This window comes from Osmerus eperlanus, chromosome 24 (genome assembly GCF_963692335.1).
Source record: "Osmerus eperlanus chromosome 24, fOsmEpe2.1, whole genome shotgun sequence".
Classification (NCBI taxonomy): domain Eukaryota; kingdom Metazoa; phylum Chordata; class Actinopteri; order Osmeriformes; family Osmeridae; genus Osmerus; species Osmerus eperlanus.
In genome coordinates, this window is record NC_085041.1 from 7,865,459 (window position 1) to 8,009,637 (window position 144,179).

Here is a 144,179-nt window from a genome sequence, read left to right on the forward strand (position 1 = left end):
ATGAAACCCCCTCTTCCCCGCCCCTCATCTCTCCTCCTACCCTTTTTACTAACTGGGCCTGGATTAAATGATAATTCTCCCTTTTGTTCTTTCCTTAGAGACACTTAAGGGCCGTCTTGCACTCTTGCATGTCTGATCCTCTTAGCAGAGCTCTCACTAGTGACATCTCTCAAATTCCTTCTTTCCCTCTGCTCCTCTGCGCTCATTGTTCTCAGCCTCAAAGAACGGGAAGGCAAAAGAAAATCTCCTACAAGTTGTCAACATGGTAATAAGGGACAGTGCGCACATCCGACAAAAAGGGGAAGATTTCCTATTTTGCACGAAATCTCGGGACAATCTCGTGCGATGTTACGGGGTTGTGAATTGAGGCGGCTCCAGCTCTCACTCCTTTATGCTCCCTCATTCCTTTTCTTGCGGCCCTGTTCTCCATATGTACAGCGGCGATTAGGCTAAGTGCATTGTTATAGGCAACGAACAAAGGAAAGCCCCTCTGTGATCCCTACAAAACAACACCAGAATGGGATCAGCCCATGCCTCATGCCAGTGCACACATCTGAATTAACCCAAGGAAGGGGAAAACAGGTGTACTCGCCATTAACACTATCAACAATGAAACTAGGCCAAACCCTAAACTGCTTACCGGTTTTCTCAACCGGGGTCAAACCCCCGAACAACTGACAAGACAATACACAGAACGCAACGCTAAGTCTTCTTCTAGCTCTTTCTCTTCTGAGTGCACTCTCTTCTCTGCCATTAAGGCCAACAGACAACGAGAAGCTTAATCTCAGAGAAATTGATTCCAGTCCCATCATAATTTGCCTTGTCTCTTTGCTGAGCGATATCGGCGGAGGGCAATATTGCAAATCACGCGAGCACGCCAGAGCTGGGATCAATACGGAGACCTGGAGTCAATCTTGTTTATTACTCTTTTGCAATTTCAGAATTCAGATTGGCAGAGGGGTGGGAGATGAATGTGGGGAAGTGCCGCAGATTATCTTCGGAGGGAGACAGCACCGGCACAGGATGGAGTTGCCCTGTGGAGATGGATGGCAATCCAGAGAATGTAGAACGCTGGGGCAATGCTCATAATGCACACAGCAGCTCACACATTATCAGCTAACATTAGCTCTGTAAGGAAAGCATATCTGGTAAGCGGCATTGCAACTAAGTATGGTGTGAGATTGGCTTTCCAACAAGTATGCAAATACAATAGGCTGGACGAGGAAGAAAATGGCGTATTATGTTTGTCAAGGTCATATAGAAACCAAAATGGAAATGTTCTAAGATACAAGAGGAACAGATGTTATTGAGCCTGACAAAAGCCGACAGATGAGGTGTTATGTTACATTGGATACCTGGTGCAAATGTTCATCTCAAGGCCATATTGAGTGACAGAAGTGAGAATAAAAAGTCTGTGCGTAGGTTTTTCTACGTGAGTGTGAAAGCGCTCATGCACATGGTATGTTTGCGTGTGTGTGTGTGTATGCCTAGTCCATCCACACACATGTGTGTGTGTGTGCTCTGTGTGTATTTGTGTGTGGCCTGTGTTCATGAATAATTTTGCCCCGTATTTTTTATCAGAATGTCTGTTTCAGCCCTGCAGAGCGAGAGAGCCCTTGCATCCCAATCAGGCGAGCTCACTCAGGCAGAACCGTGCCTAAAATACTGGGCTGAGCTGGTCCTGCAGTGCCTACCCATTAGAATGCACTCACAGCAGCTATCCCCTGGAATCCAAATAATTATTAACAAACGGATCCAAAAAAAGAGTAGAAATGTGCAAAGGACGAGCCGTTAATGAAATGGGCGACGACTGACTGCTGACGAATATAAGCTGACGCAGTAACTGTGATGCTACATACCGTTTCGTTTTAATTATATAAGGTGTGTGGAATGGGGGGAGGGAGGTGGCTTTGGTGAGGACAATGTGCTGCCAGGTGGCTAGTCTCTGGTGATTATATTGAGAGATGGATGCTGTTTTGCACACACTGGTGAGACATGGATATTTAAGGAGAATCTTACTTTCACATCCACCGACCGCCCCTACACACACACACACGCAAACACTCGCAGAGATAGACCAACTACACCAAAGAAGAGACACATTGAGAGAAAATCTCTTTCCAATTTCCCCATAATAAAATGACCGGCAGTTGTTTTCGCCGAATGACAACAAACACAAGGAAAGGATCAATCTCTTTAATCCTTTTGTGCTCCTCACCTGCAAACACCGGCTCTGCTTTGTATCTTTATTTTCCTCCCGACTCTGCCACTATCATTAAGCACCTGTTAGAACAAGCCCTCTCTACTTTGAAAGGAAAAACACTCGAACCATTCGAGTAATCACAGAGGGAAACCACAGATTACATTTCCTTGATGTGTTTTGCACAAAGAGAAATGCTGAGCCTGATAATGTGGAGTATGTGGTTTCAGTCATGTACTGTGTTCACAATGAATGAAATGATCTGTCTTTGTAACTACTAAGGATCTGAATCCCTACTGAAAATATGAAATGACTTTCACACATTGAGGAGAAGTCTAGCGTTCATAATCATGCCATTTAGGTCTGCCTACTACCGACTTAAAGCTGTGGTAAAAGAGCTACATGGAAACGATGGAATCTGTCTTGTACTTTTGAGGGTAAATATATTTGTCAAAAAAATGGACACAACACACATCGCTAGCATTCTAAAACAATCCGACTTCCTAATTATGCTTAATTTGGTGATTTGCTTACTTGAAAACCATGCATTTTATTGGATGCTTGCGGTGTATTTCTGTATAGCTTTTCAACCGCCCTCTGATATTACATTATAGAAAATATGTTGGTCTAATTTGGTTATGAGAGAATTCAGTTTGGATTCACTTTGTGATGAATACATCTTTGATTTCCTGTCAGGATCAATCAGGATCCTGCTTGTGGCCTAACTCCCCAGCCTGTCTCCAAGCCAGGTGTTTTGAAGTCTGTTGGTCACCAATCACGCATTACTTTAGCTTTCGTAAAAAACAACCTTAAGGGAGAAAGTACCTAAAGGCATTACATTTTGGGGTAGCGAAATGTTCCTTCTGTGAGTCAGCAATATTTAAGATGATCATGAACTACCATGTAACTACTTTGTGATTGTATATATAGTAACAACTTTTTATTTACTTAGGCAATGCTACGTAGTGACACTATCGTAGTGTCATTATGCAAGTGAATCTCATCAGGGGAGGTTGTGCTTTCCAGTGGTAAGTGAATATTGATTGAACTGGTTTTGCTATCACTAACTAACTACTCCTTTGCATCATCCATTTACCCCTCACACCCCTATGCCACACTATGCCTTCTTACACTTTTGAAATAAACTTTACATCTGTTACTTTAAATGACATAGCAATTCCTATTTATGTACATCGTTTTTACTATAGGTATTGTTATATATTGTACTTACATCGTAGTTAATGTCACCATAATGTAACGTGTTGTCATTTTTGTTTTGTCATTCATGTTAGTTCATGTCCTGCACTATGCTCACCACAATCACACCATAAAACCGTGCTGGCTTGCCGCCTCAATACCTCAACACCTCTCAGCGTGCGCTGTTGTTCTCTGCAGCGTAACGGCGTGTGCGTGTGTCTGTGTGCGCGTAGAAGCGGGTACCATGTGTTGGTGGCCGCCTGGCAGAGGTGATCCACAGGCCTGGCACAGCTGTGCCAGGCAGGTGCAGCACTCAGAGCGCGTCTCTCCCGACGACGCGACGACAACCAGAGCTCGCCCGTCCGCGGTGCCAACGCCAATGGCAGCCTCGGTTGGTGCCCCCCGCCGACCCCCCGACCTGCTAGCTGCCGCCACAGAGACGACAGGCACACTTCAGGTGTTTGGAGGGGGGTGGGGGGGAGTATGCGTGGATCGTAAAAAGACATCCGTGCCTCGAGCCAAAGAGCAAAGTGACCCCCCTCCCCCCCTCCCCAAACCGACCCCACCCTGTGACAACATGACACAAAACTTCTGTACTCTGCCCTGTCGCTGACTGTGGCGTGTTTAAGGTACGGAGAGGGAGCCCCTGAGTTCAAGTACAAAAAGGAAGTAGCCGTGTTTGAAACTCGGGACTAGGTAGCAGGTCACAAACGAAACGAGGTCCATGTAGGTCTTTAGATCAGGACTATAGATCTATAGGTCTCTGGAGCAGAGTGTGAGGGAAGGTCTTATAGGGTTAGCCCTTTACGTCCAACGGTGTCTCAATGTTGTTTTTAATATGTGAAGTGCCTTATTAGTAATGCAGAAATGTAGAGAAATATGTAGAGCTATATGAATCCATCTGTACAGTGGCAATTTTAGACCCTTTTCAGGGGTGCTCAAGTTGAGCACTGCTGATGCCGGTAGTTCATGAAGAAAGGGACATCCTTAGTTTTTTCATTCATTCAATATTTTGCATAATGATAGATAAATGTATTCATTGTTAAATAGTGAAATTAGGGATTTATTACAGGCAAACTCCTCACCTTTATGTGAGCTCACCTTTTTGAAACCAAAATGGGTAACCTACGTGATTCATGCAGATCCAATGAGGGGGGGGGGGGGGGGGGGCGTGGCGGGTTGTGACCGTGGCCAACACGGCATTTTACCCGTGCTTCCCAACTTTACAACTGGCTCTGGAACCAATCGTCACTCCTAATGCCTAAACCTCATAGCCAATCAGAGGTAGAGTGGGGAGAGGTTTACATACCCATCTTACATCATCTAGTAGAAACAATTTTAATCCAATATTAAAAATTATGTCAATTGGATGTGTGTTAGCTTTACACTTTGACTTTTGCTTTTTAAAGTAGTTCAACACAGGTAATCCTGTTTGTTTAATTGTTTTTTATGATGTATGGAGTCAGGTGGCTGAGCGGTTAGGGAATCGGGCTAGTAATCAGAAGGTTGCCGGTTCGATTCCTGTCCGTGCAAAAATGACGTTGTGTCCTTGGGCAAGGCACCCTACTTGCTTCGGGGGAATGTCCCTGTACTTACTGTAAGTCTCTCTGGATAAGAGCGTCTGCTAGATGACTAAATGTAATGTATGCTATACAAAAAATGTCTATGTTTAAAAGAACATGACATTGTTTACAAGAGCACGGATTCTACATAGATCTAGCCTCTTAATTTTGCTCTCAAAGTGCACCAGCCTCATGCGTTTAACTTTAAAATTCTATACATTTTCTTCCATGCCCCTGGGCCCCCTAGAGGGTCGGGGGTTCGCTGTATCCTTCTCACCTTTTTCACCCCTGACCTGTTTGCATGCCTGTTATTAGCAAAGGGGTTTAGCACTCTTGCATAGCACTATATTCATGTCACATTCTCATTGGGGGCTGAGCACCCCTAAAGGTCTGATCCTAGAATCGCCCCTGCATCTGTATCAAAACAAGTTATAGCCTCTTTCTTGTCTCGTCTTTGGATTGGAGCCTTGTCTTCTGATCTGATCTGATCAAATTTGAATCAAAGGTTTCAGAAAGGCATGACATCAAAACAAGAGGTCTTAGCCCATCACAACCCTCCCTGAAGGGGAAGGAGGGTGGTCTCTCAGAAGCTACCGGATAACCCCGGAGACCGCGATGAAAGGAACAGGAAGCAAAGAAGTGGAAAAACTTACAAAACATTCGCTTTCAAGGGATGAACCTTGCTCAATACAGGACACGGTAAGGGTGTGTGTGTGTGTGTGTGTGTGGGGGGGGGGGGGTTGTTAAGTCAAGTCCTGAACATAAATAACCAAACCTGACCTTTGACAGCACTTCTAACCCCCAGAATGCCAGGAGGTTCCAAGAGGGTTGGAGCTTCTTTATCAGGACGGCCAAATGGACACAATGTGCTCCAGTACTAAAGGTCCAATGTTGACTGCTGTGAAGCAATAGATAGAAACAAAAACAAAACCCATTTAGTCCATCCCTCCCAGGAAGAAGGCACACGAGAGACTATCGCTATCCCACAAGTTAGTTGAGTCACGTGTGCATGTATGCTGCATGCGTATGCACGTTAGCCCACCGTTAACAAACCACTGACAGTGGTGCAATGTTCTCATGAGCTATAAGAGGGCGGTAATTGCAGATTGACATCAGAGTAATTGTGTTGCGATGGGAGCACTTTAGCGCGCCACTAATGGGCATTTAAAACGCTGTTAATCAGCGAGTGGGCACGCAGCGCTCTTATTTGTTCCAATTTACCTCTTCCAGGTTTCCTGCTGATCGCGGCTTTTAGGACTCTGCCTCATCGATCAGAGAGAGAGCTCCTCCACAGCCACTATGGGCACAAGGCGGGATTTCACGAGATTGTTCTCGACAGACACTCCCACGCAACTTGCAAAAGTTAACGGGCACGCGCAGCGCAACAACGCATGCATGCAAGCAAGACAACACACACACAGGCAGGCCTATGGTTACAAAATACGTTTGAGGCGTGTAATTATAATAACAAGATTAAGAAGATCAAATGAGCCAAATTGTACAAACTGCAACTTTGGTTTAACATTGTCTAATTGGTTGCTTTGTCATAAATCTTGTGTCAGAGGTCAGCTTTGATAGAAGGCATGGGCATTATTTGCACAGTGGTTAGACTGTGTTAGTAAGGAAGAATTAAACTGCTATATATGCATACAAAACCTTTACGTTTACGAAACTATGATTTTCATGACACCGCAAACGTCATTATAAACAGCTGAATTTATAAACTGTCAATTCTAGAGTAAACAACTTGATCCCTCCTCATTTTATGGCATGATAAAATCCCGGGTGCCTGTAAATGTCTATTCTAGCCTTCACAGTGCGTGGCGATGGCTTCGCCTGTCTTCGAATGCCTTCTCCCTGCACTCTAAGCTCACATATAGGCCTATAACCTTTTCAAATGTATTACACACGCAAACATTAACGCACGCAAAAAACAAACGCACAAATGCACAAACTTGAGAAAACGTGAGAAAGGGTGTGGGTTAACAACTAGCTATAATTACTGCTTATTATTTTTTTATTTACAGTAACAACCCGTTTTCTACGCCTGGTTTTTATAGCCTGTAGCCGTTATTTGAAATTATTTTCTTATTTACGTTTACGTTATTTTATGTGTGAGGTGGAGGCAGCCTGGAAGTCACTGTGATTTAGTTCTCCACAGCCTTGATCTGTTAAGCACCTATGTACTGTGCTCTCATTCTATGTTGGTCTATATTTCTAAAGGGTGGTGTTAGGCCAGATGCTGAAATACAACATAAGGCTCAATGAACAGAATTGATTTTGAAAGGTGGAAAAGGGGAAAAAAATGGGAGATGCCTGAGAGGGATGGCCCTGAATAGGCAATGCAGCATCTTTGAAGGTTTTTCAATTTCTTTTCCTTCAAGCCGTGCAAAATGGTATTGCAATGGTAAAAGGACATTTAAAATCTCCATTGAAAGACCATTGATTATCTGTGTGTGTGTGTGTGTTTGGCGGCGGGGCGAGTGGGTAAGGGGGGGTCTTTGTGTACGTGTGATGGAGGGGTAGTGTTCTTGAGGCAGTGTGTTTTAAGTTATCATATTTTCTTTGTGTGGGGATGGGTGCAAAGTTCCTGAAAAATTGTGAGACATAATGCTTGTATGACAGATGACTGTGACCTTTATTTAACTTTTGGCAAGTTCATTACTTTGCGTGTGTTGTGTGTGTGTGTGCGTGTAGGCCTGTGTGTGCGCGCGCGTGCGTGCGTGCATACATACGCGTGTGTGGTTTTTTTTATGGATGAATCTGCGGTCGTGATGTGCTGCTGTTTAAAAGACAGAGTGGAGCTTGGTTAGGAGAAACGCAGGCAGGCGGACCGCTTCCAGGCCCCATCCTTTACACTGTGATGGAATCGATATACGGCGGCCGCGGTGAATCCGAGCGTGCTGACACCGCCAACTACTGACTGCCATCATTTACTCCCCCTGCTCCGACTAATGGAGTCACACGGATGTCAAACGGGGAGGATATGGAGATGGGTGCCTGGATAAACTGCGTGATATTAGGAGCCTGTGATGAGCATTATAGGCGGTGTAACCAGACTTTGATTTCTATTTAATGCGAGGATGATATTGTAAGACATGTGGCCAGGAGCGGAGATTGAATCCTTCTTGAAGTGAGACAGAGTAAAGAGCGAGGGAAATAATATTGCTTCAGGGTCTCTATATTTTCTTGGCGTTTCATTGAATTTCACTTTGTCTTCGGAATCGTTTGTAATGCATGCTCATTTAGTGGGTCGTGTTGGGGCTAATGCGAGGAGGAAATGCAGAGCGAGGTTGAGATTTGTGAGGTTGAGGGCGAGGACTTGCGCTAGGTCAACGTGAAAATGGGGCCTTTACGAAGGTGTCATGGATCGATGACCTTGAGACGGAGAGTACAAGGAGAACTATCTGTCCTGGATTATGGCTAAATCCACTCTGATTTACGTGGGGACGTTAAAGTTGATCTTAATTACATTTCAATTCAGCTCAGAGCTAACCTGATGCAATTAAAATCATTACGGGTTAGGAATGCAGTCAATGGGTCATTTGTCATTTTGCAATCCCAGCCAGTGAGAAGTCTTACTTCTGGACTGTGTTGTGTTGTAATTGACCAGTTCCATGGCACTATATGTAAAACGATCGTTTACAAGCTCGCCTTTTCCGAAAACCCTTGACTTACCTGTTCTCAAGACTTAGTCTGGGTCATTCCTCTGTAGGTTAACACACACAACTCACTTTCACTCCACGTAAAACGTATATCAAACTGACTTGACAGCAGCGAATAGGTGTAAGCAACATACATGGAGCCTTAACTTCTACATCACTTCAATCAGATCTGTGAAGAGAAGTAAACAAGGGCAAGTGGATGGGATAGCTTTACAGAATGATGTGTAGCCTTGCATTGGATAGGTCATTTAACCGTCATTGCCACCCAAGACCGGAGTACCTGCCTGTGGATGCCAAGTTAGAAGTGGGCCGGTTTTTATAGTGTGTGTTCAAGGTGGGACATTGGCCTTGTTTATGGGCCGGTTCTTAAAGGTGAGATTGACCGGTGGCATGAAAGGGCTGTGAAAAACAGATGACCAAGTGTTTACAATCAACAGAATGACATCATCGTCCTTAAATCAGTCCACGGGTGGGTAGGAAAGTGGTGCTAAAAAGTGACCGTCTGTAGATGGGCTATCGGAAAAGGGATGGATTTCATTAGGAAGAGCTCTGTCCCCAAGGAGTGAGGGGTAGACCTACAGTATTTCACGGTTAGATGTTTGATTAGAAAATTGGCGCCGCCCGATTTAGCAGGTATAAACCCCTATTGAACTATTCCGTGTCAATGTCACATTCGATATCTGTGTCTCGGCAATGTGACTGCGTCATTATCAGTTCTTATAGAAGTATTGGGAATAACACAGATCCCACCAATGGAAATAACACATTTGGTAACAGTAACTGTTAAACAAGTTCAAACTAAAACTCGAATGAAGTGATCTGACTACTGCCTTTCGTATAACCCGTATCTAACACAGAATGTTCGCTTGAAATCACTTGCATTTGATTGAAATGCAAATGAAATATATAGATCACAAACCAAGCGTGTGTGTGTTTGGGAGTGAGCATCTTATCGCGTACATCAACACAAAGTCGAGGGTCTGAGATTTACATCACTGCTCTCTTTAAAAGCTGTCTGTCTGACTGCGGCACTTGACATGAATCAGTAGCTCTGGACTGAGATATATCCAGCTGTTCATTAAAACAGGAATGCGGTCTGATGATGAACAGAGCCATAATATGCTGATGCAGGAAGGAGGAAGTACATAACCTCCTCAGCAACTGCCTCTTCCTTGTCTTGACTTTATGATGAGTTACCCCCTTCAAGTTGTTGCATTCGCAAGCTCACCGAGTTTAACGTTTCAATGTACTCCAAACAGAGCACTGATCGACTGTTCTAAGTACCGACTGTTCAAGGTTAGGATAATGGTCATAAGTGAATGAGTGTCGACTGTACGCCATGAAGTAGAGCCAAGGCATTGCAAGCTGAGCTGGTTGCTGATGTTTTCTCCGGCGGGAGAGAGAGGTGTGGTAATGAGAAAGAGAGAGAGAGAGAGAGAGAGAGAGAGAGAGAGAGGGGGGGGGGGGGAGGCTGAAGGAGCGTTATAGTCAGGGAGGAAGAAAAGAAGGATGAAGAGGAGGGGTGGGGAGGAGGGGAGGTCAATTACCTGAACACAATTACTGTATCTAACAACCGCCATCCATCACCTGCGTCCTGCCCGAGCTCCACGGCAACCATCCCATCCTCGCATTTTGGTTGGCTTTCCCGCCGGATCGCCCAGACACTCAGTCATCCCGGAGAGGGCCCCTCCGCGCGCCGATTGAAAAACCTGAGCGGCATTCCAAAGTACTCCCCCACCCTCCTCCGTCCTCCTCCCTCGCTTTAGCTCTTTCCCTCCCTCCCTCCTCCCTTCCCCCTTCCTCCTCGCCGTTCGCCCTCCATGGCTTCCTCTGGCTCAAAGTGAGGTGTCCTCGCGAGAGGGGACTCAGGGGGATGGCTGGCGGAGAGGTAGCTAAATGACCTGCCCTCGGGAGCGCTTAGGTCGACTTTCTGTTTACACTTCCAAAGAGGAGGTCAATCTATTCACGGCTAGAGACCCATTCCTTAAACGCGCTGGCGTGACCGACGCGCGTTTGCGTGGACTGAGTTCCGACGTTGCCTTTCCAGATGCAACGCAAGTCGGTGCAAGGTGATGTCACCTATGACTTTTGAGTACATTCATTCTGGGTCAATCAGAATCAGAGGTTAATCAAACGATACTGATTCAGCATTTTACGTTGGGACACGAGTCCCATGCATTTAGTAGCCTGCTACTATAACATACAAAGAAAAATATAACATCCTTATGTATGCAGTAGGGAGTCAGGTGGCTGAGCGGTTAGGGAATCGGGCTAGTAATCTGAAGGTTGCCAGTTCGATTCCCGGCTGTGGCAAATGACGTTGTGTCCCTGGGCAAGGCACTTCACCCTACTTGCCTCGGGGGGAATGTCCCTGTACTTACTGTAAGTCGCTCTGGATAAGAGCGTCTGCTAAATGACTAAATGTAGAATGTAAATGCAGTACCATTGTCGTGTAATCCACTGAAGGTGACCTTTGTGAGTGAATGGTTCTTGTAACCCCCAGTCATGTCCACAACATGTCATTCTGTTCTCTCCTTTCTTCCTTTTCTTCCTTTCTCGCTTCCTGTAGCAGTTGCGTCGAGTCCTCAACACTGCGGCAGGGTGAGGGAGAAGACCTTCAATAAAGAAGAAGCAAGGGTAGGCCATTACAAGAGGCAGCCAGGTCCTAGATTGCTTTATCTGTAATAAAACAATGAGTCGCCCCTCCAGGCCACACGGTGCAGCAGAGCTGTGCAAAATCATTTAGGCGAACGGCCAGCCTGGCTATATTAGATGGAGATTAGATCGGAGGCAAATTCCCTTTTCAACCGAGCCCCCGGAGAAGAGCTGTAAACAAGCTTGATCTTCTTTTTTTTATCACACACCCAGTCCCTCAAGCACCCCCTCACACACACACACACACACAGCCACTTGTGTGGAGGGGAACAGGAGCGTGAAAGGAATAGTGATCTGGGCCAGGATAGACAGAACAGGTGCTGTCGGCAGACAGGTGAGTGGGTTGAGAGAGTGGGTTGGAGTACAGGGTAATATTGGTGAATCCCTAATGGGGCTGAAGCCTGCAGGTTATCCGGGTCGAGACCTGACTGTTCCCTGATTAATAATTACAGCAGTCAGACCAGTGTGAGAACTGGTGTGTGTGTGTACATATCCAGTTCCCACACATCTGCCCTTGAGAGTCAGGGTCTAGAGTTAAATAATGATACCAAACACATAAACAGACTCCAACCGGTGCTTGATCGCTAGAATATTGTGCAGAGTATGAGATCTGTTATTAAACACACACACACACACACGTCCACAAACATCCAAATCCGTGCAACCCCAAAACATCGCTGCCCGTCAAGCAAGCACGCCTTTCGCAGGGTCAAACACGCGAAAACACCTCGCACCCTCTTGACTGCTTATCTATATCTCCTCAGAACTCTGACACGCTTCGCCAAGGTTTCTGTCCTCAGCTGCCCCCTCTATCCCCAACCCCCCTCCCCCCTCCCCCCCCACCCCAGAGCTCAATTACTCCCCTGAACAAGGTGATCCTATCACAAAAGCCAGGTCACGCTCCGCCGTGCACCACACAGGGGACACGAGGGCCCGACAGACATTCTCTACATATCTGCCAGTGCCTCAGGCGCGCAGGCGACGTGGTTCTCTCCCCGGCTACTCCTTTGATTCGGTCGTGTCCAACTTCCCCCCCCCGCTGCTTGAGTTTGGGACAAGCTCCTTAACAATCGTATCGTTAATCGCAACTCCTATCTCGCCAGTCTGGCGACTTCTACTATTTAGCTCGGTCTCAATGACCAGTGGAACGACTTCAGAGCGTGTTATCAGTGGGTCTGTGGAACTCAAACCGTACTTATCCGTTATTTACTTAAGTACCTTTATTCCGGTGCTTTCCATGGCCTACGGGAAACCAGTTCAATTGTTCACTGACCTGGGACGAGGGAGGGAATGAGACGTTCGCGCCAGAAGAAGTTAATGATCGCTAAGAAGTGCCTCGAGTGCTCAAACACAAATGAGTCAATTGTCTATGTACAATCGTTCCCCCCTCATGGCCTCTGCCCCTTTTGTTTTCTCAACGTCAGTTGGGTAAGCCTCGGCCAAGTTCATTAGGATTCCTTCAGAGGGGTACATGAGCTCATTGTGATGGTAATGCTGTAAAGGTCACTGCCGAAGACCCCTAATGAACTCCGAGGCCCCAGGGTTGCTGGCAGTGTGCGTTCCGATCGCAGCAAACGGGGTGTCACACGAACATGCCGCTGTGGGCAAACTAGGTTCGAATCATCGGTTCCCCCTTGAACTGTCAAAAGGTCAAGGCTCCAGGCCACAGCTTGGAGCCGGTGGACTGTGAGTTTCCGGAAGTGAATGGAAGGTTCGGAGGTCTGTGTCCAGCCTGAGGTGTGAAGTAGCGTAGAAGAAGCAGCAGGAAGAGAAGGGAGATAAGAGAGCTTTGAAAGACTGAAGGCAGATGGATCATTCTTGTGTAGGGAGCTGCTATAACCGGTAGCATACAGAAGTATGTGGGTCCACTGCCTCTGTTTCAGGTTACTGAGCTGGGCTGAGGTTCAACCAAGCCAAGACGCCATTAGTGGAGCAAGGGTTACACAGCTCTCGTGAAAAACGCTCAGAAAAAAGAAATCTGCAAAGAGCAATCAAGAATAAAAACAGAATAAAAGAAGAAAGAGTGGATTCAAAGAAAGAGTTTGTGGAGGCCAAAATGGCGTATAGGTTTTGAGTTCAAGTCGAGGGTAGCAGAACAGTGGGAAGGAGGTTGAAAAGTAGGGGAAATGCCAGTTATTTGCTGTCTAATTTCCACCAGTATTGTGCCCTATAATAGTACTGTCAACCGCCTTACCGTTATGTAAGGCTGTGTATACTAGGCCCCAGTTTATCTGGGGCAGAGGATACATTAGATAACAACTAACACTAAACTTAGATCTTCAAAATATATATAATAAGGTTTGTCCTGTTGTTTATTAGACTGAGCGTCTAATAAATGAGTGAAACGTATAAATAAATGAAATCAACGTAATAAATGAAAAAGTGAGTTCATAAACATTGTTGGACTGCACTAACAGGAATCCCAAGCCATCGAACTGTTCTCACTCTCTGTGTTAGGACGTGTGCCTCTGAGAAATACGACCGTTCTATCTACGCCGTCTTATCCTCACTGCCGTTCCATTTTCTCTGTTTGCTTTCTCGATATTTCGTGCCCACGTTGCTGGCCCTCTCCTTCCTGTGCTCGGGCTTATCTGCTGTCACACCACCCTCTCTCTTGAGCCCTTATCTCCAGCCCTGGTTTGTGTCACGCATCCCTAGCCCTGCTATAGATACAACATTACACGCACAGATTTCCACCAATTCGCTCAAGATCTCACACACGGATGACTCCCACAGGCGGCCATCTTAGGCATTCAGGTGTTACATCTATGGACAGACAAACTGTTTGATACTATCCCCACAGTGGTTTTTCCAAGACTTGTTTGTGCACCACTGTGCTGCAAAAAGGTGTCCACTGGGCCTCGTGCTGACATTGTGGTACAGTTACACTGAAGAATTTCAAGCAGGGTAACACTTTTTTGAGATATGACATCGAAGTCAACTTTTTCTCAGTTGCATATTCGTTTTTTTTTTTATTTCTCTATTCCTTTTCATTGTAACCTTTTTATTCCAGTGACCTTGGGTAAAGCTTGCGCTTAGCAATCATCTTCCGCACAAACATGTTATATAACAAGACCTTGACAAACAAAGAGAAGGAAAGTGGACCAAAAGTGGACCAACTGTAACCTGTAGCCGATGAGATTGCATGTAAAGTGTGTTTCAATAAATCAGATCGCAAGAAGAGGCAAGAAAACCTTGGCAGTATAGCCTGCATTATCTGATGCTAGCCCTGCAGAGGGAAGAATATGTCAGGGTGTTATATGGCTGGGAGGCCAGTCCCTCCCTACACCACCTCAGAGAGATAAGGAAGTGATGATACACCAGTGAGGTGAGAAAGGGAGATTGAAAAAATAGGAGAAAAGTTTAATGTGGAGAACATTTTACCTGCCTCGTTTTCCTCTCTGTAAATTGGCTTTAAAGTTCTGGATGCTATTTCCATTAGAGCCAGAGTTGTCGTTATGTGCGTAAAATCGAAATCATAAAAGGGCTCTTTAAGAGGTTTTGTAATTTCTTAATGTACGACTTCTAAATCTGTGTTTCACCTTTGCTTTCTTTTAGATAGCAGTTCAACCCGTTCATATGCCAGACTGCCCTAAATAATCATCGAATGGAATTCTTTATGGGATTCTCATCTCGGTGTTTGTGAAAGAGTTCCTTTGAAAAGTTTCTTTCTCTCTCTCTCTCTCTCTGTTTTCTTAGTGTCTGGAGGTAATAGACCTGTCGCTGCTGTAACAATGATGAATCTCCTGGGTTTTCTCTGCAGACAACAACAGAGGGGCCCGAAATATGGATGTGAAAGACCTGGACAGTGGAACTGGGATCAAACCAAGTGAAGGAACACAGAGATTATGAGTGTAGCACGGCGTCATAAATCAAGTGCAAAACTGTGCCACCAGACTAAGACTGCCACAGCTACGTATACAACCCTGGCCTATGCCTAGAAACTAGAGGATTGTCTTTGCTGTGTACGTTACAGAACATACTCAAAAGGACTTTCTATAGTATGGTAAATGCTTGGCCTATGGGCATTAAGTGTGGTTTGGTTTAGGATTAGGTTTAATTCACTTTAATTCAACGTCAAACTTCCTTCCAAATTTTCGTGCTCTCACACAATGTACATGGTGGCTGCTGTTGTTTTCTGCGTGGAAAAGCCATCAGTCCAGACATCAGCATTTAGGGGGACAGACTCTCTCTCTCTCTCATCCCAACAGCACAACAGTTAATTACATCCCTGATGTTTTAACGGAGTCTAGGTAATGTGTTTGATGGGGCAATTATTCCTAGGTGACAACATCGCATTTCATTTACGTTTTTTAGTAGACTGGAGGAATGCTTTATCCTTGGGGGAACATGACTGTAATTCCCTAGACGTTGAATGTGGAGCTGGATCTATATGACTCACACACTCATGTACAATTCCACCCTGACTCCGATCCAGGATAAGTATTTCAAGGAGACTACACTGTAAATTCACACCTACCTTAATGTAGTAGGCTATATACTTTCATTAGTACTTCCCAAACATCCAATTGATCTTACACTGACGTTGATTTTACAGGTAAATAGAGGGCTGGGTGACAAGGCAGAAACAAAGATGTACTTTAATTAATCCTCTTCATATTTGATAATTGTGCAAGGTTTTCCAACATTATTGTACAATTTCCATGCTTACATGTGTAGGTATTTAATCTGAATTATTTGACCAGTATTAAAGGTAAATTAATAACTCCATGTACAGTACTGTATGTATTAACAGTCTATATACAGTCTTGTTGGTAAAGTAACAGTCCATATATCACTTTACTGTGTTGGTTACATATTAAATTGATTTATATTGTACACAAAACAAGTGACAACATTCGATAAATGGTCATAATATTGAACTAAATGTTTTCACAAATGAAATAATCTCTATCTATTGATAATGGGATGCAATGTTTTTGGGCCTAGTGATAGATATCAATCATTATTTGACTAATCAGATTGGTTACAATGAATTTTATGAACTAGTATTAGTTGGTAGTCAGTTTAACTTGGTGCTTGGATTTGGACATTTGCATACACCATGTCTAACCACCTAATTATAAAGGCAGGAATATCTGTCTGTATATCTGTGGCTCAATCATCTCAAGAACTGGACACTGTATGAAGTTGAAAATCTGCCAGTGTATTGCTCAGTACCCAGTAATATGCAGTGTCGCATGAGAAGTTGTTTGGATGAGCGGTTTACAAAGAGCCATGGATTTCGCAAGCCACCAGCGGGCACTGCACTAGTTACTGCAATGAATAATGATTAATTAATTGGTGAGGTCGCTTGCTGAGTAAGTTCTAGAAACTGTATCTGTTCAGGCCAACTGTCTGGAACAGTGCTTTGCTGTAGAATATATAATACCAGTAACCACTGGAAGGCCTTAATCTAATGACCATCTGTGCCTACTCTGCAGTTATGAGTCAGTTGTGTATTTCATAGGCTTTCCACAATGCTAAATTTATGTGTAGCAGCTATTGCTGAAAGAGCAGGCATGCAAACGGTGCTTGCCACCTGAATGTAGTTACTGTGCTTTGGAGCCCAGAAGAAGGAAATCTGGATAAATGGATTGTCTGCAGTCGTTTGCAAGGGTCACGTTAACCTATTGCCGTCGGTTTCTCATTTTGGGTTTTTCAATGAGTTCCTGAGATGTAATGTGAAAATCTGCTATTAATAACTTTTTATCCCTCGCGTAGATCATGAAATATAGATCACTTAAATTTCGTTCGCTAAATGAATCCCTGCCACCAGATATGAACACATTTACTAAGGCTATTAGAGCGTGATACGGTAGTTGTCGAATGGGCATGAGAGAGTTCCACTCACACAAATAGAATTTGACATTCAACTATTTGACAAATCCACTACTTGAGGTGGCTGTCAGAACCATGGAGATGTCCGTGGCTGAGAGCTCTGAATTGTAAATACAGTGAAACATGAGTATGTGGAGTGGTCACAAGAAAAGTAGCTTTTGAATATTATTTGAGCGTGATCTCTGGCGGAACACGTCTGAACAAGTCCGTGTGTGCATGCATACAGACATGCTGCTTGTGTCTATTTGTGTGTGTATTTGTGTGTGTGTGTGTGTGTGTTTGTTTGTGTTGGCGTACGTGCAGACTTTACCTGGGTTTTGGGTATGTGTGCGCCCATCGGTATCCTTATCTGATTGGACGAACCTCATGAACCCCTCAATGAAATGTCAACAGTGAGGGTGAAGTGTCTGGGTATTTTTGTCTCCTCATCCTGGTCCCTGAATCTGAGAGCTGACAGCCATAGAGGTGCCCTGTCACACAGTTTCACCTAGCCTTAGCTTTAATCAATGCTGAACGCTACTCCTGCTCATTTCAATGGAGGGTAACCGCTAAAAGGACAGCTGTAGCTAACATCAGACAGGAGATAATCTGTTATGGGGAAAACATCCCGTGTGGGTCCAATTGCGAAGGCAGGGAGGACCACACAGAAGGCCTACACACACATTCAGGTGTACACCTACACACACAACACATGTAAACATACTCTTTTTGGGGGTATTTTTCTGTCTGAAAGTAGCAGAGGGGCTTTCAAGAACCCTTTTCAACGTTTTATTTACGACATTAAAAATTGTGTCAGAACATGGCTAATCATGTGGATTTGACCCACTATTACACCCTAGTGCTGAATTGGATTCACAAGGTACTCAGAAGGATACTACAGTATTACTTACCATTCAGAAGCATCTTTCCATTTGCATTACACAAAGTTAAAGATGTCCTGCTCATCAATTAATTCAATTCCCAGGTAAATACAAGATGACAACTTCTTACATACGTCATTTAGAATTATATATTTTTGGTATATTTGTTCTAAAAACATTGTTCATTACTGGTCCAGGCAATCCAACCAGGACATTGTGAGAGACACAGATAAGAGAGAGGTAGAGTAATAAATCGGTGTCCCCGCACATATCCTTTCCTGTTACACTACTACTGCCCCAAGTCATGAACAATACAAATTACCCTGACTTTCAAATGAAGGTCTGTTTTCATGTCACACCCTGAAGTGCTTTAGGCATGTGTCTAGCATCTTTATCTTTTTCTCTCTTGTCTCTGTCATCTGTTTGCGTCTCTTGATATCTATTGTGTTTCTTTTGTACTTCGCAATTTCGCAAGACAGGAAAGGATACACTGGGGAATTCAGAGGCCCAACAGCACTCATCCATCTGTCAAGTCTCACTCCTGACTATTTGGATAAAGTCTCATTCTCGATTCCTCCTGTTTTTTGGGCATGGAGTATGGTGATTATGCTGGTGGTGGTTGTAGATGTGATCGTTATCTCGAGGGAGTCAAAGCCGCTTCTGACGATGACGATGTTCATCGTCATCGTCAGACAAACCAGTATGATAGAGGCAAAAGGGAAGAAAGAGAAACGGAACGACAATCCTTCGTGGAAAAGAGACGGACGGGGAAAAAACGTGAATGACAATGGGAGGATGGGTGAGAATAATGAAGGGTTTTGGAGGGAGAAATGGAGCCGAACGGTTGGAGAAGCACCACGAGTGGAGAGGCACGGCTGGAGGTAGAAAGGTAAAAGCAGTAGTGAAGGATCACGGGAGAAGAAAAATGGAGGGGTGGGGGGGGTGTGTGTTATGTTTGTCCTGCCTCTGAGCTGCCCGCTAAGCAGATGAAGATAAATGAGCCTGTGGCACAGCAGGGCTCCGTTCAGCGGATGGGGTGCCGCAAAGTAGTCTTTTATTCCTAATTACCTCTCATTTACTATTAACACTGCCACAGCCAATCAGCTCCACCATCACTCCCCGGCACTGGCCTCCCATTGGTCCTTACCGTGACTCATCATCTATGCCCTCCCATTGGTAATGAACCCAGTCCCACCCCTTCTTCTCATTCTAAATCGATAGCTCATCTCCACTGCTGTCCATTGTTTAGTCCTAAAATATCCCTATACAGTTCTCCAATCATGAGTTTTCTCTGTTACTTGCATTATGGATACGTGATGCTCTGGTTTCTAAAGTTATTTCCTCATTACCAGTTTCCTGTTGAATCAGTTGTGTATAGGGTTTCATCAACAATGCTGGAAAGTTGCTTAAAAAACACGTAGGCTTCGGCACTATACTGAAAAGGTCCAGTGCAAAGCTTGTACTGCTCTGGAGACAACAAAGATAAGCCATTCCACTTGTTAAAGGTGTGACTGCAGTAAAGGCAACTAACAAAAAGGTGATTATGGTTAGGGTTGTGATTAGGTTTACTGCCACGAAAAAGAGTACACTCTGCTGCTATCAAACCCTCAATCTAAACTCTCACAGCATTCTTCAATGCACATCCTTCCCATCTCCTTGCACTGCATGTTATTGTATTTCGACCAATGCGAGCCAAACTCTTCACAAAACCGTTTTACCATTTGTATACTGCTTTTGCTTCCCAAACATTGTCTTCAACTTGTAATCAGGGCCCCGTTCCACTTACATCTAACGTGATAACTTTTTTCACACAGTTGGCTCTAGTCTAAGGAGTCTGGAGCAGTCCTTTTTCTATATTTCAACGTGGTCATTATTGATTGAGGCAAAGGGCTTTGGACAGTCAGTAATGAAATGGAACGATTGGAGGGTGTAAAATTAGCCTTCATGTCATTAGACTGGAACGGCAGAGAGTGGAGGAAGAGAGCGGTGGAGCATCTGCGATGACTGATGACTGAGGGCCAATTAAAAGGCAGAGCGAGAAGAAAGGGTGAAGATGTGGCTGAGAGGAGTATGGATTCATCCACGATAATGAACTCTTCACCGGCCAATCGATTTGTAAGGATAGAAGATAGCACCTCCTGGATCCACTTTGAAGGAGCTCGGGATGTCTGGAAGAGAATGTTTTACTTCCAATTGTATTAAATCCACATTTGAGGAAGGGTTAAAGGCTTAGGATAGGCACAAGCACATTTTGCATTGTTTATTCGACAGATCAAACAGAATATAAATATTAAACCAGAGTCAATGTGAACTTCCTGTCATCATATGGAAACCACCTGATGTATTTAGATCCATACACAACCTTTTCTGTAGTGTACCCAATAACTCTTTCTAGAAGTTGTGATCATTTCATATTAATATGTATTTTTAGGGAGTTTGTGTACTCTTTGTGTGATGGCACGTTTCACTTCAGCTTTTTGCGAGATACACGTTGATTACCATGGAACGGGACACTTCATCCATATGTAAATACGAGGGAAGAAAGATAGAAATATAAAAGGCATTTGTTACGTTCTTCTCTATTCTCTTCACTGTTCTCCTGCACTAACATGTCACATGTGGTGTATTTGTCTAACAGAAATGCTGTGGTGCTTGAAACCTCTCGAGAAAGCCGCCTGTAAATGGACTAAAGCCTCTGTTGAGTAAATGGAGCTTTCTGGATGAAAAGGCCATGACGTCACCTCTGTTTGTTGTATAATCTCTGGAACCAATACCCCTATATCCAAATAAAAAGTAGAAAGGAAACAATTACTGAATGACAAACAAAACACTCTTTCCAAACGATAATGCCCTTTGTTTTGCTGGTATGAGGATAAACAGATATGAGAGTTTGTCTCGTTGATTGAAGATGACACAACTTCTTGAGGTTTGCCAGCTTTGATTTGTTTGAAAAGCGGAGGCAATGTTGAAGGATGGTTTTACGCGTGTTAAAAAGCAGATTTGGGCCCTTGGTTACAGCTTTTGACAACAGCACTGTGGAATTCTGCAACTAGTTGAGAGCACTATTAGGAATGACCCCAGAGTCAAATCACCACATTTTCCCAATTTCATCGGCAAAAACATCAAGTCAACGTTGGAGGGCTGCCTATTTGGATCTGTGCGATGTCTAAAATTGGACTCCATTATTGGCCATGAAAGCACATGAGACTGCACTTGGAGCTGGAACATTCCATTCTTATACAAATGTACAGAAAGTTTCAAAGACTGGACTCTGGGTTTACTCAAAAAGGCAGCTTGATTTGATGATTGAATCAATATCAGCTGCAGAGCCATCTGAAGAAGAAAGTCAACTGCACTGTCAGTTTCCTTTAGCACAGTGCAGGACACAAAGAAAGTGATAACTAAGGATGTTTTCAGTGATATACCGTAGTTGTTGTCAGTTCAAATATTTCATTGTGTAACTGCAATGTGCAAACCTTGTTTTAACATGTATACAAACTCTATAAAGTTTAGTTTGTTCATTTGTTGTCAGTCAATCTAGTATATGTTTACACACAACATGTAACAACATGTTTTTCCTTAATATAAGGCACAATAACATTGACGACTGCTAGATGAAAGCAAAATAACAGGTAGCTGCATAATGTTGACTTCCATTTTTCCAGGAGCAATCTATCCCTGACTCTCAGAATTGTAGAGCAAATCTTCCTCCAAACAGCAACAGCCTCACTTGTGATTTGTTGATTCACCTTATTTTCGTGATTTTATGGAAAGCATCCAATTTTCTCAAGTCCCCTCCATCTAACTCAGGCCAAAAAAGCCTGCAGATATAACAGGGAGTCACATTTGATATAGAAAGGTCACATTTGCTATCCTCAACATTTAGAGAATACACACAACAGGATGGCAGTAGTCCTACAGGATAAAGCTAGTTTGAGTAACTTCTGAAATCCCTGTATTTAAAGACGGCTTGATTAATTAAGTCTCTGCTCTTCTTTTCTAACTCTACGACCATATTTCTGAATTATTTAGCAATGTCAGGTTTGGAGCTATCGAACACGGGTTGTTAGAGTTAACCCCAAATGTCGCGATCCCCAAAGGCGGGCTATTCATTCTCATGGGATCCTGTCACCCCTATTCCAACTTTTAATCTGGAGCCTTAAATAAACCCAGGGTGCCTCAAGCTCTAAGGCTTATTAATATTGCAGCTCCACCACCATTCATTATTGATGAGAACAAGTGTGAAGCCCCAGAACAGCCTGTATAAACAGAGTGAAACCATGCCTTCCACAATGCAGGTCACAAAGATTACCAATACCCTGGTACTGGTATACCTCCTTTCAACCAGTGATATCTCCCACTAACTAGTCCAGCTATACACTTTAATTGCCAGCTCAATTTATTTGTTTATAGTTTGTTTTTAGGGAGGCAGTGTGCTGTATTGATCTACTCTTCGAAAGCCCTTCTTTCTTTCTCAATCTTTTCATATTTCCAAGCGGAATCGAATCAATTATTGTTTAATTGGTCCGTGTCTATATCTGACCCTTCACCCCATCACTTCTGCTACATGCTATCGCCATTATGTTTCATGACAAGAGGGCCACTCACCTACAGATCGAGGTAAAGGGACCTTTCAGAGCAAGTGGAGCGTCTCTTATAAATGATTCACCCTTTTGCATTAAACTGTCCTCTGACATCTTGAGACGCCTCATCGCGAGCTTGCGATGGTGGCATGCAAAAGTGTGACAAAAGGTGCTGAACTCAAGGCTTTCTCGCTCTTGGCTCTTTGAGGACGAAAGCCATAAAGCCACAGTCTTGCCCAAGTGCTTCCTGTTTTAGAAACAGCGTGGGTACAATAGGGTGAAGCAAAGCACTATAATGACAAAGTGAAAGATGTCTGCGACATTTGGAGTAGCTGTAAACAACTACCTGAGCAAAGGAGACACTTAACAGCTGTGACTTCTTTTTTTGGGGGGGCAAGTATCTTGAACTTTTGGATAAACCATTTTATACCCTTGTTTTTAAACACTTTCTTTCGCTTTCAGTGTACTGTCCAACAGACATGATTCAGCACACAGTCAATACCTTGTTCAAACAGACACGTAGTGAGAACACAAAATACACACAGACTAACACTCGCTCTCTCACAGACACACACACTCCTTGGTTCTCTTGATAAGAGATGACGGTATCTTGGGTGCCAGGTGTGCTGTCGGCAGTGACTGTGACCACAGACAGAGATCTCCCGTCTTGTGTCACAGAGGGAAACAAACGACAAAGCACCTCTAGCCATTTATTTCCTCATCCATCCCCTCGAGCTAGCTTGATCAAATTTTGGGGGAAGTTTTTGGAGAGAAACGTCTGAACTGTGACAGTCCTTTTCTCCACTTCGTCTCAGAGACTTATTCAAATTCTCCCTTTTTCTTTTCTTTTTTTCTTTTTCTTTTCTGTTCCCCAAAACTCATAAATATGGAAAATGCAATTAATTTCATCCGTTTACTACTTTTTTTTATTTTATTGAAGTTCTTGCCGAACTTACTACTTCTTGATTTATTATGAAAGGCAAAAAAACAGTTTGCTAAGTTAAATATAATGTGTGTTTGAAGCGGATGTGGTCATACCTCATCTTACAATGGTGAATTAGCACCAGCACCCTTAAATACCAGTGAGTGGTCGATGAAACCATAGCGAGAAATATAGAGGCTTAAGGATGAATGAAAGTATGGAAGGACAAATTGTTGAGATGTTCAGATTATGAGAGCTTTCCCCAGCACCATGAAAATTACCAAGGTACTGTGTTTGTTTTGCAAGCCACAATCACCTAACACCGTACGACCTGAGGCATCTAAAAGAGCAATGGGGAAGCTCAACAGGTGTCTTTACTACGATTTCCAACGTGAATTATTCAACAGGCTCTTCCACCTTTAAAAGAAGCCCTATGCCATCCATTATTGAGGTCCTTTTTTTTACTGTGGCAGGAGTACTTTCAATTATTAAAAGGCAATATAGAGCCTGGCAAGGGGTTAATATGACTGTTGCAGATAGTGAACGGGGGGGGGGGGGGGGGGAATGGTGGTGGGGGGGGGGGGGGCAAAGGAGAGGGAGATTTATGACACAAGGGTGAGAGAGGGCTTCATCGGAGGAATTAAGCTGTGAGACGGAGAAGCCGAGAGCAAAGAGTAGAAACAAACCAGAGAGGCCGACAGAGTTGCTGGCCCGAAGCTACAGATAGTGGCTTTAGCGTGTGAGTGCAATGGGGAAAACGTTTCTTCTCCTCACGGCACTGTCAACCTTCGTCAACGTAGCAGGCCGCTGAGGAGTCGCGACGTCAAGGTGCGACCCCAGCCGGGGGAAGCTGGCTGGGGGTTTCCTCTTCATCCAATCTGAGTGACAGAAAGCACATTCAATCATTAAATACATTCTAAATCACACTGCATAAAATACTGCATTTCCACGAAAGATTATCTTGTTAATCACAGTTTTATCAACAGCCAAGCCAACACCATCAGGGGAAAAAAAAAATGCCAAAAACTATGTATTGGTCAACATCTAATCAATTCAAGGAGTTAAGACTGAATGATTTCCCACATAACAAGTTTCCTTTATTTACACAATGATCATTGGGAATTTCCCATACACAAAAAGTGAACTTCTACATGGTTGTAAATGAAAAATGGAGCCGCGCGTTCAATACAATTTCAACATTCGGCTTCGGTTAAGCTTAGGGACTTAACACAGTGAATGAAGGCATGGGTTTAGAAAAACAAAGAAGGAACAACAACATAAATGGTTGCACGTTGAAGGTGGTGAGAATGAAGCTCATAGACACAGGCCAGAGACTTATAAATTCTCCAACCTACCACCTCGCACTGTCCATTGAATCTATTGAATACATAGCATACACATTCGGACATTTTTTTTATCCAATACAGAGGCATCTTCTCTAGGTTTGCTAACAAAATGGTGAACAGTCCAGTATGGCTGTATTCCAAATCAAGTGATTAGGCCACTTTATATTGATGTAGTTATCCTACTTGTAATCCCTGTAATTATGGGTCTTTCTGATATATCTATTTATGTTTACCATAGCTTACATCATCTGAAGCAAACTTCTCTACAGACCATGAAGATCATGATATTACGCAGTGTGCCCTGTAATTGGTCAAAAAAATCATAATGTAATGTTCTTTTTCATTACTAATTGAATTGATGATCCACCCCTTCAATTCATAATGTTTTATGAGAATTTAACTCTCCATTAATGTGATCAAGACATAATAAATGCATTTATTACAGATCATTAGGTTTAATAAAACGTAATCCAATGCCCTGCAGTTTCATTTATTCTGTCCAGTGGTTTAGAGAGACTGTATTACAGAACTGTAATGAAGGGAACTTCATTGATATTTTTTGTTTCAACTCCTTTTATTAATGTGAGTTTATTAGGAATTTATTATGAATCTTTGCAGTTTCCTAAACTGCTTTTTTCTATATCCGAGTTGAATCTTAAAATAATGGAATGGAATGCAGCCCAGCGGCTCAATTTTTCCTGCGAGATTCCTCCATCAGAAATACATCAGCTCCCCCTATTGGTGTGGATCAGGTGGGGGACTTTTGGATCAAAGTTTTGAAGTTCTTAGTGCTGTGCCCTGTAATGTATATCTAGCCTGGACAGTAACCCTAGAGAACATTTGGGATAGATCGAATAGGTATCTCTGTCAGGGATCTCTGACTGCGGTTTGCCTTAATGGCACAGTCAATACAGTGGTGCCGGGCAGCCTATTAAAGCATTCATGAGAGTAATTGCCCGTGCCTAATCTCAAATGTCATCAATATCCGGCTGATTCTATACCTCATCTATGCTTGCAGTGTTTTCTGTGGGATAAAATTATATTAAATTACTGAGTTTAAAAGACTGCGGAAATCTCTTCATGTAATTGCAGTTTTATTGCTGCGCGAGACAAGAGTACCCTTTCTGCAAATTCCTTGAATTTCAAGTGGACTGAGTTCTTTGTTTGTGACAGCCTTGCTGAATCCAGTACTGTAGATCCAAACTCAAGATACCCTCCGTTCCGCCGCCCCCCCTCCCCTTCTGTGACACTTAACAGTTAGGGCTCACTTGACAGTTTAACAGAGGTGGGTGGGATTGGTCTCCAGTCTAACCTTTCTTAGCTCCCAACTTTTCTCACTAGTTCCAATAAGAACGAATACAAATTGTTCGCAGATACAATCTGCGGTATTAATCAGTTTTTCTGTCGGCCTTTCTAGAGAAAGGAGAAAATATGTCTGCATAAAGCGGAAAAAAGACATCCACACCCCAGGTGACAGTTTGGAGGAACTCCCATGAAACTCTCTGCTGAGTGTTGCATGCTGGGCCGTGCTGCAACAATGGACTAATTAAGCGAAGGCTCTTCGTGCTGAGTTCAGCTCAAGTCCTTGGATCACAGTTGGACGTTGGAATGAGCGAGGAGGGAGGGTTTTCTCTCTGCTAAACTCAGATCAAGGGAGTTGACACAATCTGGCTTTGCTTCGAGCTTAATGAATGGCTCCAATTATTTGAGCTTGGGGTAATATCCGGTTCCACCGTAGCACACTCTTTGGGCCGCAACCTGAACCTGGTCCGCGTGCACGTTTTTACGTCCACATCACAGATATTACATGAACTTGAATCAAATGCAGTTCAAATTATATTCGGATGATTTCAAAAGCCAAGGTTCATTTGAAACGTGTTGCTTTCAAGCATACATGCAACAGAGTACTGTAGAGGTATTGACTTGCACTGACAAATGCTAATACAGTAGGTCTTAAACAGTGTGCAAAGCAGTTGTGTCATATTTTTTTGTTGTTGCTGCGCTGGATGGAAGGTGCGTGCAAAAATGACAGTCAGGATCCTCAGTCTATAAGTATAAGGGTGATTGTGCTCCCCCAAACCTCTTGTATGTTTATTTTCGGTTATTGTACATCTTCAATCGAAAGAGACAGGAATATCAACTGAATGTGTTAGCCCTCTTGAATAAATGCTCAGATGGGGCATGCAGTACACAGAGCCTGTGGTTCATGTCATATGGTGTTGTTCGTCAACACGTGCGTTATGAAAGAGAGGTCTTGAGAAACAACTCAGATTCACTAAAGAGACCCAGCCTACCTCAGGGGAAAATAGGAGTTCATAGGAGTCGCTCAAAAGCCTTCCCGCGAATCCTCCAACTAACCAAGAAAGAAAGAAGAAATTGTGCTGCTGTTACTTTCTCATGGCGGGGTTTGAAACCATCCGCCAGTGCCAGAATACTTCACAATTACTGACTTTTTATTGGCAGAGTCATTGGCTAGAACCTCCCCTGTAGCCAAATGCAGAGTTGAGGGCAAAATGTAAACTACTGTAGCTCAACTATGACAAGTTATTGAGGAGAAATGGGCAGGGATTTCTTCTTTGCTTCGGAGGAGTGACTGTTTCTCCCTCTTTCGAAATAAAACAGCGCATGAGTCATGTCTCTCTCGACTCCACGGTACAGTATGAAATAAGTTCAGCTTAGGTGGAATTGATCCAATTGATTCCATTCTGGAAAAAAGGCTTTGATGGAACTGACTGCATGGTAAATGTAAAAGTGTTCAGAAACCCACTCAGCGCTCAGCCCATACGAAATCAAAGACTTGCATAAATATTTCACAATGTATAAGGATGAGAAGAATCATGCTAGGACAGTCTTAATCAGCTACACGTGGATAAAAGAACAACATGTCCTACATCTTCAATCAACAACATCAAGGAACATCCTCATCTAAAACATCTGAATAATCCTCTAAAATATCTATCCATCTATCCATCCATCCATCTATCCACCCATCCATCCATCTATATATCTATCTATATACTATATATCTATATATAGATATAGATATCTATAATCTTTTTTAGCTCAAGCTCATTTTATGCCTTCAAAGATTGTTGATTCAAACTTGCTTTTGGCAACTATTATAGTGCGACAGCGTGCTTTCTAACGATCTACAGGGTTTGGGAGGAAGATGCTACAGTGGCTCAAGACTGACAGGTTTACATCTACCAATCTGCTCCATCTGTCGCAATTGCAGATGAGCGCAGATGAGTCTGTTGCCGGGCGGACTGTGGCCCTGAGGGGGGGGGGGCCCAGTGTGGAATAATGATTATAGCTCCACTCTGTCAACACAGGAGGGAAGGGGCACAGTCCTGACCTTTAACACTTTTACATATCAAACATTTTAGGAGAAGAGCAACAGCTGTCACCTCCAATCTGCTGTTTCTCCATGCATTAGTATTATCCTCGCTGGTCCGGAGTGTCACTGGATAGGTGTGTGTGTGTGAGAGTCAGTGTGTGTTTCATGTGTACGTAGTGCTTGTGTTCTTTATGTGAGTGTATGGGTGTGGGTCTCCTCTTTGTGACTGCAACCTCTCTTGTTTTTCTTTTTCATCGTCTCAGACAAAATAATTGAAAGGCGTTTTCATCAGCCCATACTCTTTGAATTATGGGTAAGATGATATTGGCTGCAATCTGTTCGAAATGGGGGCTTCGAGAATGCCGCCATTCAATGCTAAATGAACCATTAAGGGAATGGACATGGTCTCCCATTGTGTGGAAAACCAGAAACCAGTCAAGAAAACACTGTTTTACACACACACACGCATACACCTAAACACTCCAGGAGTAAATGACTTAGCATTTTATAGCTAGGTCTCCATGCAATTGACAGGAACATTTGAGGAAATAGGCTTTCTTTTGTGATGACCACAGGCAATGACTTCCGGATTGAATGGCGTCAACACGTCCACTAGTTTTGGTTCCCGTCAGTTCTCCATCTCAAATTCAATATCAGCGTCTAGTTCCGCATAAGATGTCACCCTCATCACAGGTATTCGGAAACCCCAAATCGCATCGTGAGCGTACCATCATCAGCGTGTAAATAAACATTTCAGCTTAGCTCAGGTGTCAACCATTTCTATTCGCCAGTGTTCGTGTTACAGAGAACACCACAGACCGTGACAACAAAGGCCTATGCAGTGGTTGGTGTCACCGCCACACAAACAGATCCCGCTTGCCTTGACTGATCTCTACGTCTGGCCAGCCATTACAGGAATCATCAGAACCCCCCCCCTCCCTCCCGCATACAAATGCACATTATCCGGAGAGTGCTTGGAGAACAGCGTGCTGTGTGCCTTTGATGGAGACAGGTGTGTACAGTGGAGAAGGGGCGAAAGGACTGATAGCGACTCAGGGGCTCGTAAAGAAACACACATGTCTCAATGGACTCTCGCCGCTGATAAAAACGTCAGTGGAATTAATATCCCATGTGCTATTAGTGCCATTACTGTAAGCTAGGGCAAAGCCCCACCGTAAACACATCACTCACCCTGTATCTGGTGTGCACCGGGCACAGGGGGAGGAGAGATGGAAGGATAAAGGGAGGGAAGGAAGGATGGAGAGAAGGAAGGAAGGAATGAAGGACGGAAGGAAGAAAGGAAGGATGGAAGGATGGAAGGATGGAAGGAAGGAAGGAAGGAAGGAAGGAAGGAAGCAAGGAAGGAAGGAAGGAAGGAAGGAAGGAAGGAAGGGGAAAGGAAAGAGTTGGAGGGAAAGATTGCGATTTCAGGGGGTATATGTTGGGGACAGAAAAGCCGATTGGACATAAACAAGGTGATTCAAACGACAGCGTGAGGGAGGAGGAGGTGAAGCGGTACGACCGAGGGAGCGACAGACGAGAGAGATGTCCACACGGGACGGAGAAAAGAGGGTCCGGCAGGGTCAGAGGGGGAAGAGGTCAAACAGGACCGTGTAGTGGGTCGGGAAGGAGGAGGGAGGAGCCAACGAGACAGGTGGGAGGGAAGGTGGGGGGGGGTCGCCGTTACTGAGGTGGGGTGGGAGGTGAGACGGGGGGTAAGGGGGGCGGGGGGGGGGGGAGGGAGGGGTGATAGGGCGAGAGGCATGTGAGAGCTGGACAGGTCTGCTGGGGCGTCTGAGTAGGAGGTGGTGACGGAGCAGCATAAACTGCTCTCTCTGGAAAGGGCACCGGGGGGACAGCTTAGGGAGGCATTGATGAGTGAGCCTGGGAGCCTGAAATAAATAAATATAAAAAAGGGAAGGGAATGAAAGGGAGGGAAGGAGGGGAGGGGGGAGAGAGAAAGAGGGGGGAACGGGCTCCTCTGTTTGGGCCCGACTTCAAACGGGGCCGGAGCTAAGGGGATCTTTTGTGTGAGAGAGAATGAGAGAGAGAGAGAGAGAGGGAGAGAGAGAGGGAGCGGGAGAGAATGAGAGAATGAGAGAGAGAGAGAGAGAGAGGGGGGGGGGGGGAGAGAATGAGAGAGAGAGAGAGAGAGAGAGAGAGAGAGAGAGAGAGAGAGAGAGAGAGAGAGAGAGAGAGAGAGAGAGAGAGAGAGAGAGAGAGAGAGAGAGAGAGGGGGAACGAAAGAGAGGAGGATGGGGATGGAGGGCATGGTCATAGAGAGCTGGAAAGAGAGGGATTATCGCTAACGGTTGACGGGATATTGCAGACCAGTTGGGGAAAGGAGAGAATGGAGTCGTGCTCTCTAAACTCCCCGGTAAGATGGCCGGGAGAACAGAGCGTTCGTCTTTGTTATTTCCTCCCTCACGGTAGCTTCATTGTATCTCCCAAATCTTTTTCCAATTCTAGAGATGAAGCGAAGGGGCCATCGTGTGAGCCTAGAACGTCACATGTGGTGAACGCGCGAGATTTGTACAGCTACGATTCGATCTATCCCTTAAGTCTTGGAGACAGAGGGGATTAATGCAGTATTTCAACACGGAGGGGCCATGGAAGAAGAAGACCTGAACGAAGAGAAGGAAATAACAGGAAATCACCCCTCTCGTCCCACGAGCACTTTTAAGGTTTAGAGCCGTCCGGCCATGGTTGACGACCTGCCAATGGAGAGACAGTCAACCTCCTCGAAACTGCTTCTCCCAAACCCATCGGGAGGCTCCCATAGATGCCATTTTGGATCTACGGAAAAGAATTCTGGAGGATAAAAGTGATTTAGGGGGGTTAAGAGGGTAGGGGGTAGAACAAGGTGCATTAGGAATAGGATTGAGTACATCTCTTACGGTGGACGTGTCGTCTGAACCGCACCTTACTCACAATATACACAGAAACACAAACAATCCCACACGCACAGGCTCATACACGTGCTCACTTGGGCGCACGCACACACACACACACACACACACACGTGTATTCCACATCTGCCTTTGAAGCCCTGTCCTCGCTGCGAACGTTGCGATTTAGAGCATCCTGAAACAGGGGGACTGGTGAGGTTGGAAGAGTAGAACTACAAAATGTGTGTGTGGGGGGGGGTCATGTCTGGGTCCCACCCTGACCGTCCCAGGAAAACATACTGCAACACCCCTTGGGGTGGGGAGGGTGGTGGGGTTATTTTCCTGCATACCGTCCATTTGTGTGAGCATGTTTTTGGCTTTGGCCACCCACTTGCTCCCCCAGTACTTGAGAGAAAGTGCAAACTCCACTGGATCACTGAGAACGGCTTTGTGAAAGAAAGAAATACACCCACACCAGGCCAATGTTGATGAGAAAGTAGACTTGTTTGCATTTTATGTGTCCAGCTTCAGACTGATTCATATAACTGTTTTCATATTTCTTATCTGTGTATTTTCAGTTGAGACAAGCTATCAGTCTGGTTTTCCTGGAAGCAAAAGGAGGTGAAGACCGACGATATAGGCCTGTTTAGTGTTAAATTCCTCAAAAAGCACACACACACCACACACACACACCACACACACACAGACGCACGCATGCACCACAGAGATGAGTCCGGCTGTAGACCCCCAATAACCATGGAAGTCGGATAGAGGGTAAGTACTTCAAAATTCTCTTTACTCTCCCTTCTTTTTACTTGTTAATCCATGTTTGACCGGTTGAGTCGACGAGGATAGCGAATAGGAAACCGAACAGCCTGTTTGCATTTCCCAAACGATTCCCTGACGATATCAAGTGGTTTGTTTTCCCTGGTTCTGGAGAGACTCACAATGGCTGTTGTGTACTTGCTCCAGGATTTGGCCTCTTTTAATGCAATCTAATGAGAAAGGGGAATGATTTAATGACTCCATTACCCTAGGTGCTGGACGGTGGATAGCAATGCAGCCAAAAAGCTTTCTACAGCAGATATTGAAGTCTACAAAATATCTGACTGCGAACAGCATCAAAGACAAAGAATAAAGGGTTTTAAAGAACAACAACAATCTGGTCAACATATTAATTTCCATTCTGTCCAGGAGATTTTGAGGATTTTGTTGCACATTGGCAGTAACCCTCTCTATTCAAGAACAAAACTGAAACACAGTGACATAAGCCTGACTTTTCAAATGGTTGAAGGGCTCAGCTTTGAACCACCTACCCTTTGGCCTCTCTGCGAGACACTAAACTATGAAAAGTTTCCAGAATTTTCGAACATCTTGTACGGCGAGACTTTTTGCGAAATCTGCCGGCTCTTCCTTCCATTGTTAAATCTTTCATTGATATACCCTATATAAATATTTATTTTTGCGTGTGTTGGTTATGGATAATTCATGCGCTGCTAGAGTGGGTGCTCAGGGTCAGAGTTGTTGTTATTGTAGCTCCTTTTGTTTGGCTTTATGGCACTCTTCTCTTCACATAGGCGCTGTTGTTCCCAGGTGTGCACCTCTTTGCTGACTTGTTTTGTTAGTTTAAATCACTGAGACTCTTTTTCTTTCTTTTTTTTTCTTTCTTTCTTTCCTTTTGTTTGTTTTTTGAGAAAAGAACAGATGTGTCCACAAAAAAAAAGAACAAAGCTTTCTGACATTTTCACAAACAAATTCATCACATAAAGGTTCCCCCCCTTTGGATCTCCTATGCAAATGCCATTTTTTTAAATAATTATTCTAATGATTAGTAAATGTCACTATTGTATAAATTATTACAATATCCTCCATCGCTGTTTGTGCTCATGTACTTTCACGTGCTCCCTAGTTAGATGACAAAACCGGGTCAGCGGTCCTTGAAAAGTGATAATGGCAAAAGCCTTCTACAAAGTAAGCCACCTTAAGATTAAGGTTTAAGACTTTTGTTTCTCCCAGCTGTCCTTGCACTCCCACACAATGCACGCAGGTGTCTGAGTGAGTAGGGAGCTGCCATGTCAGCAGTTATCAACGGTAAACAAACGTAGGAGGTGGAAACAGGAAAAATGAACGAGGCAAAGGAGGAGGGAGAAAAAAAACAGGGGGTGAACGGCATACTAACAAAGAAAAGGATGAAGAAGGAAGGGGGTAAGGGGGGAGAAGGGGGACGGGAGAGCGGAGAGAGAGAAAGGAGAGGGAGAAAGGAGAGGGAGAAAGGGGAGGAGAGAGGATGCAAACTGCTGGTGGGAGTAGCAGAGTCTGAGCCTGAGCTTTTTCATTTCCAAAAAGCGAGGACCGCACGCACAGACGGACAGTAAAAGATCGAGAGAGGCGAAGAACAGAAAGAGACGGAGAGCGAGATTCGTATCTTGAAAAAGTAAACACATATACCTGGGTCCGAAAGCTACTGCAATTTTGAATTGAGGGGTTAGGATTATAAAGGGAAAATAGTACAACTAGACAACTAACTATTACCTAATTACCTTATCCACCAGCATGTGTCTAATTTATTTGGTCAACAATGTCCATTTAATGACCAGTAAATTGACCTGATATTATGCACCTGATTGTGTAAAGTGCTTACATCACAATCGTTTGTTTGCCTACTGCTAATGGTCTTGAGAGAGAGATAAACACAAAGACAGAGAGACAGAGAAAGAGAGAGGTAGACGGAGAGGAAGGGATTCAGAGAAACACATACCTAACAATGGAGAGAGGTCGAGAGAACCAGGGCGACAGGCAGAAAGCAAGGGAGTCCAAGTCTTAATCAGTAACAGACCACACTCTCCACTGCACCATGCCCTCCGAAAGTACATCTCCCTCCTCCGCTGAGGGCAAGGGTCACATGTCCGTCAACAGCAGAAATATGGGCACTCACAGTACAACCTCCATTTTCTAACAGGCGCCGGTAGCGTCTGGACGTTTCTTCCACTCAGGCCCCCCTGCAAACAACGTTTTCAAGTCCAGACCACCTAGTTTAGAGGCCTGTAGTTATGTGCCTTTTAATCTTTTACTGCAGCATCACATAAAGATAAAGACGCTTGTCTTTAAAAGTGACTTCCCTACCTCCCCTGCTAAACCTTCAGATTCAGACTACTTTCCTTTATCTGACCAAAAGGTTTTATATACTTTTTTTTATTGCTTCTGTGCGTTGTTTCCACAGGATATTCGGCCAGGGATGTTCATCCATAAACCATCCCCCTAGGTCTTTATTCACTGGCTGAATTCATATTTAGATCCCATGTAAAGGCAGTAAATGTCTCCTAAAAGAAATCATGTTTGGTGGAGAAGACGGTGAAGTAAAAAGTTGATGTTCTGTTGTACTGTGGATGTGCAATCTGAATCCCTTGGCTCCAGGTGTGATCTCATGTCGACTGATCTCTAGATGTTGTCTGTGCCTGCAGCAGCAGACATAGTTGATTAACACACACAGACACATACACACACACGCGCGCACATACACAGACAGACAGACAGACAGACACAGCCCATCCATCTAAGCCTACAACCCTGGCCTTCACGAGAGGGTCACCAGCCAATCAACAAACCTCCATAAAGGTCAGAGGTCGGGGGTGAACACCACTTCCAAGTAGCTCTTAAAAACACAGACACATCCTGTGGGAGAAATAATGGTGGGTTGGAGTTTGTACAGACACCTACAGAAAATATACTATACATCTCATCCAGCACTCACAAACGTCAACCAATGACATATCATCATATTTATGGACCTGTAATTACTAAAGGTGTTGAATGTTTGCAGATGGATGGCACGTGATAGACAGACCATGCTCTTGCATTCGGTTCTAACCAAGAGTCAAATTATCAGGACAAAAACTAGACAGATAAGACACAGAAACTTGCTCAAAAACGTGAGGACACCATCTGCTCAATGTTTGAAAACAAATAATTGTGAACTGGAGGGTCACTACTAGAAGTTGTCTAGAACCTGGGCCATAAAATCACATACACACAAACATCAAATACTTTTCTGACATTCTGTAACTAACCCCCATTACAATTGAAGAGGTACACCATAAACTCTGTCAAATTATTTCACAGGTGTGTGACAACAGATGTCTTGACAGTTCTTAACAGATTGTTGGACATTAAACATTGATGTTTTAGAACAACAAAATGGTCCATCAAGAACTACAGTGCAGCCTGCCAAAAACTCATCTCCATCTGTTAGGCTTCAAAATAACTTCCACTATAGTCTGAAGATTCTGGACTCTGCCTCTGTTGCTTAGATCCCACTATTGCACAAAACACCAATGAAAAAAAGGATCTTTCACTGATATCCCTGTAACTCACTGCCCATTGGTTACAGCTGCCAACACCTTGTCATCAGCCAATGAGAGACTCTACAAATCACAACACTATGCTTTGGATGACTGGAGGAATCTTGGAACGCCTATGCTACTTAAATCATTCCAAAACAACCAAACCGTATTAGACGGGTTGTAAAATTGTGTTCACCATGCGCAAGTAATGAAACACTAGATGGCAATAAAAAAAAAAATTATTCTTTACAAAATCCTAAATAATTTGTATCCATTGTCAGTGTCTGGGTCATAACACGGTGCACAGAAATGTACCCACTAATTTGTGGTTTTCAATGTTACGTTGATGTAAAATAACCTGGCATTTTGTAGTTCTATGCCCACAGGCAGCGTCAACTAAACATTTATAAGTACACATTTTTATTTAATGTCAAGCAATTCTTCCAAAATATTTATTGGAGTTGCTTTTAAATGTCCCTGCCAGTTTGAATGATTGTGCCGTCAAACCCATTTCCCTTATTGTTCAACATCCCTTGCAGTTTGAGTATTGAATGGATTATTCATTTAAATTTTCAGCTTTATTTCAGGCACTTGGCCCCTATCAAAGAACATCAATAAAATAATTTAAAAAAAGAACATACAGGACAAGAATACAAATACATATACAATAAAAATGTTGAGTAGAATTAGCCAGGGTGTTTGAAGATGAGGTTGATGTAATGTCTCCAGAATGTGCTGTGATTGAAGGCATCTGAATGGAATAACCGGATGATGAGGTTATTTTCAGAGGAAAATTCTCTCAATAGAACACTGAAAACATGGTGCTGATCTGCTGGAACCTTCTCTGCCACAAAGTACTATTTCAGCACAGGTATAAATGACTTATAAGACTGGAGGATTGCTAGCAAAGTAACACTTGTTGTTGAAAAAGTGTTTTGTGTGTGTGTGTGTGTGTGTACCATGTGGGCCACACTGTCTCCAGTAAGATTCAATGTAGTCCCCTGAGCCTTGTGCTCAAAGGCAGAGAACGACAGCTGGCAGAGTATGTGTGCGTGCGTGCGTGCGTGCGTGTGTGTGTGTGTGGATTTGATTTACCAACTACACATGTATTATACACCAACTGTATACTGTTCATACTTTGTCCGTTTATTTTTAGTCGTAGAATAATCAGGTTACAAATGCATTTTTCCCCAACCACACATTGAGTTCAGACATTGTGGTCCTCCATTGAATGGTAAGTATCCCGGTATACATTAGTTACATTAAACAAGACATTAACAATCTAAAAAAAAAGATTGACATTTCTAAAACGCATTCTGGGAAACAGCTGTAGGTTGGAAATGGCTGAACTCTAAAGACATTAGCACACACATGCTATGCTAAGAGCCAGTGAACACTGTATGAGCTACATTTTTGCACGTCAATCCATGTATCCCATTTCAAAGTTAAACCGTGGCATTGTTACAGTTGCTACTGTTGGGAAGGAAAACACACTCCCTTCATGCTGGTGATACATAGGGGATGTGTGTGTGCGTGGGTATGCGCACACGTGCTTGTGTATGTCGACGTGAGTGAATGTGTGTTTTATGCCTGCTGCCTCCATGTGTGTTTTTCTGGATTCGTGTGTCAACACTATGTGTGTGTGTTGGCAACGGATCACACCCCCAAATCTGAGGACAACAGTGCCACTCAGTGCCCCAGTGCCAAGTCACACAGCGCCCCCCTGTACCCCCTAATCTCCCATAATCCACTCTGTCTCCAGGCAGGTGATCTCAGTGTCAGACCACACTCTGGCAGCAGTGGTGCGTGGCCGCTTTGAGACTTGGGACTAATTTTCCCATCACGCACTGGGACTTTCACTTCTGGCTGTGTTCGTGGCCCCGCTAAATCTCATCTCGTCTGATGTCTTTCAGATGGAGGGTGGTGGGGGGTGGCTCTTCGATATCAAAACGTTGCCTTCTGCACCAGCCGCTGCTCCCGCTGTCACGAGACAGTGTCTCAGCCTTTTGCGTCCCGTAATAGTACCTCAACGAGTCAGGCAGAAATACAGTAAATACAGTATGGAGATACATACAGAACATGCATACGGTGGGAGAGCGCGAAAAATACCCCTAAACCCCCGTTCTTACCCCTTATCAGATTCATCCTCCTATCGACAGGTGGGTCCAGGGATCAGTGAACCCCCTGTGAATCCGCTGTCCGTCACTGTGGAAATCCCTGCGGCCACGCCTCCTCAACGTGAACTCCTCACCCCTACGTTTGGCCTCCCTCCGGACCCCTGGCCTCTCTGTCTCTCTCTCTCCCTCGCTACCTTTCTATTCACAACACGGTCATTTAATAGAGCTGAACACATCCATCATTCAGGGCCTGGGATGTTTCTCTGGCCAAGGCTTTTACCGAAGTATGCCCGGTATTTCCCTGAGTGACAGCATTTAATAACATGTTAAGAATATAGGGCGTTATTAAAAGGGCGGCTGGCAAATATTTGGGAAGTCTGGCAGGGCTGTTCACTGAATCCCGCCTGGGTCAGTCAGGTGAGTGACAATGATAATAGGGAGCATTCACAACGACAAAAATACTGCTGGAAAACGTCCCTCATAAACAGAACTGCTTGTCAGTATGTCGCCGAAGCAAAGAGGCATGTTTGTGACAGAACACAACTCGTGTCCGCCAACGAACAAACAAGACACCCGGAAGGCAGTCGGGAGCAGTACATCGAGAGTGATGTATAGAATAATGAGCGCTTTCTCACGTTAATTCAGCATGTAATGTAATGTGAAGTCAACATTAGCCTTCAACACTCGAAAAGGTACCGTCGTGTCTAAGAATGTGTGTCATATGGTGCGATGCCAGCTAACGATAAGGATCCATCTGTTGCTAGTCGCGGCACTGATCGAATCTTTAACTGGAACCATATCCCGGTCCCGTCACTTGTTCCAGAGGGTTCCATGTTACCGGCCTGGGCTAGATTAGATGGGGGGGGGGTGAGGTCCTGGGGTCCCTTGTTATTGTAGCTTCTCTGGGTGGTGGACGCTCTCCTTTATTCCTCTCTTTGGTTTCCAGGCAGGATTAAGGGGCTAAGTGGGGGAGGATGGGGGGTAGGAGGGGGGGGAGGGAGTAATTTTAGGGAATGGGGGGGGGGGGGGGGGGGAGCGGGGAGGGGGATTTGTTTGTTATCAGCAGCCCCATCTCTCATCTCCCCCAGCCTTCGTCGCTGACCTCCCTCTCTCTCTCTCTCTCTCTCTCTCTCTCTCTCTCTCTCTCTCTCTCTCTCTCTCTCTCTCTCTCTCTCTCTCTCTCTTTCCCTCTTTGGCTCTTACTTCAGGAGCAAGGCACGGCAACCGCCCCCCACAGGCCTCCACTTCGCTCTGTTCTAATTTGATGCGATGTGCCAACTGGGGGGAACAAAAAGAAAAGGGATTGCGCTTTATCTTTGCTTTTCTCTGGACAGACAGACTGAACGCTCAGTGTTGTGCTTGGCAGACGTGGAGGCGAGAGAGGTATGGGGGTGAGCGGGGAGACTGGGATAAGGAACCCCAAAGTGCCAACTGTCACCAGATAGAATATCTGGAGGCTTTTTAAGGCAGTAGAACAATATAGTCCCTGTTAATTAAAGAGCACGAATGTCAGCTTATCGTCCGAATCGAACGGAAACCATGATTCGTTTTGAGACACGGTCACTTTTCCCTTGCAAGCATCATGCGAAAAGCACTGGGCAAATTTCCCCCTCAAATCAAACCGCTCTGATTCATATGGCCTTGTTATCTGATGGCAGTGCAGAAAGAGAACGCACTCAGCAATACCTACGGGGCACGTTACGCAAGCGTGCAGGTGTCCCGCTCTCTCCCTCCCCCCCCCCCTCTCTCTCTCTCTCTCTCTCCCCCCCCCCTCCCTTTCTCTCGTTACCCCCGCGGTGTTCGCACGGCGTTCGGGTCTCCACGTCTGACAGATCTCGTCGCCGCGATACAGCCAGAAAGGCCAGGCGGTGACGTGCCAAAACAAATCTGGTGGCGGGGTCTCGGGGCCCAAGCGAAAAAACCTCCTGCTAAAAACATGAAAACACGTAGAGTGGTGACAAACTGTATTAAGTCTGACAAGTGTATTCCTGGCTGTGCGTGTGGGTGTGTGTGGGTGGGTGGGAGTGTGTGTGTGCCTGCGTGGCGGTGTGGGGGGTCATGAAGGCCGTCTCCCTACAATTGACTCTGGCCCCCTCGATTCCAGTCAGTTCAGTCTGCCTCAGCGCTGCTGCCGTGACCCAGCCGAAACGCCTCACTGTCAAGGTGCTAACAATCCACGAAAGGTGTCAATAGGAAAGCCTGCTGATCGGGGTTTGGAAGGAGCATCAAAGCTGCCGTGCGTGGAGTCAGTCTGGGCCGAGGGGAAGGGTGCGTGAAGGCAGGCCTGCGTTTCTGGAAGTGGAGACCAAAGAGGCACGAGAAGTGACTTGTATGCAGATGTGCGCACGCTTTGGCTCGGGTCATGACAGTTTCAGTCCAAACCTGAATATCTGATACCAATTAGCCAGTGGCTAATCATGCGCCTCAGAGTCCTGGCTTGTGTTAGAGAAGTGAAAAGAAAAGGGAGAAGAGAGGGGGTTGAGGAAGAAGGAAAATAGAGGGAGAGAAAGTCCAGAAAGTGGGGCAAGGGAGCCAGCCAGGGGATTGTTTTGAGAAACGATCTGGCAGTGAACGGTTGAAATAGACTTAACTGAATCTGCAAGGAAAACGTTCTACGAGTCTCATTTGCACACGGACTACCATCGTCAATAGAGGTTTGTGGAGATTTGACGGAGGGCCGCAAAGTGCCAGCTTGAATGAGGCGCTGCAATTGAGGAGCACGCAAACACGTTGTTCCTTTACTCGTCTCATGATAATACACACACACACAAACAACCCATTCATGTACACACGCACTCACACCAGTACACAAACTTATCGTGACAAATTGGTTTCGCTTTTTTGCTTTTTTCCCCCCCCTGTTGTCAGGTTGAGGGTGGCATTTAGCCCTGCCCTCCTGAGATCCCACCAGATTTACAGTTCATCTGAGGGTCAGCTCTCTCTCTCTCTCTCTCTGGCTTACACACACACATCCTTTCTCCCTCCCATTCATCATGACTCGTTCTTCAGCGGCAGCCACATCACACATCACACATCCACACGGCTCTCCAAAACTCCCTGAGCTGGTGTGCTACTGCCCTCTGGTGGCAACACATATCTAAAGGCAAGCAAATCTTTATACTAAATAGGCATTTCCTCGAAAAATCCTCTGAGATTTCATCAAAAAGTGATTGTGTTATTAATGGGATTTAGGAATTTTCCGTTATGATAAAGATTCCAGATATATCTGTGATACTTTGTTTTACTTATGTGGATTGTTATCCCATCTGCAACGCAAGTAGAACTGGGCCAATGTCTAAAGCCTTTGGTTTTATAGACAACTTAGGAGTCTGGATGTTGCCGTAGCTTTGGATTTCAAGTGCATTTCTGGACACTAGAGCATTCTCAGTGTCTAGACATGGCTGCAATGCTAATGCTAGCTGGCGATGCAAACACTTCTCTTTGAAAGCTGGCATGGTTAGCCGAGGGCTAATACAGGGGCAAAAGAGGACAAACACCACAGCGTCATTCGCATACATGATCATTTACATCCCTTCCATCGAGAAACTACTTGTCTACAGAACATATCACCAGTTTTGTTTTATCCTGAAAGGGAGAAAAGGTAAGGTGGCATTAACACACCTGAAGTAAATGAATGGTGATGTCCATGGTTGGCATTTCCAGAGGTGAAACGGCCAGTAGAGCATGAAGACAAGATGAAAGACTGCAGGTCTAAAAGGTCACTTTGCCAGACAGGACATTTTGACAGACTGACTGGTGGCACTGACGAATGGAGACAACCAGTGTGTCCGTCAAAACAGAGCTATCACTAACGTACCAATAAAGGCTTGAACACTGTTATGCTGTTATGCCAGATAGCAAGCTATCTTTGCTGTCAGGCAGTGCTTATTATCCAGACGTCTTTTGCAGTAGCTGACGGGAAAGTGAGGTTGTCGTGCTTAACTGGAGTTGGCTTTGAAGATTGGTTGGGTGGGTTGGAAGGAGAGGGGGGAGGGCTATACTGGAGATTCACTGCTTGTAGTCTATCCAACCACAATTTGAACCCATAGATTGTCAGTGTGGACCCAACCTAATTAGAATTGTATCTGTTCCAATAACCGTAAACCTAGCCCCTCAAAAGCTGGTTACTGAAACTAACCCGATTTACGTGTCTAGCCCCCCAACTGTGACTAAAGCATAAGGAAAGGTGAGAAAACTGAGCTTCATAGCAATCTTCAGTTTTTTTTTAATAAATTCAATATGTATTGATTAATCAGTGTTATCAGGCAACATAACGGTTTACACTATTCACTTTTTAGCAGAGACTTTGGAATGAGATCATGTAATTGCTTTTGATATGGTGCTGTAATGAGTGAATGGCTAATACTGATAAATGACAGTTTGATGGAGGAAAAAAAATATCACCATGTCTTTAAAATTCTCCAAAGATTTTGTCTTTGGAATGTTCCTATTCCCAATAAATAAAATAAACTGAATGAATGAGCTGAATTTGACACCCCCTTAAATAGTCATAGGAGGGACAGTAAGTTATTGTAGGCACAAAACATTATTATTAATGCAACAACAAAAAACTACTTACATTGTTGATTATTGTCTCCAAACGCTTTATGACTCTATTTATTATGTATCCAGCTACTAAAGTAAAAATTTTGAGACCAATAATCGTTAAGTTAAAAATGTCCCAAAATATATTCTCAAATCTTTTTTGTGGTCTTTATTCTTTTATTCCAAAAAGTGTATAAAACCCAATGGAGACATTTGTTACACTTGTCAAACATTTTAGAATTTGCTTAATTTTCTTAATTGCCGCAATGTTTCAATTATTCATTGATTAGCTTACATTTACAGAAACAACTTAAGAAATGCTTTGTTCGTTGAATAGTATGTTTCAGTCATTAATAATAGTTTGGTAAAATAGTAACTGCTTGAATATTTGCCTGTCATCAAAAGAAGCAAAAAAAAGACAATGTTATCAAGTGACAAGCCTTTATCGCATGCCACAAGCAAACGGTGAAGCACAAGGGCACCTTTTCATGTGTGAACATCGGGGTAAAATATTAATATGAGCATTTCATGGCTAGATTGTATATTTATGAATTAGATTCAATTAATGTTTTAGACTTTCCGTAAGTGTATGAGGATTGCACCAATTCACAGCAGAAAAAGATTCCAACTTTGCCTCAACAAGTTTCTTGTATGATGAAAGAGAGTGAAAATAATTAGATTTTATATTCAGGATAAGTTTAACTGATTGTATTCCCTGAGGTAAAATGTTTCCATCAAAACGTTCTGAATGTGTAACCCTAAGTCATTAATGTTACAGGAGGGCATGAAAATTTATGATTACCACAGTCTATAAAATGGCACCTGACATGAATGTGCTTAAATTATTTTTGCATTAGATTGAAAAACTGTCTTCATTATACAAGTTAAATTATACCAAAATAGTTCAGAATTTGTTTATTAAAAAACTATTTTTACACATTGTTTATTCCCAAATAATACAAGTTTTGGGCTTATTTTTCTAAATATATTTCCAAATATTTATTATATATTTTATTGTTATTCCATACACATATATTTAGTCAGTAGTAAATTATATATATATAAATTTAATTTGACTGTTTCTAACAAAGAGTATTCAGGGACATAGTACATACTGATGACTCAATACAATAACCGGAAATAACAAAATTCAGCGTAGTTCTTGTACCTAACTAGTTAGTTAGGTAATTAATTAATTAAGTGGTAACTGAACAAAAATAAGTTATTACAATAAAATACATTGACTGGCACTTGGATAGCTCAATAATATTTATTTAAATGTTGCCACATTCATTACATCAGGCTTGTGACTAAATTGAGCTACATTAAGCTCAATTTTGGCAAGCTTGTTTTGTGGTTTAGGAATTCAAATAACATTTGATGACAGTCTTTTTGCCCACTACCTCTCTCATATACTTGTCCCTCCCACATAGCTTCTCGGGATTACTTCTGCTCAATGGAACTGGAAAACATGCAAGCCTATTTGTCAGTGTTTATCATTGTTTTCCCACCCATGACCCCCAGTGGCACATATGAGAGGGGGAGAAAGACTGCTTTAGCTTCTGAGCATGCTCTGTACGGGGGCATATGATGCTTACAGGAAAGACACACGGCTATTTAGAAATATGGGCCAGAGCCCACTCTGTCATCTTCACACGAAGGCATTGCCCGTTTTGGGGATTGTCTATGAGAGACTTAATGCAACCTAATCCCTTGTTTACCCCACAGTGAATTTACAGATAGGATTGGTTTAAAGAGGTCCCTCTATGTGCTCCAGAAAGGGGGAGGGGAGGCTAAGGGCAGACCACTGTCAAAACGGTTGCCATTGCAGACTACATTTGGCCACAATCAACATGTCTATCTGCATCTCCAATGTAAATTCAGTGTTTTCTTATCAGATACATCAATATCGTACTTGTTATGTGGTAAAAGATTGATAGGATCTAGAGACCAGACTGGATTATTGGGCCTGGAATGAATTTGTGTAGTAGCAGTGTGGCGAGTGTATTAAGGATCTTTTAGTATCCTTAGGTGACATCAAAGCTTGTCAGATATCACGTTTGAGAGGACAAAGAGGGCAATTGTGTCAGTCGAGGGATTTGTATCCAGAGGACTTGCATGTTTATGACTGGATGAGGAAGATGGATAAAGTGCAAGAGGAGTCCACCAAGGCCCCGCTTACATGTGACCCAGGCCCAGGGAAGTGGTTTTCCCTGTGGGGAGTACACGGTAATATGACTGGGGCACAATGCTGTGCCCACAGCGGGTGGTAGCCATGACCTGTTGGCTTAGTAATACTGAGTCACATCCGCAACCACTGGCACCAGACAACAGAGCCAGCATCAAGGGATTTGACCCCTTGTGGCAGCCATCTATGGAACAGACACACTTGTATCCTCCAACATGGAAAACATGAGGTGAAAAGTTCAGCCTGCAAGCGTGACATTTATGGTCCTGCCTCCATGTTCACGCTAACATCTTCTGAAGGCAACATGGGTGCTGTAAAACAAATCCCAGTCTTGCTCATCCGAGAGCAAATGCCTCTCCAAGTCGCAGGAAGAGAAGATGTTTTTAAGACCAGCCTAGTAGGGCGGTTCAGACAACAAGAATGTTCTGTGATACACAGCCATCTACAGTAACTTTGCTTGTCACGGTTTCCGTGGTACTATATGAGAGATCAGGACAAATGCATGTATTTTATTCCAATGGTGATCGTGACAAACTGTCATTTGCAGGGCTGCTGGTCTCATTGTGGGAACTCTTGATTCTCTCGCTGTAAGATTACATTTTACGCACAATCGGTGTGGGCTAAGGATAGGCATTACACCTACTAATCTGTCTGGATGTAGTTAAATATTATGATGATAACAGCAATGGAACTGGTTGAGCATGGACAATGAACTGTTAATATTGCAATGCTGTACAAGCTTGATAATAGCTTGATAATAGCTCACTACTCTATTGCCACTAATAATTTACTTCAAATGTAATTTTATTGTGTTGATGACTGCATGAAAAGGAACTAAGCATCATAGTTTATGACTTCAAACTCAAGATTATGACAAGTAATATTACTTCACCACCACAGTAATAAATAGTGTAAGTAGGGCACATTTCATGGTTGTATTATCCAAAAATAAATGCTCTGGCAGATCGCAAAACAACAAAAACATTAAAGGTGCCACAACATACTAGAGACAGCCATTTTGTAACAATGCTGGAATGCTATGTTACATGAGTAACTGATTCAGATAAAAGTTCTACAAATATGTGTATACCATCATAAGTTAATGATGATAAGTAATATAATGTATATAAATAGAATAACTTTACAGTAGAGCCTTTAGTATTTTTTCCACTGTAAAAAACTAGATTTTTCAAGAGTATATTCAAAACACGTTTGTCAATTTAAACTTTTATGTTTTCTGTGTTGCTTTACTATGTATTTATATAACACTGGTAACATTATATGAGCTTAAGTGTTCATAATTTGTAGATACTATTAACAAATTGTGTGCAAGCAGTTATACATTATCTTTGCATTATTGTAGGAATTCAACCTGCTGCCAAGCTTGAGCCTTACAATTGCACCTGGTAGACATACTATAGCAGTACTGTGTACTATGTATGTGCTATGTGCATTACGTGTATTATGTCCTGTATGTATGTTGTCCTATTACTTCTATGGATGATTTATGTATAATTGTTTGCTGGAGGAATATTTAGTAATTTAATGGATTGTATTTTAAACTTATGCAGTGGTTCTATGTTATTTACTGAACATTTATAATGACTACACATGAGTCATTTATTGACCACAAAGTAAAATTCAAAATGTATGTAAGTCCCTAAATGTGTACATACTTTTAATCTATTATGAAACATTCAATACAAAAGGCCATTAAATGATACTTTCTTATTGATATTGTGGAACAAGGTACACAGATGAAGACTCCATTGCAAAGCACAGCTGACCTCAGTTTTATAACCTAGTTCCAAACCATTTGGTTGCTGCTTGAGACAAAGTCCACCATGAATTATTTAAAGTACTTTAAAACCCTGTATCCAGACAAAAATGCATTTTCTCAATGCTGGCTGTAGCTATCAGAGATATTATCAGTTCATGCACTTTTAATACAAGGAAATCTGAAGGCTACTCCATTTAATCTTGAGGTATTCCTAAATTATTCATTTGAGGCTAATATGCACCAAAGTGTGGATTGTTATTGTGCTGAAAAACAGGAGGTGAAAATGTAATAGTACAGGATCAAGCCCTGAAAATATTTTTATAATGTTTTATGCATGTAATGGGGTTTGAAAATAAAGAATCATACAGTATATACCGGGTTGGGAAAATACAGTCTATAAAACAAGGTATAGACAAAATTATAATCTCTTGAAAAATGGGGGCAAATAAAAAGCATTGCCTAAAACCAAAAAAGATAAGGATGGACAATTTATATATTAATTTGTCAAATATTGGCTTTCAATGCTGTTTACATATATTTTTATTAATACAGTGTTTTATTTACTGATTCAGCTACATTTCCAATATTTCTGTTTTTGGTCAGAGGACATTAAAGCAATTTAAGCAAAACTATTGACATTAATAACAACAGTTTTAACATCTGTTGCTGTCCTTATCTTGTAAATTTAGGCTGAACTCTAATTCCTATAAAGTATAAGTAACAGCTTTTATGTATTTGCCTTTTACAATAATCAAAGTACATAGGGGATTTAAAATATATAATATAATACCAAATATTGGCCCAAGGAATAGATATAACTGCATTGTTTGGTCTACAATAATTCTTTCTTTCAATCCCCACTCTGACCAGGAATACAATAAAGGCGTAAATATATTCTTTATATTTCTTTTTAAATTACATAATTCTTTTAAATTATGACTGGTCTGTGAATTACTTAGAAATGTACATTAGCATAAGAGCATGGGTCATTATGATGTCATGATCTCATTGGCTGTTCTGCTGCATACGTGTAACACAGGTCTTGAAAAACTCTTCCTCCATTCGTTGTCACATGGCACCAAATCACTCTAAACAGCCCAGATACAAATGTAAGGCTTAAATCCTGGTATGTTGATGATCTACTCAACACACTGAGTAAACCTTTCATGTGGCCATTCATTAAGACAGTTTGACGAGAAGAAGAAAGAACTGGCAGTATGAGAAATCCTCGTGCTGCCATGTTCAAAATCCGGATTCTTGATACAAACACTGTAAATCTATTTGAAGTCACACAAAATGCACCCCCCCCCCCCCGTTTGTATCTTGAATCCTAGCTTTCGAATGAAGATAATAAAATTACAAGGCATGGAAAAAATAAGACTGAGACTAAGAAATTATGCCAAGAATGGTGAGTTTGTGAGGTTGAGACACTCATCACAACAATTCCTGTTACTGCAAAACTTATGACCAAGACTTTTGGAAGCAGGGCAAGAGGAGGTCACTAGGAAGGGACGATCTGAACAACGGCATGTCATCAGCGAGGCATGGCACCGGTGTGCCCGCTCTGTTTACACAATGTGAGGGCAACACTCAGCCCTTTGTATTCACGTTGTACATTACTTGAAACAATAATTGGTGTGACACAGAGTTGGGGGGAGGGGGGGCTGGAGGGGGGGGCTGGGGGGGGGGGAGCTGAGGGGGTAAATGGGGTGACTGCTTCCCTGCCTGTCACACTTTAAATGGGTGTCACCAGCCCTGTGTATTTTTACCCTGACAACAACAACTGAAAAGGGAGAGAGGGAGAAGAAAAAAGGAGGGAGGAGAGACAAAACCAGAAGGATGGTCGTCAAGGCTAAGAGTGCTAGACGAGTAGACAAGAACAAGAACATATCTGTTTGTTTGTGTGTGGGTGTATCTCAGTGTATGGGGGGAGGGGGTAAGGTCCTTGTCCTTCAAGCCCCTTTATCCCTGAAGCAAGATCAGGAGTTCAGGGCAACGAGCCTGTCGCTCGCTAGGCACGCAATCTCTCCCAGGAGCGGAGCAGGGCCAACGTATCCCTCCGTCCTCCGCGTAATTGGATTTAATGAGCAATTTAACAACACAGCACTGCCCGATCAAATCAAACTGCTACTGTCCACGACGCTTAATACCGGGTCACTGCTTTGCAATGCTAACACGTCCCAGGACCTTCTCAAGCCCTCCTGCCCCCTCATCACACATTCTCTAACCCCCACCTACCTCCCTCCTCTCCCACTGTCTCATTCTTTTACCGTCCTGCAGTCCACCCATGCTTGGCTGTGATACCCAACGCCCAACCACCACAGGGGACAGACTAGCTCTCAGTACTCTGGTCTGGGATCAGCTGTGGATGAATACTGACTTATACCGTGTAAAGGAAGGGAGAACAAGAATCAGACTTGAGGTCAGTGTAGCCAGGAACCTCTTCGACGCTTCGTCAGGTTTTTTTTTTCTGAGAAACTCCCACTCTCTCTTGCCACCATGTTGTACAGCTGTAACAGACACCACATTCACTAGAGCAAACGTATTTGTTCTGTCAGAATCAGATGTAACCTAGGAAACCAAAAGGTCACCTGATAATTATGCGTTTACTTGATTTCTGTGTCTTTATTATTATTTTTTGTCTTTGAATGGGTGATTCCAGAAAAGGGATTATTTCCTCAAAGGGATGATAAAGATGATTGCATTGGTCTTAGCAAGGGTGGAGGACCTCATGTGAGACTGAGACAGGGACAGAGAAGGGGAGACCACAGAAAAGAGAGGTTTGATTAAGGCAGATTTGCCAACGCAGGTCGGAAAAGCCGCTTCTCAACTTATAATGCCAAGCAGCTTAATTACTGGGTCAATGGAACACACTTGAAGGGACCAAGCAGGGAGGAGCCAGGTTCATGAAAGGCTTCAATGTGTTACTATCATCCTTTGTTTGGGATGCTGTTGCATATCCCCAAAAGTTATCTATTGCAGTTCACTCTACTAAGGGTATGTCTACGTACAGTACACATTGTGATCACCTGCCTTAGAATTAGTTGTCATATAAGTTAACTATCCAACCAATTTCTTATGAAAAGTGTGAGAGTCACGTCTTGTTTGTTTGTTTTCAAGTCTTATTTTTTTTTTTACTCCCATTGTTTTATGTACTGACATGCATTCATTTTTGAAACTCAAGATTTGCATGTTCATCCTGATCCTGTGAGTGTAAATGATTTGCTGACTATATTTTCATGGAATGAAGAATGCTTGAAAGCTTAAGAGGCGATTGTCACACGCAATGATGCTATTTTTAAAGGACTATTATTACACATATTCATGCTATGCATGAATTCATGCAACTCAACTATAAAGGTAGAAACAGCCATTTCAAATGTCAGAGTTTTTATTTTTATTGAACCTTTATTTATTGTATCAAATAAGTATGTAATATGTATGTATCAAATGTATTCTCTGAAGTTCTGTACAGGATTTTAACTCTTTGAGGAGATGCTTTCCACAGGTTCATGAAATTTTACAAGTACATACATATTAAATAAGTATCTTAAGAACAGTTAATAAAATCTAGCAGGGTAGTTGCCACAGGTGTCAATTTGTAGTAAAAAAGTTTGGTAAAAAAAATAAAAAAAATAAAAGGATATTAGTTACTTAGTTAGTTATTAGTTTGCCTTTGTGACACTGATATTTAACATATAAATAATGTTTTACATAAGTTTTACTAAACATTTTAGATCAATTTATTGTGAATATTGGGTCAACAAGGATCCACAACAATTGCAAAGTGCAAGGGCCAACTACGATCTCATGCTAGTCTTGAATCTTGAATGTCTATGTCAAGGTTTGTGCTCACAATTAACAATTACAATTAAGTAAACCCTTTACTCATCAACGAATGCAGAAAATACCTATTTCAATTTACTTTTCATCAGTTATCATTGTTAGATTTCTAGTCAAATTTGATATATTCGTTTGTGTTTTCAGCAAAATATTATCACTATACGTAGCATATAAAAATAAATAAATGTTGACAGTACTATGAAATTACTTAGATTTTGACACCTAAATGGTCTGACTTGCCCCGTAATTTGTAATTTGTGTGTGATCTGATGTGGGCAATGCAGTATGGCAAGTTGTGCATTTAGTGAGTAATAAAATCCTTTTGTGAGAGGTTATAACAAAAGTCTATTCATCAATATTTATATAAATCTTCACAGATATTCAAATGCAGACAAATTGACATATATCTTAAAAGTCCCTTGCAAAAGTCACGTTTTGTCCAGATGTGATGCTTTAATATTTATATTGTGAATATAGTGTATATATGTCCTATTTTCAGTGGGAAATGTACATATTGTATGTAGTACAAGATTTCTTCGCATACAATGAATTAATGTATGCATGAAGATAACATGATATTATCAAAACCCTACAGGGAACATTTATTTACTTGTTTTACCATCTTGTTCTTCTCCACTCTTCTCCTCTGCCGCAGCCACACTAACCATAAGTTATAACATTCAGATGTTACAAAATCTTTCATTTCCTCTGATGCACCACATACTCCCCAGTATCCCACAGCCTTGAAATTCAACCAACATTGCGTTTTATCATATGAATCTTTATCAATGCTGACAGCTTCCACTACATTCTTTGGAACAACACATTCAAACCCATGTGCATGTGTTTTTCCTCCAGCCTGTCTTGTTGTCTCTAAAGGAAGCAAACCACAAACAGCCTCCAATACGCTACCCTCTTTCTCTCTGTCATCAAACTATCTTTCTATCTCTGTTGCTAGCTCTCTTTCTCCCTTTTCACTCTCACCCCCTCTCCCTCCCCTTCCTCAATTCCCTCTTGGTTCACTGGCAGGGCAGTGGGTCATGGCATGCACTTGATTTTCACACAATTTCTCCACTGAACGACACATCAAGTTAATCAGGGTTAACAATCGCAGTGCCTCACTGAGCAGGGCTCCCATCGGCTTAGTACAACCTTGCACTGGTGATACAGATGGGATAGTAATCCCTGTGCCCGAGTGTGCGTGTGTGTGGCAGTGGGGGGGGCAGTGGGGAGGCAGGCAGGGGGGGCAAAGCAGGCCACATTGAGGCCCAGGCATAGCAGAGTGTGGGGGCATAAACAAGAGATCCCTGAGAGAACCAAGAAGGGGGGGGGGGTCAGGATTTGGCTGCACACTGTAGAGGATGATGAGGATAATGTGACATAACCGTCCACAGTTCTACGCTATTGTTGTTTAGCGGGGGCAGAGGTCTACCGTCAACAGCTCCTGGCAAAGCTGGTGACGCCACCTGCTGGGTACGTACAGCCTGGTGTGTTGGGGAGTCTGAGGAGGGGGAGGGCAGGGGAGGGGAGGGGAGGGGAGGGGAGGGGAGGGGGGGGCTGGGGTAAGGCAGGGTGACACGGTGTAAAACAAGAGCAAGATGGAGTAGATAATGCATTGAAGTGGTTGTTTGACGGGAAACTTCCATTACGTGAGAAGACTGAACCGTGAGCCATTTGACAAGACGTGCCCATCGGAACAGCAGCGTCCAGCTAAAGGAACACAGCCATGGTTGACTGAGGCTGTGGAATTGACCATTTATTAGGTAAAAAACAACAAAAAACACACGCAACTGTGTCATTGAATGCAGTTGACAACAGAGCAGGATGGAGAGGCATTTTACAAACATGAAGGTTGACAATGCCACTACATTTGGAGGGCGCCTAAAACGGAGTCAAACAAACACGTCGCACATTTGTCAGGTCATCTTTTAGCACATTTGTTAAAGATATACAGTTAGGTCCATAAATATTTGGACATTGACACAATTTTCATCATTTTGGCTCTGTATACCACCACAATGGATTTGAAATGAAACAATCAAGATGTGCTTTAAGTGCAGACTTTCAGCTTTAATTTCAGGGTATTTACATCCAAATCAGGTGAACGGTGTAGGAATTACAACACATTTTATATGTGGCCCCCCCCTTTTTAAGGGACCAAAAATAATTGGACAAACTAACATAATCATAAATCTAATTGTCACTTTTAATACTTGGTTGCAAATCCTTTGCAGTCAATGACAGCCTGAAGTCTGGAACCCATAGACATCACCAGACGCTGGGTTTCGTCCCTGGTGATGCTCTGCCAGGCCTCTACTGCAACTGTCTTCAGTTCCTGCTTGTTCTTGGGGCATTTTCCCTTCAGTTTTGTCTTTAGCAAGTGAAATGCATGCTCAATTGGATTTAGGTCAGGTGATTGACTTGGCCATTGCAGAACATTCCACTTCTTTGCCTTAAAAAACTCTTTGGTTGCTTTCGCTGTATGCTTTGGGTCATTGTCCATCTGCACTGTGAAGCGCCGTCCTATGAGTTCTGAAGCATTTGGCTGAATCTGAGCAGATAATATTGCCAGAAACACTTCAGAATTCATCCTACTGCTTTTGTCAGCAGTCACATCATCGATAAATACAAGGGAACCAGTTCCATTGGCAGCCATACATGCCCACGCCATAACACTACCTCCACCATGCTTCACTGATGAGGTGGTATGCTTTGGATCATGAGCAGTTCCTTCCCTTCTCCATACTCTTCTCTTCCCATCATTCTGGTACAAGTTGATCTTGGTCTCATCTGTCCATAGGATGTTGTTCCAGAACTGTACAGGGTCTTTTAGATGTTTTTTGGCAAACTCTAATCTGGTCTTCCTGTTTTTGAGACTCACCAATGGTTTACATCTTGTGGTGAACCCTCTGTATTTACTCTGGTGAAGTCTTCTCTTAATTTTTGACTTTGACACAGATACGCCTACCTCCTGGAGAGTGTTCTTGATCTGGCCAACTGTTGTGAAGGGGTTTTTCTTCACCAGGGAAAGAATTCTTCTGTCATCCACCACAGTTGTTTTCCGTGGTCTTCCGGGTCTTTTGGTGTTGCTGAGCTCACCAGTGCGTTCTTTCTTTTTAAGAATGTACCAAACAGTTGATTTGGCCACACCTAATGTTTTTGCTATCTCTCTGATAGGTTTGTTTTGATTTTTCAGCCTAACGATGGCTTGCTTCACTGATGGTGACGGCTCTTTGGACTTCATATTGAGAGTTGACAGCAACAGATTCCAAACACAAATACCATACTTGAAATGAACTCTAGACCTTTTATCTGCTCCTTGTCAATGAAATAACGAACTCCCATGAGGGAATAACATACACCTGGCCATGGAACAGCTGAGCAGCCAATTGTCCAATTACTTTTGGTCCCTTAAAAAGGGGGGGGCCACATATAAAATGTATTGTAATTCCTACACCGTTCACCCGATTTGGATGTAAATACCCTGAAATTAAAGCTGAAAGTCTGCACTTAAAGCACATCTTGATTGTTTCATTTCAAATCCATTGTGGTGGTATACAGAGCCAAAATGATGAAAATTGTGTCAATGTCCAAATATTTATGGACCTAACTGTATATATATGAGTTAAAATGAGTTTGAAATGACTGAGTTGTGCTGTTTCATCCTAGTGCTTTGTTTCTCGCAGGAACCTCTTTAACGGTTTCTCCACCCGTGAATTTTCAACCAATGCACAACCCACACTCAAACACTACTCTCTTTCGCAGATTTTCTCCATCCCATCTTGCTCTTATGTAGAGGACATTTCACACCTATGAGGAGTGACACATGTATTATTAAAAGACAACTCAAGTGCTTCACATAAAGGGACGTCAACATTTGCAGGCACCCAAACCTTTTTTTGGACTGAGGTGGTGGAGATTTTTTGCCAGCAGTTGAATCATTCGCCCGACACATCGCAAACAGAATATTATATTTGTATTGAGGTGCAAAAGTTCAAAGACGTTAGAACATGGCTGTGGTGTCGTTATATGTCATGAATTCCTTCACTAAAGGATAACGTTTTTTCTGTAAATTAATCGCAAGTCTTTGTGTTGTGTTTCTCCCTAAACAAAGACCGAAATTGTAACAGTGCTGAGGGGATGAATTCAGTGATGTCTGGTAATAGTGGAGGTTCTATTGCTGGAAAATGGCTCCCTCCAGTGCTTCCTAGGTGAATACAACACGTGAGGCTGCACTGTCACACAAGCACCCACGTTACAAAACATCCTCCAAATTCCTCGCTTAACCCCTCTCCACCCCCCTTCCCCCCCCCCCCCCCCGTACGTGCCATGCGGTCAACCAGCGGTCAGGCAAGGGGGATGAGCTTGCAAAAAAATACTCCCTCCGCCCTCCTCTCACTATTTTCAACATATTTGGGTCCCCTTCAGTAACCCCCAACCCAACCTGCCATATTGCCCTCCCTTTCGGCGAAAAAGCTCAAGAGTTCACTGAAAGTTCACGAGTCCATCATAGATGTAGTGCGCCACAATCGCCTGCTGTTTACGTCTCGAAATCCGTTTTTTTTCAAATGTTCGCTGATTTGTTGTGGAAGTGGGGCAGGACAGAAGCGACCCGACGATTCTTACCTCAGATGTGACACGTGACTCGTTCTAAACTTCTGACCCTAATCGGCGGGTCACTGTTCGGTCAGACTGCTGCTGCGGGCGTGGTGTTGGTCCAGTAAAACATAACAGAAATATCCCCATGTCATTGGCCCTGCTCCACATTCCCCTCCCCCTTTCCCCCCCGGCGTGAGACGGGTTCACAGAGAGGCCAGCGCATTGGCCACACCCCTTCGCCAACACGTCATCGGGCAGACGATTGGGTCTTCAGGAATGGCGAATGCTTTGACTCGGCCAGCCTGCCAACTCGTTGGGTCGTAGGATAAACCATTTGGTTGCAACTGTGCAATGCCACAGCGTCCCCTGCTGTTTGGTTATCAGACTCAGCGAACAACAAGTGGCACCACATTCAGCATCACTTTCCCAATTCATCATCAATTACTGAAACTTTTGTATGTCTCTGTATGTCAAGGTGAATTGAAAGTGCACAAAGTGCAATTGAAGCCACGATATGATTATTAATTAGCAATAAAATATAATATGCTGTAAATAACTCCATCAGAATCTATAAAAACAAATCTTACATTTAATAGATTTTTGTAGATATATCTATTTTGTATCTTTTTGATACTGGAATATACAGTATATTTAGTGCCTTGCAAAATGATTCAAACCCCTGACCAATTCTCTTATATTACTGAACTGTTAGTCGTAAATGTAATTCCGTTTAGCATTTTGTTTTAAAACACAAACATCCTAAACATCCATTTTGTTTTAAAACACAAACATCCTAAACATCCATTGTGTTAAAATCTTAAATGTTTCAAGTATTCAATCCCCATCCATTAATATTGGTATAGCCAGATTTTGCTGCAAAAATGACCTCAAGGTTTAGGGTGAATTCTGTCGAAGGTCAGTAGTTTACAAAATAATTACAATATTGTTAGAGGGAAATAAAGCTGTAAAAGCTGAAATGGTTCTTTAACCCTCGTGCTGCCTTCGGGTCACATGACCCAAAGGTTCATAACGAACCATTTTTGTGTTTACCCAATTTTACCCAATACAAAAACAAATAAAAATAATTTTATTTTAACCTTTGCAATGTGGGGGGTCTGAGACAGCCCAACGGTTAAAAGAAAATGCTTCACTTTGTTTTTGTATGCGGTAAAGTTGTCGCAATACAACGGTGGGTCACAATGACTGATGGGTCAGAATGACCCGAAGATAACACAAGGGTTAAACTTTCATTTAAAAGATACATTGCCACAGCTGTACAATCATGTAATTTTAGATTTCAAAACTATTTAATCTATAATTTGCAGTGGTTATGGCATCTATGTTTTCAAAGCATATTGGGTTATTCCATAATCATTGTTCAGTACATTTAAGCATTCTAAACATTCTATAACAATGTTGTCAAACTGTTTTGAATTAGTCTTTTATCTTAGAACATTGTTTAATGGTTTATACTGGGAGTAGAATCTAGTTGAATGAAACACAAAAAAATAGAAGCATGAAAATGCTTCTAAATGTCTCAATATTTTCAGAGCAATTTGTAAAGCTATTCAGAATACATCATGATCATTTAAAATAATACTTTGAGAATAAGACAACATAAATTAGACAAAATACTAAAATATATCATTTTATAATAATAATAACATACTGTAAGTTTTTACAGTATGTTATTATTTTTCTGATAAATTGGTCTTTATAGCTTCAGGGTAGATAAGCATGTTTCTATTTTATCAATAACAGTTTGAGGAGGGAAAGATTGTCATTTTATTCACCACTATAAGTGGTGAATAAAATGACAATCTTTCCCTTGACATGTATCCCTAAATCAAGTTTATGCTCTCAGACAGACTTGTCTTGGCTGCTTTGACTTGCTTTTTCATATAACTAATTATATTTTAGAACTCCATATTAAGTTCAAGGCCTTCATTTTCCAAGAAGGAAGTAAGGCCTCATTGCTCATCAATAAATTGTTGTTGACAATGATCTGTGTGCTTTATTTTATTTATGCTTTGTCTCATTTTAAGATGAACAAGCTAGTAATGAACAGTCTTGAATTAAGATAAATCATCTTGTTTAGTGGTTCTGCTTTAAAGAACTTTTCACTAATATCAAGAAAGGAAAAAACACTGAAAGAATTTAAAACTTAGTTTTGAGTTTATTTGACTTAATCCAGTGCTTGGAATGAGTGTTTTACGACTCATTTAAAAATATTTATCACCTTTCTAAAGCCTAGATAATGATTCTTATTTCAAGAAATCTGACCAAGTGTAATTATCTTACTGCATTGGCAACTTGTTTTTAGTCTTTAACTTCTGATTTTTTTTTTTTTTTAACTTACATTTACATAGTTCATTTTTGCAGTGTGATCTTGTTTTTTTTCCCATAACAAAGTTAAACAATGATTTATGATTTTGTTAGAGACTCTTTTGAAATTCAAGCTATTTATTGTCACGTGTACAGTTAACAAAGTTACTCTGTACAATTATTAAATCAACAGAAATCTTTTGGCAAAATACCTTACAATTACCTACATCAGTAGAAGGCATTGCCATGTGCTCCATTTCTGTTTGACTCTTTGGTAGCACTGATTATTATATATATATTTTTTACCAAAAAAAGACACCACATAGCTGCAGAAACATCTAAAGCAATATGTGAAAGTTGTCGGCTGTTTTTAGGATGGAAATAATAACATATAATAGAGATATCACATTTTTTTTTATCACACATTTAAAGTTTTTTCTTATTTTTATATTAATTTATAGAGCACTAAATAGGGATAGAAAATAAAGTATTAATTTGTGAGATTTTATGTGTGCATTGAAACACACCTTAAACCATCAAGGTTGAACAAAATCAGACGATATATAAAGCAAGGTTTTTACATTTATTTTACATATTTTTTTAAACAATGACAATTCAGAAAAATAGATTTTTCTCATCAAACAGTTTACGTAGGTGGTGACGAAATAAAAAATAAATAAAAAATAAATAAACAACTTCAATTGACAATAGAATGTAGCTTTTAACAATTGAAAATTTTAATTTACAAAAACTTAAATATCACCAGCACACACGAAAAATATTTAAAGAGTTCAAATTTATAGTTAAGCCCGTCTGTCTTTTAACACAAGGAATCTTTTGACCATAAATGTTTGAAAGATGTCTTTTCTTGGCTGCTTCAGCAAAAAAATCACGTAAATGTTATTATTGGATTCTATATTATGTTAACTTTAGTTAAACTAGTGTTAAAACTGCATACTACTGATCAGTAACAAACCAGGGTGGAGTCTAGGTGAGATCCTTAGAACAACCCTTGCCGTTACCATACATTTAAACTCATAGTAACATATTCTTCATATTGCTCCTCATATGAAGTCTTTTTACATAGTTTGACATATTGTGATATCCACATATGATCACTCACAATTTATGGTGTATTTAATTTCAAAACAGGCAATTCATTTACCTGCAGATAATTAAGGTCTGGGAAAAGATCACATCCAGTGGGTTATAGCCATACATCTCAGTTTGTGTTTAAAACAAATTAAATGTGTTGTGGTTAAACATAGTAATAGTATACAGTTCTATTGCTATAATACACTATGCACATAATATTCCCACTTTGCCCCAGTTTCCGTTTTATCACACATTTCCACAGGAAAAACATGTTTTTCCAGAGAAGTACATTCATCATGTTAAGTTCTTTAGAGTGTGTGAGACTGTGAGCAGGTAAGTAGATTCCAGGAGCACCAAGGGTCGGGGAAGCACTCCAGGGGCTGAAAGGTGTCTGCAGTGTTTACATCTTAGTTTTTTTGTCTTTGGTGCCATTGGCCCTGAGACCATAGGGAGATCATGTTTGAATTGCCGCCACTTAATTTTATACTTGGTAAGCGAAAGTAAACGTGTGTGTGTGAGAGAAAGGGAAAAAGAGTGAGAGAGAAAGGGTGTGAGAGAGAGGGTGAGAGAGACAGAGAGAGAGAGACAGAGAGAGAGACATAGAGAGACAGAGAGAGAGTCAGAGAGAGAGAGAGAGAGATCGCTGACAGTTCATGTTGTAGAGTGAAATTTGGGAAGCTTGAAAAGAAAAAAAGAAACGGTGAAAAGTGCAACATGAAAGTCTCATCTAAAGCTCTTACCTCTTACGTTCCTTATTTCATCATGGACCCATGTCCTAATCAACCACAATCTTCAGAGCTGTCGGCATGCTCCACCACACTAGGCTCCACCAGACGGTCATAGGAGAAGAACAGCATTATCTGAAAGATGGACATAGCCTTAGATTACAAAAAATTTGAAGTTGAGACAGCCTCATTTGCACTTTTTTAAGGACCAGTGAATAATGACACAAGTACCAGGTCTGAAACCAAGGTAGCACAATAAAGTTTTCTATTCGTGTTTGTATGTAAGTTAGTGAGTAAAATATACTGTTCTTATTTCCCCTTATAAGTAATATTTTTTTTACAATATACTATTAATCTCCACGTGACATCATATTTTTTATTTTTTTTTATCCAGAAACGCGTAACAAAAAATAAACAGATTTCTCTAACACTCTGTCCGACTCTGGCTGGATCAGCTGGTTGTAGGGTTTGTGGCATTCTAAACACCAGTGTTGCCAACAGCGACGTTGTAGAGTGCCTTCTGGTGGAAAAACTATGCAATGCCAACACTCATAACATGGTTGAAAGGTGTTTAGTTTTTCCCTTTTTTTTTATATATATATATATATATATATTCATTTATCGGCCATTATAAATGCTGATACCAATAGTTTGGAAAATGCCTAATGCCAATAAATCGGTCGAGCTCTACCAATAACCACAACGAAACGCTGTTAAATATAGGTGAAAAACGACTCTGCAAAAATAATAAATAAAATGCTTTCTTAAAAAGGCAAAAGAACTATAATAATTAAAAACCAACAGACTGATGAAAATGCGTGACATTTTCTCAATATGAGACGTGCGGGACAAGGGGTGAAAATGCTGTTCGGTACAACGCAAAGCGGGACGGGTGGTCACCCTAGGACTGACACACACACACACAAACACACACACTCAATACTCACAGTGAGCAGTGCCAGTAAAGCCATCATCACCCCCAGCATGACGTAAAGATTACTAGTTAGTCCCCCGGCCCACAGTGGCCCTAAGATTGTCGCCAGACCTCCCACTGAGCGACGGACTCCTTGACTGAACCCTGAGGAAACACACACAAATTAGCAGGAGGACAAAATAACCTCACAGGAGTATTTAAAAAAAATACAAATTATTAACTGTATAAAAGTGTGTCTCATTTTGTGCAGGACTATCACTGAGTTGGATTGTGTGTACAAGGTTTAGAGCCCTGAAGTTCAATCTTTCACTCGACAGTACCAAGATTTTAGCTCATTAACATTCCCCCAGAGGGCACTGTTTCTCACCTTGAGTCTTCTCTGAAGTGACTTTGGAAAAAAGAGACACCTGGGCTACGGCTACAAAGGGCAGTCCCAATACCTGCAAGAATACACCGATGATGAACTCTGCTAACTGCCAAGCAAAGCCGCCTGAAAAAAGGAAGAGGGATAGGGGAAAAAAGGAATATAAAACAACACAAGGAAAACATATTTTTGAAGTAAACAAACTACAAGCGGTGATTCTCGAACGGAAATAGCTCACACTCCAGTGTATTTTTCCGTACCTTGGGGATTGGCTAGGAAGATGAGACACCACACACAGGAGATATTGCACAGGATGAGGCCCACAGCCAGCACCACCCTCTCAGCCGCTCGCTTGGTCAGCCAGCGCACAAACAGGAAGCCAGCGATGACCTCCACGCCGCAGATACAGTACATCACACTGTTCTCCAGCTCACCAAAGTTGAAGTACTTCTGGGTCAATGGGGTCACCATGGTCTGCAAGGGGGAAAAAAGTGTCATTGCTATACAAAAGAAAACATATATTTCCCCCCCCCATTTGTTGCTGATGATCTATATTAAATATACATGTTTTTAGGCTCTATGTACAATGTATCTGAAGTGCACGCAAGTGTAGTTACGTTTGGAAAAAGAGTATGTGGTATTATATGGCGAGGTTAGAGTGTGGCACTCAAAGTGACATAGCAGCAGCTAGCACTTTTTTGCTCCCACCACAATGACATCACACTGTTCTTCGGGGAACAATCGATGCTTTAGATTTGTTTTCTTTCCTGGATCCGTGCATAAACACCATTTTATCTTCAAAGTCAACAGAGTTATTTAGGCCTCGGGGCTTGTTTATTGCTCCGACATGCACAACATGCACTTTATCAAGGCACTTTTTTAAACCCAATTGAAGCGCTATATTAAGAAGGCACTAATGAACGATTAGTTGGTTAAGCCATCCGTACGCTTGCTAACAGGTAATAAAACCGAATTATTTCTTCTGTTGATCTTCTGTGGAGGTTTTTTGTTAACCTTGGAAGGCTTTCTGTTTATCTTGCCTGTTGCCCTTGATGTTGGTGTGTGTGTGTGCGACATATTTTCAGAGCTCACCTCCAGTGCTGTCTGGTTAAAGAGAGTGATGAACTGGGCGGTTAGAAGAACCACCACCTCTTCTCTAAGGAACTCTACCAAGACAAAGAGAAAGAAAGAGAAGCTTGGTTTCTGAACTGTAATTGCCTGTCCTCAAACTGAAACGTTTGGGATGTGTCCCCAACCCTGAAGCCAAAAGAATCACTCGCACACCTCGGCTCATGCTGAACCTCTTGAAGGGGTTGGATGGTACGTCCAACTCAGGCGGCGGCGAGGAGGGCGGGGAGATGTGTGACAGGTCGCCGTTGGAGATGGCCGCCTGCTCCCTCTGTGGATCGGGGGTGACCACCGAACCGTAGGAGCCCAGGAGCTCGTGGGGCCCCATTAAGGGCTTCCCCTCGTCGTCATCCCCGTCCATATCCTCCACCTCTCTCGATACCACCTCTTTGTCTCCCTCCGCTACGCTCTCGCTTTGGTCCTCTGTCTCCTGGGGTGGGATGTCCCAGTACATGAACACCACAGCCAGCTGAAGGAGGATCCACAGCAGGCACATGAAGAGCTGGGGGCGAAATATGCCAATGACGTTAGATGTGAGTGAGCACTAAAATCCCAAATGTTTCTTGTTTCTTTTTATTCTATCTTAGGTTCTTTGTATCTGTCAGCATTGTCCTTGTCTTCCTTTTGAATGCAAACATGTCACCATAACACTTCATCTGCAGACTTTAGTTGTTTTACCCTGCAAGTAGTTTTAGTAGCCGAAAACTTGTACACACTACAGTGTAACACAGGACTACATATTATTCCATCAGTAATAAAGATTTCCGCCCCAAAGATCTTACCCCTGGTGCGGTGTACTTATTGACCAGAAACGGGCCCATCTCAAAATCACAGAGCCTCAGGAAGATGTTGAATGCTGGACCTGTAGGAGGAAGTAACTGAATGTCATGAGTACGATGTGAGTCAGCGAAAAAATACAAAACATGGTAAGCACTGATGTCGACAAGCACTGACCAATCAGAAGGCCAGCCTGCCGACATGCCATGACTGCAGCGAACACAGTGGAACGGTCTTCTGGGGCAGTGCTTCGGGTTAGGAAGCCAAAGATGGATGAACCAGCACCAGTACCTATTCCTATGAGAGGACACTTACAGGTCAGTCACTGAGATTAACATACAGTAATCCTTTATATATAACACTATGTATGAGGCCAAGACAGACATTGATGTTACCTATTGAGATTCGAGTATCTAGTAAGATAAATTGCTAAACTGCACTTTACTGTTATCTTGATGATTCATAGAAAGCTACATTTCACATGATGTTTGTCCATAACTGGGTCAGATTAAAATTTGCAAATCATTGTTTAATCAAATGAGTCATGTGCCGCACCAGAGAGTTTTCTGCAACAGCGGTTTCAATCGGTTTTCTCACCTGCCACAAGTCTGCTGGACAGCAAGAGCCATTTGGAATAGCCCATGAAGTACATGAAGTTGCCTACAGGAGGAAGAGAGAGCAAAGTGACCAAGTCAATAAAGTGTGTCAACATGGATTGATTGAATTTTTAGAAACCTGCTGTGCAAATGTATCTATACATTATTTTTTATTTTAAGTGAGAGTCTTGCAAAGAAAATGTTCTTGCTCAAAAACCTTGAACCCAGTCTTACTTTCTGGACACCAACTGGGGTCCAGCAACTGGGGAGTTTAACATTGCAATGAGATCAAGCCATTACCGACTATCTCAAAGAGGTTGGCGAATAGGATGATCTTCTTGGTGGCACAGGTCCGGTCGGACCAGAGGCCAAATAGAGGTCCAGTGAGGAGACCACTCAGACTGAAAGCTGATAGGCTCAGACCCAGGAAGTAGGGAGCCGCGTCCAGTGTCTGCAAGTATCTCCATATCGTGGGCAAGATTACGGCTGAAAGAAGGTGTGGAGGAGAAGAAAAGTGTTAAGTTACTCCTCACCAATGTCACCATTGGCTTGAACCCCTATTCCAAAGATTTTTACACCAACCTCGCTTCTTAACCTGAAATTATTAAAAATATGATTACACAAGTCATGGGTTTAATCTAAATCCATCTCACACTTAAATATACTGAATAAGAACCTGGTTCCGGTGTGAAAGGGTATTAGGAGTCACAGGTAGGGGAATTGTAGTATGTCATGCAATTCTAAAAGAGCAATGTCCTTCATTTGCTAAATTTATAGGATTAATCTGAAACTTGTTTTCACACGTGTTAATGAAAACCTCAGGGTGTAACATTTTAACAATACAGAGGCCTACCTAGGACCCACATACATTACGTAAGCTGTAAGCACAGGGAGGAGAGAGGCACACTGTGTCCACATTACGCACAGTTTAAAATGTCACATTACAAACCCCTAGAAACATATTTCACATTCTTGTCTCCTCTCAGCATTGTGACCTGGGACACTGACTCATCAGTGCTTGCATCGCAGATGATTCAGGTTCATCAACTGCAAATGCCATTGGATAGAAGCTGGTGGCCAGCCAATTGGGACACTGCTCACTGTACATAGGCCTAATCAGTTAAGTCTCTTCCACTTCCATGTCTTAGGTCTTTATTAGATCACTGGTAATCATTTAGTGTTGAATGTTGAGGAACAACTTTGTAACATTTAGCATGGATTATTTAAACCTGTACAAAAAACATGTGTAAACAGTGTCAAACTCTAACTGGGCAGGCCTAAGTAAACCATGTCCCAACAGACAAACAAAAACAGTGCTGACCAAATGCAATTATTGATACACACTTAGAATTGAAGCTGGTTGTCATTAGGTGGCTGGAAATCGTTGGTACAAAAAGCAGGTACACTGTGGGGAAATACTGACCAGTTGACACAGACAATAACATTGTGTGAACGTATGAGAGCCATAGAAAAAGACAAATGTGTGTAATAGAAGTATAGGGGGTAACTCTCAGTTTAACCCTTGTGTTATCTTCGGGTCATTCTGACCCATCAGTCATTGTGACCCACCGTCGTATTGCGACAGATTTACCGCATACAAAGACAAAGTGAAGCATTTTCTTTTAACCGTTGGGCTGTCTCAGACCCCCCACATTGCAAAGTTTAAAAGAAAATTATTTTAATTTGTTTTTGTATTGGGTAAAATTGGGTAAACACAACGATGGTTCGTTATGAACCTTTGGGTCATGTGACCCGAAGGCAGCACGAGGGTTAAGAGTAGATGAAATCAATCTTTTTTTAATCTGCAAAGAAATGCAATTCTACAAATCCTCGGATTCCCTGCATGAAAGCAGTGGCACTTTAACACCAGTGTGAAACAACCTTCCTGGTCACACTGTTAATAACTTTTTTTTAATTATTAACATTTTTGTACTGTAGTATACCATTGAAGGTATACTAATTTTTTTAAAGATTGCATGATAAAACTGGTGCGGAGATTCAATTTGAGGTGACAGAAAGCCTACATGGATCACCTGTCTACACTACCAAGAGTATATGTAGCTAGTGTAACTATCCCCTATAAATGATTAGGCTGAAAATTGTGTTACTGTCTAATGATTGCATTAGAACTCTGCTCTCAACGTTCCTACTGTATTGGATAAACAATGTAGCCTGTACTGTGCCTTACTAACTGGATTTGTGGTTCGTGATGTGGACATATGTGACAGCTCCTATATTATGTATGGTTAACAATATCTGAGCAATGAGCGAATCAACAGTAGGCTACATCCATGGAGTAATCAAAGCAAAACATTTTTTTACCATATTCGATTCCACTTAGAAGAAAGATCAATCCAATAGTGAAGTATGTCAGCTTCTTTTTCCGCCGATAATCCATCGCTGTTGGAGCTACTACTGATAGTGTATTTTAATAATTTATGTTGGCATCGTTATAATACTTTAAACATGAATAGGTATTCCTAAAAGACCGTCCCATGCGATGAAGTCAAACTAATCCGAGAGACAGTGCAGCCAATTAGATCCAATGCAGGCATATTTCGGTTGGAGCTTGCCTTGCTTCTCAATAGAGCATTTTGAAGAAGATATAAATCAAAACATTGTGCACTGCATCCGTACTCCATTGACTGAAGACGGAGGATATCCGAAGGGAAAACACAGCCTAAACTGTCTCATTCACAGCATTGTAAACACGTAATTGCAGCGCGCACTCGCCAATCACATTTCCCGAAAACAACCTTCCCAAAACGATGAAATTCTTTTGGAAACCACTCCCATATTCTTAAATTGTTGTGACGTGAAACTGTTTAAGCACAATAATGACAACGGTCGGATATTTTCTGGAGAACGTGTCAGTGGTGAGAATCGCAGATTAGTAGTTGAGGGATACTCTTCTCCGTTACGCAATCGCAGCAGCAAGTACAAAATCGCTTCCGGTTGTCAGATGTTTTGGGAATGTGGTTATGAGCACTTTTTTTCAGTAGACTCTTAAAAATACAACTGCATCATAAAAATGCACTCAGAAAAACTTCCGTGTAATTAGATTTATATTTTAACTGTGAAAGTATGCTCTTCCTTTTGTACTTGAAAAAAGGAGCTGCCCTACACATTGACCTGTGCAGCCTTTTCTGTTCCACAGCATTTTTCAAAATAAATAAATGTCCCCCTTTGGTGACTTGACAATGCATGCACGACTGAATAATACGTAGATAGTGACCATGGGCCATCCTATTAAACCTTTTTTGGTCATTAATTTGTGCCCAAAACAGCAGAGCATGTCCTCTTTGAAAAGGTTTATGTTCATAGAAAGCACTGCTTGCAATCTAATTCAAGATATGAAAAAATCTAACGGAGCCTAAATATTTAACTGTTAAATATACAGTATTAGCCAGGCTTTAGAAAGTTATACCAGTAAATGGTGAAACAGCAGTGCTGAAAATGATTAATGTTCAGACTCCTGCCTTCACATACCAGGGGTCATTGGTGACCAGCTCATCCTGTGACTTCCATTACAGCTGACACTGAGGTCTGTGTCACACAAACACTGTCTCTTTCAGGAACACATTTAATTCAATTTTCAATATTTGCAGACAGGAATCCCTGCAACACAAGCAATAGAATTCGGTCCCTAGGCAACACAGAACGAATGGTATCCAAAATACCCATAGGTTGCAACCCTTCAGGAGACATTTATACTGGTTTCCAAAATATGTTACTGGTTTGTGGCAGATGACAGGACTTGAGAAAGCAAAATAACAGCCTTTAAAATGCAGTATAATGGTGGAACAACAAACATACTTATCAGTATAAACCCCATAAATGACAAGTTTTAGTGAACTTTTTTCTATTCTTATTAAAAAAAATGTTTTCTTTATTTACATGATTTACCAACAGGTGGCGCATGCTGTGGTTCATTTGCTCCACAGTCCCAAGTCCATCTTTTCGAGAGTAGCTACAATTAGTGCGACTAAAAAAAACATATTGTATGCCTTGGAAGTCTTCCAACAAATCTCCCGTAAAGCTGAACACCACTCCGTGACTTCCATATGGAGTGTGGTCCTTGTTTCAGTGAGACGTCAGGATGTAAAAAGAGAAAATGAACCTCAACGGGGCATAGTGTGGTTCAGAAAGCAAGTTTCTTCATGAGAAGGTACACTCTGGAGTCCACTTCAAACCCATGCAGATTGTTGGCATCTCCTTGCAACCTCATGAGGAGTCCTCCGTAAGACACATAGGCTGAGCTGAGGGGAGGGATGAACGTACACACACACACACAAGAGTTACTGCATGCAAGATCAGATACACCATGATTAGGAAGAGGAAGGGGGTCTCAGCAAAGGCAACGGGTGGCATTCAGCCTGCACCAAGAAACCCTCTCAGTATAACAAGCAAGATATATAGCAAGACAAGGAGTAAACTGTACAACAGAACCCTGTGATCGGTTGAACCTGTGAACGTCACTCACAGTCGTGTCGCTGCTTCTGTAGAGGTTTCATCACCCTCAATTTTGTAAACTTTGCCATACATCACATAGTCAAACTGGTCTGCCCTAGGAGGAAGAAGAAAAAAACCGTTAAGGATTAGATAGGAATCCTAACCCTAACCACCTTTAGTGCATTACCTCAATAGCAAACCCTCTAAATATATTTAATGCATGACCTCAATGTACCTCAATCAAGTCTATCTTATGTAATTTAATAGTACCTCGACGGCCTATCGTCCTGTGGATTGTACTCTCCATCATCGGGTGTCCCATCCTCATATAAAGTGCTGGCTATAACCAACCTGAATTTGTCCCCTGGTTGTGAAGAACAGACATTAGATATTATACACAGGGCATAGCACATTTACGTATGAACAGTCAATGGAAATGTAACAACATGACAGCAGCAACAGAAATGGACAGGGCAAGCAGGCAGGCAGGCAGGCAGGCCAATGTGCTCCTTACCAAGATCAACGGGGTAGATCTGAATGTTCACATCCAGAATGAGGTCCATCTTGAAGGATTCACTTTCACAGTGGAGACGAGAGACTAGAGCATTGGATAAAATGGACGCTCATATTTGATACTAATAAAGGGGTGTGACAGACAAATAGATTAATCAATTTGTTCTTTATATTGGTATAAGCCCAAACTTTACCTCTGTCAAATTTCTTGCCATCAGGGTCAATGTCCTTCACGTCAAAGATGTCTTCAAAAAGAATTCCAGCCATAGCCCACTGAATCAGTCCTAGTGAACGTAACAGTATAATGGATTTCGCTGGGACACTCAAATATGACTAAATAACAACGGTGATAGACAAAAGAAGCTATCTGGAAGTGTCTGTCAACTAGCTACCTATGGTTAGATAGCATCTCCATTAGCTTACATGCTACCTAACTAGCATGTATCATATAGCCATCTAGCAGACAAACATTGAGAACAATTTCACTTACCTCAAATCAGACAAATGGTATTTCAACTAAATAAGACTTTCCTACAAGTAGTAAATTGAAAATGGGATTGGGGTGTGTAGAATGGCTTAGAAAAGTCAATTTTCATTCATGACTGATTCAATCAAGTGTGCCGCGCACAGCAACAATGTGTTCAACCTTTGACGTTTGAACTAGACAATCACTTCCGTAGCACATAAACCTGGAAGTTATTTGGGGGGCTGTGGGACATAAACATAATTTTCACTGTCAGATAAGATATTTTAACAGAGCATAATCGTTTCCTTATTCAAAAATGCACTCTGGTGTTATAACATTTTTGTGAGTAGCCTACTCACACATAAACGGATATTTACAATGACGTTTGTGTGGTGGACTAGAGTACATCAGGCTAAATTTGCATTTTATATTCAAGCTTTATTCGGATTCAATCACCTATAACATCATCCAAATCTAGAAACTGATTTATAATTTTTTTTAATTCTAAACCTTTATCTGCTGAGACAATCAACCAACATTTACGACATTTGGCCACGCTTTCCTGTAAGCCTGGTTGCTAGGTGTTTTGGCGTCTTCCTGTGGATGGTTGCTAGCAGATGGTGCTGTGCTGTTATTAGCCAAGCAGCTAGCTAACGTTACATTTTAGATTCTTGCAGAAATTATAAAATGTTGCCAGTGTTATAATAAATTATAAATCCGTACGAGTCAATGAGTTGCTAGCATCGTAACAAATGGCAATGTAAATAAGGTAAGATAGTGTCACAGATTCGGTTACAACAACAACAACGAGTAATTACTGTAGCTAGCTCTACAATATGCTATCTTGAGCTAGTTGTGTTACCCAGCCAATCTGATAACTTGCTAAGAAAACAAATAAATGAGCTAGGTTAGTTTATGTTTGAACTGTCAGCGAGGGCTGGGACCTTCGCCAATATTGTCAACAACACAACAGTTTCGCTAGCTAGTTTGTTGGGTTTTTGATGTTTGTGTAAATACTATAAAATAAATTGTGTTCTTCATTTCTGTCTCCCACTTGTTTAGGCCGAGTGTTGACATGAATTCGAGAGAAACTTTGGAAATGGGGGACATCATGGCAAATGAAGCTGATCTACTAGGAATGATCAAGGAGGTATATCAATAACATGTTGGCAAATCAAGATTGCACTACTGTGATTTTACAGGCATCGTGAATTTAAAATCGCGTTTTTGTGTTAATATCCTCTAACCAATCATAACCAGTCAATATCTCACAATCATTTTTGACAGTATCTGAAGTTTGGAGAATTTGACGAAACTGTTAGACACTTTGAGAAAGAGTGCAAAGGCAAAGGAAAGCTTGTTCCAAAACCTCAAGGAAACACTCTAAGGGATTCCAAAACCCTCATTATTCAGGTAAGTAGCATATTAGTTTACAATCTGCTATGGTTTCCAGTTTTCCAGTTTTGCTAAATGTTCTACCAAACAACGTTTTCTCCATAGAAGGACCTGCTGAGCTCATTTGACGATGGAGACCAGAAGGTTTTCTTTGAGCTGTGGATAGAGTATGTGCCTTCAGAGGTCCGGGACTATGAGCCCCTCGCCCAGAAACTGGAGTTTTACCTCCATATCCACTTCACTCTGTTTCCTCTGAAGAACCACCTTGGGAGACATGTAAGCGTGCATTTATTTATGCGATTTTTAGTTAACTAATCTGACACAAGTCTTCTTTGTCTTTTGTTTAGATTTGTTAGCATACATGGGTGTATGTAGGTTTAGCACATCCTTATACTACAGCAGTCAAACCTGTCTATCTCTGACTAACAACATTCCTCATCTCAGTTATAGTTGTTTTTTCTATAAATTCACTTTACCACTAAGATGCACAACAATAAGTGTGGCTGGCAGATAAAGAAGGTCCACGCTACTGTGTGTTCACAATCTGAATCTCATGAAAATATATCAACTACTAACCAAAGAGTCATCATCCTTAACCACAAGAGGGTGCACATAATCCATATCGATGCCCTACAAAATGCATAAAAATGTTGAGTCATCGTCAGTACATAGTCTTAACAAGTAAAAACATTTCAGTGCTGTCCAACACCAGTGCTGTCCACAACCTTGTAAGAGTTGAGTTTCCAGGTGTTTAAATATGTTTGAAATACAGGACCGGGCAGAGTTTGAAGGAAGGATCTCCCACTTCAAGAATTACCTGGAGACGCGGGGGGCCGCCCTGAGCCAGACCACTGAGTTCCTGCCCTTCTACGCCCTCCCCTTTGTCCCCAATCCCACAGTGCACCCGTCCTTCAGAGACCTCTTCCAGGTGCTTTCTCTTAATCATTAACCATAGCTATGTTCACAGGAAGTATGCCAAACAACCCGTCAAGGATGTGAACACCATTAACAAACAATGAAACCCCCATGTCTGGTCTGGTGGGGATAGAGAGAGAGAGACAGAGAGACAAACAGCAACAGCCACTTATTCAAGATGTGTCTAATGTGTCCACTGCATTAGGAAATGGAATAGAGTCATTTCTGCTTGTGATGTATGGGAATGGTATATTGTGGCATACAAAGTGTGTTCACTAATGACTTGTGTGCTCATTAAGGAATCCTGGATGCCAGATTTGAAGAGAAAGCTGGAGCAGTTTCTGTCTGTGACTTTGAAACCCTCCAACACCCCAAGGCTGCTGACTTTATATGTATCCTTTTGCACTGGGTTTTCCCATTTAAGTGGTGCCTCGATTCTGACCAAAGGGTTCAATAGTTGGAACACAGTGTCTATTATTGTCTATTGCCTAGTAACAAGTGAGTGGTTCCCGGATTTTCTGTATTCACAGTACACTTCAAACTCATTGTTTGGAGTTTTTTCAAAATCTGCGGCACAATCCTCTGCCAAGTTTAAATCCTGTAACCCATTCAATACGGACAAATGCGGAGAAAATTGGCTCTAAATAATTAATCAGGGAGTGGAAAACAATGACCCGGGATTCATGTCAACCCCAAGTACCTGCCAGCTCCATTCACCTCTCCCAAGACGCATTCAAGACTACAATGATGAGCTTTTTCTTTGAGTTACTAAAGACATCATTAAGATTCAAATAGTCACCCAGACTCAGTTGTGTCACACACAGCAAAGTCTTAACATTTGCTTTGCGTGGAATAAAAAAGGATTCCATTTGGGTTCTCAAATGGACCACATACAATTACAGTGGTATGTACACCTGATATTTGTATGTGCATTTTAATGGTTAGTTAGTAATGGATGATGGACGACATCTGGACCATTTCTATAAATGAAATATAATGGAAACTAGATAGGCTAGACAATTCTGTATAGTCACAATATCATATATGATATATATCATACATTCAGTGTCCAGAAAGTTTTGATTATTTATTTTTATTTTTGGGGGCTTTCCTGTTGCTACAAAGCAGTAAGACATAATGCATGATATATATCATACAATATCCCCAGGCCATGGAAGCCTGTGAATTAACATTATGTAATCAATTCGCTAGATGCCCAGCTTGGCCTTGAGGAGAGCTCCTACACTTGTTGACAATGATATGCCACGTGGGAGTTCATTGACTTCCCTCCAGTTTTCTGCCTTGACGGAGCCTCCCCCCTAAAAACAAAAGGAGTGATGTCGATTGAGTCATTATTTGGCTGACATTTGCTCACCTGTCGATACCACTACTTTAAACAAACAGGAGGTTGCAAACCTAAGTGAAGTGTGTGACGTTGGTTTTTCTCTGCAATAATACTGCATTGTGATACTAAAGGTATTGCCTAACATTGACAATTCAAATATGTAGAAGCAGGATATGCCCACCAACAGTGTATATTTGAAAAGTGATTAGTGAAAGGCTGGAGTGTTAGCTCCTGGATTTACCGTTGTTAAACCTTTTAACGCCGATGATGCAGATGGAGGGAGGGAGGAGTGCCAAAGGTGACTACTCTCACATTGTTCCAGAACCTCCCTGGTTCCCTTCCACCAAATGAACGTATGTGACCAGACAATAGACATCATGTTGGCATGTCTACTCTGTGTGTGTGTGTGTGTGTGTGTGTGTGTGTGTGTGTGTGTGTGCGCGCGCGTGCGTGCGTAGACACCATGCTGAATTTGCAGCTCCAGCTTGCCGAGTCAGAGAGGAAAGCTTCCATCTACATGAAGAGGTTAAACAAAATACAGGTCGACTATCACAACCTGATAGGAGTTACCGCTGAGCTGGTGGACTCACTGGAAGCTACCGTCAGTGGGAAAATGGTACGGCACGGTGTTGTGTCCAGGCACACAAGCCAGCATGTTCTCTATCTCTCACTCATATAGATATATATATATATGTCTATATATATCTATATATATCTATAGATATATATCTATAGATATATATACACACATATATATAAACTCCGAAGTTTGGAAATGTTATTTTGGTCGAGTATTCCTCCCCTTCAATAATACCAATTGGTAATGTATTTTATATCGTTGGAAAGCCTGATTAGTCACCTTTACGACGAGGTACAACTTGTAAGGATCGTGCATTCGTGGAATGAGCAACACAGCTAACCGTGGGTAGCGGCCCAAAAAAATGTGCCAAAATCCCCTGCAATATTCTTCTGTTGGTGTTCACTCTCGTTTTGAGTTGCTTGGTGGATTGGATGATTGCACTCTCCCACAGTAATAAGGGAAAAACAACACATATTGGCCATTTTTACACTTTATTAATTTTACACTGTCAGGGACCTCAGTAGCGTGTGGAAGATCCATACGCAGCCACAACAGCTTGGCACCTCCTCATGCTGGTCTCCAGCCTGGTCACACTGCTGTGGGATGGCATCCCATTCCTCAACCAGGATTTGTCGCAAGTCAGCCAACATGTTTGCGTTGGTCACTCTGGCACGTACAGCAGGCCCAAGCTGATCCCACTTGAAGCTCAAAACGAGAGTGAATACCAACAGAAGAATATTGCAGGGGATTTTGGCAATTTTTTTTAGGCCGCTACCCACACGGTTAGCTGTGTTGCTCGTGCCACGATCGCGCGATCCTTACAAGTTTTACCTCGTTGTAAAGGTGACTAATCAGGCTTTCCAACAATTTCCAACAAAATACAATACCAATTGGTATTATTGAAGGGGAGGAATACTCGACCGAAATAACGTTTCCGAACTTTTTTTGAGGAGTTTATATAGATATATCTATATATACATACACACATACATACACGTATATATATACATATATGTACATGTGTATTTCCACCTTTCACATCACAATTACAATGCCGACTCAGACACCTACTCCACACGCTCGGAAAGAGCAACCACCACCCAACACTTCACTGCCCTCACTTCTGGCTCACGGGGACCCGGTGCCGTGTCTTGCAGATCTCCCCAGAGTACCTCCAGAGTGTGTGCGTGCGCCTCTTCAGCAGCCAGATGAGGCAGAGCGCGGCCCAGAGCGTCGACTTCACCAGGCCCGGCACTGTGAGTGAGAGCCCAAGCAACCCCTCTCTCCTTCTCACCTCTCGTATGGAAACACAATGCTTCCCCTTGAAAGAAACTATCATGGGAACGGTCATATTATCTGCTGCAATGTTAATTAATCATGTTATGTTCAGTGTCCAAAAAGTTTTTTAAAAAAAAAATTAATTTTGGGGGGCTTTCCTGTTGCTACAAAGCAGTAAGACGTAAGCCTCTATATTAATACTTCAGCCTATATCCTGTTTAATAGGCTGTTTAGTACCCTTTAAATTCACTTTATTAATTTCAGTTCTACCACAATTTGTTCTATACCATGCAGTACAATGGCCCTCTTTAAGCGTGTGATGAAGCGTTAAATGTCACGCCAAGCACACATATGCACATCCTGCTGCTCTTTATGTAATATACAGTAAATACTTGCTGAGGGCTGACAGTAAATACTTGCTGAGGGCTGACAGAAATCGGAGATGTCATAGGAGAGCTCTTCCCAGAATGTCTTTGACTCTTTACAACAGAAAATAACCTCTTCAGCCAAAGGCATTTTCACTCCCGTCCACACCCTTCATCAGCACGGTTATTGACACAACCTGTGTTTACCTGTGTTTCTCTCAATGTACTCGCGACTCAACGGCTTCTTTCTCTGTGTGTTTGTGTGTGTGTGTTCGACGCCTTTGTCCATAAAGGGATATTACTCTATGAGTCCGTATGATGACGGCTATGTAAGTTTTCGCAAGTTTGCATCCCCCCCCCCCCCACCCTCCAGTCGTTTCCCTGTCCTGCCTGCTACCCGGATGTCTCTCCCTCTGCCTGTCAGCTCCCTCCGTCCCTCCCTCTCCAGTGCCTATACACTCTACCTTTTGTTTTTGCCCTATATTTCTGTGTTTTCCCATTACAGTCCTCGTTTAACGGGATGCACGTCCTTGTTTGTAGTAAGAATGGGCCCCTCTTTGTCTGGCGAGGAACGCAACTTATTTCGCTCCCTAAGGGCTCGTACACAGCGCAAACAACCCATCTCACGGCCTCCACTTACATGGCCGTCCTCTCAACTGTTCGATTTCGAAAGGCAAACCACTTTTGGGAATTTTTTTCTTCTTCTATTATTCGTACTATTTCTGCCTTTTTACTTGATCCCCAGACTCACTTTTACGAGTAAAACATCATGTCCTTTTTTCCTGTACTTTTCCATCGCGTCAGTTACCAGACAGGATTAACGTGTCATTTTGAGCAATTCAGTAAAAATTGATGTGCATAAGATTGCATAATAATTGGGGAAAGAACCAATTATACATTGATGAACTAAATGTGGCTTTTGTCCACAAAAAAAAAGTCGATATACTCCCAAAGTCAAAGGTGAAATCTTTTTAGCAGTTAGAGGGCCTTGTTTATTCTCATAGAAAGAGTCACTGTTCTCTAATGAAACCCAAGACTGTAATGGAGGTCAAATTATAGGATATTTCTATTGAGATGTCCCAGATCCTTCTGCCCATTGAGAGTAGCCAAAACTCAGATACCAGGATTAGCTTAACACGCATATTAAACTAACAAAAACACCCACAATAGCCAAGGAATAACCCCAGGGACATAAAAGACCACACCAAAACAAAAGCAGCAAAGGATCGAAAACAAAGTGGTGGCGGTCCAACTTTTTTTCTCTCTCAAGTCAGCGTTTGTGAGTGTTTCCATTACAGTGAATGGTATGGTCCTAAACATGACGGTGTTAAAAGCCACTGGTCGTTGTTGTGGATTGCAGCGTGGGCTAAGTAACAAAGGCCAGGGTATCAAAGATGCCCGTGCCCACCCTCTTCACCGGCCTAACCCCCGGTGGAGGTGGAAGCTGTTACAGGTCACCGTCTCCTTGTGAGAGACTCCAGTCTAATGTCAATGATCATGTTCACCCGCTGCTTCACGCTAGACGGAACAGAAATGTTGGAAATGGATCACCTCCCTCACCTTTAACTTGAGCTGCCCGCGAACATATATGGGCTTGAATTTCAGGGGGGGCCCAATCTAAACTAGTCTTAGTTGCTAATGATTGCCCCCTCCCTGTGAAGTTTCAGTCGTATCCTCTCTTGTCTAGCAAGTCCCTTTCCATAACCAAACTAGAAGACATGCGTAGTGGGGATGCCGTTGTTCAATGGGATTGGCTGTTTCTCACTAACCCCCACCCCCCACTCCCTGTGGTCCTTGTCACTCACTGCATGGGCCCTGTTGCCAGAGTATTCCCAGAAGACTGCATGATGCAAAACTGCTTGTGCCCTCATGCATCCCCGCCCCCACACAATTCAACTAGTAGTTAACCAAAGTTTATTTCAGGTGGAGAGGACACCAAGGTAAGTTGGAAGAACACAAGATGCTTCAACAAAAATGCAGGGGTTTGTGTGGCGGCCATGAAACACCCCATATTCATGTTTAAGCATCTTTTCGGTTTCAAAAGATGACCGTAAGAAAACAATGCGATGTATTCATGCGTCGCATGCATCGCGTGCCTACATGCCACTTGACACCTCAAGGCGTGAAGCCAAGCGTACAGTGAAGGCGTAATCAAATACTGTGCATCTCACTCACTCGTGCGTGATGGTAAAAAGTGAACGGAAATCCCGGCGTGATATCATCAAATTTCTCTATTTCAGGCATCGTCCATGCTCAGAGCCTCTATCGTGCCACCGTAAGTCTGACTCCGCAGCTCTTCAAAACCACAGTGTTTCACCACTTCCTCAATAAGACACACGACACAAAAATACAAATCGTTCTTTTGAAAGAAAGGTGCCCTTTAACCATCTGTTTGCTCCTCCAGGAGGCTTAAGGACGTGCCTCTTCTGCCTTCTCTGGACTATGACAAGCTAAAGAGGGACCTGCTTGGAGGATCAGACCGACTCAAAGGCCTGCTACTTCAGGCCCTGCGCTGGGTAAGAGCACCCGGCTGCCTGCCTGCAGTACCTGAGAGGACCATCTGCCTTAGCTTTTCCTTATTTGCCAGGCAAATACTGTATATTTTACGTATGAATATGAATGTGGTATACGGTATGTTACGCGTTTCCTGATGTAAAGCAAATTGCCACCTTCATATGGTGGCATCAAATATATCAAAGACTTGCTGTTCTGCTCGACTTGACCTGCTCTGGCGCTCCGGGTTTCGCCTCAAACTGAAAGTAGCCAAGTTTAAGGAGGTTGCGTGTGCGTCTCTGTCTCCGGATGTTTCCAGAGGCTGACCCGCTCCCTCCACGGAGAGCAGAGGGACACAGTGCTGCAGGCCTGCATCAGCAACGACCTCCTGGACCGCTACAGCACCGGGCAGGTAGGCCGTTGGCCGTTTTCCGTTGGGGCTGGCCGTGGCTCAGGAGGGTCGAGCGTGTGGTCCGCTAACCACAGGGATTGGTGGTTTGATCCCCCGGTTCCTTCATGTGTCAGAAGTGTCCTTGAGCAAGACAATGAACGGCAAGTTGTGCCCGAATGAGGCAAAGCGCTAGTACCGCTAAGGTAGAAAGGTGCTATATCAGTACAGTCCATGAGGTTAGGGTCAGAGAGGGTTTCTTGTAGAACCAAATTAACTCCCCATTCATGTGGCCCGAGGTTGCCACGTAGAAGAGCCCTCTTAGATGTGGCAGAAAATGTCATATATAAAAAAAATATATATATATTATTCATGGAAATAAGTTCAAGGAAGGTGATTTGACTAACCCTTCAGGCTTTCCCGCAGAAAATGTGTTAGTTAATGTGGTATGGTTGGGTTTGCCGTCAGACCGGGGGTGGGGGGGGGGGGGGGGGGGTAGTTTGTGAGATAAACTAATGTGTTCTGCAGAGAAGGGAGACTGACGTTGGTCACGGTTTGGAATGGAAGGGAGAAAACAGGTCAACGGCGGATATCGCAAACATTTTTTAGATGTGGCAGAAAATGTCCTGTTCATGCCTCTCTTTGTCTTCCGGCGCTTGTCAGCTTCTGGTGACGTGGGACACCGAAGTCGCTTTAGAGATACACGGCTTTATTGTCTGCACAAAGACGGGTGTGCATTGCTTGATATCATGTCACGAACATAAACTAGGTTATCTCTGTTGGCTAGGGCTTGTCCTCTGGGGCACTGCATGACCTTATCCTCAGTCCCGTAACTTGGACAAAACATTAGTTTTGTGGCATTTTCTTGTTTTATGTGCTCATGGGGTGGACATATTTCATACGTACCGAAAAATATATATATATATTATTCATGGAAATAAGTTCAAGGAAGGTGATTTGACTAACCCTTCAGGCTTTCCCAGAAAATGTGTTAGTTAATGTGGTATGGTTGGGTTTGCCGTCAGACCGGGGGTGGGGTGGGGGGGGGGGTAGTTTGTGAGATAAACTAATGTGTTCTGCAGAGAAGGGAGACTGACGTTGGTCACGGTTTGGAATGGAAGGGAGAAAACAGGTCAACGGCGGATATCGCAAAAAAAAAATTGGGGGGGGGGCTACGTAGTTAACGCGGCATGCGTGTGTTGCTTAGGCGGCTGCCTTAACTGAAAAGTGCTGCGGGAAACCCTGCCCTTATTTAGTTGTTTTTATGGGTGAAGATCTAATAGAAAACTATTTGATATGATGCATCCAGCAAAGAAATGCATAGAGCATGTGGTGCATGTATGTACAGTGTCAATATTTCGACTGATAAACTGGCAACGGATGCAAAGGTTTTCTGCGTTCAGCTCGAAAGGTTTCAATACCAAGATTTACCCTCTGTCAACTACGATGCTGTGTGCTGTTGGAGTTATCTTGGTTAAGTGTGAAATCCAAGTGCGTCAGATAATTAAGATGCTATTTGGACCACTCAAACCTGTTCAAACTCATAATTACGCCGTAATTATAGTTGTGTGCTGTCCCGTTCCCAGTATTTTTACAACTACCTCCTTTGGTTCCGTTTCACAGAGAACCGTACTCCACTTGATGAGGTCAAAGAACGAGGTCGTCCGCCAGTACATGGCTCGTCTCATCAATGCTTTCGCTTCCCTTGCAGAGGGTAAGTAGCTCATGCCAGTAAATCAGGTTAACAATGCAGCTCCAACAAGGGCCATGCTGCATGGTCCTATTCTAATTGGGTGTATGGAAGAGCTCGAGGCTTCTGTCTTGAGAGCATCCTGTTTCTGCAGACAGCCAACCAATACGTTTCTCTTAGCTGGAAGTCTCCGGAACCGCATCTGTGGCTTATGTCTCCTGACGAAGACATATTGGAAATGATCGAGACCGTGATTTACGATGTTGTGTTGTTCAAACGTCCCTCTGGTCTCCCCTTAATCCATTAGAAACCACAGAGCAGAATGAACTCAATGGTTTGTATTGTAGCTAGGATCTCAACCCCACATTAGTGTTCACCTACCTAGCCACTCTAAGCCCTCATGTAGTATAGGCAATTACTTCTGTGACAGACCTCTGCCTAATGAAATAGCCAGGGTTAAAAACTAATCTCCACATGATTTTCTTACATAACGACAACATGTCGTTATGTCCCATGTTATAGCCCCAGTGCCCAGAAACAGATATTCGAATGGGTCAGTGAAGGTGACAATGTTTCCTGTTCTAGGGCGTGTGTACCTATCCCAGGTGCCCTCTCTGTTGGGGCTTCTGAGCGAGGCCTTGAGGTTGGAAGACAAAGACTCAGTGACCAGAGAGAACGTTCTCGGAGCCCTCCAGAAACTCAGCCTGAGGTACGACGAGAACCACCGGCTCTTTCTTTTTCTGACATAAGGGGTGTTTTTGCCTGTGCTGTGTGTACATATGATAGCGCAGGGTTTCGTATTGTATTGTGCGTTTGAGCTGTATTGTGGCTATTCATTTGTCATTTTGTTAGCGTTATTGGAGGAGGGTGGCGGGGTTCCTTAACAAACGCAACCATAAAAAGACACATTATATCCTCAGCTTTACCATTATCGGTTTCATTGTATAAACTAGTGCACAGTGCCTGTGTTACAGTCGGTGATTAAGATGTCAGTGAAACACACAAATACAGATTTCTTGAACTATAGATAATGCATAGTGCCCATGATACAATTGGTGACACACACGCACACAGATTCCTGGAATTATAGATAGGGCACAGTGCCTGCGATGATGTCCATGACACACACGTATTTCTGGAATTATAGATAGATGGATAGTGCAGTGCCCGTGATGCAACTGGTGATGACAGTTCTTCCAGTGGTTTTGGTACCTATATTTCTCAGATCACAAATAAAATTATCTGTCATCTCTGAAGTACTTGTTCAATCTCCACATCATCAATTCTAGTCAAATTGCCAATGCCTTGGTAGCCTACATTCATGCAATTGATTATGTAACCCTTCATTTGTCCGCTGTTTCCTACGTTCCTACGGCTTGTTATGTTGATCAAAATGTATTATGGTTCTCTGTTAAATTGTCTTACCACCACAAACATTTAGACATTTAGTTCATAACAGAAGTCATTACATGCACAATGGTTTAGCCAGTTGTCATAATTGTAGGCCTAATTCTCCATACAGTGCTTACATGTACGACCAAGGAGGCTAAATTGGTAGGAATAGTGCCCATGTCCGTGATGCAGCCGGTGTTTATAATGTGTAGTTGATTTGGTGTTAAGAGTTTGTGCACATTTGCAATGTGCAGGCAGTTTTGACAATTTACTGATCTATACTTAAAGTATATCCATTTTATATTGTCGTTCTGTTAGCTAGCCAGCATTTCATCCATAAAGAAACTCCTTTGAAAGCAGAGATTCAATGTCATACCAGCAGTCAGCACTAACCTGGCCATATCGGTTGTGAAAAAAAGGGGGGTCAGATGGCTGAGCGGTTAGGGAGTCGGGCTATTAATCAGAAGGTTGTTGGTTCGATTCCCGGCCGTACACAATGAAGTTGTGTCCTTGGGCAAGGCGCTTCACCCTACTTGCCTCGGGGAGAATGTCCCTGTACTTACTGTAAGTCGCTCTGGATAAGAGCATCTGCTAAATGACTAAACGTAAACGTAAAAGCGAATTTGCTTCTAAATAACATTTTCCTTACTAATTTCCTGGCATTATTAGAGAGATGTACTTACTGTTCACGGTGTACGTTTCGGTGTGTCTGCTGTAGGCGGAGCCAGCAGTCGTCCATGATCGCTGACGACCTGATTGGCTGGCTGGTGGATGAGCTGCAGGATTCAGACTGCCTGTCTGACTATACCCTGGAGTACGCCGTAGCCTTACTCATGAACCTCTGCCTGCGTACCAAAGGTACCACCAGATAGATGGACCGATAAACATCATGTCGTGCCCTAGAAACGTCAGGTCCCTTTTGGTTTGTCCGACACTGAACTTCATTGCAGCATGACCCAACCCACTAAAGAATCGGACGATGTTGCCTTTTAAAGGCCTACATGTTTGGAATAGTTGTAATAATTATTTATTAGATGAGCATGCACTTGGTGTGTGTGTGTGTGTGATGACTTCTGTGTATGTGTGTGTGTGTTCAGGAAAAAGGAAGTGCGCTGAGAATCCAAAACACGTGCTGAAGGTGTTGACGGACCTCCTGGGACACGAGAACCATGAGGTAACAAACACACACACACACATACATACATACACACCCACACACACACGTACAGGTGCCAGGCTCACAAAATAGCACGGCGCCTAATCTGCACACACAGACTAAGCACTCTCCATTGCCAGCCTGATTTGTTTCCTGCATTGGTTGTTTGCTGCCGTTGTAGCTTGTAGATTGTTCCAATAAAAAAAAAACAAGCTCCACAACTATACAGCATTACCACTCAAACGAAACACTACAGCTGTCACGGCCACAGCCGTGCCCCCTGTTTTTGGTTTTCCCCTGCCCTATGTTTGCGTGTCTGTCATTGTCTTCACCTGTGTCTCGTTGAGTGGTTTCAGTTCTCGTTTGTCTCAGCGTGTCCACCTGTGTATTGTTTGGTTCTGGGTATTTAGGTTCCTGTTTCGCGTCCAGTCTTTGTCTTGTACTTACCCATGTTACTATGAGTACCCTGTCTGTTTCCCTATTATCAATAATAAAAAAAAAACTTCCATGGCAAACTCTCTTGCGTTTGGCTCCTACCCTGCCACACACTGTAACAACAGCCCCTCACAAAACGACTTGCACGGACTCGTCGTTTTAACATCTACAAAGTTATAGTATGTTGTCATGCACACATCCCATGTAGAAACCTGTTCAGGCTTTGCTTTCTGAGGAGTAGCCCCCTGGCAATCGGTTCTTTTCCGTGCAGGCAGCCCCTTTGGAAGTGACATCCACGTGAACACAAACCGGTGATCACGTTGGCTCCCCTCCCACGTTACCTTCATGCTGCAGCAGCGTTGCCTTATTGTTTTGGATGTGGTGGGTTCGAATTAAGGGAGTCTCACAACTCTTTGTGTATGTGTGTGTGTGTATTGTGTATTTTTTGGGGACAGATTCGGCCATATGTGAACGGAGCCCTGTACAGCATTCTATGTGTTCACACCGTGCGAGAGGAAGCCAGAGAGATGGTGAGATATTCTTACGTTTGTGGACTAGCCGTCACAAAACACACAAGGGGGCGAGTGTATTTGAACTGGCCCTATTTGTGTGTGTGTGTGTGTGTGTGTTTGCAGAGTATGGAGGAGATACTCCACTGCTACAGTAAAGAGGAGAACCCAGAGCTCAACAGGCAAATTGAGTTCATCGTCAAGCAGCTCAATTCAGGTCAGTCCACAGGCCAACATCAGCAGCAGCTTCTACAGTACATGGTCTGCTCCATGTCAGTCCACAGGCCAACATCAGCAGCAGCTTCTACAGTACATGGTCTGCTCCATGTCAGTCCACAGGCCAACATCAGCAGCAGCTTCTACAGTACATGGTCTGCTCCATGTCAGTCCACAGGCCAACATCAGCAGCTTCTACAGTACATGGTCTGCTCCATGTCAGTCCACAGGCCAACATCAGCAGCAGCTTCTACAGTACATGGTCTGCTCCATGTCAGTCCACAGGCCAACATCAGCAGCAGCTTCTACAGTACATGGTCTGCTCCATGTCAGTCCACAGGCCAACATCAGCAGCAGCTTCTACAGTACATGGTCTGCTCCATGTCAGTCCACAGGCCAACATCAGCAGCAGCTTCTACAGTACATGGTCTGCTCCATGTCAGTCCACAGGCCAACATCAGCAGCAGCTTCTACAGTACATGGTCTGCTCCATGTCAGTCCACAGGCCAACATCAGCAGCAGCTTCTACAGTACATGGTCTGCTCCATGTCAGTCCACAGGCCAACATCAGCAGCAGCTTCTACAGTACATGGTCTGCTCCATGTCAGTCCACAGGCCAACATCAGCAGCAGCTTCTACAGTACATGGTCTGCTCCATGTCAGTCCACAGGCCAACATCAGCAGCAGCTTCTACAGTACATGGTCTGCTCCATGTCAGTCCACAGGCCAACATCAGCAGCAGCTTCTACAGTACATGGTCTGCTCCATGTCAGTCCACAGGCCAACATCAGCAGCAGCTTCTACAGTACATGGTCTGCTCCATGTCAGTCCACAGGCCAACATCAGCAGCAGCTTCTACAGTACATGGTCTGCTCCATGTCAGTCCACAGGCCAACATCAGCAGCAGCTTCTACAGTACATGGTCTGCTCCATGTCAGTCCACAGGCCAACATCAGCAGCAGCTTCTACAGTACATGGTCTGCTCCATGTCAGTCCACAGGCCAACATCAGCAGCAGCTTCTACAGTACATGGTCTGCTCCATGTCAGTCCACAGGCCAACATCAGCAGCAGCTTCTACAGTACATGGTCTGCTCCATGTCAGTCCACAGGCCAACATCAGCAGCAGCTTCTACAGTACATGGTCTGCTCCATGTCAGTCCACAGGCCAACATCAGCAGCAGCTTCTACAGTACATGGTCTGCTCCATGTCAGTCCACAGGCCAACATCAGCAGCAGCTTCTACAGTACATGGTCTGCTCCATGTCAGTCCACAGGCCAACATCAGCAGCAGCTTCTACAGTACATGGTCTGCTCCATGTCAGTCCACAGGCCAACATCAGCAGCAGCTTCTACAGTACATGGTCTGCTCCATGTCAGTCCACAGGCCAACATCAGCAGCAGCTTCTACAGTACATGGTCTGCTCCATGTCAGTCCACAGGCCAACATCAGCAGCAGCTTCTACAGTACATGGTCTGCTCCATGTCAGTCCACAGGCCAACATCAGCAGCAGCTTCTACAGTACATGGTCTGCTCCATGTCAGTCCACAGGCCAACATCAGCAGCAGCTTCTACAGTACATGGTCTGCTCCATGCGCGCAGATGGCACTGGGAATCTGGGGGGGACATGTCCCCCCCAGATTCCCAGTGACCCCGATCCGTCCCCACCACTCTCCCTACATAAGGCGACAAGCATCAGTTCATAACTGCACAGCTGATTAGGCGATGTTAGCGATGTCAGCATGTATTAGCGTGTGTAACACAATACACTTTGCTTAAATAAGCAAAGTGTATTATGCTTATTTAAAGTATTTTTGGAGCCGGCGTTTGTGCTTTTGGGCTTGGCGTCTTCCTGTTTGTCATGAAGATGACGTTAGTAGCCCCGTTCGTTTGGCTAGTTAAAATTGAAATGTTTGGCTCGCTCCCTTTCATTAACCTATTGGTTGCGATCAACCATGACACAAGGCTCAATGGCATTGCTGTGTGCCATATTCACCAAGACAGACTTGACAAAATGGACAGACAAGACATACAGCCCAGCAATATCTTCAGGGAAATGAAAGGAGGAGAGATGTTTTTGGGACCTATTGAGTAAATTTGTTTGGCTGCAAAGGGAATTTTTTTTTCCGTTTTTTTTAAATACATTTGGTTTATTATTGGAAAAACAATTACAAAGAAAAGTCATACTTGCAGTGGGAATTCCGAGTATTTAATTTAAAGTGTAAATTTCATTTCACATTTCATGCTATGAAGGCTATACTTGTTTTATTTATGTAAATCTATTGTTTAAGTGTTTATACTTTATACCGTTTACATACACATTGTTATATTTGTAATAATTTACATAATTTACATAATTTACGTTTGTTACATAAAAAAATAAAACATTTACAGAGGGCATGAAGTTTTGGTGCGTGATTGACATACTAATGTTTATTGCAGCTTCATATACTGAAGCTGCAATAAACATTGCCAGTCTGACTGGTACTGTATATATGTATATACACATATATAACATTACACAAAATAACTAATTGAGTTTGAATCATTTGCTGACAGCTTGGTCCCCCCCAGTTCAAAACTCCCATCTGCACCCCTGGTCTGCTCCATTGGTCCGATTACTGTTAGACATTTTTGTGGCTGTGTTACGCTTATGTCTGAGTATTATCGGCAACGTCACCATGTTTGTGGGGAAATGCCGGCTTTTTGTTGGTTGATGACCTCTGTCACCCCTGACCTCTTTGTGTCTATGTCCAGTTGAGGTGACAGATGTGGGACCAGAGTCGGATGACGAGGAGGATGATGATGATGAGGAGGTATGGCCCCCTGAATGTGCCCCCCCCCTCCCGCCAAATGATAGAAACAAAGAGAAAAAGACAGGAATTCCACTGGGCTTTTCAGAGAAGGCGAGAGGAGGGAGGGAGTGGGTGAGAATAAGGGGGCAGAAAAAAAATCCATCGGACACCTTTCCCAAACATGTAGATGGCAATCTCGGCGTGACACAGATATCGGGTGTCTTTTTGCTTCGAGAAAAGTGGGTCAATAATAGATAAGGCCGCCTACACACTGAAAGGCCTCCAAGGTGTGTGCGTGGGGGTATCACTGTTTACCAGCTCAATTGTGAGTGCCTTGTACGTGCCCTCATTCCCCAGCGAACACACACATTGCCCCCCCATCCCCCTTCTTATTACTGTCAACCTATTGTTCCAAAATATTGGTTTTATTTTCATATACGATAGATAGTTGCTCAGGAATTTCTTACAGACTTTGTTTTTGCTGGCAGTGGCACACTCAATTCCTCATAAACAAAACTATAAATCTTTCCACCGTTTCATCCCTGTCTTAAATAGCTCACTTCTGTGAGCTATTTATACGAGGCCGCTCTCACAAGCCCCCCGTCTCAGACTGTGCTCTTTTGAACAGGAAGACATGATGGAGACCGACCTGGACAAAGAGGAAGTGCTTCAACCCCAGCCCCGAGAGCTCTCTGGAGAAGCCCTGCTCACCACAGAGTACCTAGGGGTAAGCGGGGGGAGTCACACAAACAGTCACACACACACACACGTACACACAGATCTCCACAAGCACTCAGACACATTCAGAGACTGCAGCGAGACCTCGAGTAGGACTTTTGTATGTGGGTCTTGCGTTTGAGGTCAGCATCGTATCGACACATAACGCTGACCATCGACCCTGGATGGCCTACATGTGCATGCTGAGTTCACACACCTGCCCACGGGCCATTGTGTTTCAACAGCCCTTTTGTCAGCTGAGATCCCCTGTGAGTGTGACAAACGACACCTAGCTCTGTTACTCCAGGGGCCAGCCGAGCTTTGGTGTCACCGCAACACCAAAGCTCGGCCAGCTGTGGGGTTTCGCAAACGCCACACATGTTCAAGTGGTTCAATCAAGCCCGACTTGCCGCACGGTTTGAACGAGGACACGCACCTGGAAATACACGCCTCATCGCTTGTGTGTGTGTGTGTGTTTGTCTAGATCATGACCAACATGGCGAGGTTGAAAAGAAGGTCGGCGACTCCAGCTGCACAGTGTGTTGATGAACCCCTGCAGAGACCGGTTACCCCCAGCTCACACAGAAACGCTCACGCCATGTACGTTGCACACACACACACACGCATACACACTGTGCAAACACACACACCCACACAGTTGTTTTTCAGTGACCATGAGATGTTAGACACTCGTCTGAACACATCCCCCTCAAACTACCATTATAGTTACAACTTGCATTTATTTCCTGCACATTACAAAACTGCAAGACCAGTTTGCAGATCAAATGGTCAAAACCACTCACCAGTCAAACCTGGCATTGTGCCTTCTCACACGATCCCATAGCTCTACTTCATATTAACACAGAAAACTAAAGAGAACGTTGTATGCAGTGATGAAGAAAGTTTTTTTGTGACCAAGTCCAGTTGAGTTCTGGATTTTTTTTCTGAAGTATTATTAATCTGCAGATTTGGAGAGAAAACCGGACCTGACAATAAATGACAACACCAGGCTCAGGTCTCAATCATGTCTCTGTCAGCTCTGAAGGCCCGGAGGACCATCTTTTATAGGGCACAAGAATGTAAACATAGATATTGACAGTCAGGCAGTAATGGTGTTACAACAGTCTCAGAGAAAGAGATTCACAGCTCCCGGCCCGTGACCACTCTCAGGGCAGAGAGAGATCATAGGTGGAGCTCTCCCCGTCGTCATCACAAGAGACGTTTACACAGTACTCTCTCCTGACCCCAAACATCTATTGCAGTGGTTCCCAACCCTGGTCGTCAGGGAACACCTGTCCTGCATGTTCTAGATGTTTCCCTGCTCCAACACACCTGATTAAAATGAACGGGTCGTTCTCCATCTCTGCAGAAGCCTGCTAACAACCATTCATTTGAATCAGGTGTGTTGGAGAAGGGAAACGTCTTAAACAGGCGGGACAGGTGTTCCCTGAGGACCAGTGTTGGGAACCATTGATCTATTCAACCTGACAAACACAATGTACCCTTATAAATAGCAAACTCACATGAGAACATACTAACTAGTATCCAGTTACTAGTTGTATTGATTAGTGAAAGTTCTATTGATTAGTGAATAATGTAAATCCCAATTTCCTCCACAGCAGCCATAAATCGACAAGTATTTGTCTGTACAAATAGCTATTTAGGTCGTTGGATCAAACATGTTAGAATGTGAATATATTCCAAGGCCAAATGTTGACTTCTTTGAACTGTAATACTCAAAATGTATACATTTCGGCATACATAACAGCTACAATAGAGGGCAATCGAACAATTTCAAGGACATTTAGAGAAATCACAAGAAATCTTACATGGTTGAACGTGTTTGAAAAGAGTTACTGTAGCATGAAAGAGGCCAAGTAAGTAGGTATTTAATACCACCTTACATTAAATATACAAAGAAGTGGGTGTCATTACATCTTTTCTTCAGAACTGGAGTAGGAATGTTGTCAGGCTGCCGCTGAAGGAAGGGCAGGAAGACATTTAGTCATTTAGCAGACGCTCTTATCCAGAGCGACTTACAGTAAGTACAGGGACATCTCCCCGAGGCAAGTAGGGTGAAGTGCCTTGCCCAAGGACACAATGTCAGTTGGCATGACCGGGAATCGAACTGGCAACCTTCGGATTACTAGCCCGATTCCCTCACCACTCAGCCACCTGACTCCCTTGTCAGCCTACAAATAACCAACAGTTGTGAAAGGAAAGCTAATTGTTGCTAAGGAAGCAATATTAAAATAGTACACTTCTTGTCTGTTCAAGTACTAACCCTAACCCTGCTGTAAATGTACCGTATGTCTACAAGTACTTGATAAATTATTAACAGTACGACCGTCGGTCTACAATCCTATATTGTATCATATACAGTATTATATCATAAATAGTATTTTGATTGATAGAATCCCATTAATCAAGGGAACGGTAGCAAATCACTACCCTTAATTACCCACAACCAATAATTTGATGTCATAGCAACCAACAGGATTTGCTCTAGGTGTGCACAAACAAAGAAGCTAGCCCAAACGCAAAAAATATTTAGTAGCTCAGTGACTTAAAAACAACCAACCAGATGTGTACCATATTTTGCTAGCGATACAAGACATTTGCGATGCGAGCAGATGTGCCAAAGGGCTTGGCCATTGCCACATCTTTAATAAGAAGGTCAACCAGCGCTGAACTCCAAAGGCAGAATGAGGTCAGTAAAGTCCTGGAATCACACAAAGAGCTCCCCAGACTTCTGCGGATATCTATCTCCATATCTTGAAGCTGTTTGGGATCAGGTTCTGCATGCTGTTGTTCTCCTGTTGGATAGCATTAATCAGCAGAGGTGAACTTTGATTCGGCTGAGTAGTTTTTTTGTTACCGATTACCAGCATTTTATTTAGAGCCCACGTTTGTCTGGCAAGATGTTTACATTTTCTTTGAATTATTTCTATATATGTGTGTGTGTGTGTGTGTGTGTGTGTGTGTGTTTAGGGACTTCCGAGCTGGTAGTGATGAGGGTGACAGAGGAGGAGGAGGGTGCCTCCTGAGAAGACCGCCAAGTGATGAGAGCCTGGCCCCGTTCCACTCCAGCTCCAGGCCCCCCACACGCTCAGGCAGCCGACCCAGCAGCACCGACTCCCTACGCCACACCATCGGTGGGTGACTAGACCCACTCACAGCCAGCATGGAGTACGCAGCATGATCACTCCATACATTTTGACATTAATGTTTTTAATGTTTTCTTTTTTTTTTTTACAAATAGGTCTTATGAAAAAACAGTAGTCCTTTAAAAATGTTCCTTTTTAAACAAAAACTATATTTATTGATTTATGTATTTTTATATTTCGGAATTTATTTAATCAACATTTATTTTATTTCATAAACATATTTATTTATTTAAATGGACTTTAATGGCGTTCCATACCTTTTAGTTTTTTTGTAGCTGAGGGAGAATTAAAGGAATTTTCCCCCCCGTGTGTGTAATATGTGATGACGCTGAACGGTTCTTTAACACTTCTTTCTTCAATATTGAACACAATCAGACATCATTCAGAATGTAACTGTCCATTGTGGGCAGGAAGTGCTAAGAACCCTGTTTAGCTAATAACAAAAGTAGCCGAATGTATTCTATCTAAACAATATCTCGCCCCAGAATCAAGGGCCTAGTGGGCGGAGCTACGGCTTTTTAAAACAGCTTTTGAGCCTGTCTTTTACCTTAAATTGTTGGCAACCAAATGTATTTCATTTGTTTCTCCCTTATGTTATTCTTGTTCTTTTGTTGCCCTTTTGGTTTCAATTCCATCTTTCCATGTGAAACTGCACATCATTGAATACCTTTTTATAAACACAAATATGTTTCATGACGAAAACGAGGAGCATCCCAGAACGGATGACTCTGCTGACAAGGCACATGCGAAGACTCTCGATGCCATGCTCATCTCGACGGGGCCACTTGACACCTCCCCATGAAAGCCAAGTGCTGGGGAGCATCGAACTGTGCTACATGTGTGTTAATGACGCCACGGCTGTCAGGAGTGTTTGCGTGGAATCGAGGCCTTTGTCTGGCTCTGTTTCTTAGTCTCCCTGTGCCTCTCTCTTGCTCTGTCGCGCAGACTCCGAGGACGGACGCTTCTCCCAGGATTCCGAGTTGGATGGCTCGGACGGAGGCAGAGGTGAAGAGGGGAGGAGAGAGAGGAGCAACGGGCTTTCCCCTAGGTGAATGCTCGAGCGCTCTCAAAAACACCCACACCAACAGAGGTTTTGCATACACACACCCGCACAGACTAGCACGCGCACTCGCGTGTGCAATAACAGAAACTCCGGCTTATTGATCTGTCAGTGGTGCCGCTTCGGCTCGCAGGGAATGTGACCGTGTGACATTCCTGGCCCAGACTGACACGTCGGTACTGGAATGCATCTATCTAAATCTTCCCTGGCACCCTCGTTTCAACGCGGCCTCGGCCTGTGTCCCTCGCTCTGCCTGTCTCATCCATTCCGGCTTGTTTCATCTCTGTCTCAATCGCTCTTTGGTCAGCACACACAACAAGACTACGAGGGGCTGAGAGATGGCAAGAAGGAAGGCGTGACAATGGAGTGGATTGATAGAGACCGAGATGAAAACAAACAGTTGTGGAAGTGGGAGACAGTCAAAAAGAAAAGAAAATCTTTTCTTGGGGGGGTGAGGGGGGCGCACACCAGTCTATGACTCAGCACAACTCTTGCTGTCTGTGACATGCGTTTTAAACTAGCTGCCCACAAAGAGGCTCATTCAGTCCCCCCACGCCGTTCTCCCCCTTTTCCTCATCCTCCTCCCAAAGCCCAAGGGAACTTGACTCCTGGACCCCCCCCCCCCATCCCCTGTGTGTAATGAGCCTAGGAAACGACACTTTAATTAAGCGCTCCTCGGCTACCCAGGAGTGCAGAGGGGCCCCCGTGAATAAAACTAGCATCAGCACTCCTCTTCCTCCTCCTCCTCCTCCTCCCTGTCTTAGCCTAACTTCACCCCTCAGGACGGGCTCTGCTCTTCTGGGAGGGAATACACACAAGGTGCCTGTTGGCCATGAGCTTCAATGACAGAGTCGAACTGATTGGGGTGAAATTGCCCAAATGTGCTAGTTGTATGTCTCTTGAAAGAAATCTTTGAAGTGTAGTATAGTTACACTTCAGAAGAAAATGGTTGAAAAAAAGGCGTGCTTGTTTATCGAAAAAGGGGCCTGTACGCTTCAATAAGCTCCTTATTGGTTCTAGTACAGTGTAATGGTGCTTAACATATACTTTTGAGGCACTTTTGTATGGGCTACATTGTGGTAATAGGAATAGATGTTTTTAACATCTACATTTCAGCTTTACTAAGATTTACAAGGACTTTCCTGATTATCATGATCCACAGCACATCAATGGAAGGTTTTTAGTGCACTTATATAGAAACCTGTCCTGTGTTATCTCAGTACTATTGATTAACAATGTTGCTGGTCATTTATCACTTGACATCATACCAGAGATAGATTCTTGAGATAATGAAAGAATCAATAAGACTGTTTTCAATGTCAATCTTTTGATCAATCGTTTACATAAGAAAGGATAGGATTTGCACAAATATTTTCACTGGCTAAAACAGCAGTGACATTTCCAAAAGGTGTCTTCTCAAAGCACAACAGCAAACAAAGTCAAATGACCTGGCCGGATCCAAGTTAGCGTCCGCTTCTGAGCCCTGATCCCAGACAGAGTGGCTCACCATGTCTCCTCCCTGACAGGGAGCACATCCCCGGCTTTACAAGCCGGCCCAAGATTCCCCGCACACCCGAGAGTGACGCAACGCCCCCTGGCTCGGAAGGCAGTGGGACGAGGAGGGGCCGCGTCCCACCCCTGGCCCCCCAGTTTTCCCAGCGGGAGCCCCAGCAGAGGAGCCGGCCCACGTCAGCCGGCTCCGTCGGAGGCGGGGGAAGGCAGAGTGAGTGTCGCGAAACGTCTCTCCGTGCATCTCTCTCTCTCTCCGCTACCTGGGGCACTCTCATGCACACGCCGCCTCCTCCGTTCCCCTTCCCTCTCAGTCCCCTTACCGGTGCGCTCCACTTTCTCATTAAGAATGTGAGCCAGTTGAGCAGAACTGTGTAGCTCCGTGTCCAGGGCAAACGACGGTGAGCCGAGTTGACATAAAAGACAGAAAGAGAACGTTTCAAACAATACATCGTTTGCATTTAGTCAAACAAATGTTTATTAGATTATCCTCTTCCATGGGCATGCATCACAATGTCAGCGCCTGTATTGAAATAAATGCAGACTTGACCATTTGCCAAGACATGGAATCAGAGATTGTTCAAAGACTGACGGCTACACTGTCGGCATGACTCACTGTCTTCTGAACGTGTATTGACGTTCTCCAAGGCTATCCCAGAGGTCTCTGATAACGCGGCCTGTTCAATTTGGTCGCACGATATGATCGCCTCATGCTCTGTCAAAGTCTTTATTGCATTTGCCTTGGTGATTACCTCCGGTTGTTCTACTGGGGGGTTTACTGGAAAAGGCTGTTAGGAACTCTAATGCCCAGACCACTTCTTCCTGCTGCACTTTGCATCTACATGTTCCACGTTCATTACGGAAGCCTGGGAGTAGTTAGGCCCAACACTGAACGATCGGTAAGACTCCGATCCGAAAGGGCGGCGACTTGTGAAGATTCAAGAGTCTGACGTTTTGGAGACCATCTGCAGTAGCTCGAGACAGGTTTCTGACACCGTGTTACCAGGCCCCATTTGGGAAGTATTCTCCTGGCAGTTGGCAGCTAAGATACACGTATGTCAAGACCAAACACCATGAATAGACATGGGTGGAAAGGAAGACCCCCCCCCCCCCCCCCCCCCAGCGTTTCCTGAAGCTGAGGTAAGTCGGTGCTCCCATACTTGAGGCCACCCACCTGACGAGTCAGAACAGGGTCTGCCAGCGCACCCTTCGTTTTCAGGACGGGGGTTTGTAAATAACAATCTCCTGTGGAACTGGTCACAGCACAGCCTTTGTCCTAGGGCTGATTCCCCGCATAGCAGATCTGAGTAGGGAGATTACTTTCCGATTCTGGCAGGACTCGCTTCTATCAGAAAAATATATGCAGAAAATATGGCCTCCTTCTTTATTGGGTGTGATTACCCTTGGCAAGGGACCAACCTTTGCTCTCTATCATATATTTATTGGGTGCAGTAAAGAACAGTAGGGTAGTCAAATGTAAGAGGCCACTGCTAATTTTACCCTTCTGTTCCTCACTCAAAATTGTCCTTCTCAACTTCTTTTTAAAAGTAAAGAAAAAGGTTCAGTGGTCTCTTCGTTTTTTTCCAGAGCTGTATGATTAAAATATTATGATTACCCATGAGCCTTTTAATATTCTGTGGCAGTAAATGGCACAGGAGGCTGACATGGTGTCGATTTGGCCAACTAAATGCATTAGGGTAGATGGCAAGATTAGCTCAACACCTGATTCCAGTGAATGGGTGGTTAACAAGTTCTGTGGAAGCCTGATAACGACCATTCATTTGAATCATGTGTGTCTGAGCCGGGAAACATCTGAAACATAGAGGACAGCGCCCCTGCGGACCAGGATTCGACACCCCTGCTCTAAGTGGACTCATGTTTGTTTCAATGAGCAACACCTATCGTTAACTTTGAGCTAATTGAGGATTTTGTGCTCATACAAGTCACCGCTGGTCCTATGAAATCCGAACGTCCGCTTTGTGATGACATCATTGTCGCAGTCTTGAATTATTGAACCTAGGGAGAACGCGTATTACCTTTGACAAGACTGTCAAAGTGGTCTGTGGTCACGAGGGCGTGACGGCCAATGCCGCGCTTGCTTTTTCAAAAGCTAGTTGTGACGGAAATGTATTCGTCCATCTGTCTGCGCGGACGCTTTTGCGACACCCCTTCATCACTTCCCATCTTTCCCCTTCCCCCCTCACCAGGCAGCCAGTCACACAGGAAGTGAAGAAGGGACCCTGTCATCGCGGAAGCTGCCTATCTCCCCGCGAACACCCAGCTTCCTGTCACCTGATCCGCAGGTCAGGGCGACATGACGGTGGGGATCGGCCTCGGTTTGCGGAGGAGGAGAGGCTGGAGACAGAGAAGGGGTGGGGGGGGGAACAATGCAGGATTGTGTCTCTTCAGAGGGCCCCCTTTCAACCTCAGCACAGTGCATGTCTGTAACACAACACGCCTGGGCAATAAGCACAACAAGCCCCCCCCCCCCCCCCCCCGCCACAACAACCTACTCCTTCTTGACCCAGCCTTTCCCTTGACTTTCCCGCAAGGAAATATATTTCCTTGTTGGACTATGTCAATATACACCTTTTTAACTCTATTCTCTCTAATGAATGACTCACTTTGGAATGCTGTACTTGGGCAATGGAATCGGAGAGCTTCTGGTATGCCGCAGTTCAGACCTAGCTAAAATACGCAACTTTGGGATGTCTTGACTGATAAGGAATGTTGCTCCAAGGCTTGTCTAGCTTTGCTTCCTCGTTCTTTCCCTGTCCATCTGCTTCAGAATTCGTCACCAGTAGATTAAGGAATTTGTGACTACTGTAAGATTGAAGTTAGTGTTGATGACTCCTAAAGGTGTTATTGTAACTGTGTCCTGCCAGTAGATGAGGGTATATGTTAAGGTATTTATCGTAGCTTTGTTTTGTTGTGACTGTTCGTTTACACAGATAATTGAATCAAGAAGGTACTTGCTTTGAATTTAAAGCTGGACTTTATCAATCTGTCACAAGAACTATTGTTGTTGCTTTGTCCAAGTTTTTGTGTTCCTGTGGGACTTTAAATCCTCAAAGGTATAATATATCCCATGACATGTTTTTAAACTGACTTGTTCAACCTATTGAGTAAACATATCGATGTATGAAAATGTGTGATTAATCCCTGATTCTTTTGGGTTAATGGCACATGATGTGTCTTAAATGTGATTAAAGTAATTGAACATACTTTAATTTGATCATTCTTTTTTCTTTTCTTTTTTTTAAGGCAAAAGGCATTGATGAAAGCCGTTTTGACAGGAGTTGATAGCCATAGCAGTACGGTACACAGAGATGACTAGGTCTACACTACAAAGATAGCAACCATACGATAAATACTCCACTCTCACCATTGCCCTTGTTTCCCACCTTATCCCTCTTTTTTTTTTACTTGTCATGTCGCTTTACCAACATTAGACATACATTAATGAAGGGGGTGGGCGGGGGTGATTATTTCTCCCACATATAAATATTCTGTTTTGTAAATGACCCTTTTTTGTGGAAAATTGTCTTGAACTGAATTTGCTTGTGTACATAGCAGTGGAGAATGTCCCAACTCCACAAAATGTGTGGATGTATTGACTTTACTATTATGAACCTTTAATATTGGATATGATTTAACTTATGTTTGAGTATTGTTTACAAGGAAGACTTCAGACTTGAAGATGATGTGCTTCAGCTGGACAAGTGTACGTTATGTTACATACATGACATTTAGCTTCTATAGATGGCAATGCTTAAGTCACAGTTATATTGACTAACTTCCAATGTGTTAGTATGGACTTATACCAATACCAATATTGGATTTCAACCGCTGAATCTGATAAACATTTTCAAGAAGCATGTTAGAGTTTTGATAGTTTATCCGAGTGCTTTCATACACAACATTCGCCATTTTTGTTTGTTGCTTATGATGTATTTTCATAGTAAATCATAATATTTTTGTACGTGACCAAAATAAATATGAAGTATGTGTGTTCCTGTAGTTCAAGTTTCATTTTTGTAAGAGTTTTGTGTCAGAATAATAGCTAGATTATTCTGCATACAAGGGAAGCGAGCTGAAGTTGATGCTAATAGGTAGTAAAAGGGAGTCGGGTGGCTGAGCGGTTAAGAAATCGGGCTAGTAATCTGAAGGTTGCCAGTTCGATTCCCGGGTGTGCAAAATGGGCAAGGCACTTCACCCTACTTGCCTCGGGGAGAATGTCCCTGTACTTACTGTGTGTCACTCTGGATAAGAGCGTCTGCTAAATGACTAAATGTAAATGTAATGTATTTGAGCCACTGAATTTGAGATTCAAATAACACAATGCAGATAACTCATAACTAAGCCCACATCATAAATCACCGTATCCTCACAGCCAAATTGACGTGCATTACAAGTAGTTAACATATCTTGCCCACACGGTCCTGCTTGTCTTTGCGTCTTTGTGCTGTTCAGAAAGGAGCTGGCCAGTGGGCAGTGTGGAGCTTGTGTTGGTGGGTGCGATGCTGCCCACAGAGAAACCCTTTGTGTGCCAAAACCATAAAGCTGTCACGTTCCGTCAGGCACACTGCCCTCAAGCCCTGGCGAGGAGGGGCAGGAGTGGGCTGTGGTTCCCTCACCAACTCATCCAACAGCTGCACTGCCAGCACACACTATGGGATGAGCTCGCTCCTGGAGAGGGTCAGAAGCGCGCCGTCCATAACTCGATTTGCCCAAGAGTCAAGTTCCAAAGAAACTTTGCAACAACGCAGAATGGTTCAGAATGTATTTCTTATTATCATCTTGGGCTATCACACCAAAATCAATTGGTATCTGATACCGGTACAGTTAACATATTGACTTATAAAAAATGTAAAAAAGCCATTGTATCAGGGTGATCCCCCCCCCTTGCGTCCATTATCATAGATTATCTTTAGACTAATATTACTCCCCTGGCCCGAGATTGATCAAACACACCTGTTAGCCTACACTGTTGCCTGTGCCCTCATGAGAGTAGGTGCAGATGCTGTCGGTGTTACAGTAAATTGTTTGGTAAAGGGGATGACCACCTACTTTAAACACCGACATTTTGTTAATATTTTAACAGTTCATGTAACAATAGTGTTGTGTTAACCCTTGTGTTATCTTCGGGTGATTCTGACCCATCAGTCATTGTGACCCACCGTCGTATTGCGACAACTTTACCGCATACAAAAACAAAGTGAAGCATTTTATTTTAACCGTTGGGCTGTCTCAGACCCCCCACATTGCAAAGGTTAAAAGAAAATTATTTGGTTTTGTATTGGGTAAAATTGAGTAAACACAACGATGGTTCGTTATAAACCTTTGGGTCATGTGACCCGAAAGCAGCACAAGGGTTAATGTGTTAATCACTATCTATTGGCACAACACAAGAAAACGAACAGCATGACTCTAACTCCAAGTGGTTGTATGTGCCAGTAAGATTATGGGGAATGACTCATCGGCTGTTATCCTGACATTAAATAGGGGCAGACGTTCCTTATGAAAACAGTTTGAAGGACTGGTAAGAGGGAGTGAGAATGGTCCAGCACAGCATATCCTGAAGCATATTGTAAAATAAAAAAAGAACCAGGCTAACCATGGCAAGCTTGAATGAATTATTTATCAGGAAATGGCCCTGCAGTTGCCAAGAGACATGAGGTGTTATCAGTAGACAACCATGTGCTGGACCAGACTGATAAAAGTCTATGCCGATCACCAAGGAAGACTAGAGGCACTTTTTTCCCCTCTCTGTATCCTGACCCATGGTAATGTCAACAACCGACAGGACTGGTCAGCCCTTTCTCCAATGGTCACCTTTTGTTTTTCATACATTATGGATTACACGAAATTGAGCTTTGACAAATGGTGTGTGGTCAAATGTATTTTCAATAAGATATATTGCTTCTTTGTGTCTACTTGGACATTTGTAAAACCAGTGTCCTTCGGGGGGTATTTAGTGTAGAGGCCCTTTCCCATATGTCATTATGGTAGCTTATTTTCGCTTACTTTTAGATATGGGAGTCACATGGGGGGGGGGGGGGGGGGGGGGGGTGCTCATGGACTGCCTGTTATCATCCACTGTGTTTTGAACAGCTTGGTTTGTGTTTCTAAAAGTTCAGGACGAAGGTAAAGATTAGTAAGTCTTTGACAAAATGATGTCAGGAAATATATGAACGGTTGCACATAACAATAGCGCACAGAGATCTGACAAGCATGAATCAGTGGAAGTCAACCACAAACAGTAGGCTATGTGTTACACACAGAAATGAATGACAGACAATAATTGAAGTTTGAAGAATAACTTTAATGTCTAATGCTGCGTGTAATTATTACTGAGCCATAGGTACTTGGTTTACGCACCCTGAAGCTAAACCTGTAAATTAGTCATGTGTTTATAATTTTAAAGGAAGTAATCCGCATAATCAAGGAAACCCATGCAACCATTAACCGAAACCAATGGTTTGTTCTTAAAGTAATAAAGCTTTGGAAAATTGTGTGCAATAGATTGCAGTGGGGTTTTTTCCATCTTGAATACACTTCTTTTGCTGTTCTACAGTAACCCCCAAGTAATGTTTAAACTTGGGGGACATCAAACTGGAAGGGGGCAGGTGTTTATCTAAGGTCACAGCTGACAAGGGTTTCACAGGACAGCCTGTACAAGTCTTTTGTCCCAGCTGTCTGTGCACACTGGGATAACCTTGTCACACACGGAGGAGAAAGAGAGAGACAGATATTGAGTAAAAAGAAAAGGTGCCCTTGGGTCACTGTTTCTCAGCAGTGAAGTCTTTCGCAGTCGATATGAGGTGCTGCATTGCTAAGGCCCCTCACTTATCCAGAGGGTGAGACAAAGGTATCCTCTGGGGTTTTTCCACTCGAGCTGAAGTTGAGGATGGAGAGTTGACAGTCAAATGGAAACCAACGCAATTTCCCTCAGTTCCTTAGGTGTGTTAAATTCAACACGGGATTAGCACAGGCCTCCTTGAAGCAGGTTTGTTAGGTCTCCCACTTATTTCTTTTTTTTTTTACAAAACAATGTCCTAAGCCCTCCAGCTCTCCTCTACTTCCTCATTCTTGTAACAGGAGAAGCTAAAGGTGAAACAAGGCTTAGAGAGTTAGTTGGCTATGTCTGAGCAGAGGCTTTAGAGTAAGCATAACAGATATGTGTGACTCATATTTAGGGGAAGGTCCCAACTTCCACGAAAGATTGGAAAATAATATAAAGTAATGAAGTCCCTTTCCTCTATAGTGGAGCCCACACATCATCAAAGGCAAACATCAAAACACTGTTTTTTGATAAGTAGTTCAAAATACCACTATCAAAACCGTATTCACGCCCCACACATCTGCCTCTACTATAAAGCTACCAGAAGCCAACATGTTCTAGAGGATTCTGAATAGAGTAACATTACAAAGTAGAGGGATCCAGGCTTGAGGAACTTCCTGAAAGTAAAGGGTCATGTGCTTGGTAGCGTGAGAGAGAAAGATGCATGTTTGTCATAAACGGATTTGAGGAGACAACCAGTGCATGTGAAATCCAGGACCAGTTTAGCAACCTCACAACAACCCCTGATACACAGAAGGGGGGACAATGGGAAAATTACCCCTCCACACACACACACACAGCAAACGACAGGATGCACATGGCCTCCGAAAGGACGACTGGTTGGATCCAGGAAATGGAGAGAGAAGGAGAGGAAGAGGGGATTTTGAATCGCAGCTGGGTTCAGATTGAAAAATTCCTGTTTTTAAAGCAAAGCTGTTATGTTTTCTTTCTCTCTGGGCGTGCAAGGACGGAAAAGTCCTGCCTCGCTGGGGGTTAAGTGCGGTTGCAGTGTCATCTGTGATTGTGCAGTCAGCATGTTGACTGTCACCACTCCTGGTGGTTTGTAATGTACAATTTCTGAAAGTATCAAAGAATTCCAAAAAGATTGCTCTGTGGTAAAAGCAATTTTCTTTCCAGAGAACCTTTATGCAGATTTTGCAATTTCTCTCAATAGACATTGTCATTTAAGATCAGGACAGGCTTTATCCAGGATTTTGACACCTAAAAGAAGGATGTTTACCATGGCTTTAAAGCCACAATGAAAAACATTGTTCTGACAAACTATAGAAATGTATTTAGTATTCTAAGTTACTTATTGAGAGTATTTCGCAGCACAGCAGCTGGCTGACAGACTCCAATTATGAGCAAATACTAAAGATCTATGATACACAGTGACTGTGTGAGTGGAAAATGAGAAATTGAACTTGACAGCTCATTAGCTACCACGGTGTATGCTGACGGGAGCTAGTTACCCAATACGGGCAGTGAGCCGCACATATCCTGGTTGAACAGGGATTTAAATATTAATACAATTGACGAGGTGTTCTCCGTCAGCAGGGCCTTGTAGTCACCCTTGTCAGTAGAAAATAAAAACTGAGCAAGGAGAATGATACGAATTAGAGAAATAACAAATTATGAAAAGAATGCTTAAAATCCACCAGGGCAAATATACATTTCGTTTACAAACAAGCTGTCTTCAACACAAATTATATATGTTGTTACATGTAGCTATTCTTATGACACAGACCAGTTGCATGAAATATTTCATTTATTTTATTTAATGCTGTCATAAGTATTGATTACCATGAATAAATGAATAAGAGTCAAGAGAGATGTTGCATCACTTGCGAGTAGATGGGCGGAAGAAGGGCAATTTGCATACCTACGTAACATTGCACATACCTTAAAAAGCCCGAGAGGCTCTAGAACCACCACTTGGGTGCATTTCGATCCTAACCTTGTGCATCTCAGCGTCCTCGGAGTCAAAGTAACATTTAGAATTTGAATTACTTGCTTTGTTTCAAGAAGCGGCTGCATTGACCAAGTGGACTCATTTAACAAGCATTTGAGGGGATCACACACCACGTATCGATTTTCAGAGTTGGAACCAACTGAAACTCTGTTCCATCTCATTAACAACCTAAATCGGTATAATCAGTTTATGAAAATGTAAGTCATGTATTTTTTACATTAATTATTTGGGAAATTGGCTATATTTTAGTAAAACAACTTTGATGTATTAAACAATATTATCTGTTCTGTTGAAGATGCGCAATTACGCACGTAAAGGCTATCAGGGAAGGGCTAAGAATCATAGCCTATACGAAACAAATACAACTTTAGTAGGATAAACATTAAACCAATGTGGTCTGCATTGAAATAGGGTCGTCTTTACACTTTATGTATGCTGCAAATCCTATTAGTATAAAGGTTAGTTTATAAAACCCTTTCAAAATCATTCGATGTCAGGTGCCATGTCCGAAGTGTATATTATCTAAAGTAGGGCCAATAACTTGTTAAACGTCATACCTTTGAAGACGAATTAGTAATTAACTAAGTTATTTTTTGTATGGATGCTTCAGTGCTTCAAGTCCTTGGGAGTGTCTCAAGACAGATTAACCCTTGTGTTATCTTCGGGTCATTCTGACCCATCAGTCATTGTGACCCACCGTTGTATTGCGACAACTTTACCGCATACAAAAACAAAGTGAAGCATTTTCTTTTAACCGGTGGGCTGTCTCAGACCCCCCACATTGCGAAGGTTAAAAGAAAATTATTTTTATTTGTTTTTGTATTGGGTAAAATTGGGTAAACACAACAATGGTTCGTTATGAACCTTTGGGTCATGTGACCCGAAGACAGCACGAGGGTTAAATTTATCACTTACCGCGAAATAAAATAAAAAATGCAAATGCCTGGATGGGCTATAGCAGTAGGAAATATCGAGATCATTATCTTATCATCACCAACATGACTGCTCAGATCATAAATGTATAGAGTCTATAGAATCTATAAAGTATGATATTTTTGCTAATGGAATCATCATTGTAGTTATATTCAAAGTAATGTAAAATACTTGGTCATATCTCAACAATCTATGGTTTGAGGCTTTACATAAAAACGAATAATTATCCAATGAGAATAACAAAGCTCAAGTAGGACGCAATATTCTGTAGCAAAAGTAAGACTGCATTTCCAAGCAAGTATTTGTGAAAAACAAACAATTGGTGGAGACCCACCAGTATAACTTGGACAAATGAGTTCATAGACATTTTGGGAAACCACATTGCATTATTACTTAGCCTTAGTTTCACTTTCTAAGTGAGTATCATAATATGCAGTATATCCAAATACGGTGTTCTGTGCTCTGCAAGCTTATGTTTTAACTCCAAGAATGGAGGACTTGGGTGGCAGATCTTTAACCATCTTTCTTTTATATATTTTTAGGATGAACCCCAAAAACAGATGGAGGGTGTACAAGAGGGTATTTGTGATGTTCTTCCTAGCTGGGGTGACGCTCACAGTGGTCCAGAGAGGGAGCGTTGGCTCTGGGGCTCCCTTTCAAATTGAGCGGCAGACTCGCATGGAGGCCTCCAGTGGAGAAGAAGGAGTTCTGCAGCGAAAACAGGGCTTCAACTTCTGGAGGACTAACAAATCTCAGCCTAAGCCTCAAGCCCACACCACCACAAGGGAACCCAACACTATCCAGGACCATAGTACCAGGACCTGGGATGTGTTCAGTGCCAACTGCAGCGCCAACCTCAACTTCTCAAACCAGGAGTGGTTCACGGGCCTCGAAGACAACTTCAAGCAGTTCATGTTATATCGACACTGCCGCTTCTTCCCCATGCTTATCAACCACCCGGAGAAGTGTGCTGGTGGAGAGACCTTCATCCTCATGGTCATTAAGTCAATTGCCACCCAGCATGACCGCCGTGAGGTCATCCGAAAGACGTGGGGCAAGGAGCGAACTGTGGACGGTAAACGTGTGAAGACGCTCTTCCTCCTGGGAACTCCCTCCAACGAGGTGGAGAAGGCAAACCACCAGAAGCTGGTGGAGTATGAGGACTACATCTACGGAGACATCCTCCAGTGGGACTTCATGGACAGCTTTTTCAACCTGACTCTCAAGGAGACCCACTTCCTCAAGTGGTTCAATACCTACTGCCCCGACGTGCGCTACATCTTCAAGGGGGACGACGACGTCTTTGTCAGCGTGGAAAACATTTTGGAGTTCCTGGAGAGCAGCGGCGACGTTAAGAACTTGTTTGTGGGAGACGTTCTCTTCAAAGCCAAGCCCATTCGCAGAAAGGATAACAAGTACTACATCCCGCAGGCGCTGTACAACAAGACCCACTACCCTCCATACGCTGGCGGAGGGGGCTTCCTTATGGACGGCCCACTAGCCAAGAGGCTCTACTGGGCTTCCGATTCACTGGAACTGTACCCCATTGACGACGTGTACCTGGGCATGTGTCTGGAGGTGTTGCAGGTCACCCCTATAAAACACAATGCTTTTAAGACATTCGGCCTGGTGAAGAACAAGAATAGCAAGCTAAACAGGGAGCCCTGCTTCTTCAAGAGCATGATCGTAGTGCACAAACTGCTCCCGCCAGACCTTATGAACATGTGGAAACTGGTAAACAGTGAACTGGTGTGCTCACAGAAAGTGGAGATCTTATAGCTAGGATCGCTAGCTGGAAGAGGAAATAGGAGAACTTGAGCTCTGTGCTCGCGGTTGATGGAGCAGAGTGCACGTGTCAGGGCTGCCGAAGATGTGAACTAAAAAGTTCTCCTTTTTTCGGAGAAGGACATGGACAATATATGTAAATGGTATTTATGGACTGCATCGCTTGCGTGTGATGAAGAAATTACCTGGATTTTTTAGGGTGATGCTTTAGAATGATTTATATTCTTTTGGCATTTTGAAGCACTGTCAGCAGGTAAATTCAGTGACAGCAGCCAAAGGGAATGGGGACTAGCAGTAACGGCTGCACAAAGGACAGCCAATTTCTCCACATTGCCAGAAATCCTTTGACTGCATTATTGCACACTTTGATTTGGACCAAGCCTTACAGTGCCTCTGTAGTTAGTAGTGTAATATGTCTGTTAACGATAGGGTGAAAGAACAATTCCTCTACCTCACCATAGTCCTAAATGGGTAGACATTCTGATGATTTCTTCAACTCTTTTTTTTGATAAAGACATTAGTGTAAGTGTTGTTTAATATTATTGTTATTATTGTTTCAATTTCACATACAACTATACTTTTTAGATAACTCCATTGCCTTGGGGGTCCTGCACTTAATTGAGGCTGTACAGTTTAGAACAAGATTTGATCTGGACTTCTGATATCTCATGTGTGTACTACCAGTGTACTACTGGCAACTAAAAAGATTTCTTAACTCAGTCATATCTGTGTGTCCATAGATTTGAATGTGCTGATATACTTGACATGAAATGGTAGAGGGGTTTACATTGAAACTGTGAAATAAATAAACTACTGCTGGTACTTGTAGAAGATGTGTTGATTTAGAAAAGGGTGTTGGATATTTAAGTAATGTGGATTTATTTGGAATTAATTGCGAATGTGCAACAATTATACTGCTGAATGTTGAGGGGTGTAGAGGGTCATAGATTTTTATTTTGTAGTGTTTTACTATTATTATTAGCATTATTATTATTATGTATAAATGTAAAAATCAAGATGCAAACAGAATCATATTTGTAAATAAATATCTAAAATCCCCTCCAAGCCTTCCATCTTCTTTTAACAGACTTTCCTAGATTTTTTTCTAGAGTTCATTGGCAACTAACGTAAACATCCCCATCAAGTGACCTGACGAAGTTTACTTGACATATTTTTAAGGAATATTAATGTTGATAACCTGTCAGGAGTGACAAACACAGGAGAGTTTTAAGTTACTTAAGCAATGAGAAAGTGGTGATTGAAATAATATCAACCTATTCATATATTGGGATCTTCAAGGCCCAATAGCATGACAAGTATCAAGAGGATTCAATTCTTGGTCTCTCTACAATTCTTTATTTGACGGTTAATATTATGGAACCTTTTGTTAGCTTTGTATAGTCGTCTCCTAAAGTCTTTCAATCACCTGACATATTTGAGATGCTGTATCATAAACATTTCTATCAATAAAAAGTTACTAAAGAAATCCATACAAGTATAGAGGAATAAGAGTTTTCTTTTTCAGCAAGAACAACATTGGCTTTCAAGTCTGACCCTATATGTCCAGTTTTATAGATAGGACTCATTATTATCTGTTAACATAGCTAAACATTACAATCCAGTAGAGCAAACACTTAGCATTGTTGTTCAAACAGAAACATAATGTCAAATAGAACAAATATGTATAAATAAATAAGTAGAAGTTAAAGTACACTTTAAAATGTCCAGTTTCTACATTGATGAACAAGGGCTCCGTTTTCAGATGGCAAGTGTATACAAAAATCATGCATCTTTCAGTCTAGCATAACAGCTGACAGTGATACTGCCAGTCAATGGAGATGTCCTCTCATGCACGTTGGGCCAAAAAGACAACATGGAATCATGAATAAAAAACTATGACATTCTTGTTATTGTCCATAAACTTTTCCACTACAAAGATAAGCTATGGAGAAACCGAATATTGGTTGTATACTGTTTCGGGGAAGCACATATAAAGGTATTTATATGTAGTAAAGGAACCAATATTTCCAAAGGGATGTCTCAAACATGAACCCCTTTCCTACTTACAATGTGTATAAGACAAAGCAGACATGAACAACAGTTGTTTTGTTACAGCATAGTAATACGGTACACGGCACAATTGCTCTAACATAAAGTGCCAGACTCATATTTCCAGTCAAGATAATAAATAATAACAAATGAGACAGCACATTTTCATGCAAAAGTATCGCCCCTTGTGCTTCATTCTCATGTTCAGTCCTTTTCACTCAAAATCAAGTAAGCAGCAAAGTCATCCAATCCAGTCCCCATTGTTGTCCGCCGTCTCCTGAGGTCAAATTAGACACTGTACGGCAAAAAGGGGAATCAGAGACTAGTGTCTTTAGTCCTTAATGCTAACAGAACCTCCCAGTGGACCACAACCTCAATGAAGCATAAGGTACTTGCGACTGGATTCTTTCTCAAGATGCTCAGATGATAATGGGTGAGACACTATACATGTTCCAGAATGGACCAGAGGTACATACAGTATATACATACACCTGAGGAACTTGAGGCCACCAAGTCTTACATAACTTGGTGGGAATCAAATAGAACAGAGCCACAGATCAGAGTATGGGATGTTTGACACTTGCGAAATAAGCGGTTTTCTACTGACTCTTTCTACTGATCCACCGGAAAGACAAGGGTACATACTTACTTCCTGAAAGCATGGCGTATGATGCACAGCAATACAAACACAAACACATTCACAAAGATAGACCGAGGAAAGGGGAATCTGAGGATGGTGTGTTTGTTGGGTTGGCTCTGAATGGCTTCACCCTCTGTGTACATAGCCCGTCAATAACAGCTAGTTGGGTGTTTGCAGTCACTAATTGGAAAGCGTTTGATCTCTGCTTGGTGCAAAGGGTAGAGGTCGACACCCACTCCTTCACACCAGCCCTCTAGCTAGACACAAGTGTCGTATTTGACTCGGCTTGGAGGGGGAAGGTTGCCATCTTGAGACTCCCCCGTCACACCATTCTATATATACACATAACTGGACAAACAATGGCGAATACTGAAGGAAAAACATGCATGCATGCATAAACTCGCTATTTACATAAAAAGCCAGCCAGCAAAATATTTTGGAAGTTATTCAAATGGTTGTTTAACCATTTGCTATGGTTTGCTGGTGGTGTAGTTCTGGATATGTTTTGCTTATTGATAGAGGAAGACAAGGGAGATGTAAGCAGAGACCACTGGCAACAGGAACTGACATCGCTTCCATGTTTCAGCCTACCAAGATTGCATGCCTCAGTGAAAGATTATGTTTCCGTAAAACAAATGATCAAAATCTGCTGTGGGGTGCATGTGCACGTCAGGGCTAATAAACGCTTAATCATCACTGGGACCTTTATTCACCTGTAGACTAAAACATTAACATTAGCTATGGTTGAACGAAAGCCAATGTGTAAAGAAAAACCCCTTCTTCGTGTTGTATAATATGAGTGTTTCATGAGTTACTGAAAACAAACAGCATGCCGATCAAATAAATGATTGGGAAATTGCCTTTTGCAAAGTCAGCACAGAGCTCCAATAGTGTCAGTTACACCATGCTAGGAATGATGTAGGAATGTCATGGCCTTACTGTCTTCATGACACTCGGCTCTGGAGCGCCATGTCCCCAGACAAAGACTCATTGTACTGCAGCCTCGGCACAGTATACTTCCATTTAGAAGAATCCATTTAGACCAGTCTCAGAACAAATGACTCAAAGTGAGTGTCACTCTCTCCTCTATATACAATGCTTCTTTATCTTCTGTTTCCAAGTGGTTCTGTGGTCCAGGTGGTTAAAATAAATCTCCACTGGAAGGGAAATGGCCTAGTTCTACAGTTCGAAATACATTTTATAATTTTAGACATGACAATGGCACGAGAGGCCAGTAAAACCCCTGTCACAACCTGACAAGCTAGGGGCCCAAAGATACCTAAATGGGGGGCATTCAGACGGCTGTCTGCAGCCTGTCAATGGTGCCTCCTGCCCGGACACCCAGAAGAACAGAGCCCTTTGTTCAGGTGCAGGGTCATGCGACTGTCTGCTTGTCCCTTCAATGTCATCAACCAATCACATCTCTAACCTTGAAGGAAAAGCAATATATACAAATTGTCTCTCAATATACTGGAGAACAGAAAGCATATTACTTCTCTTGCTTTTGCAAATTCAAATGATGTGTTTGGTGGCTAAACACTAGCACACCGGTCCTTAAAGTTGGTGCAGGCAAGCTTTGTGAAACTAGCTATTTTATCTTAAAACGATTCAAACCATTATATTCCACCCCTCCCTTCAAAGCCACTCCCACAAAACACATGAACGCACTGCCTGACTTACAGAACTTCCGGGAGACTAGTCTAGTTAGTTTACGAAAGAGCGCTTTTGATAAGCATCGTTTTTTTCACGAATTAAGTCTGCTTAGCCAGGTTGAAAACTAGTTACGCACATTGAGTGCAGGGGCAGATTTCGCGCAGGTGGGTAGACAGGTAGCCCGTCCAATCAGTCTCGGAACGGGCTTAATTTGTCGCGTTTATTAGTCCTGTGACGCCCGCATATGTTGGATTGATTTCATATTCCCGCCAAACCTTTAGATGTATTAGTTGCTATTGAGATGTGATTTACACTAGCACCACCTAGTGGAAATGTGTAACTAATCATCCAACAGATAGTGAGGGCAGTGTCTGATAAACACGGTGCCTCTCCCGTCATTTCTAACGCGGGTACACATGACAGGATTTTTTTTTTTTTTACGAAAAACGTCCCGATACTTCCACCTTGTGGCAGGCATCAGTAAACTGATGTAATTATTCTGCCTTTCTCCACTAAACTGACCATTAATTAGGTCACTCCATTTTATATGTATGGAAAGGCAACACATTAAAAATCACAATAGTTTATTCAATCAGCACATTCAAGAAAACCTTAGATTCTTAGATGGGAAAATTAGTCAATGCACTACAAATATTATTTAGTTACATTTTGCACGTTTAAGAGTTATACAGGCCTTAAGCTCTTATGTGGCTTCTAACATCGACTTTGCCCCACCCAAAAACATGACAGTACACAAATGTTACCAGATTCTACACGCCCAACAGCTCAGGGCCCAGATTTAATATCTCCATCCATTCACAATTTCATTAAACTGTAAAACATTTATACCCAAGCCAAACTAAACAAACAAAACTCATATGGATATTAAGGATACAGCACTTTTTACAAAAGGTAAAATGAAATAATACAAATTGTTCAATGTACAATGTGTATCTGAACCAACAGGGACATTTCTTCTATTCACAGCAAACAGGCAGGGTTGCTAGACATTGTTTTACGCCTCTGGAAAAAAGAACCGACAAATTGACTCAATATGGATATGTGTGGGCGGCTAGGACATCTTGTAGGCAGCCCACAAGATGAGCGGGGTGAAGATGAGGGAATATGATGAAAGGGATAGGTTTAAGAGGGTGACGGGACTAAAATGCCCATTATTTATCAATGATGCTTTCTGGAATGTCCAAAAAGGCTCTGAAAAGCGATGAAACCAGAGTCCGTTCAAAAAATAAAAATGAACAAAAATAACGTAGACTTGAGGTTTTAGTCATCAAACTTGATTTTCTTGCCCTGGGGCTTTCCTCCGAAACCACCACCACCTCGGCCACCTAGAATTAGAGGAGCAGAATGAGTTGTGAGGATCAAATTAGAAGTTTGGTTAAAAACCCCACAGGCAGGCAGGCTACTGTACTGCCAAGTAATCCGTTTTTGACCTCAGGACTTGACTATCTTTGATCATCATAGAGTATAAGAACATTATCGTTTGCATCATATGGTTGCTGATCACCGTTTATGGAGTCAGGGTTTTAGTTCAGATTTCATTCTTACCGCCGAAGCCGCGTCCACCTCCTCTGTTGCCGCCTCTTCCTCCCCTGAATCCTCCACCGCCGCCGCCGCCTCGGCCAAACCCGCCACGGCCGCCTCTTCCACCTCCCCCACGGCCGCCGAATCCGCCGCCGCCGAAACCGCCGCCTCCGCGGCCTCCTCGGAAGCCACCCTCGCCCTTGGGCTTGGCGTAGTCCAGGGTCACCTTGCTGCCATCGATCTCGCCGTCCTCCATGGCTTCTTTGGCGGTCTTGCAGTCCTGCTCGTTGTCGAAGTCCACAAAGCCAAAGCTGGAGGGGGGGGGGAGAGAGAGGGCACACAGTGAGGGAGAGGTCCCTCAGCAGGGACACCGAACCTGAGATCCGTGATGAAATTAACGTGAAGGCTACTGGGAAAACTCCTAAGACGATTGGCAAAGCATTTATGTATCACAGCAGACATAGGCAACTCCCACAGATGCAGGTGCCGGTTTGACTGTGAACGTGACTCTGCTTCTCGTGCGAATCCATACACCGTCACTGTCTGGACAGAGAGGAGCTCATGAGAAGCTGGGGGACCCGCGCACACCAGGAGGGGAAAACACCCGAGGCCTACCCTTTAGACGAGCCCGTGTCGCGGTCTGTGACTATCCTGGCGGCGACGGCGCCCTCGAACGAGTCCCTGAGCGTGCCGTCTGTGGTATCCTCGGACAGGCCTCGGACAAACAGTGTTTTTGTGGGGCCTGACGAGGGAAGAGGTCAGTGTGTCAGTAACATGGCGGAAAAACGCAACAGCAGAGGAAGAAATCCACTGTACTGTACGAGCAAAAACAAAGACAAACTGCCTGTACCTGAGCTCCCCCTGCCCCCGTCCTGCTTGCCTCCGCTGTTCTGGCTGTACTCCAGCCGGATTGCCCTGCCTTCGATCTCAGAGCCGTTCAGACTGTCCATGGCCTCCTTGGCTTCCTCTGCGCTTTCAAACTCCACAAAGGCAAACCTGCACAGAGGAACGAAGACCGGGAATTTAGAACAAAGCCGTTAGAAAGGGATGTCCCAAGGGCCATGGAAGGACTTGTTCCACAGCAGACATGGGCATCGTCCAAATGAGTGGGCGTGCCTGTTCTACTATGATTATGGCTCTGCTTCTCGTGCGAATCCATACAACGCCACTGAGAGGGACAGAGAGGAGCTCATGAGAAGGCCTTCGGGGGGAGGCATGTTGATAGTCAACCAACAACAAAAACTTGAAACAACCAATCCAAATGATCGGGAACCAAGACTGGCAGCGAGGCAAGCCACTGGACCGCTCACCCTTTGGGCCTGCCGTTGTTCTGTGGTACTCTGACAGCAACTGCCTTCTCAAACAAACTTTGGAGGGAGTCTTCTGTTGCGTTGTAGGACAGGTTGTTCACCACCAGGGTCTTGCTGGCAGCTCCTGGAGCAGCTGAAAATGGGAGAAAAGAGGAGTTAAGCGTTTCTGAGTTACACCCACAACTTGGTTATTGAGGGTAAGGGCCAGTTCAGTACTTGACTATCTTTGAGATTCCTCACAGAGGTTCAGGGAGTAACATGTTTGCATCATTTCTGGTCCTGCCAAGCGGGCCAGACTATTTCGGTTCCAAGACCCTTTGACGCTTCCACAACTCTTACTTGGGTAACAAGGATACACCTCACTGGGTTAAGAACACACCCTTTCCTGGAAAATCGGCCAGCGTCAAAAGGTGTTGGAAACCGAATGAAACTGGGAATTTGAAGGTTGATGAAGGGGGGGCTTACCTGCAGGTCTGCCTCCCTTCTGGCTCTTGTCTCCTGTGTAGTCCACGATGATGGAGCGCCCCTGCACTTCCGCTCCCTGGGCCTCCTCCAGCATCTTGTCTGCGATGGCTTCCGTCTTGAACTCCACGTAGGCAATGCTGTCCAAACAAACCCACGCGGAGCCCACTCAATATACAGCACAGAGGAACTTGACGTGGAATTTAAATAAATATACATGTACACACACGTAAGCGGTGCACCGTTTACGACGACTACGAAAAAGGAAAGAAATGCACACCCTCTGTTGGAGCCATTCTGTCCGGGAGGTAATCTGATATCCACTGCGTTCTCAAACACTTCTTTGAGGTCGTCGGCCGTAGCTGAAAACGGGAGGTTTTTGACAAACAGCGTCCGTGCATCCCTCTCTGTCGGGAGAGAAAGGCGTGTGAGCGCGGACAGTCACTGCTGTTCAAGGCACGTTAGGGGGGCAAAGGGACTGGTCTCTGTGCCTTTAGTCCGGACAACTCACCTTTTTTCCCCTCCTGAGAGCTCTCTTTGCTGCGGGCCCTGTCCAGTTTCAGCTCCTGCCCCATGAATTTCTTGCCGCTCAACTCGATGGCTTTCTGCAGGTCCTCTTCAGTGGCAAAGTCGACATAGCCAAATTTCCTATTGGAGCGAGCAGAGTCAGGAATGGAGGAGTGCCGTTTTTACATTTTTGAAGAAACGACAATGGGCTTGATTGAGTTGTGCCAGCGATTGAGGATAGAACCAGCAGACGATAACACACACTGGTACCGAAGACATAGCATTGGCTTTGTTCTACCTCCGTACATTCCACACATGAGTACTGAGCAACTGCACGTATGCCAAGAAATGGAGGGGGGGGGGGGGGCCTCAGGTGTGTCGAATTACCAGAGCAGGGGTTTGACACCACACCTATCCTGGTGTTGCACATGTGGCTGACTAACCTTGATGCTCCCAGACGGACCTCCTGAACATCCAGGTTCTTCTTGGAGAAGAAGGCACCAAGGGCCTCTTTGATCTCGTCGAAATCTTTGCTTTCGCCATTCAAGTTTCCGACGAACAGACAGAAGCCACCTGTGAAGATTTGTTTGCGGGTTTAGTTTCATGGGATGTACATTACCGGCGAGCGCTGATGAAAACTTGACAGTGTCAGATTGTATTCAAAGGTGACATCACATGAAATCAGTATTAAGTCCCTTTGTGTTCATCATAAATACTGCAGTGCTAGCTACGGTCTTTGAAAACATCATAAATTCCAGGCTTACCTTCGCCATCAGATTTGGCCTTCTTTGCGGGTGGGGTCTCCTTGTTCTCTGCCTTCCTCTTTGCAGGGGTGACCGGGGCATCTGATGAGACAAATACTAATGTTTCGGAACAGCACTTAACTGTACATTGCTGGTCATGGTCTCAAATAGGTTTAGGTACATTTTAAATTGAGATACTGATGTTCCACAGTCTAGCAACAGATGGTTCCTTGGCATTAACCACTTGTCTACTGAGAAGGACACTAATCCGTGATTATCCAAAATACACTATATGCACATAACATTTTAAATGGTGGCTGAGGGTGTAACCTACAGCCTAGGCAGAAACATTTGAGTGTAGACAAATTGTAAGTGTGCCAGCGATTGAGGATAGAACCAGCAGACGATAACACACACTGGTACCGAAGACATAGCATTGGCTTTGTTCTACCTCCGTACATTCCACACATGAGTACTGAGCAACTGCATGTATGGCAAGAAATGGAGGGTTTGGCAGCATACTGTATACATTTCTCATTCGCAGACAACCTGACACAGAGCAGGTCGAGTCCCGATGATGAAACTCACCCTCCTCATCATCCTCCTCCTCCTCATCGTCATCCTCGTCGTCGTCCTCCTCCTCCGACTCCTCCTTAGCCTTCACCATCCCAGCCTTCTTAGCCTTCGCAGCCGGCGGAGCAGGGGCAGTGTCCATCTCTTCTTCGGAATCTAGAAGGGAACACCGGAAAGGTCAAACTCCACAAACCGTATCGCCGCATCGTTCCGTTTACTGGGCCGAGGGTCCAGGCGTCAGACCAATACGGTGACAGCAAATAAATTCAGTATTAAGTCCCTTTTTGGTCATCACACACACAAAAAAAAAAAAAGACCACTGACAGTTTCAATGAAAAGCGATGCTTACCCTCATCGTCATCCTCTTCGTCGTCGGACTCCTCCTTGGCGGGAGTTACCTTCACGGCAGGTTTAGCAGGAGTGGCTTTTTTAGGAGCCGGGGCCTTCTCCTCCTCTTCGGATTCGTCTGCATGTGAACAAAGGTGAACGGTCAAATCGGGCTCGGTTTGGCCACTGAAGTGCGTGTAAGGGGGGGGGGGTTACAATAAAACACAGGATCCGATTTACAACGCCAAACGTTTAGTTGTGCCAGCGATTGAGGATAGAACCAGCAGACGATAACACACACTGGTACCGAAGACATAGCATTGGCTTTGTTCTACCTCCGTACATACCACACGTGAGTACCAAGCAACTGCACGTATGCCAAGAAATGGAGGCGCCCCTGTTGGGAATATAGGGGACTCGATACGGGCAACGGATTTTACTATGGCTGCGTTTATCATTTACCATCTTCATCGTCGTCATCCTCTTCATCAGACTCTTCGGCGGCTTTGGCCGGTGCTGCCTTAGCAGGGGTTGGCTTGGCGGGGGTCTTTTTGGCAGGGGGAGCTTCCTCTTCGGATTCTTCCTCTAAAAAGGTTGTGTGTGGGATGAATAAACTCCATTGAATACACAGTGGGGAAATGACAAAAAAAAGCGGCTGAATCGCCATCGCACGTTTTGTCCGTCTTACCTGAATCGCCATCGCTTTCTTCATCATCTTCGCTCTCCGCCTTCTTGGCTGCTTTTCCATTTTTGGCAGCTTTGACAGGGGTGGGCTTTGCTTTGGCTGCCGCCTTCTTGACTGCCTTTGGAGGAGGGGCCTATACAATGACAAGTGCAAAGACACCATTTAGTCATACAATAAGTCTATGCTCAAGTCAACACCATTTAAATAATGTGATACGCATGTTGATGCTTTAAGAGCCTGGCTTCATTCTGTTGATGTCTGTTATCATGTTGCGTCTTACCACTTCCTCCTCTTCGCTCTCCTCTTCGCTTGACTCCTCTTCAACTTCCTTCGGTGGCGGTGGGGCCTTCTTTTTGGGATTTGCCTGTTTCTTCGCTGCCTGTGAGGTGCAGAAAATTAGACATGTGAAATTATCCATGTGAATTCAAAAGGCTACAGTGCTAAAAACCCAAGGCCTTGTATGGATGAGTTCATAATAACTGAAATAAAGTTATTCTTAAGTTAAATTCATTTATCGTGTGTAATTCATTTAGCAGTAGTTTTCTTACACGTTTCCCTGTAATCAGATACAGTATGAATAATTACGAATCAAAGACTCATCGCTGCACCTCGTGTGGGGCACGGAGCAGGCGCACAACCCACGTGGGGACCATATTGGGCCTTGTTTGCTAGCTAGCTTTCTGTCCGAATAACGACGTTAGCCAACATACTGTTACAGTTAGCATTAACATCCATAGGACAAACTAATTAAAAGGACAAACTAATCAAAGGCCAATATAGACTAGACAACAACCTCATTGCTAACATGCTAACCGGATTAAGCTTGCATTGAAGCTGGTTAGCTTGCTAGGGAAGCAAATCCTTCACTAGCATCATTACGCAATTTAGGTTCAAAATTAAATTAACATACGAAACTACATATATATAAGACAGTTAAGAGGGTAACCAAAACACCTAGTTAAAATTGTGCATAAATACAGTACATCGGAACTACGTAACCCTAACAGGATTAGGTAGCTGGCTAGCCAACCAAGAACATGCTTGATTTGCGAACGCGCAGCATGGCCATTTTGGTCCGAACAAGATTGCAAAGGGAGGAAACATGGCTGATCAAATCTGGGTCGAGAAGAAACGATTGCGTGCATTTTCTACAGAAAATTCTAACCCTTTCACCTCAAAATGGACACAATAACGTGGGAAACTAATCCGTACAGTCTTAAGTCGTAATTAGAAATGATTTTACCAGGCACAAATGCATTTTTCAGCGCTTTGATCCGTATTTTGTTCCTAGCATGCGCAATGGACGAACTTAACGTGAACTTCAGATGAAAAAGACAGCATTGTAAAAACAACAGAACAAAGACAACGCAATCAAATACAATTCTTACCTTCGCTAATTTAACCATGATTTTTCTGTGTGGCGTTGGACGAGTAGAATAGGGTAAAAAAAATTATACTACGGGGATCTGCACGTGGCCCAGTCTACTCCGTGGGACACTGAGAAAGAAAGACAGATACGTAGGAGACGCGCGGGTTACTTTGCTGCCCTGCGCGTTCACGGTTCCCCGCCCACAATCATGCTCCTCCATTCACAGCACTTGTATTATCACATCGTACCCGCGCATTGGCTTCCGGCGGGTGCACGAGTAGAATATGGATTGACTTGATGTATTTGTGTACTGTGTACATAAATTAGTAGTAGTTAGCTTGGTAACTACATTAGTGTTATATATTTTGTGTTTTACCGTTGTATTCCGAGGGATGTTTACTGCACTGACTAAATCATTGATGTGAGGGTGATATGACAATGGGGATGTGTATAAACACTGAAAGTAGCTAATAATAGCCATAGCTTACACTTGGAATATCTAACTGTTTTAAGTGTTGAACTGTTCTAATATTAAAGTAATTCAATTTTATTCAACCGTATTCTCGCATGATCCAGCTTCTTGATCACACATTTGAAACTTTGTCATTTCCATGATGCGCTGTGCGCAGCTGTTATTTTATCCACGTGGTACAGTTAAACTGCGTGTGTTTACCACCACGTGTTAAATTGACGGAGGTGCTTCAATTTGGGTCTAAAGTTTCTGATTGTCTTATCTATCGATATTGTGGTAGAATGTCATAGATGAACTACGATTGCAAGAAATTATTGAGGGGGGGGGGGGGGTTGTAGTATGTTACAATTTAAACAGTGCTGGTAATAATTATAAGACTGTTGACGAATTAGGTAAGTGCAATGCCCGTGGTGTTCGGACTGACTGGTTGCTAGTTCTTCGAGTTCAACAGACAAAATTAGATTTATCTTGTACATTTCTCCAGTCATAAGAAAATAAAAATTAGCTGAAGTGTAATTCCTGGAATTATACCTAGATTAGTTGTCTGATTACTTTTCAATGCACAGCTGCTGTTATCACATACTGTTACAAAACAGCATGTTGTAGTTGAGAATACTTAACCTTAGCATCTTGTACTACAAAACAACGTCATAACTAAAAGGCAACTCGTGGCCCCATGAGGGCAGCATTCACTCACGGATAATATGGAGCCAACAATGCTCTCAGATTACCCAGAGCCATTGAGATGCCCAAGGGCCAACATAGATATAAATGTAACTTTTCCTTTGTCTGTGTTCCACCTTATACAAGCCTATTAGAATACAAATACCATAGTTAGAGGAAATGTAATCGACCTCTTACATTACAGGGCTTAATTTTGTACATTGTTTAAAGGGGTCATTGATAGCAGAACCGAATTTACCTTGTCACAGTTGAATAACGACAGTTCAGTGGGTAAAATGTACATACAGTGAACCTCAAAGTCCATTGACACCTCTTTCCTATGCAAATCTCACAATAAAAAATGTAGCTGTAAAACGGTAGTTTTTTGGGGGGGCTCTGGTCTTTTTTCGTTTTGTTCTGTACCTTTGTCACGCCCCATAATTTGCTGCGCGCTGCTCTGTGTACTTCCACGGAATTACAAAGATGAACGTTTTTCAAGGATATTGATAATGGACTACGGTCGTAAATGCAGTGTTCCAGCCTGTACAGTGAATGCTGACACTTTTCAGAGTCTTCCCAAGGAACCAAACACTCGACGGGCTGTGATGTTTGTCTATGAGAAGATCCCTGTGCAGTTCGACCCTCAATTACACATTTGCTCGAACCATTTCACCTAGGACAGTTTTGAAAACATGTGACTGAAAATATGTGCTGTTCTGACCTTATGTTCATCACAACCGTAAGCTGTAGTATGATGTTGTCGCTAACAATTATTAGCAATTCTAACGTATCCTGCCTGTATCTAGCATCGGTAGAATGTGTGATGATTTAGTTTATTGGCAATGGGGCTAACGTTATTTCATGTTCCTGACTTTGTTTCATTCAAATTAATAACCTGTGTTGTCATGTAAATCTACAATTCAAGATGCATGTTTGTCCAGATCTATTTTTCAGCAAGATAGCTAGAGCTAACTGAAGCTGAGTTGAATCACGATAGTTTGTTTGCTAAGCTGTAGTGCTAACGAACGTTACCCACCCAAGTCGATCCTGTTTGCTTCGACAACAGAAGTGGAAACGACTACCGTTATCATTTCAAATGATATCTAGTCAATCTGTTGAAAACAGTGTTGTGTAGACACAATAGATTTATTTGTAGGTTTTTATTTTAAGTAGGGATGGGACGTATGACACTGACGCATCGATGCTTGTGTCGCAAAACCAATACGCACAGTTTCGAAAAAGTGTTTTGGAGATTGTATCAAATTACGAAACCACGTGATAGATGACGTTCAATGCTTCAAACGTCACAAACTGGTTCGAAGTTTTGCCGCTCTTCTGAACCAGAGCCATAGAAGGAACGAAGCCACCGCTTCTTGTTAAAGACAAATCTCACATTGCCAGAGAAGCAGCACCAGGCATCGCTCGAGTTTCTTCCATCAGTCATTATTATTTAGCCAAATCCGTATTGTAATAATTATAAATCCGTGCACTTGAGTGTTGTGTTATTTTATTGAAATGAAACGTAACATGATAGGACTAGGTAGGTCTATACAGTGCCCAGAAAACAAATGTTGATGATTCGTCAACATTATCAACAGTAATAATAATTAGTAAAAAATAAAGTCCCTCCAGTTCACAATAGGCCTACATATCACAAATGTTAAGAATAAGAAAAAATCTGTGTAATGTAGTTTAATTGATATAAAAACCGTATCGTATAAAGTCCGTCCACCCGCATCAACAGGTAACGGCTTTTTCGGTGGTGTAGCTGGTTAAAGCGGTGTACGACAACGTATTGATAATGCGAGGCTGGTTACCCGAGTTCGCGCCCCAGTGCAGGGATCCTCGGAAGATATTCATTAACTTTTACTGTGAGAAAATGATATAATTCTAACGGCCTTCAGATGTATCACAACATTTTAATGTGTGAGCACTAATATCAGATAAAAATGAACACATGTAGCCTTAATTAAAATATTAAATAACGTAGGGTAGTCTACCGTCGGAGACAACCACTACGCCTCATTCAGCCAGTTTAAACGGCTGCTATATGACGCTGTTCATTTTCAATACGCCGATAGTTCGGCTCTTTGGGCCGGCACAATCCGGAAGAAACCACCAAAGCTTCACAAGGCATCGTTCGCCCATCCATAATTTTAAGTCTCCACCTTCGATGTTTCAGTGAGTGCTGTTGGCCGTGTTGCGTCTTTGTTCCGCAGCTTCACTTGTTGTAAACCAACCAATCAGCGCGCAGCTCATCTATATATTCATGAGCATACCATAAAAGGGAAAAAACCTCTCGCTTCATTCTGGGGCTATTTCACAGGATGCATCATGGCTCATAGAATAGCACCCGGGCCATTTTCAGCCCAACCAATGTTACATACCCTATTTGGAGACCTTAAGGAACAGTGTGAAATTCCCCCCAAAAAACAGTCAATATGTTAATTAAGTCAATTAATATGTTAGGATGTTATATATGAGAGTCAGGTGGCTGAGCGGTTAGGGAATCGGGCTAGTAATCTGAATGTTGCCAGTTTGATTCCCGGCCGTGCCAAATGACGTTGACCTTGGGCAAGGCACTTCGGGGGAATGTCCCTGTACTTACTGTAAGTTGCTCTGGATAAGAGTGTCTGCTAAATGACTAAATGTAAATGATAAGAATGACAGGCTTGTATCTTGATGGTTACAGTAGGCCTTTCTCTCCTCTTCCAAGCAGACACTTGTGAACTCCCTGAAAGTTCAGAATGTTGTTTTTTGTTGTTGTGGAAAATGAAGATGTCCTTTAAAACTTAGGCTTTTGACACAACAGGCATACACAACAGTTTTTATTGTAATTATTCCAGATTAATCTGGGGCTCACAGGTCAAGCGTGTTCCCTTTCTCTTTCCCTTACATTTCCTATATCTGTCCCGGAAATATCCCTCAAATTATCTTTAAGAGAGACGCATGCTGTCTGGTTGCCTCTCTGGTTGATTCTAGTCTAGGACAGCAGGCCATGGTATTCAGATATGCAGACAATATCTGTATAAAAGGCACCTGTCATGGCTAGATGTTAGGACAAGCATCAGGCAGTAGTGACAGGATTGCATTCTTCACTCTGCTTGACCCTTTATGAAAACAGAAGTGGGTTAACAGGACCATGTGGCAAGCCACAAGGAGACAACAAAAATCAGGATTTTAGACCAGAGTTTGTATGTTTGCATTCTTGCTTTGCGCTTGACATGTGTACCCTTTCAAATGTAGCCTACCAATCTCTTGCATGAGATCATAAACCTTCAACAATTGTATTTTCTATTCAGGTGAATTTTGAGAAAGGGCTTGTCACATCAAGCACCCTTCAGCACAATTACAGCACATTATTGACTGAGTTGGGTCTTACTAGTAATCTCAACCTCCATTACCCCATTAGACCAGGGCAGTGACATTTCTGCAGATAAGACATAGCCTACACTGTACATCCCTCCCTACATACAGTATGTAAGAGATATGAGATGATGACCATAATCAGTTTTTTCTGAACAGCCAAGAATCAGAGTTCTTGGCTGTTCAGAGTTCAATATAATCGAATGCTTTTTGTAAGGGTACATCTATTGTCAAAATAAAGTTACAAAGTTAGGGTATATTTTTGTAAACCTACCCTCAAAGGTGCAATGATGTGGGCTACATATTAGACCAATGACACATTTTGCAATGGAAAAGGTGAATTATATATTGCTGAAATGTAAATATCTCTCCAAATTCTCAACATGTCTAATTGTTTCGGGAAACGTTTGTACATACACTTGTCGTTTGATATTTTGCATTGCAATGTGTTTATTGTATTATTGTTTCTTAGTCCCATGTCTTACACTGACTATTCACTTATGTTTTGTGATGTGACCTCTAAGAATGGTGTTCTTCAAAAAGTAGGCTACTGCAACCTGGTGTAGGCTATCACTATATGACAAAGGCTTATATAACCAATTGCAGGGGGCACATGTTTTAAAAACGGTTAATTAATCCATAATAAAATATGTCTGGAGAACATTCTTTTATATTTTCTTAAAATATATAAAGAAGGCCGCGAATGGTGTAGATATAGACCTATGTCCAATGAATCATTATCTTGTTATGTGTGCATACGTGAACAATCTCCCATAATTTACCACATGGTCCATTAATCTGTTTTTCAAAGACCTGTCAAAAATAACTCTAAACTGCTCTAATGGAATTCATAAATGCTATGGCTGCAGTAAATGCTGTAATAGCAGAGGTGCGCACCTTTGACGATAAAAACATTTGGCACAGCTTCAAAAGTGAGGCAAAGAAGAGTATCGTCGAATATTGGGCCACTAGGGGGCATTGTCCTGCCTACTCTCTTCCCTACCGATGACTGATACTGTCTTCCATTCTCGGCAACATCGAGATCAATATAATACAGTCAGTGAAGTGAACAGTATAGAGCACCGTTTTAGAATGAGCGCAATTTCAATGAATTATTTAGGCATCATCCAGAGTGTCTGACACTTACACAATTTCCAACTCCAAAAATACATAGGGTTGGGCCATTCATACTTTATCATCATTGGCCTTTAATCTATACATTAACAAAAAATATTGAATCACGCAGTCAATATTAACTTTTTCAATTCGCCTGTCTATGGAGGACCTAACCTGCCATTGTCACAAAGGTCATTTTCTACATACGGGCTGTTAAACATTTGACTTCAAGTAATTGTATTTGCTGTAATTTTTGGGCTGACTGTGGTGATGAACTTAAGAGCTCAGTATATTGACAGGCTTATAAAGAGCTGACATGCCACTTGGAATAGACTACCCTCCTTGACAAGCATGAGCCCTCAGTTTCCATTAGGTCTGTTTGGCTGCAAGTGTTTCCTAGCACAGTTGCTGCCCTCTTGTGTTTCAGGGACACATTGCTAGTCTTGAAAGGTAGAGGTCTGCTGTTGATTTCTAATATATCCAGGACCTTATAATTATTAGACCTTATCTCAAAGTGTTACTCTCAGCAAGTCCATAATCATAATACATATTGGGGGGGACACATCCCCCCCAATATTCAAATCTGGTCAAAATATATTAATAAATTGATATAAAAATATAAATGTGCTACGTTACGACAGGCAACCACGCACGCTGTCCGAAATTATAATTGTAAACATTTTTGTTGTCCCCCCCAATGTTGACTCCATGGCTACGGCCTTGACTGTCAGTCTTGTGATATCCAAAAATGTTGACTGACAGATTACACTTCATTCCAGCAGGTGGTAGGTGTTTGACTGAGTCCCAGGAGTACTAATGAACATGGACATGTGATTTTATGATACATTTCTGTATGATAGCCAAGATGAGAAACCTTCCAGATGCCTGGACTTTATATTATACTGCAGTATAATTTAGCAGTCTTCACGGAAGTGGCTAGAAGGCAATTGTATTAGCACCTACTACCAGAGAGTATAGGCCTACCACAGTTGTTCTGTCCTTCCATATTTTACTCCTAATCATAGCATATCTATCCCAATAAATAAGAACTGGGAGGAGGTCCATAAGTGCACATTGAATGTTTTTTTTTTATCATTTTGAAAACATTTACAACTATTTAAGACAAAAAAAAAGTTACAAACGGATTGACCTGCAGTTTTCATCCATTTTCCAAATGTTACATAAATAAAACTCATATTTATAAATATCTCTTTTATAAACATATAAATAGTTTTTTTTTTTATAACATAAATACATTTATGCAGGAATGAAGTACATGAATGTACAGCAGCAGCAACAATATACAGCTTTGCAGTTTGTGTTTTTTACACCATTGTCCTCCATCTTGTAGTGTGTGGGTGTGGGTGTATGTGTGTGTGTGTTGGTCTTTTTATGTTGTACATATGGGTTTTCTAGCGTTGTTGTCTCAGTCCTCGTTAATGCTGGTCATGGTGGCTTTTCGTACCAAAAAATCCATCACTTTGTAGGTTTTCCCTCAGGTGAGGACAAACTGAATCCAAGTTGTCCGAACCCATCGTCAGAACTGCCCGGAGAGAAAAGAGAGAGGAGATGTATGGTTACACTAAGAAAGCATTTATTTGTGCCTTTAAAATAGTCCTTAGTCAACCTTCCATAAATTGTAGTGTTATGATGTGTACATTCATAGTCTCTGTACAAATGATATCTGCTATACCACATGTCCACAGTCTGTGCTTCTTGAACCAAACCTAGCACCTGATACTATCCAATGTGTTGTCAGAGGAAACAGCTGTGAAACAGTGAGTTACAAACACACTCAGTGAGTCACAATGTTTGCAGGCGCCACAAACGTCACCCCCGTACAAGGATTTCACTATTACATGACCACAAGATTGGCCCAAGGCCTCTGGCTACTGTGTGTCACCTGGCCTCCTTGATACTTCATCCTTTCTACCTCCCCTCTAATGTGACCTTGTAACGTTCTTACAACATGAACACACAACAGTTGTCTTGACTACGCTTAGTGTGTGTGTGTGTGTGTGTGTGCGCGCATGTCAGCTTTTAAGTCTGGGAAATCTACTCATCTTCCACCAAGAAATATAGGTCTGTAATGAAAGTCACTTGACAATGACTGTGTTGGCTATCTATGCAGTTTCATAACATGAACTTTTGCCCCCATCTATAATAACACCAGACTTTCATCTAGCAGATTTGATCATTTATGATGACGTGGATAGACGTCCTTACCTCATCTTGGCGTTTACACTGCACACCGTGCACTAAATCTATGGGATTTGTCTCCTTAAAAACAGCTGGTTCTGTCACTTCAGTTAGTTTAGGACACACTGTTCAGTTCTAAAGTGTACTTCTACAGGAAAGCTATTGGGCTTTTAGACACGATATAAGGAGGAAGTTACTTGTTGCAGAGTAGTTACAACACGGTATGACAGAGAGAGGGACATTTTACCTCACTGCATGTTCATGTGACCTCATCGTCTCAACAGACAAATTAAATCAGATTATAGATACATTCTGTTCATTCATTTGGTTTATGACTTGGCATTTGTCATGTCCTTCCTCCTGTCTGCGTTCGTTTGTAATTTATTAACTGCATTTCGTCAGATAGGTATTGTCGAATAGCACTAGGCCTATTACTTTTCGTAAATGATGAATGAATAATTATTAATCACGTATCAGATAGTCACTACAAACTGCGATACCGTTTGATGTTGTTTTCTATTGGTCATTTAGGCGATTTGCGAGGAAGGGACACATACCCACACTATTGGCTGCTCCATCTCCTAACAGCCCATGCCGCTAATGGTGCCTATTCTGTCCATCTTGTGTCCGAAGCATCCGCTCCCGTTCCGGGACCCAGCCCCTCCTTTCTTGGTGTTCTGTTTGTGTCTCCGCCCGCTGGGCTGGTCGTTCAGCAGGCGCGCCCACATCCCCTTGGCGCGAGTGTCCATGCGCAGATCTCGAAGCAAGCGTACTCGAGAACGGACAGTCTCCAGCCTCCTCTCCTGTTCATCCGACTCCAGAAACTCCGCCAACTCTTCCCCCAGCAAACTTCTAAGAGACTAGGATACAAATACATGATATTCCAGTTATGCAAAACCCACTTCCTTAAATAGCCTAAACAACAAGCAATTTATTGTTACCTGATTGAAAATATAAAAGGCTAAATTGAGATGCGAAGATAAAAAAGCCTGCACTCGCAAACTACAAACCGAACATTTTTACGTTCCAGTGTTCCCGAAATCTAAATACAGTCTATCCACATAAAGCATTTTCCTTAAGCCACCTCTATCATGGACGCACAAGGGTTAAAATATTAGTACTGTCTACACTTTATCCAAATGTTAGAACTTGAAGATACTGAAAAGGCAGTAGGCTATTTAATAAGCTAACCTTCATACAGGTCTATCTCGGAACCGTGTAGCTACATCTATTTTCGATATAGAAAATTGTGCTTTTGAAATTGCGTCAGAAAGCAAAACAGGTGCACAATGCAATATAGATCTTCTCGTGCAGAAAGCTACGCTTTCAATAAATATGTTGTCTTAAACTGTTTTTTAATCAGTCTTAATTTAGTGACTTTGCTTGTAGGCGAAAATTGGTGCTGAAATAGTGAAGCATTCAAGTCGCCGTTTCACCTGTTATGTTGATGCGCTTTTGTACACTCATCAGACGAAGCAAAACATTTTCAATGCAACTTGCAACGAAAACAGTTCGTACTTATTGATGTCCTAGTTTTCTTTCATTAAAGCAACGCAGATTCCAGTTTTATATGGATTTAATCGATGTCCTTTGTTTCATCCTTCTTGCCAGCGCGCAATCTGCAGTTGACTGCAGGCGCGCTTGGGTACCCGGACAGGGTAAAAATGTTGCGTAGGAAACTCTTGGATAATTTCAATACGTGACCTTTCTGGAAGCACATCTGCTTAACAAACCCTCATCACTTTATGTTTCTACATTGGCCTATAGTTAAACTGTACAAAACGTTACATCTAATTGTGTAAGGATGACCAATTCCATCTATGTCCGAACACATCTGTTCATTCAACACACTTTGCTTGGATGACATAATGGCCATCACAAACCTTAACAACAATAGTCGTCTGATAGATTGATAACACTGGCAATCCTTTTTGGTTTCGATATATCATTCAAATCAGTAAAATAGTCTCACCTTCTGTTGTGCCTGTGTTAAAGGTTTTGCCCCAGTCTTAACTGACAGCAAGGTGATAATAAGTCCACAAGCCACCAAATGCAAGAAGTTCATCCTGACAAGCTTGGTAGCCTATGTGAGTCCTCTGTGGTAAAGTTCAAAACGTTAAACCTTATCGGCTGATAAACTTTATTTGCCCCGGCTGCTCCTTACTCCAAGCTTCTCAAGTGCCTCTCTAACTCTGTGAATTACTACTCATGGCTTTATAGCTCACCACTGGTGATGTCATGATAACCTGAGTAATGGCCCAGCCTCCTTTAGTTCTAAACCTTGCCAAATGTGCCCCCCCCCCCCCCTATTGTACCTGCGTCTTGAGGAGCGCGTCATACACATGTATAATTAAATGATTCTAGTTCTGGTCATTGTTGATCAAAAAAATCGAATCAGACCAAAGAATCAAACCACCGGACCTTTGAGTGACGCAAAACGATTGGACTAAATGTGCTTTGTGTGTACACTTTGAGATGCCACTAAAACGAAACGTCAGGAATAGGCTTAATATGTGATTATACAGCTCTGGAGCCAATAATACGAAATAAAAAAGATGCTATCTTGGATTCTAAAGCAATTGTAGAAGGCTCTATAGGACTGTACAGGAAAAAAGTCTTTAAATATGGACAACTCTTTTTTTTAAATTATGGGTAGGCCTATTAAATAACTGTAATTACTATTGCACCATAATAGTGCGCGATGCTAAGCATGTTAGACGTGTATGTCAATGTCAATTTATATAAATTAAACATTTCCAAATAGCCTATAACCGTAAAATCTCTCAATATGGCAATACAATACAAGATATCACCCCCTTTTTTCTCTCCAGTATTGTCAATCCAAGATATGCTCTTATTGAATATTTCTCCTGCTCAGAAATCGCCAATTGGCTGCATAATATTCTTTTGGGGATATAATTTATCATGTTAGCATATATTTTTTCGATAATTTGTTTGGCTTCGTAATGATGTTTCTGGCGAGGATGTTAGGCTACTTGCTTCTGCATTCACAGAGGAATAAGATGGATTTGTTTATTTCCTCACAAGCAAGTTACAACCATTTGATTGGTGTGTGTGCCTCTAAAAGGTTGTAATCACGCAGGTCTTAGCTCATTAGAGTTGTCTAGCGCAAACTCTGAATCTCCATTGTGATGGACGTGACACTTAATACTGGGTCAGGTATACTAACGCGAAGCAACACCTCATGAAAAAACTAAAGCCTGTGAAAATAGCTAAAGTTTAACTGTCATCATGTTAAAATACTGGTGATGCCTCTGTCGTTATAAGAACTTGTAGCGTGGGTTTTCTTAGGTAAAAAAAATGCCCGCTTGACATTAGATATTGATTATATGTTGTATTTTTGTCTGCTTATAAATATCTTTCACAAGTTGTTTTGATGTCACCCTACACTGCCGTTGATCCAGAGGGTATTCATGAGGTATGTGAGAATTTGGAGAGGTGCGCTTCAGTGAGACGCATTCTACTGTAGCACTGTCTGTTTTGGAACACAGAGTGGCAGTATTTGCTGTCTCCTCATGTCATCCTCTGCAGAATTAAATACATACTATCCATATAATATGATTTTCTTTACTGTGTGATATTGTTGTTTGACAATAATAGATAAAAAAATGTATTGCCATAAGCATTCATTATGATAAACACTCAATTATATCTGTAACCTTTGCCTCTCTTTCTCTCTGTCTGTCTTCACCCCATTCAGTAACTCATCCTCTCCCTAATTCTCACTCTCTCGCACACTCAAACTCACATACCCAACACAAAGAGAAGTTTTTATAATGGAGACCGGAACTTCATCCTTTCGCATATTGATGAGGAAAACCTCTCACGATAACACCCTAGGCCTAAGAATTACACTCATTCTTGACAAGAATCAACATACACTGCCAGAATTGACTCTAGAAGTGGATGTTGATGTCTTTAGACAGTGCTCTGGACATTGATTATGGATGGCACTGTATGGCGATGGATAGTTTGGTAAGTATACCACTGCACTTGAATACCCCAAACCTGCTAGACAAGGTTTCATTGTGCAAATGTGTAATCGGTCTGTTCGGAACCACTAAATCAGGTGTGAAAGCATTTTCATCACTGTGGAAACACTCGACATGGCCCACAATCATGCGTTTGCCAACAGCTCCCATCCAACCTGAGTGGGTCGTGTTCTTATGGTTGTGGCATCGAGAAAATGACAGAAGACATCTCAGACTCGTCTTTAGCACAGAAAAGATAACACAGTTCTTAGTTTTAGCTGTTCGATCATGTTGATACAACCTGGCATGCAACATGCCATTGCTGCTTGACCTTTATTGTACATGAACAAAATGCTTTGTAGTGGCAGTGGCCAATGTGTCCTCATCAGCAATAAAACAAGCCACATTTTTACCTTCTACAATGCTGATTCCGATCTGCTTCTCAACTGGGACAAGTTCTTTAACAGGCACTTCGACAACCTTGCAGACCTAAAACCACTCCATGTCCCCACAAACTGGACAAGCCTTTGAAACTCTTTACCTTGAAGGAAGCTTTTCCGAACTACGGCAAAAGCAAACAGCAAACCTCCAGGAAACTGTAGGTGGACTGAAACTCTCTCTGCAGCTTAAAGTTCAAGAACGTTGAAGAATAATACGTCTCAACTAACAAGGCTCAGGTCTTCAGTCTAACCCCAGACCTGAGCCCCTTCAATGAAACCACTACTGCAGAGTCCAGCACTAAAACACCACTAGACCAAGCAAACTGAGGAGATAATCAAACTCCTGTCAGAACTTGCTCACAAGACAGCCGTTGCTTTAGAGTTCTGACTGCTATCTACGGCTCCACTGTACACCAGAATCACCACCCCCCCCCCCCCCACACACACACACACACTCTTCTATAGAGGTCAGGGCATAGAAGACATCAGCTTGGCTTCTACAGTGTGGCAAAGCTGTTGAATGTCTCAATTACTGTACAAGCTGGGGGGTTTGTGACACCAAGTATTCAGATGGGAAGACCCCTTACATCAAGCGCAAGCCTACAATGTATGCCCAGAAATGTGAGGTTTGCTGAAAGAAATCTGAGGCCTGACACCCCACCACATCGAGAACGCCATCAAAGTCTGCTGCTTCTCTCCAATGCAAGTCACAGAGAGCTGCGCAACTCGACGACACCTTCTGGCCAAGCAGCAGCAGAGTCACATTCACTGTAGACATCCGAAGCACAAACCTTGTTGTCATTCCCACCCCACCCCCCAGTGGGAATAAACATTTCAGAATGTTACGTTTCTCAATAGTAGGATCACACTGATTCCTGTCTTGGACTTCAGGGCTCCATTTAGGAGTCAACATTTTTTTTCTCCTATCATGGCATATTGATGTGAGGTTGGTTAACTAGATCTGATATTTAACTGTGTGACTTTATTAACTATGTTAACCATTGTTTTTCCATTCTTGGGAACAGTGGGCTGCTGAATTTGTGCAGTGTGTAGTTTGCAGCAGATTTCTATGTATCTTTACATTTTCTTCATTTTGTTTTTATCCAATGCGACATGCAAATAGTGCAAATAGAAAGCATAGCAGAATGTCAAGTATCGGAAGTGTATAGTTCTACAGTATTTCTATTGTCAGAGTCAAAGAACAGTTTGCATTCAGTAGCCGCATCACAAAGTTATCTCAGGCACGATGAGCACAAATAATACTACAGTATACTACAATACTACAATAATACTACAGTGCAACTACAGTTCAACAATAAGAACTGTATTGCTCAGGTATGTAGCTACGTTAACAACTCAATTCTATCCAGCTGTTAATGAATGGGTAACAAAAGGATAATACTACAGTGCAACGATTACATCTCAATTCTTCAACTACAGTCTGGCAATGACGTCTCAATTACAGTAGTGCCTTGTAAAGTGCAGTTCTTAGTACAGAGCGGCCGAAACGACATATCTTAAATGCAACATCTACTACTCAATTAACCATGTCCATCCCATTTATAATCTGTGAATTTTTATTAATACCAAAATTGCTGTCATTTTTGGGAATGTAAATATCAAGAAATAAGCAAACATCAAAAATCCTAATGGCCTACGCACAAGTTTCCAGATGGGTGCTTGTTGTGCAACTACATATTCCAGGCTCCTTTGCAGTTTTTAATGCCATGGCTGCCACAGAGGAAGCTCGCCGTAGGAAGGATGTTTTTGTTTCCCACGCTTCGGATGGATGGAGGCCACATACAGTCTTCCTATGAACTAATGGAGGGTTTACCCATTTCAGTGGCACCAACTGGAAAAAACCACTCACACGCCGGATCCTGGTGTGAGAACCTAAGGAACGTATCAGTTCTCATGGGAGACCCGTGTCATTGACACGGGTCGATGACACGGGTCTCGTCAACAGTATGCCCCCAGCTGCGTCGAGGCAAGCCAGAGGCACTTGTCAAACTCCACGTACCTCATGGTAAGCCAAATCTTTTTGACAAAACATTTCATCCCCGGCCCTATTTTATTTTGAATTTTAACAACTGAGGGACACATTTTTTCACCATGCCGCAAGTGCGGTGTCACAAGTTTTTCTCCTTTTCTTTTTCGTATATTTAATGATGTTACAGATTTTTCCCAATGACATCATAAGGAATACTGAGAGAGCACAAGATTTGCCTTTTCTTTTTTTCATTTTTTTTTTTGTGCTCAGTCTTCACCACAAATTGTTATCCGCTTAATTTTTAATACGTTTTTCAGCTTTCATGTGGCCTAAAAAATGGAGGAACCTAACTGGTTTACATCAGAAATCTATGCATAGGCAGGCAGGGGAGGGGCTGTGAGTGTGCAGTAGTCTCTGCTGCAGTCTCAGTAAGTGTCTAAGGAAGGATTGAGTGTCTCAGTTCCTCCTCTGGGGTTTGTGCAAGACAAACTACAAGGCTGTTATGGTCCTATAAATAACGGTTTTATTACACAGGGCTTATTTAATGCTTTTTGCACAGTGCTGCTCTGAAGGTTTTCGCATGTGCCAATGACAGCCGCAGATGCAATGGTCCGGTGTGAGGGGGGCCAATGCCAGTGGTCAGGGTATGTGTGTGTGTGTGTGTGTGTGAGAGAGAAAAAGATTGTGTGTTTGAGAAAAAGACAGAGACTGCTATATGTTGTTTTGGCAAAGATGGTGAAGTTTTTGGGCAAGACGAATATTTCAGTTGGTGCAAGCATATAGAGTGAGAACCCTGATAATGCTGCTGTCATGATGCCAACACTGAGATAAACCCAAACGAATCCCGGTGAGACAACCACGTCCCATGAGTTTATGGGTCTCCTTATTTCGGGTGACATATTAAAGACCTGATCCGATATAGGTCTAATTAACTGACTGATTGTAGTATCGAATGATTACCTTGTGCCCTTGTGGTAAGGAAGGTTTCTGTAACGGAGGCACAACATGTCAAACTAATGTTATGGAAGGACCGTAAATTTAGAATCAACCTATATGATCATAGATTGTTATCATCAATACATGCTGTGACCAAGTACAACTCCAGCCAATTCCATTTCATTCTCAGAGTTGAATAAGCAAACTGAACTATCTCTGAGGTAACTATCTAGGGTTGTATATTATGGTTTTACCATTTACAGATCATTGCTCTATGTTTGGGGATGATTGCACACAAAAGCTGAAAGCAAATTGAGGATGGAAAAGGCAGAAGTTTTTTTACATAGCGTAAAATGTTCATTTAAAAAGCTGTATTGACTATTCCAAAACACATGCCTTTATACTAACTTTATTGTTATTCCATGACCCAAAAATATCCATGATATTTGCACAAAAGAGAAGAATAGAAGTGGTATAAGGGGTGACAACATAGGTTAGACCCATAATATGACAGTCATCTGCAAACAATTCAGCATTATAACATCTCCAGACCAAAAGCTTTGATGTCCTAATCTGTGATGTTCCTTATATGACACACAATTTGATTTGATAATCTCCTTTATTCCTGGGTATAGGACAGACTTGCCTTCTAAGGCACCAATTTTATTTGACAGAAACCTCAAAACGAACAAGCTTTCGTTAGTATTCGCAGTGTGATTTGAGCAAATGTGACACAAAATATAATCAATGTAACTTTAAATAACATATTTGGGATCCTTGTATTTTTTCTATTACTTGTATCATTCTTGCATTAGGGTACAATAATACTCTCTCTCTATCTTGGCTGTCTTGCTTAACACACGCAATAGTATTTGCTGTTCCCATGCTTTGTTTTTGTTTTCGTAAGACATTACTTTGGTTAGAATATCCATTCAACACACACAAATGAAAGAGCAGGCACTTCTTAGGTTAAAAACTATATTGTGTTTCCAGTTTGAAATTGTTTTCTAAATGACATGAGATAAAGACTGGTTTTAATCTTACTGTAGATTGTGTCTGGTAGTTTTGCAATAACTGTAACTTCACATGTGACAAGTTACCAGTGTTGTCAATGATTATGTTCTTCATTTTCATGTCTTGTAATAATAATAAAAACTGCATGAAGTGCCATGATGGAATTTAAATGATCACGATGAGTATTAAATCTAAAAGTTTATAAAACCTTACTGTATCATCACCATCATTGTCACAATTATTGTTGTCAGCACGATTAGGCCTGTTAAATTCATCATTATACCAAACATTTTAAGACCATGCATTCCAGTGTTTGCTACAGTGCCACAAAAACAAGCCGCCAATTTATTTTATACAGTCCAGAAAATGTGTCACTTGTGCCTTTGAAATGTGGAGAAACACATGTTTTAGTGTTTGGGTGTCACAGGGTGTTTTATTTATTTATTTATCACCAACATGTAACCTTGGATGACAATACCAACAACTGTTTCACTGGAATCAAAGTGCCCTATTTTAAGTCCTAATATGCCAGTTCTGAAAAACTTTTACTAGCAAATCAATCATGGCTTTGTAGCCCATGTTAACAATCTCTTCTCTCCAGTCCAGTCTAGTCATGTAGTTCAGAATCAGCTCACACAAAACAGAATAATGGATGTAATTACAGTATGTAACCTCACACAATGTAAAATCCAATTATACAGTATGTTCCTAAAGATAGCAAAAGATTCATGGTCAAAATGTTATAATGGTATGATTCAAGGCAAAAATGTGTCAGTCGGTCGATTCACGATTCAGAATAATAATAAATAATACATTTTTAAATAATAAATTTGCTTGTAAGGTCTGAGAATTTTCATAGGATGTTCATTGCTCATAGAAAATGATGCAATAGCTCCCAACCTCCTCTGTGTGCTACGAATCCAGAGGCGCAGATGCGTTTGGTGAGTTGGCAGTCTAGTCCATGCTCACAACAACAACTGTATAAAGAGACAATAAGACGAACAAAGGCTCGCTTCATGAGTTTGATCTCATGAAATGTCCAATATACATTAGACCAATTTCCATTGCACTATTTCTGCATGTATTGTCAGCCAGACACTTCACATTAACTCTGCACCAACCTAGTCAGTTGACGTATAGTGCAAAAGTTTCAAAAGCTTGCATGCAGGAAAAGCTCTGATTTAGTAAAGGAAAATCATACTGTGCAACTATGAGGTCTTGTGACCTAGAAGTTTTCATTTTTGTGAAAGACTTGTATGACAGAACTATAAATCCACCCTTACCCTGTGACAGGGATTATGGACTAAGTCAACAGTTTACTGAGATGACAGACACATTTTCTCACCTTAATATTAATCTTTTGACGAGATTAAGTTTCAATGTTTCACATCTCTGGAGATGGCAAAATCTGTGGAGAAGAATAATTGATAGCTTAGATTTATCATTGTAGTTGTATAATATAATTGAACGTACAGTATTCTGTACAATTGAAGTAACTCCAAATAAATCAAATTAACTTCACGATAAACATGTAAGTACAGTATACTACATTCTACATCTTTTCAGTCCTGTAACCAACTAAGAGGCTAGATATGGGTCACGTGCTAACTATGAAGTCCTCTTTGTAAATCAAATCTACAAAAATAACAGACAGACTGTGGATAGAGACACAATATTGCTAAACATCATGTGCCGTGAGTTTGGGTGAGGGTCTGTGACGTCAAGCTAGGTAGACCTGCGCACAGACCACACAGGTGTGTAATGGCTGTTTGTGGAGGGAAACAGAATTGTTTTCTTTACACTTCCCACAATTCTTACTAAAACGCGTACGTGTTCTGGTGTACTGTAAGTGCGTCACATGAAATGTTTAGAGTCTGGATTTAACTTGTTTGAATCCAATGAGTTTGATGTTTTGCTTTGTTTATGCATGAACAGAAGATTTTATTGCACTTTCAGTAAATTCCTAATTTGACTTAAATTCAATGATATACAACATGTGTGGGCAATGACAAGGCTGGGTGAATGTAAGAGCAGGCAAAGAATGAAACTCATTCACCCCTTTCATCAGTCTGCCCCCTCAAATCTCAGCTGAAACAATCCGCTAGATAGCAGTGTATTTGTGGTATGTAGCTGATTCAATTATGCTCTGTTTTCACTGGGAACTCTTTGATACTGCCAGAAAAAGAAATTCTGTGTCACTCTCTCCATCCTTTCAAGTGACAGTTCCACCCTGCTCTGAGAGAGCACTCTAGTTGCAACATGATAGGTCAATTAGGACCTCTTGCCACCATCACTACCTAGCTTTCATGTCACCTATGGAGGACATTTCTGTATGGATTTTGATTCATGGGTTAGGAACCTCTTGGTGGCCTTTTTTCCAGTTGGGATACACATGCATGGTAATGTATACCAGTCCATTTTCCCAAAGGTACTGTGTAATAGAATGTACATGGCACAGACTAAGGCCCATGGCTGCCACATGCTCTAAACAGTTCCCTCTAATTGAAGGTTGAGAATTAGTTTCCTTTACCCAAATCGTAACCTTAACCATTATAAGCTAATAAACCAGAAAGTGCTCTGAACCTGTACTTGAGGTCATCTCCAACTCCCATTGCACAGTTGATAGATATGGACAGCTAAGGTAAGCGTTAGCATTCTGGTGAAGGAACGGGCAAAAGATTGGGAGAAGCACTGCTCAGCTTAGTGGGGCCTGACGCCTCAGACATGCTTTTACAGTAGGAAGGAGTGAAGTATCTGGGGGTTAACCACCATGCTGGGATCACCAGTTTTATGGAGGCTCGCCCGGGACACCAATCAAACCCTGCATCTCTTGGCTGGGTGGGCCTGTTGGGGTACCGGGAGCAGTCCCATGGAAAAGCTGTTAAACTGACTGTGGCAATGAGGATGAGGGACAAGTTTCCATCAGGTCTCCCCTGGCAACATGGAGGCTTGCATACTTCCTTGCCAAATAGACATTCCATAAGATGTGGTAGCATAACCGTTCAAAGTTGAAATCCAGTATTTCTTCAAACTACTACAGGTGCGAGTGTCCACGGCAGGTTTTTCCAATCCTTTTGCGTTGACTTATCAAAGTTCTGCCAAGGTTCTCACTTGTTGTTTTTGTGTCGTCTCCATGTTGCCATGCAAACAAACTTCTTCCATTCCCTGGGCTTTGCCAGTCGTCCTTAAAGACAGCCCGGTGCTGATTGTTCCGGAATCATACGACGGAATCAAATTAGTGTCTGGTAAGTGGCCGTAGAGTCCATGTCTGAGGCATTATGCTGCAGGGTGTAGGCTTACAGTCACTTTTCCCATCCGCTTTTCCTCGTCCTCATTTCAGAATGAGATTTTCAGCTTTTATTCATCACCACCTAATCTAGGGATTTGTCACTGAAAAAGCAAACAGACCAAAGGACGAACTGATGGAAGAAAGGGATATTTGACTGACAAAGTGCCCATAATCAATGTACTCCACCATTATTTAGCTGTCCCACCAACAACGCTTCAGTGTGGTTCTTCTAGAAGATCTACCTGATTCTCACACAGCCCAACAATTCCTTCTTCTTTTTTTAATGTGAGATACGGGAACTGAAGATGGGATTTAGCCACATCAAAGCTGTAACTAAAAACAGTGTTCTCTGCATTTGTTTGAGAGCCTTTCTTATAATAACTGTGGTCAGAACCACTTGACAGATGATCTTTATCACAATCTGGCATCGTTACACACTGCTGAATGTGTAAACAGTAGCAACCAAACACGGGCTTTTCCAGTGCTGATTGTGGCTATTGTTTGGTTGGTTTTGTCCTCATTTACCCTTTTAAAACACTAAATCATTGTTAACTTCGAACTATTTTAATAAAGAAGTCAGCACCCATTTAAAACAGCTCCCAGACTATTACTTGTGAAATGAATTGAAACCTTTTTTTCCCCTTCTCCCAGAGACCCCTAGGCTTAGATATTAGATTGTGGCTTTACCTGGCACAAGCAGGGAGATATCAATCTTGTCTTGTCTGAAAGCATATATCACAATCTAGCCAAATCTTTTGATGTGTTGAAAAGCATCTCTGTAATGATTAATTCATTGCTCAACACTGAGCAAGCAGGTTTTCTGGTCTCACATATTGTGACTTGCAGAATTCACTTGGCATATGGAATTATGTAAACTGACAGAATCTTTGTTTGTTTTGCCACAGCTGAGTCAGTATTTACAAACTTTTTTTTCAAGTAGGCTTTGCTTCGTAGTTAATTCCTACTTTAAAAGGATTATCGGCAGATTAATATGGCAATATTGAAAGGTATGGTCATGACTCTTAAAATATAAATGGTGAAAAGTATACTTTTGAATGCTGCCAGTTAGACACTGAGTACATAAGAGTTTAATTACACCTGTCAGTCAAACCTGACTGAGAAAAACTGGAAATAAGGAAATCACATTTGACCAAAATCACTGAAAGTCAATGTTATATTTTATCATATTTGTGTGATACTGATGGAAGTACATGATTACAAGGATCAAGTCATCAGTCATGAGGAAAAAGTGACAGGATAGACTAATCGAATATCATTTTGGCTTTGCTTGGACAGGACTCAGACAGAAGTTGAAAAAATGTGTTTTACTGTGTTTTCCCACATATGCTGCAATCATGTACATAAAAGTGGAAGACAATAGTGTGTCTAGCTTGTCTTTTACATTTTTTAAGGTGGCATTGAGCTATATCAAAGATATATACATTACAGTACTTCTCTGGACACTTCTATAAAGATATATTGTTATTCTTAATCCTCCACCAATTTAACGTCTGATTTATTCCTGTGTGTCTTTCCCATTAATGTGCAGTGGAATTAATCTTCAATGACCACATGTGATTCAATAAATACTTTATTTCACAATATGTTCCATGAGTCATTACTTGTCCGTCCTACAATAGCTTGTACACTCAGAGCCCAGCAACCACATTTTAGGGGAAAAAAATCTTGTGGCTCCTGAATACGTGTGTTATTAGGTTTGCCAACACAGTAAATACTTGAGGAACGGAAGGGAGACCTTTCAATGACCGGGCAAGTGGGCGGTCATGAAACTGGGACTCCTTTTTCTTTACAAGAAGTGAGACCGTCGGCATCACTTTGGGAGGGGTTTTTCCCCAAATTATTGCCTTCATTTGTCACCACATTAGCGGCTGGCTGCGGGCCTGGGAAGTCATCAGTTGATTCCTAAAACAGCATGCCAACTGTACTGCGAGATCAGCCAGTACTAGTCAGGTCTTTTTGGCGTGTGTGCGCTTGAGAGAGGCTATGTTTTCACACTGTCACCCTGGGCTAATATTAGCCAGTCCCAAAGCACCTCACTATATCATTTTTACCTTTTCCAATTCCGTCCCCATGACATTCATTTGATTATAAGACTGCATAATGCATGTTACATTTATATTTTATTCATTTTCATTCACCAAAGCGACAAACAAATAATGTGTAGAAAATATTTTGGTGGACAGTCACGAAACTGTTTGCATTTACCAGCACTGTCACTGTATGGATAACTATAACTATATGCATACTTCTAAATACTGTACATCTCTATTACAATTCTGAAACAGCAATGCAAGCAGACAGTTTTTATTTATTTATTTATGATCATATTTATTATCATATTTTCTGTTTATACAGTCTAATTCTAAGTTATATTCCAAAGTCAAAGAGAGAGTCAGAGTCAGTAGCTTCATTTATTTTTAAATATCATTGTTTTCTACTGAATGTGTAACTGTGCACAGATATCAGAATTTTCTTCTGGATTCATAAGTGATTTGAATTGAATCCCCAACAGTTTGATCCGGTAATGAATACTACCACCCTAATATTGGAATAGCTCGCTCACACCACAACACGATGCCTTCATTGACAAGCCCTCAATAAGTTTTGGCTCCTGTTCCTGTGCTTGGCCCCACCCTCTAGTACCTTCTGCTGCGAAACTGTATTATCTACTTGCTTCCACCCTGAAGCTATAAATGTCCCAATTAAGCTATGAAAAAAAATACAGCAAACGAATTAATGAAAAAAATGAGTATGTTACATAAATATTGTTTTGCCAAAGGCCAATGACAACTCATTTGGAACAGCAGGATGTGTTTTTGGCAGTCCATTTAACATGTCTGTCAATGTCGTTGCCTCAACGATAATTGATGTAAACGGTAATGTTTACAATAGGAGAGTTTCCTAACTTAGAGGTTGATTCAGTCATGTATGTTGAATATTAATATAGAATCAGTTTTGTGCGAGCAATTTCTTTTTCATTCGTAAAATGCGTTCATTGTAAGATAAACATATGGAGTTCCAGGCAATTAAATCTTCTCTGGCACTTAAGGGTATTGCTTCATTCACTGAAGGTTGTCAAAGTCAAAAACTTTCTCTAAACTTTACACCATGTAAAAACACAACCTTTTAACAAGCAAGACCACTGTCAGCAATCATTTTTGCAACATAAAAGTGACTGCCGATAACCATTTGAACTGATGAAATGTTTCTGTACTAAGGGCTGTTTGCTGACAGTTCTTGTTGTTTTGAAGTGGATTGTAGCAGTACTTGCAATGCAATGTCACGAAACACATCAACCAAATCAGAATATGTCAAAATATGTTTTCTATAAGACAGAATTACCATCTTAGCCCTTATATAACACATCCAATCAATATATTGGATGCCTGTCAAGTTACAGCGTCATCCCTATGAGCATTGAGCATGTGTGTGCGCATGTGTGTGTGTGTGTGGGGGGGGGGTGAAAGGGGGAGGGACTTTTACATGACAATATGTGTTTGTATACTTTCTCTGGCACGTTTTCAAGTCCCCCATATGCAGTAAACAGATAATCAAACCAGACTTGTGTCTTCATGCTGGTTTGCTTGAGTCTCGGCACATCACTATATACTTCATATTAGTTAGCGTATGTGTGGATTCACAAGATCTGTCTCTGGCAGAATGCACTTGGTAAGCCTTAACTAAAGAAATCCTGTGTGGCCAAGCAGTGGAGCGTTGTGTCAGCTGAGGTCCGCCAACGTGTTCTTGGCGGGCAGCCATGTTGCCTGGGGCTCCTGCTGTCTTCGCCTTGTTCTCTCCTGTCCCGCCGTATCCTCCCCGGGGATCTCCTCTCTGCTTCTGACTGAAGGACCCTCAGGGCCGCTCATTTCTGCACAGTCAGCATTGTTCAGTGTCAAAGCTGCTCAAACATGGCCAAGCCACCTCCCACCTACGCCCTCAGAAAAGCTCATTTATCCACGACGCCTCCAAATAGGCGTGTGTCTGTTGAAGACGGCTGTCGCTTTCACATCAAATCTGTTTTTGAACATTTCACTTTGTGGTTTTCGGTGGTCCATGCAATCTGACTCTGAGGTGCAACACTGTGGCCATACCCTTATATTGATTTTCCAAAACACAATGTGGGAAGCTTTCAGTAATAAAAGCCATGAAGGGGAAACGAACACTACAGGAGATTTGATCTCCTCCTGGGTGATCTGTTTTGAGATTCATCGGAGGTATTTGTTATGGGGGATGTCGGCTCGGTCCAAGTAAAGGCTAGAAACCCTACTGAGCGTGTTTAGTTGGAAGAAATGCCTCAGGCATCTGACTAGTGCATATTGGCAGGGAATAAAAGGTTCAGTTTCATTAAGAGACTCTTGTAGTTTAAGCAGTGTGTCTTTGGATAACTTAACATAAACAGCAATCTTTGGAGCAGTGTGAAGAGAAAATGAGTGTTCCTAGATTTTAGATTGTTATGAGCACAGTGCAACTCAAGGACGTTGGTATTGTCCTCTGCTTTTTTTCTGCTGATGCCTCAGAGAACCCATGACTCTCCAGGTCGATGACACTGTTACAAAAGCGTCACCCAGCCCATTGCCACCACCCTGCCTGGCCAAATGGCATCAAATTACCCCAGTAATGAAAGAAAGAAAAACAGGTTGAAGGAGGAAAACCTTTCTTCTTCAAAGAATATTTTTTGGCGTTTTTGGACACAGAGACAGGTAATTTATTGGAGAGAGACAGAGCAGAAGACATTCAGAAATGGCGCAATCCAGAATCGAATCCAGGCCACTGCATTTGGGCCTCAACCCATATGGCTGCGCTCTACCCAGTGTGTCAGCAGACCTCCTCAACAATGGAAACGTAATCAATAATACTTTTCACAAAAACAAAATGCAGAGCGAAGACCAGGTAGACAGATTTACGACGTAAGTCATTATTGTGAGTCAACAAGAGCAATTAGATGATCAAGCATCAAAAACAAACTCTCAATTTCACCAGCTGATCCTGATTAGCACTTGTGGTTGGGAGTTGAAAGATACATTTGGATTTTGGAAAAAAGACCCTGTACCAGTCGTAAAGGGATACTTCCTTCCTAGTGGTCTGTTTGCTCTGAGTTACAAGGTCTTAATTACCTTTAAATTGTCAAAGTCCCTTCCATTTGTATTCAACATAATATGCCATGCTTATGTAAGACTTCTCATGAACTAAAAAGTACCAAATTATTCCAATGCAGACATGTTATTACACATTTGCAAAAATAAAAAAGCAATTTTATGAAGCCAGCATCAGTTATAGAGGAAGAAAACCTACTATTTGTAATACTACTAAGTTATAGTAGTCATAGTTAACCTAAGTAGTGGGAAATGGCAAATGTACTGTCCATTTTTGCACAGCACATCTTTTACTTATATAATTGATTTTCCATGTCTTTGTGATAACTGATGAACCTAAAGCTGTGGCAGAGGAGATGGAACCAATGAGGATGCTTCTTATAATTATGTGGACAAGAAATGACAAATGAACAATTACAAACTCATCAGACATTCAATGCCATACGCTACAACTTTCTCACAGAGCGGTAAGCATCAGTTCAGACTGACTCAGTCTTTATCAAGGAGAGGAAGTAGATCTTAAAAGTCACGCCCTTTTTGATTAACTACAAACTTTACTCAGGAAAACCGCCAAGAATGTCAGGAAGTCCTTCAATCAGAAAACTTGCAAGACAATTTCTTAGTCAGAGATACTGTACCAATCATGATTCAGTCATTCTGCACAGTCATGACCCAAGTTTTTACAATAGTCATAGTGAAGTCACTAATTATGGTTGGCGTTGGCACTGCAACTTTCAATAATTAAAGAGCTTACCCTCAGTGGCCGGGTTTCCCAGATTCGTTAAGAAGCTCTTAACGCTAAGAGCTAAGGCATTTATCAATCAAACTTTAGATGACAGTGAAGATGCTATTAATGATTATAATAGGCATTAACAAATTCTAAATAACACAATTCAACAAGTAACAAATGTTATTTGGAAAGAAATGGAATACAAATATTGTGACATGATCAGATATGCACAAGATTTGAATGGGTGCAAATGCTGTGCACTGATTTATAAATAAGAAGTAAAAAGTTACAGAACGGTTCAAATCTCATCCTACAAAAATTGCAGTTTAGACAGGATTTGCAATGGTGTGAAAATATGTTTGGCAAGCTATTAGCATCACTTATACCAATCAATCTTCATTCTAATCGTAAATTATACATGTACGTTTTAATCTTTGTGTTTTATCTTCATATTGTATAACTCATGTTTGATTATTTGAAATGCTTAATCAATAAATTTTGCGTCTGACTTAACAGGTCAAGTCATTTGGCCAATCTAACCAAACAAGTTTTTGAAAAACCTTAATATAAGTAGGTAGATATATTTATTAGTTATTGTGTGTTATCCATGAGTACGCATAATCACATCTTTTATTAAAGTTAATCATAAGAATGATTTTCTGGTTTTGTTGGTGACCAACAAACGTGTTTGTGCAACTGACAGTTTTGTTGGGAGGTTAAACGGTTCGGGGATTATGTCCGGAACACTTTACAATGAAGGTAAATCAATGAGCTTTCAGTATTATTTTCAGTATTCTAATCCAGTCCTGCTGTGATCTGAAACATCTGATTGGACAGAAACTCAACAAGTGCTTGGTCACTCAAATCTGGGGAGTCTGATTAGACCCAACTGCAATTTCCTTCGAGTGATAAGTAGCTAACAACATACATCAATATGGTGATGCACAAGATACACAACTAAGATGACTTTTTTCCAATAATCTTAGACAACTTTTAGATGCTTTGTCAGTGGTGTATTTCATTATTATGAAAATGTACACGTGTATGGTAAAGTACGGTGCTTGTGTAGTAATTGCAATATCAACTTAATGTTTGATGTTTATGTGTTAAAAAACTAACTGTTCAACACTGGCTGAAGTGAAACTTTTCCTCATTTCTTTGCTGACCATTTCAAGGTGGTCCCCGTTTTGAGAGAGAAACGACCAATTTTTTCCCCAGTTGTTGTTCTCCGAGGATGTCTCTGCTTTGCATCAGCTCTGTTTCCACGTACCTGTTTTTGCCCCGCTTGACGTGCAGCTGTGTTGCCCTCCCCGGACTGTTACAGTGTGCACTTTGTGTGTTAATCTACTACAAAGTGCTGTGATCAACTCCAATTACGTTTAGTTCGCTCTGTGTGCCCGCCCCAACCGTCGCCACTGTGTAGGAGGGGGGCATCTGTTACCCTGCCAGGGTACAAACGAGACCTTCACTTTGGCTCCTTGCAGGGTGTCTGACCGGTGACTGAGCCCACATGTGGAACAGGTTATCTGTGCTGGGGGGGGGGGGAGTGTAGTGTGCATTATTTGTTTTCATTTATTTGGTTTTTATCATACCTATATCAAGGTTGACCGAGCCTACAAGAGCTTTCGGTAAGTGAAACGTGAACTGATGATATTTTCTTCTGTTGAAAGGAAGTGACAAATGCGCCACGTACTGCAAGTACTCAGGAAAAGTGTACACATACACGGACTTGACCTTGGATAAGGGAGTCATTTCCCGCTTGGGAGTGGTGTGGCTCTGATTTGGGACACAAAGGAAGTAGGAGGGTGTGCCTGTCAGTGAAGGGACGTCTGGGAGGGACAGCTGAAAGAAACCACCAGAGTCACTTCCTGTGCTGAACCCTTCCAACAACTCTTACATGTACAACTTTTATTTATTTAGCTTCAGCTGTTCAGATTGGAGAGGTGCATTTTAAACATCTGAAATGTTTATGTAAAAGGTATGGTAAATCAACATTTTTAGTTGAGATTCAATTAAATTTGACATTTGACATTAACTGCCATGTACCTACATAGCAATAACTGGTAACAACATTCACCATGTATTTATATTAGAACTATTATTATTATAGAACTAAAACTCAGTATGGGGAAATTGAGCTTTCCAATATTAAGTGGATGCTAGCATTGGTCGTTTTCGTAACACAGCCTTCAACTGCCCCTCAAGAATATTCACTCATCCCTTACACTGCTACCCAATAAGGTGCCTTATTAGACTTCCGCATTACCCTACACCACTAGCACTTACTAAAATATAAATACAAAGCCTACAGGCTTTTACAATAGGTATTGCTAGTTACATGATAGTACTACTGTAAACTTAATGTAGAGCATTGCCAAATTTTAGTTTCAGTGGTATAAGTCAAAACATTAAAATATTCTTGGCTGAGGGCATTTGTTCTGCATGGTGGTTTGCAGTGACAGGAACACTTTTGGGACCAATTCTAACAATATATATTGAACAACCGAATTTGCTTGGTTTTCCTTTTGGACTTAGTAGCTATCTTACTGACACAAGTTAATTGTAGGCTAAGTTAGTATATGGGAAAGGAAATGAAAAATAAAGTGGACATGAAGGGGTCTAACATTGAAAATCGAATAACAATAAAATTGCTTTAAATGTTAGAAAAAGAATGGTCATCTTCATTTCAATCCATAATAAATGAACCCCAGTAACTTAGAATGTGTACAGTCAAAAGGTTTGATTAGAGAATTACAGTTAGGTCCATAAATATTTGGACATTGACACAATTTTCATCATTTTGGCTCTGTATACCACCACAATGGATTTGAAATGAAACAATCAAGATGTGCTTTAAGTGCAGACTTTCAGCTTTAATTTCAGGGTATTTACATCCAAATCAGGTGAACGGTGTAGGAATTACAACACATTTTATATGTGCCCCCCCTTTTTAAGGGACCAAAAATAATTGGACAAACTAACATAATCATAAATCTAATTGTCACTTTTAATACTTGGTTGCAAATCCTTTGCAGTCAATGACAGCCTGAAGTCTGGAACCCATAGACATCACCAGACGCTGGGTTTCATCCCTGGTGATGCTCTGCCAGGCCTCTACTGCAACTGTCTTCAGTTCCTGCTTGTTCTTGGGGCATTTTCCCTTCAGTTTCGTCTTTAGCAAGTGAAATGCATGCTCAATTGGATTTAGGTCAGGTGATTGACTTGGCCATTGCAGAACATTCCACTTCTTTGCCTTAAAAAACTCTTTGGTTGCTTTCGCAGTATGCTTCAGGTCATTGTCCATCTGCACTGTGAAGCACCGTCCTATGAGTTCTGAAGCATTTGGCTGAATCTGAGCAGATAATATTGCCAGAAACACTTCAGAATTCATCCTACTGCTTTTGTCAGCAGTCACATCATCGATAAATACAAGGGAACCAGTTCCATTGGCAGCCATACATGCCCACGCCATAACACTACCTCCACCATGCTTCACTGATGAGGTGGTATGCTTTGGATCATGAGCAGTTCCTTCCCTTCTCCATACTCTTCTCTTCCCATCATTCTGGTACAAGTTGATCTTGGTCTCATCTGTCCATAGGATGTTGTTCCAGAACTGTACAGGGTCTTTTAGATGTTTTTTGGCAAACTCTAATCTGGTCTTCCTGTTTTTGAGACTCACCAATGGTTTACATCTTGTGGTGAACCCTCTGTATTTACTCTGGTGAAGTCTTCTCTTAATTGTTGACTTTGACACAGATACGCCTACCTCTTGGAGAGTGTTCTTGATCTGGCCAACTGTTGTGAAGGGGTTTTTCTTCACCAGGGAAAGAATTCTTCTGTCATCCACCACAGTTGTTTTCCTTGGTCTTCCGGGTCTTTTGGTGTTGCTGAGCTCACCAGTGCGTTCTTTCTTTTTAAGAATGTACCAAACAGTTGATTTGGCCACACCTAATGTTTTTGCTATCTCTCTGATAGGTTTGTTTTGATTTTTTAGCCTAACGATGGCTTGCTTCACTGATGGTGACAGCTCTTTGGACTTCATATTGAGAGTTGACAGAAACAGATTCCAAACACAAATACCATACTTGAAATGAACTCTAGACCTTTTATCTGCTCCTTGTCAATGAAATAACGAACTCCCATGAGGGAATAACATACACCTGGCCATGGAACAGCTGAGCAGCCAATTGTCCAATTACTTTTGGTCCCTTAAA

The 144,179-nt window shown here is 42.5% G+C and overlaps 6 protein-coding genes and 5 non-coding genes across 15 annotated transcripts; 2 read left to right on the top strand and 9 right to left on the bottom strand.

Moving 5' to 3' along the window:
- Positions 1-57,357: 57,357 nt before the first annotated feature.
- mfsd8l1 (major facilitator superfamily domain containing 8-like 1) lies at positions 57,358-65,337 on the bottom strand. 2 transcript variants are annotated; one of them, XM_062450785.1, is made up of 12 exons: positions 64,735-65,336; positions 62,713-62,898; positions 62,414-62,476; positions 61,994-62,113; positions 61,822-61,901; positions 61,196-61,541; positions 61,004-61,077; positions 60,172-60,385; positions 59,915-60,037; positions 59,561-59,691; positions 58,629-58,748; positions 57,358-58,268 (listed from the first exon to the last, which is right to left on the bottom strand). In XM_062450785.1, the coding sequence occupies exons 1-11, from the start codon at positions 64,808-64,810 to the stop codon at positions 58,668-58,670; spliced, it is 1,494 nt and encodes a 497-aa protein (XP_062306769.1). In that variant the 5' UTR covers positions 64,811-65,336; the 3' UTR covers positions 57,358-58,268; positions 58,629-58,667. The 2 variants fall into 2 exon arrangements, with proteins under 2 accessions (XP_062306769.1, XP_062306770.1); XM_062450786.1 differs by having other exon boundaries at positions 58,199-58,325; positions 64,735-65,337.
- A 640-nt stretch (positions 65,338-65,977) lies between these two features.
- On the bottom strand, positions 65,978-68,050 carry polr2h (RNA polymerase II, I and III subunit H). The gene is made up of 6 exons (XM_062450466.1): positions 67,868-68,050; positions 67,572-67,661; positions 67,379-67,462; positions 67,135-67,228; positions 66,896-66,979; positions 65,978-66,671 (listed from the first exon to the last, which is right to left on the bottom strand). Exons 2-6 carry the CDS (start codon positions 67,642-67,644, stop codon positions 66,554-66,556), a joined length of 453 nt encoding a protein of 150 aa, XP_062306450.1. The 5' UTR covers positions 67,645-67,661; positions 67,868-68,050; the 3' UTR covers positions 65,978-66,553.
- Positions 68,051-68,410: 360 nt separating this feature from the next.
- Positions 68,411-95,261, top strand: LOC134011046 (lisH domain-containing protein ARMC9). Of its 3 annotated transcripts, XM_062450464.1 has the most exons (26): positions 68,411-68,612; positions 68,906-68,993; positions 69,131-69,256; positions 69,344-69,514; positions 70,011-70,166; positions 70,453-70,545; positions 71,772-71,796; positions 71,957-72,114; positions 73,236-73,334; positions 74,015-74,050; positions 75,962-75,996; positions 76,126-76,237; positions 76,534-76,626; positions 78,226-78,316; positions 78,878-79,001; positions 80,403-80,542; positions 80,782-80,858; positions 81,731-81,805; positions 81,911-82,001; positions 84,757-84,815; positions 85,423-85,521; positions 85,996-86,111; positions 88,503-88,666; positions 89,624-89,726; positions 91,265-91,461; positions 93,455-93,622. In XM_062450464.1, the coding sequence occupies exons 2-26, from the start codon at positions 68,919-68,921 to the stop codon at positions 93,475-93,477; spliced, it is 2,538 nt and encodes an 845-aa protein (XP_062306448.1). In that variant the 5' UTR covers positions 68,411-68,612; positions 68,906-68,918; the 3' UTR covers positions 93,478-93,622. The 3 variants fall into 3 exon arrangements, with proteins under 3 accessions (XP_062306448.1, XP_062306447.1, XP_062306449.1); XM_062450463.1 differs by lacking the exon at positions 91,265-91,461 and having other exon boundaries at positions 93,455-95,261; XM_062450465.1 differs by lacking the exons at positions 74,015-74,050; positions 91,265-91,461 and having other exon boundaries at positions 93,455-95,261.
- A 4,774-nt stretch (positions 95,262-100,035) lies between these two features.
- b3gnt7 (UDP-GlcNAc:betaGal beta-1,3-N-acetylglucosaminyltransferase 7) lies at positions 100,036-104,022 on the top strand. The gene is made up of 2 exons (XM_062450931.1): positions 100,036-100,260; positions 101,539-104,022. The coding sequence occupies exons 1-2, from the start codon at positions 100,253-100,255 to the stop codon at positions 102,773-102,775; spliced, it is 1,245 nt and encodes a 414-aa protein (XP_062306915.1). The 5' UTR covers positions 100,036-100,252; the 3' UTR covers positions 102,776-104,022.
- A 3,861-nt stretch (positions 104,023-107,883) lies between these two features.
- Positions 107,884-114,819, bottom strand: ncl (nucleolin). 2 transcript variants are annotated; one of them, XM_062450078.1, is made up of 16 exons: positions 114,661-114,819; positions 113,553-113,651; positions 113,276-113,405; positions 113,050-113,172; positions 112,610-112,726; positions 112,276-112,416; positions 111,709-111,789; positions 111,388-111,517; positions 110,949-111,085; positions 110,718-110,844; positions 110,441-110,577; positions 109,976-110,108; positions 109,516-109,661; positions 109,281-109,407; positions 108,690-108,976; positions 107,884-108,469 (listed from the first exon to the last, which is right to left on the bottom strand). In XM_062450078.1, the coding sequence occupies exons 1-16, from the start codon at positions 114,676-114,678 to the stop codon at positions 108,405-108,407; spliced, it is 1,998 nt and encodes a 665-aa protein (XP_062306062.1). In that variant the 5' UTR covers positions 114,679-114,819; the 3' UTR covers positions 107,884-108,404. The 2 variants fall into 2 exon arrangements, with proteins under 2 accessions (XP_062306062.1, XP_062306063.1); XM_062450079.1 differs by lacking the exon at positions 112,276-112,416 and having other exon boundaries at positions 111,709-111,804.
- Positions 109,108-109,236, bottom strand: LOC134011426 (small nucleolar RNA SNORA75). The gene has a single exon (XR_009928434.1). It is a non-coding gene; the product is annotated as a small nucleolar RNA SNORA75 (small nucleolar RNA).
- LOC134011427 (small nucleolar RNA SNORA75) lies at positions 109,735-109,866 on the bottom strand. The gene has a single exon (XR_009928435.1). It is a non-coding gene; the product is annotated as a small nucleolar RNA SNORA75 (small nucleolar RNA).
- Positions 111,162-111,299, bottom strand: LOC134011430 (small nucleolar RNA SNORA57). The gene has a single exon (XR_009928438.1). It is a non-coding gene; the product is annotated as a small nucleolar RNA SNORA57 (small nucleolar RNA).
- LOC134011431 (small nucleolar RNA SNORA57) lies at positions 112,058-112,195 on the bottom strand. Its single transcript, XR_009928439.1, has one exon. It is a non-coding gene; the product is annotated as a small nucleolar RNA SNORA57 (small nucleolar RNA).
- Positions 112,842-112,979, bottom strand: LOC134011429 (small nucleolar RNA SNORA57). Its single transcript, XR_009928437.1, has one exon. It is a non-coding gene; the product is annotated as a small nucleolar RNA SNORA57 (small nucleolar RNA).
- A 6,507-nt stretch (positions 114,820-121,326) lies between the features above and the next one.
- Positions 121,327-124,630, bottom strand: nppc (natriuretic peptide C). The gene is made up of 3 exons (XM_062450622.1): positions 124,430-124,630; positions 123,015-123,317; positions 121,327-121,801 (listed from the first exon to the last, which is right to left on the bottom strand). Exons 1-2 carry the CDS (start codon positions 124,520-124,522, stop codon positions 123,039-123,041), a joined length of 372 nt encoding a protein of 123 aa, XP_062306606.1. The 5' UTR covers positions 124,523-124,630; the 3' UTR covers positions 121,327-121,801; positions 123,015-123,038.
- Between the last annotated feature and the right edge of the window lie 19,549 nt (positions 124,631-144,179).

What these genes read in the sequence shown, in the direction of transcription:
- nppc (XM_062450622.1), bottom strand. Translation starts at nt 124,522, where the DNA reads ATGAACTTCTTGCATTTGGTGGCTTGTGGACTTATTATCACCTTGCTG. An exon ending in TAACACAGGCACAACAGAAG is followed by an intron (nt 123,318 to 124,429) that starts GTGAGACTATTT and finishes TTTGTATCCTAG; the next exon opens with TCTCTTAGAAGTTTGCTGGG.
- ncl (XM_062450078.1), bottom strand. An exon ending in AGAGCGAAGAGGAGGAAGTG is followed by an intron (nt 113,406 to 113,552) that starts GTAAGACGCAAC and finishes GTCATTGTATAG; the next exon opens with GCCCCTCCTCCAAAGGCAGT. An exon ending in GGAGGAGGATGATGAGGAGG is followed by an intron (nt 111,790 to 112,275) that starts GTGAGTTTCATC and finishes TTGTCTCATCAG; the next exon opens with ATGCCCCGGTCACCCCTGCA.
- mfsd8l1 (XM_062450785.1), bottom strand. Translation starts at nt 64,810, where the DNA reads ATGGATTATCGGCGGAAAAAGAAGCTGACATACTTCACTATTGGATTG. An exon ending in ATAAGTACACCGCACCAGGG is followed by an intron (nt 61,542 to 61,821) that starts GTAAGATCTTTG and finishes TTTCGCCCCCAG; the next exon opens with CTCTTCATGTGCCTGCTGTG. An exon ending in CTTCCTAGCCAATCCCCAAG is followed by an intron (nt 60,038 to 60,171) that starts GTACGGAAAAAT and finishes TCCTTTTTTCAG; the next exon opens with GCGGCTTTGCTTGGCAGTTA.
- polr2h (XM_062450466.1), bottom strand. Translation starts at nt 67,644, where the DNA reads ATGGCTGGAATTCTTTTTGAAGACATCTTTGACGTGAAGGACATTGAC. An exon ending in TGGCAAGAAATTTGACAGAG is followed by an intron (nt 67,463 to 67,571) that starts GTAAAGTTTGGG and finishes CCAATGCTCTAG; the next exon opens with TCTCTCGTCTCCACTGTGAA. An exon ending in ACAGAAGCAGCGACACGACT is followed by an intron (nt 66,672 to 66,895) that starts GTGAGTGACGTT and finishes CCCTCCCCTCAG; the next exon opens with CTCAGCCTATGTGTCTTACG.
- LOC134011046 (XM_062450463.1), top strand. Translation starts at nt 68,919, where the DNA reads ATGAATTCGAGAGAAACTTTGGAAATGGGGGACATCATGGCAAATGAA. An exon ending in CAAGGCTGCTGACTTTATAT is followed by an intron (nt 70,546 to 71,771) that starts GTATCCTTTTGC and finishes CCGATGATGCAG; the next exon opens with ATGGAGGGAGGGAGGAGTGC. An exon ending in AGCAACGGGCTTTCCCCTAG is followed by an intron (nt 89,727 to 93,454) that starts GTGAATGCTCGA and finishes CCCCCTCACCAG; the next exon opens with GCAGCCAGTCACACAGGAAG.